The 132,520-nt window shown below is 38.0% G+C and overlaps 1 protein-coding gene across 1 annotated transcript; it reads left to right on the top strand.

The window, feature by feature from the left end:
- The first annotated feature begins 14,496 nt into the window (after positions 1-14,496).
- Positions 14,497-131,203, top strand: Enthd1 (ENTH domain containing 1). The gene is given in 9 exon segments (XM_047551786.1): positions 14,497-14,845; positions 46,506-46,739; positions 48,165-48,182; positions 61,396-61,505; positions 84,329-84,341; positions 84,344-84,451; positions 117,260-117,307; positions 117,310-117,618; positions 130,514-131,203. Coding segments are annotated over 9 exon segments (1,794 nt in total). The 3' UTR covers positions 131,119-131,203.
- Positions 131,204-132,520: the final 1,317 nt, after the last annotated feature.

Genomic DNA, 132,520 nt, shown 5'->3' with positions numbered 1-132,520 from the left:
GAGTATGTCCATGCACTCAGAGAAGCGTGAAGGCTGTGAGGGGAAACATTTGAAGTCAGCCTTGATCAAAGGCAGTGCAAAAATCTCAGAGAAAATGTGTATTCAGCCCATAACATGACTCCCCAGCTCATACTATGACTCTTGACCAAAAAAAAGAGGAAAAGCTATGAGCCAGGTTTGCCACATCCACGCAGGCTGGCATTAGTAAGGACTGTCCCTAAGATTTCTGAACTTTACTCTAGAGCAGGTTGGATTTGAGGCTTTCTGGGATTTTAAGAACCACTCATTGACTGAGAAGTTTGTCACCTTCCACTTCCTCAGTTCTTACCTTCAAATTTATAACTCACCCTCCCCCATACCAACTGCCACCTGAGAAGACCTCTTCCTCTCTCTTTGCTCATGCTACAAAAGGGATTGTCAACATGCATCTTTCGTATAAAATTAGACATGATGCTATTTGCTAAGTGGCGCCCTTCAGAGTTTGGAGGCTGAACACAAGATGAAGAGGGAAATATTGGCTCCAGGGTCCAGGGATGTTTCCAGCATTAATCTCTGAAATCTCAAGAAAGAGGGAGGGGTTTCATATGTGACTCAATTGGGGGGGCTCTAAAATTTAAACATAATCTGCATTTCTGCATTGTGAGGTGCCATCCTTTATATCTCTGTGACCCTTAATACATAAACTGTGCTCAAGATTTACTTTTCCTTTTTTGTTTTTAGTTACACATGACAGTAGAATGTATTTTGGCATATCATACATACATGGAGTATAACTTCCCATTCTTGTGGTTGTACATGATGTGGAGTTACACTGGTCGTGTATTCATATATGAACACAGGAAAGTGATGTCCCGTTTATTCTACTGTCTTTCCCATTCCCACCCTCTCTCTTCCCCAATTTCCCCTATCAAGATTTGCTTTTTAGAGCCTTTTCCTTGTTCATAACTGCTCAATACTTTTACTGAAATAGAAAAGAAGGAATCTGGTAGAATTGGTAGAGTAGTTTGGTTAGAGTAGGTGCTCAGTAAATATTGAGTTGGTTAAAGGAAGCAATTTGCTACTCCTAACTCCTTTATAATGGGCTTTCTTTTTATAAATGCAAGTTTGTGAATAGGATGCCCACTATTCCTGCATGTTAAAAAGGTAGACATTTTAAAGAAAAAAAACTTGTTGCTGATTTTAAAACAATAACATCTCATCATTGGCCTCCAAATTCTTCAGCCTTCAGGGTCTAAGGACATTTCTAGATCCCATCATTATATTGAGCTCCACTGCCAAGTTTCAAAACACTGAAATCCTCTGGCCACATCCTTATTCTTCAGTAGTTCCCAAATCAGTCGTTTGAAGTGGTTAAGCAGTGAATCCCTAAACTTCCATGGCTAAGAAGTGGGGAGGGAAAATGTTTAATTGGTGCTGTACAGAAAGTATCAGGGTGTTTTCAGCTTGTACCCTTGTGGGGAAGCAAATTTTTCACAGGTTGCTATCTGCCCCGGGGAACAGAATGAATGTAAGAATATAATCCCTCTCTCCTAAGTGTGGGGCAGAGTGCAGAGCAGAAGAATCTCAGAGAACTTATTTTGGTAATGACTGATTGGCAGCTGTGTTACACAGCATAGTGGGAGGGAAGGAGGGCTCTGTTGGTGGCTTATTGCATGATGGCTTTGTAATGAACAAGTGCAAAGGCACAGCCTTCGAAAAAAGACCCTAACGTGAGAATGTCAGTCTTCAGCCCTCACCATCAGGACACTGAGAAGAATAGCAGGTTATTGGGAGGATTCAGGGATATGTGAAATACCACCTATCCTCAATGGAGAGAGTTTATTTTAAAATCGTACTTGTTTAAAAATTTTTAGCAATTCCTTTTAAAGGATCATCATCAGTACCAGAACTTCTGGGGGTTTTGTGGTACTAGGGATTGAACTGGGGGTGGCTTTACCTCTGAACTACATCCCCAACCCTTTTTTAACTTTTGCTTTTGGAAAGAGTCTCTTAGGGTCTTAGTTGCCAGACTGGCCTCAAACTTGTATCCTTCTGCCTCAGTCTCCCCAGCCACTGGGATTATAGGTGTGTGCCACAGTGCCTGGCATAGCAGAACTTCTTACACATAATTATGCTTAGTTTAACTTTATGATAAAATGTATACTGCTGATTCAATAGTGTGGATTCAGATATTTTCTTTCTTTTGTTTTTGGTACTGGGGATTGAACTCAGGAGCACTCAAATGCTGAGCCACATCCCCAGTCCTATTTTGTTTTATTTAGAGACAGGGGCTCACTGAGTTGCTTAGCCCCTTGCCCTTGCTGAGGCTGGCTTTGAACTTGGGATCCTCCTGCCTCAGGCTCCTAAGCTGCTGGGATTAAGGTGTGTACCACTGCACCTGGCTCAGATATTTTCTTTTTATTCATTCAGTAAATGAAGTTTGAACACCTTCTCTGTTAGGCCTGCCTTTGGTCCTGGTAATACTCATGAACATAACACAGTCTCTGGATCCTTCTGGATCCTACATTCTGGTAAAGGCCGTGGGGCCCTGAGAAAGATGAAGCAGGGTGAGAGCCATAGGGGGTGCAATCTTACGTTGAGAGATCAAAAGGCATTTAAGAAGTCCAGAACAAAGTGAGGGAGCCAGTCCCAGGACATTGGGGACATTGTGGAATGGCTTTTGCAGGTATGGGGACTTCCTCTTGTGAAGCCTGAAGGTGTGAGCAGCTGGTAGAGAACAGTAAGGTGGAGAACAGCTGGGATGAGGTTAGGGAGTGGACAGAACATCAGGCACTGCTGGCCATGGGAGTGAGATGGGAGTCAATGGAAGATTTTGAATTCAGGAGTGATATGATCTGACTTGGGCTTTAGATTTTAAGAGGATCGCTCTGACTGTTGTGTTGGAACTAGATTTTAAGGGAGCAAGAACAGAAGGGAGACAAGTTAAGAGGCTACTGCAGTTGTCCAGGCAACAGATACTTGTGGTTTAGAACAGGGTGGTGGGAAGTGGTTAGATTCCAAATAAACAGGGTGATCACAAAGTTCAGAAACATAGATAATATTACTGTATCATGCACTGGAATGCAGTATCAGTTAAACCACCTATTATTCAGACTTGGTGGCCATACTGTATTTCAAAGGTAAGCTAATAGATACGATGTGAAGTATCAAGAGAGTAAAAGTATGACTCCAGGGTTCATGGCCTGAGAAACTAGAAGCAAGGATGTTATTATTTACAGAACCAGGAGAGACTGTGAGGGAGCACATCTGGAAGACAAGCTCAGGAGTCTGGTTTGTGAGACATAACAAAGGGAAAGTCAAGAAAAATACATGAGTTTGGAGGTTGAGATTATGGTTGAAAATAAAACCTTCAGAGTTGTTGGTATGGAAGGGTCTTTTTTTAAAAAAATATTTATTTATTTACTGCATTTTGATTCATTTACGCAAATGGGATACAACTTTTCATTTCTATGGTTGTACACGATGTACATTCACACTATTATAGGGTAATAATGTCTGTCTCAGTCCACTATCTTTCCTTCCCCCATCCTCTCTTGCCCCATTTCCCTCTACACAATCCAAAGTGTCTCCATTCTTTTCTTACTACCCCCAAACCCTATTATGTATCATCATTCACATATCAGAAAAAACATCTGGCCTTTGGTTTTTTGGGATTGGCTTATTTCACTTAGCATGATATTCTCTAACTCTTATCCATTTACCTGCAAATGTCATAATTTTATTCTACTTTATGACTGAGTAGTATTCCATTGTATATATCTACCACAGTTTTTTTTTATCCATTCATCAATTGAAGGGCATCTAGTTTGGTTCCACAATCTAGTTATTGTGCATTGAGCAGCTATAAACATGGATGTGTCTGTTCCTGTAGTATGCAGATTTTAAGTCCTTTGGATATAAACTGAGGAGTGGGATAGCTGGGTCAAATGGTGGGTCATCCCAAGTTTTTTAAGGAATCTCCATACTGCTTTCTAGAGTGGCTATACCAATTTGCAACTCCACCAGCAATGTATGAGTGTGCCTTTTCCCCCACATCCTTACCAACAGTTATTATTGCTTGTGTTCTTGATAATAGCCATTCTAATTGGAGAGAGATGAAATCTTAGGGTGGTTTTGATTTGCATTTCTCTAATTACTAGAGATGATGAGCACTTTTTCATGTATTTGTTGATTGCTTATATATCTTCTTCTGTGAAGTGCCCAGTTCCTTAGCCCATTTATTGATTAGGTTCTTTGTATTTTTGGTGTAAAGTTTTTTTAAGTTCTTTATAAATTTTGGAGATTAGTGCTCTGTCTTAAGTGTGTGTGGTAAACATTTTCTCCCACTCTGTAGGCTCTCTTGTTTACTTTGCTGAGAAAAAGAGTTTTAGTTTGAATCCATCCCATTTATTGATTCTTGTTTTTATTTCTTGCACTCTAGTGGTCTTGTTAAGGAAGTCTGGTCCTAAGCTAACATGATGACGATTTGGGCCTACTTTTTCTTCTATTTGTTGAAGGGTGTGAGGTCTAATTCCTAGAACCTTAATCCATTTTGAGTTGAGTTTTATGTAAGGGCGAGAGACAGGGGTTTAATTTCATTTTACTGCATATGGATTTCCAGTTTTGCCAGCATCATTTGTTGAAGAGGCTATCTTTTCTCCCTTGTATGTTTTTGGCACCTCTGTCTAATATGAGATAACTGTACTTACATGGGTTTGTCTCTGTGTCTTCTATTCTGTGCCATTGGTCTACCTGTCTATTTTGGTGCCAACAACATGCTGTTTTTGTTACTGTTGCTCTATAGTAGAGTTTAAGGTCTGGTATTGTGATACAACTTGCATCACTCTTCCTGCTCTGGATTGCCTTGGCTATTCTGGGTCTTTAATTCTTCCAGATGAATTTCATGATTGTTTTCTCTATTTCTATGAGGAATGTAATAGGGATTTTCATTGGAATTGCATTAAATCTGTATAGTGTCTTTGGAAATATGGCCATTTCAACAATATTAATTCTGCCTATCCAAGAACATGGGAGATCTTTCCATCTTCTAAGGTTTTAATTTATTTCTTTAGTGTTCTGTAGTTTTCATTGTAGAGGTCTTTTACCTCTTTTGTTAGATTGATTCCGAAGTATTTTTTTTTTTTTTGAGGCTATTGTGAATAGAGTAGTTTTCCTAATTTCTCTTTCAGAGGATTCATCATTTATGAATAGAAATGCATTAGATTTATGTGTGTTGATTTTATATCCTGTTACTTTGCTGAATTCATTTATTAGTTCTTGAAGTTTCCTGGTAGAGTTCCTTGGATCTTCTAAATACAGAATCATGTCACAAGCAAATAGTGATAGCTTGAGTTCTTCTTTTACTATTTGTATCCCTTTAATTTCTTTGGTCTATTGATCTGGCTAGTATTTCAAGGATGATGTTGAATAGAAGTGATGAAAGAGGGCATCCCTGTCTTGTTCCAGTTTTTAGAGGGAATGCTTTCAGTTTTTCTCCATTGAGAATGATGTTGGCGGTGGGTTTAGCATAGATAGCCTTTACAATGTAACAAAATAGGTAAACCCTTAGCCACACTAACGAGGAGAGAGGAAATTCAAATTACTAAAATTCATGAAGAAAAAGGAAATATCATGACAGACATCACTGAAATACATAACATAAAATTAGAAGCTACTTTGAAAATCTATACTCCAATAAAATATAAAATCTCAAAGACACAGACAAATTTTTAGAGACATATGATCCTCCCAAACTGAATCAGGAGGACATACGCAATTTAAACAAATCAATTTCAAGGAATGAAATAGAGGAAGCCATCAAAAGCCTACCAACCAAGAAAAGACTGGGACCTGACGGATTCTCAGTTGAGTTCAAAGACTTTCAAATAACTTATGCCAGCATTCCTCAAAGTATTCCATGAAATAGAGAAGGAGGGAACCCTTCCAAACTCATTTTATGAAGCTAGTATCACCCTGATACCAAAACCAGACAAAGACACATCAAGGAAAGAAAATTTTAGACCAATCTCTGATGAACATAGATGAAAAATCCTTTAAAAATTCTGGCAAATTGCATACAGAAACATATTTAAAAAGATAGTGCACCATGATCAAGTGGGGTTCATCCCAGAGATGCGAGGTTGGTTAAACATCTGGAAGTCAATAAACATAATACATCACATCAACAAACTTAAGGTGCTGAAAAAGCATTTGATAAAATACAGCACCCCTTCATGCTCAAAACTCTAGGGAATAAAAGAGACAAAACAGGGATAGGTGGAAGGGTCTTAAAAGCTATGGGACTGGATAATGCAACTGGGGGAATGAGCATAGACAGAGAAGACAAGAGTTTGGAAAACAGACCCATCCAAAGTTGAGAGGGCACAGAACTGAGAAGAAATGAGCTCAGGAGATCAGAAGTGGTGTTCTGAAAATGAAGTAAAGCAAACTTTGTTCACTTCTATAAAACTCTAAGTTTAGAAAATTAAAGGGAAAAAAACACCAAGAAAGTTATTATCACAGAACCATATTTGTATCTGGTGAATGCTACAGCAATGCAAAAACTGTGCCCCCAAATGGAGGAAAGCCTATAAGAAGGACCCTTTACCTAATGACTTTAACAGGGTTGATTCTACTACCACTGTTGAGGCTAACCAACTCCTTCGCTATTCCTGTCCTTCCACCCTTGTTGGGACTGCGATCTCTGATCTGTCCCATCTCCTGTTTCCATCTGTCTGTTCAATTACCTTCTATATGCTGACTACTCTTAAGTCTGATTCCCAAGTTTGTGAACCTAGATCCAAGCCCTCCCCTTGGTTCCAGTTTTCTCTGCTCTCCTGTCTTCTGGGAATCTTCAATGCCCCCCATACTAGTCTCTTCATATTCAACATATATACAACAGAATTCACCATCTTTCCTGTCAAATGTGTGCCTCAGACCACGCTCCTAAGCTGATTAACAACCATTTCCAGTCACTCTTGGAGCAAGAGCCACTACGGACTTTTCCTTCTCCCTTATTCTTACATGTATTTGGAATCAAGTCCAGTAACTTCTACTTTTAACATTACATGTAAAAGTATATGAGTCAAAGGGAAGTGAGAAGAATGGAATGTCATGCTATACCCATTATAGTGGTCCCCTTTAAATGGTGGACATGTTCCAAGACACCAAGTGGATGCCTGAAGCTGTGGATAGCACCAAACTCTATATATCCTATGTTTTTTCATATACATATGTATCTATGGTAAATTTATAAATTAGGCACACTAAGAGGTTTACAACAGTAACTATTAATAGCATATTATAATATACTATAATAAAAGTAATGTGAATATGGCCTCTCTCTCAAAATATTGTACTGTGCTCACCTTCTTATTCTTGTGATGATGTGAGATGATACAATGCCTACATGATGAAATGAAGTGAATGACCTAGGCATTGTGACATAGCCTCAGGTTACTATGAAGGTTACTGGAACACAAGCACTGAAATAGCACAACAGTTCATCTGATAATCAACAGAGCTACTACGTGACTCATGGACAGGTCGCACATACAGCATGCATACGCTGGTAAAGGGACGTTTTATGTCCCAGGTGGGATGGAGTGGGATGGTGAGAGATTTCATCATGCTATCAGAATGGCACACAATTTAAAATTTGCATTGTTTATTTCTGGAATTTTCCATTTCATATTTTTGGACCACAGTTGACTGTGGGTGACTAAAACTACTGAATTTGAAACTGTGGATAACAGGGGACTTCTGTACTGTTTTAGTTCAGCCTTCAACACTTGACTTTATTGCCAGAACTCTTATAACATTCTGTTCTTCTTCCAATTCCTCTGTTCTGCTTCCAATCTATTTTTCAAACATGAAGAAATTCATTCTAAAAGATAAAATGGGTTTAAAAAGAAAAAAATTGGAATCTCTGACCTCAAAATAAAACAGGTTAGAATTGTGACTAAGAATGTCAACAGGATTCAAAATCAAGGACCAAAGATTGGTCTTTCAAACAGGGGAAAGAGCACAGAATTGGACACAGGAGATTTGGGTTGAAGTTCCAATGAAATCACTTGCTTGTTAAACATTCAGAGCAATTCTTATAACCTGTTTATTCCTACAAACAGTTCAATCTCATCTCCTCCAGGAAGACTTTTTGGACTATGCCTGCCTTTATCATGGCAGTTTATTTAAACTTGCTGATTTCTCCCTGTTTACACTATTAGATTATTAGATTATAACTTCCTTATATCCTCATGGCTAACTATAGTGACTAGCACATACAAGGGCTCAGTAATGTAGAATGAATGCACATTCTCTACACCCAGTTTCCTATCTGTAGAATGGGATAACAATGCCTATGTTTCAGTACTCCTTTGAAATTTAAATAAGATATAAAAAATCTTTATAGACTATAACTCAAGGTACAAAATACTTGTTGTTTGTCCCCACTAACTTATTGCATAAAATCCAAATACCTTAGCATGGCATTGAAAGCCCTGAACAATCTGTTTCCTAGGCCACCATTTCATCATGCCTCTGGTTACTACCTCCATTACTCTATATATATATATATAATATTTCGAATACACCAACTTCTTTCATGCCTTTAATTTTATATTGTACTTACCTGTCTACATCTCAGTGTCAATAATGTTGGCCATTATTATATCACAACTCAAGTACTAGAAGATAAACATGTTATTTTTGATTATTAAGCATTTTCCTATCCTCTAAATCTTTCCATCCCACCCTAATCAACATTCCACTCAGTCACTAATGTGTTTTAAAACATGGGCTTGATGATATTTCTAATGCCTGCTGGATAAAATCACCTAGTAGCATGGGCAAGATTTTTCAAGAGCTGACTTCCCTCTGCCACTTCATCTCCTTCCACTATTCCACTGATAGCTTTGAGAAAGGCATACTAACTACGGTACTTGTAGTTTTACGGAGATAATAGGCTCTCTCAACTTTCAGGCCTTTATGTGTGATGTGTCCTTCGACTCTAAGGTCCTCTTCTACTTTGTCTAGCCAGTGAACTCCCTGTCATCCTTTAAGATTCAATCCAGCTGTAAACTCTTGCATGAAACCTGCCCTTAGATAATCCTTGGCAGAATGAGTGGCTCTCTCTTCTCTTATTATGCTATACAAATCTCATCACCATCTTGGGGGAGGGTGCCTGTCACCTCCAGTAGCCTGTGAACTCATCCAGCATAGGCTGTGTTCTTTCTCTGGTCCCTCGCTGCCTGGCGGGAAGTGGGCGCTCCCAGCAGATGAGCTGAACGGATCTACGACCACCCCGGTGCTGAGCCAAGTCCTCTGCCCTCGGAGGTTCCCCGGGGCCGCCCTCGTACACCGGCAGCCCTTTGCCTCTGTGCAATGCTTTGCTCTTGAGGTGGCCATCGGGTGCTGGTTGGGTGACGTTTCTGGTCAGTTAAAATCTCACCAGTCACACAAACTGTAAAACTTCAGTCTTCAGAAGGAGAATTAGGGCAGGGTCACAGCCCAGCAGATTGTGAAGCCATCCGCTTCCCTTTCCCTTGACGCCTCCAACTGGGGCGCTTCAGACTGCGCCATCCATCGCCCTCTAGGCCTGGACTAGGAGGCACCGGAAGTGAGGAGGAGCCAGAAGTGAGGAGCCGGAAGTGAGGAGCCGGAAGTGGGGAGGCGGAAGTGGACTTGGGCCAGGTGGGAGGAGGTAGAGTAATCCGAGGGACCTCAGGGTTTGAATTTGAGCTGGAAAAGGCTTGGCTGGCACCTTCCCCTCAGGTAATGGGCGGAGCAGGCGTGGGGTGGAGGGCCCAGGCCGCCTTCCCGCCCACATTCCCTGCTGGCGCCCCGGCTCAGGAGCACCCCAGGTTCCCAGGCTGCCTTCGTGTGAGGCAGGGCCCCTGCTGTGGGTGACCATGTGGCCCTCCCACCTCTAGAAGGTTCCCGGTGGCCCAGACTCCCCTCTGCAGGAAACCATGCCCCAGCATTTGAAGGTGGCTGGAATGGCGACCCACGGCCCGGCACGGGGCCCACTGGTACACGGTGGTCATTCTGAAACGATGGCCGGGTCTACAGGAAGTCGATTCTCTCTTGGCCTCTACCCTCTGTTTTTCAAAATTTCTTTCCCAGACATCTCCTTTCTTCCTGTCCACAGCCCTGTGGATTATTTCTTAAGCTGCAGATGAGGGAATAGGCCTAGAAACGTTAAGCCTTAATTAGGAAATGGCAGAGCAGGACCCCAGAACCATGCTTTTGAATTCTAATTAAAGTAGGGAGATGAGGCATGTGAAGCCCATGTGTCGCTGTTTACTCCAGTGGGCAGGGACAGGTCTTGCGCACCAATTTTCCTGTTAATCCCTTTCCTAGGATGGAATCTGCCCCATGGCAAGCCACGGGAAATTATTAATTGAGTGAATTAATGAAACATATATAGGTCTCAAAGAAGTTAGTTTCTCTGCCTGTTGCAGTGTTTTTTTTTTTTTTTTTCTTCCCATCGAAGTAGTAACACCTCCTAATGCAGTGGTATTCTCTGTGATTGTTCTCCTTTACTCTTGGCCAGAGATTGCTTCCTCCTGAGTCAAACTCAAATCTGTAGGCAGAACGGGTGCAAACAAGAGCTGCTCTCTCCTAGCACTACCCTGAACGCATCGTTCCAGCAATGCCTCTGGGCATTCAGCCTCTTACTTGCTATTGTCATTATTGTTCTAAGTCTTTGGATAGTCCATTGAGCTCCCAATCCTGTATTCCCAATTCTGAAATCCAAAAAGTTTGAAAACAGATTTCCCCCTCTGACTCACTTACAGTAAAATCTGAACTGAAGTGAGACCATTTATAGTCTGTATTCCAAACATTTAACATGTTTTTGTTGCAGGTATGTTGATTTATTTACTGTTCAGAGCAGTCCCACACCTTACTGTGGGTATCATGTTAAGTATGATATAGGTTACCATTAAAAGAAATTGAATTTCACAGCTCACCTGGCCTCAAAGGATTTGGATAAGAGATCCTGGACCAATAGTTTAATGTTACCTGATAAATAATTTCCTGTTAATGATTCAGGTAAAGTGGAGGAAGGAAACAGCATTGTGCAAGTGGGCAGAATGAAAAGAAAACTAAGAGACCTTTTCTACCTCATCATTTGTTTCCTTTAGAATTATTTAGGGGAGAAAGTTCCTTAAGCAAACAGTAAGACTTTTGAGCCCAGGGATCATGTTTTATGTTATTCCACAAAACTGTATAAGTGATAGGATCTCAAGAAATATTTGTTGATTGACTTGAAAATACTTGCCCCAAATTTTAGAATCAAATATGGACAATTACAAGAGCTATATTTTATTTTTTAAATGTTATGTTTAAAATTTCAAGCTGTAGATGATTGCATGTTTATCCAAAAGCAGAATAATTCAATCATTTGGTCATTCTCTCATGACATATTTCTTGAGTACCTACATATTTCTGTGGCTAGGTGTCTGGTATCTCTAGGATTAAAATGGTAAATAAGAAGGTAAGGGTCCCTGCTGTCATGCAGCTTCTAGTCTGGTGGTGAAGAAAGGCAAATAACAAATAGGTAAGTACAAATCATTCTAACTGCCATGAAGGAAATTAACCTGGTGCTGAAGAGTGTAATAGGGTGACCTACATTAGTGAGGTCAATGAAGGCCTCTCAGAGGAGATGACACAGATTTGTGAGGTGAAATTCCTCCTTCCCACTATTTCTCAACATTATAATGATATGAGTAGCCAGACAACTGAGAATCAAATATGGACATTTGCCTTCTTGCCACTAATTATGACTCAGATGTCATCATTATACAATCATGTGATGCTTAATGATATGGACACTTACTGGGAAATAACACCATTAAGTGATTTTGTCACTGCATAGATATCATAGAATGTACTTTTAAGTGGCTACAGTGTCACTAGGCGAGTTAATCTTGTGGGACCATGGTCATATATACAGTTCATCATTAACTGAAACATTATACAGCACATGACTAATTATAATCTCAGTTATTTGATGATATGAGTTAATAGCATTTGTCTATAGTCATGTGCCTAAAACAAAATCAACTGACATCATTTACAACTGACACCAATTAGTTAAATTTCTTCTTCACCTGAAATGACACCAGTAGCTTGATGTTGTCTTATATGTTCTGTGTTCATGTCAGTGCACATAAGTAAGTGATATTAATTTACCTATCCAGACTTTTTTCTTTGTGGTTTTTCTAATGGTTGGGAGGATATCTGATTATGGTATAGTGTCATGCACATCTGTTTTAAACTTCTACTTTGGATTATAAGCCTATTATTTTGATATTTTTCTGGGGCAGAAAATCTATTTAAGAAAGCATTTCAAAGAACTTAAGAATGCAGATTAGAGAATATAAGAAAACTTAAAATTTAGGATTGTCCCAAAATGTAGACAGGTATCTATAAAAAAGAGACTTTAACAGCTGTTGTCTACTTCTAGCAAGTTATGATTCTAACAGTTTCTTTTAATAGACTTGTGAAGAAACAGATCAATATTTGTTTCTCTAAGCCAGTGTCATAGTGTATCTCTGCATTGAGTGAGTTTGGTAGAGGGGGAAAAGGAACAGTAGAAATTGAAAATGTTAATAGCTTATTTTTGCTTGTTTATTTTTGGTACTTGGGATCAAACCTAGGGGCACTTTATCACTGAGCTATATCTCCAGTCCTTTTTATTTTGAGACAGGGTCTCACTATGTTGCCAGTGCTGGCCTTGAACTTGTGGTCCTTCTGCCTCAGCCACCCAGGTTGCTTGTGTTATAGGTGTATGCCACTGCATCCTGCTTTAATAGCTTATTGGAACATTATAAATCAGGTTTTTGCTGCAGGAGGGAGTTTAATAAAAATTCCTTTATTAAAGTGCAAACAAGTATAAATCATGAAGTTGCAGAAACATTTATGTTTTTCTTCCTAGGGTTGATGGTAGTCTCTTTCCAAGAAATCTTAAGTAAACCAATAACCTTTTCTATCTTGCTTATTTGAGGTTGTGTTGTATTTTTACAAAAATAAAAAGATTATCTCCTCTTTAAAAAAGAAATGATAGTTCATTTAGGATGCTTCTGAAAATTTATGCCTGCCTTCAATATACAGAAATTAATCAGGCCTAGCTAGTAACTACAAAGGTCAAGGGAGGGAAATAAAACTAAAAATAACAAACATTCATTATGGATTTTAGTTTTTTTTCTTTTGTATGTCTGCAGTTTCTCAAATAAAATATCATTATAGATCATCTAGACTTCCTTGGGACTGTTTGCTCATCAGGGCTTGAAATCAATTCGGCACACTATATTGGTAGCCATCAGTGGTAAATCACTGGAGACATTGCAAACTAACTGACTCACCTTAATGCAGAATAATGAAAGAGGAAAGGGAATGATTTCATGCAAATTGTGAGTTGATAATTCACAAGAATCATGTAAAGTTTTGGGGCTGCATAACCCTTTTAAGTTTTTGTGTTGTTTTGAGTCAGGGTCTTGCTATGTTGCCCAATTTAGGCTCAAACTCATGATCCTCCTGCCTCATCCTCCCAAGTAGCTGGGACCCTTTTAAGTTTTAATGTATTTTTGCATCAACCTACATGGGGTTTTCTTTGTATGTACTTATTTTGAGATCTGTTATACACATGCTGATTACTCCAAGCTCTAAAGAAATCCTCATACTATTTTAATCTCACTGTCGACACGGTTTAATCCTAAACCCATACTTTTTCTAAAGGTGTGTAAAGATTACTTAACCTTTTTCTCTAATTTACTATCCTTATCTGAACAAAAATGTTGGTTTCAGGGTACCATGAATTAGCTGTGTAGTCCATTGAGGTACAAGTGTTTTGTCTTAGTAGTTGGTCTTCTTTTCTTTTAGATTAACATGAAAACAGACCATATTTAGATATGATTGTAATGACTTTATAGTTCTGAAAAGGATATAGTCATAGGGCCACTAGGAGATTCTTAGTTTTTACCACCATTTTAATTGTTTTCAGGACATATTTTTAAACATGACAACATATGTTAAGCAAGGGATGTCAGAGAGCAAGTTCCATTTTTTTATACTCATTTGTCTACTACTCATGTAATGCTTTACAGTAATTATATTTCTGGCCAAAGAGGTTGAGTGATATTTTTCCACAAGAAAGATCACCTGTATTTCTTTAAATAACATTGTCCCGTCTCTTATGAGGGATTTTCCTGTACCTATCTTGGGAATATTTATGTGATATACGCTCCATTGTGATTGATGTAAGTGAGGCAGCTGATTTAAAAACAACCTAAAATTTTCAGATTGGCCTGGTCTTCTGTAGAATATTTTAAAAAATATTTAACATACACTTTTTTTGTGCTTTCCTTGCAGGAAATTGATACTGTATCAACATGGAGATTAATCATTTGTATTTGGGAGCAGCAATGGTACCTGCCAAGAGTTTTATAAACCAGTAACATAGATTCCTGTTCCATTACTCTCCTCCCCCTTTTCACCTTCAAACTTGTCCTATCTATGGCATTCAGGAGGCAAATGAAAAACTTCATGAAAAATTATTCAGATGCTGAAATAAAAGTCAGGGAAGCAACTTCTAATGACCCTTGGGGCCCCTCTAGTTCTCTGATGTTGGAAATCAGTGATTTGACTTTCAACACAATTTCTCTCTCGGAGATTATGAATATGCTATGGCAGAGACTCAGTGACCATGGGAAGAACTGGCGCCACGTGTATAAATCCCTTACCCTAATGGATTATCTCATCAAGAATGGATCAAAGAAAGTTATTCATCATTGCAGAGAGGGTTTCTGTAATCTTCAAATACTAAAAGACTTTCAACATATAGATGAAGCTGGAAAAGATCAAGGTAATAGTTAAAGAAGTTATGCAATGTGACAGTAAAGATAAGGAGTTTGGGAGGGATCATTTTAAAACAGGAACTAGGGAAAAGTTTTTTTTTTTTTAATTAAAAAAATTATTTTTTGTGGTACTGGGAATTGAACCCAGAGGCACTTTACCATTGAACTATGTTCTCAGCCCTTTTTAATTTTTGAGACAGAATTTTGTTAAATTATCCATGCTGACCTCAGCCTCCTAAGAAGCTGGGATGCCTGGCATTTATTTATTTATTTATTTTATTCATTTTTGTTTTCATACTGTGGATTGACCTCAGGGACACTACCACTGAGCTTCGTCATCCTTAGCCCTTTTTATTTTGAGAAAGGGTCTCATTAAGTTGCCCTGGGTGACCTTGAACTTGCAATCTTCTTGCCTCGGCCTCCCAAGTTTCTGGGATTACAGGCGAGTGTACTGCACCTGAAGGAAAAGTTGTTCTTAAATGTACCATTTCCCTTGTCTCTAGTTAGTGGTTCTAGATCAACTCCTCAGTGCCTTAGAGAACAACATAGCTTTTTCCAAAGGATGTGTAAAACTGATACACTTAGGTTCCTGATAAAATAATACCTCAGAAAATGAATAAAACAGGGGGCATGGCGATTTGGTATAATAATGTCACTGTAATGCATAATTATAATTAGATTGGAATTTAGTCATAAATTAAGAAAAATGTTTCCAAAGATGCTGGAATCTACAAAATCCATCTAGATGGAGGTATTTATATAAATACAGAAATTTAGATCATAAAATAATTCTTTCAGGGGTGGAAGAGGATGTGAAATAGGGAAAGGATATATAGAATATTAAGATGATTCAGTAGTGTCTGATATTGTACTATGGCAGAAGAATCAGCATTTCCTCCCATTTAATGTAAAATTATAATTTGTGTTTAAAATGAATAATCTTATGAATCATGAAAAGAAGATAAAATTTAGTTCAGTCTGTGTTAAGTGTGCATTTTAAAATAGATCTTTTTTTAAAGGGCAATTTGAAAAATTATGTTCTGGAAAAATTATGCAGAAAGTACAGTTTCCACATACCCTTCCCCACCCACCAATGCTTTCTCTTATTAATAACATCTTGCATTAGTATGCTACATTTGTTACAATTGGTAAGCCAATATTGATATTATTAGCTAAAGTTCATATTTTATGTGAGGATTCACTGTGTTATACAGTTCTGTGGGCTTTGAAAAATGTATAATGTCCTTTGTCCTACCATTCAGTATCATACAGAGTAGTTTTATTGACCTAAAAATGCCTTGTGATTCACCCATTAATCTCCCCCACTGACCCCCAGAGCCCCTGGAAACCATTGGTCTCTGTAGTTTTGCCTTTTCCAGATGTCATAAAGTTAGAATCAAAGTATGTAGCATTTTCAGATTTATTTCTTTTACTTAGCAATATGTACTTGATTCCTCCATGTCTTTTCATAGCTGGAGATCTCATTTCTTTTTATGCTTCCTTATAAAAACAGCTTTATTGAAATACAATTCACATACCATACTTATCACCCATTTAATGTGTATAATTATATGGTTTTGGGTATATTACATTATTTTTAAAAATCAAGACAAAAGATACATAATGTAACATTTGCCTTTTTAAGTGTGCAGTTTGATGGCATTAAGTATATTCACAATGTTGTGCATCACCACTATTTTCAAAACTTTTTTATAGCCTTAAACAGAAACTCTGTAACCTTTAAGTAATAACTCTCCATTCCCATTCCACCAAGCCTCTAATCTACTTTGTCTCTAAATTTGCCTATTCTAGGTATCTCATACAAGTGGAATTATACAATATTTGTTCTTTTTTTATTAAAATTTTAAAATTTGTTATACATGACAATAGAATGCACTTTGATATATCATGTATAATGGAGTATAATATCTCTATTTTTTCTTTTTCATTTGATTTATTTCATTTACCATAATGTTCTCAAGGCTCAATCATGTTGATATATCAGAACTTCATTCCTTTTATGGTTGGATAATATTCTATTGAATGTACATACCACATTTAAAAAAATGTGTTCATCTGTTGACAAACTCTTGGGTTGTTTCTACTCTTTAGCTATTGTGAATAGTGCCTCAGTGAACACTGGAGTACAGGTGTAAGTTCAAGTCCTTGCTCTCAGTCTTTTGGGGTATATACTTAGGAGTGGAATTGCTGGATCACGTATAATTCTGTGTTTAACTTTCTGAGGAACAGCTATCTTTTTCTTCAGTGGCTGTACTTGTCCCGACCCGTGGGACATCAACGCGGGCGGCAAACCTAAGAGAGAAGGAATGAAGGGACAAGAGACGCAGGGAGAGACAGCAAGACAGGAATTCTGATCAAGCTGCAAATTTTTATTGTTCACACAGGGGTATTTATATGCTCAGGGAATGAGGGGTATGACGAGGTGCAGCCTGGTTGGCTATGTTCTTCTATTGGGCTCCTGATAGGCTGCAAGTTTGCGCCGGCGGGAAGGTGAGGTTCGCAATGGCGGGAAGGTGAAGTCCCGGAAGAGAAGCAGGGACGGCACCATAGGCGCCATACTGTCAGAATTATCAGCCAGGAGGGGGGAGGGGCGCTGCTGCTTATTGTAAAGGTCAGAATGTTCTCAGAAAGAGAACTTCTTGGTCCCTGACATTTCCCCCTTTCTTATATAAAATTATTGACCATTTTTCGATAGCATATTTTAAGGGGGTGATAGAGGTTATGTGGTGAGACGGGGGCACAGCTTGCCTGAACAGGTATAGGGCTGGAGTGACAATCCCTCGGGAACTGCGCCTGTCTTAGGTTGTCCGTGGCAGAGCAACATCCTTACCCGTCATTGGATAATGAGGCTCTGGCCCTCATTTCCTGTCTTAGGTTGGTATGAGCTCTCACGAATCTTACCTGTCATTGGCTGTCCAGTTCAGCTCACAGGGGTGATGGTTTATTAAGATCACCATCACGATCCATCATCTCCAGTCGATGGTAATGAACCTGAATAGGTTTCGCCTGTATAGCCTCAATTTGAGCTTTAAGAAAAGCCATGATCTTGTTGAATATCAAAGGACCTATAGATACAATAAGCAGCAAGCAAAGGAGGTGACCTAGGAAGGGAAGGAGATAGGGAAGGAGTCCACTGAATCCAGTCCATAGTGGATTATCAGCCAGTGCTCGTCGGCATTTTTCTAAGTCTTCCTGCAGCTGTTTGATCTTGTCCTTAACAATTCCTGACTTGTTGGCATAGAAACAGCATTTTTCCTGCAAAGCCAGACAAATGCCTCCCTGTTCGGCAGTTAGAAGGTCTAAACCTCTCCTATTTTGTAGGACCACTTCTGCTAAGGAATCCACCTGATCTTGAAGATCTTGTATGGTACTTGAGAGTATCTGTACATCAGAAATCAATTGTCTGGATATGATAGAAACTACCTGAGCAGGATAGACAGCAATAACTTTAGAGGATGTGGTGGGCAAATGAACCCAAAGCAAGGGGCAACCTTTATTTTTAAAATGTGGATCCCGCTGCCAGAATAGTCCCGTGGGTGTATGAGGGGTGTGTAATATAACCAAAACCAAAGGAAGGTTATAAGATATTTGTGTAACAAATTGTTGAGTGATGGCTTCTGTGACTTGAATTAATGCTTGCCGTGCCTCGGGAGTAAGCTCTCGAGGAGAAGAAGGGTCAGAATCTCCCCTTAAAATATCATTAAGAGGCAAAAGCACATAGGTGGGTAGTTTTAAATATGGTCTTAGCCATTGGATATCCCCTAGTAGTTTTTGGAAATCGTTAAGAGTGTGGAGATGGTCCACATGCAATTGTATATTAGGGATTTGAATTTGATTAGTTTGAAGTTTGAGGCCCAAGTAGGTGTAGGGGTCCTGTGTTTGAACCTTATCAGGGGCTATCTGAAGTCCCAAGGCAGTAAGGGCTTTATAGAGATCCAAATAACAATTGTTAAGATCATAGGTATTAGGTGCAGCAATTAACAAATCATCCATATAATGTAATATATAAACTTGTGGCCACCGCTCTCTCACAGGGTCTACTGCTTGAGCAACATATTTTTGGCAAAGACTAGGGCTGTTAGCCATACCCTGGGGAAGGACCTTCCATTGAAATCTTTGCATAGGGCCCTGAAAATTGATGCGGGGGAGGCTGAAAGCAAAATAGGGTCTGTCATCAGGATGTAAAGGAATAGTAAAAAAGCAATCTTTTAAGTCGATGACCATTTTATAATAGTCCCTAGGAATAGCTACCGGTGTAGGGATGCCTGGCTGTAATGCCCCCATCGGGCGCATAACCTTATTGATAGTGCGCAAATCCTGTAAAAGGCGCCATTTGCCTGATTTCTTCTTAATAACAAAAATAGGAGTATTCCAGGGTGAGGTTGAGGGTTCCACATGGCCTGCTGTCAACTGTTCCTGTACTAACATGGAGGCAGCCTCTAATTTTTCTTGGGTAAGGGGCCACTGATCCACCCACACAGGAGTTTGAGTTTCCCAAATAATTTTGTCTGCATGGGGTACAGGAGGGTCAGGGACCGACACTAAAAATCCACATACCCAAGTCCAAATTTGTCTGTTTTTTGTATGGGCTGTACAGGCTCAACCTGTCCTTGTCCTAGCCTTCCAAGGCCTGTACGAGGGATAAAGCCCATACAAAGCATTTGATGAGTGACTAAAGAGTCGGGACTAGCAAGAATAACTTTCATTTGGCTTAGAATGTCTCGTCCCCAAAGGTTGACAGGGAGATCAGGAACAACGAAGGGGGTAACGGTTCCTTTATTCCCTGTGTTATCTTTTGTGTCAGTCCAATTAAGCACCCTGGAGCTAACTAAGGGGTTTCTTGACTGCCCTATTCCTTTAAGGTCAGTTAGTGATGAGGTGAGGGGCCATTCTGATGGCCAATATTTTTGAGAAATAACTGTGGCGTCCGCACCAGTATCTAGGATCCCTTGGAATTTCTTTCCTTCAATAAATAAGGTAAGAGTGGGTCTTTTGTGGGAGATAGGTTGGACCCAATACACATCAGAGGAACCTAAAGAGGCTGTGTTTCCTGGTGAATTTCCTGAATTGAGGGGAAGGAGTATTAATTGTGCAATTTTTGTTCCTGCAGGGATGGCAGCTACTCCGTTAACAGCTGTGGCCAGTATTTTAATTTCTCCAGTGTAATCATCATCAATGATGCCAGGGAAGACCTGAACACCTTGTGAGGTGGTAGGAGCTCTCTCAAGAATAAGAGCACACATATGAGGTGGAGGGGGGCCTACAACCCCAGTGGGTATTATTTGAGGTCCTTGCATAGAGTCTAATATTGTATCGGTGGAGGCACAGAGGTCCAATCCTGCGCTGCCTGGGGTAGCACGTTGGAGGGAGGTGATTGTGGAGAAGGACAGGGAGCCTGGATTGGGTTGGGAGTCTGAGAGGGAACAAACCTTATTGCCCCTGGGTTTGCTCTGGGGGTGGTCGGGGCCAGGGGCTGGCCCCGAGAGGAGTTTCCCGAGAAGTTAGAGGGAATAGGCTGTCCAAGGGCATTGGTCTTGGATCTACACTCCTTGGCCCAGTGGCGACCTTTACCACATTTAGGGCAAAGGGTGAGCGGAGGTGGTTTAGTCCTTGTTTGAGGAGATATGGGTCCTTGACCCAGTTTCCCTGTTGGGCAGTCTCACGCAATATGGCCAGGTTGTTTGCAAGTAAAGCAAGTACGTGGGCCAGGGTGGTGAAGGGCCTTGGTGAAGGCGGCACCAATGGTGAGACCCATGGCATGGGCTGTTCCTACCCCGGCACACAGCCTAATGAAGTCAGAAAGGTCCCCTTTATCTTTGTGGGGCCGAAGAACATCTTGACATATTGGGTTGGCATTTTCAAAGGCAAGATATTTTACAAAGGAGCTCTCGTTTTCACTTGGTCCAAGTAAGCGCTCCGCAGTTAGATTAAGCCGGGCAACAAAGTCACTGTAAGGCTCGTCAGGACCCTGATGAATTTTTGCTAGGGAGGTGGTGGCCGAGCCCTTTTGAGGGAGCCGTCTCCAAGCATGCAAACCAGCAGTTTGAACCTGTGCTAGGAGCCCAGTAGGAAAGCGTGCCTTTTTAGGGTTAGTATCAAATGGTGCATTACCCACTAGTTTAACATAGGTCCAGGATTTAGAGGAAGCCTTGGTTGAATTTTTTTGGGCAGTTTCCCGACAGTATTCCCTAAAGTCTGCGTTCCACAACAGGAAGTCACCCGCACTGAGGGTGGCTCGGGCCAAAAATTTCCAATCATTAGGGGTGAGTCACTGTGTACTATGGTTCTCTAGCAAGGCCAGTGTATAAGGTGCAGTGGGGCCATACTGTGTACAAGCCTTTTTAAGTCTTTCAAGAAAGCGGAGGCTCAGCCTTTTATAAGAACCAAGGGCTCCACTCTGTCCAGAGGTGGGCTCCTCCTCATCCCCTGATTCCTGGTCCTCCTCTTGTTCCCTCTCTGGTTCTACCTCTTGTTCCTCCCCTGATTCCTCTTCCTGACTTCCTTTTAAATTCTCTGCTTCAGTTTGTGCGGGCTGATCTGCTTGACTGCGAGTGACTGGAAAGGCAAGAACAGGCTGACCACATGGCTTCACCTTACGAGTATTGAGGGGTCTTGGGGCAGTTTGTGTTAACTCTGTGCCCAAGGCCAGTGAGCGAAGCTCGGCATCAAGGGCTTTTAGTTCTTTTAAAAGTTGGATTTGTTCCCGCCTATGTTGGAGAGACTCGCGTAAAGGGGTTAGATTAGGCAAGGGAAGTGGGGAAAAAATGTCTGGGGGGGCAGTAGGTCCCTGAAGGGCCAGAGCACGAAAGGCAGGGGGTGTATAAGTGGGAAGTGGATTTTTAAGAGGTGGCAGGTCTGGAGAATGGTATTGAGCTGCTGCCCCCTCCACGGTAGCCTCCTCCTCTGGGGTCACGTCATCATAGGGATTTAAAACCGGATAAATCTTAGGGGGACTTTTAGGGGACTTTTTTGGTAAGGTGGGGTCTGGGAGGTTCCCGGGGTCTGGGAGGGTCCCAGGGTCCTGAGAAGGCTGAGTAGGGGGCATTTGAATACTAACCGAAGGGCATGCTGATGGGGGGCGAGAGGTGGATTGCATTGCCTGCTCCCCAATCTTTACAAGTTTTAAAGTACCACTGTCAAAGGGTGAGCTTTTAAGAATCTCATTAATTAAATTCCAATAAGAAAAGGCAGTGACAGGCACCTTTTGAGGACCAAAAGTCTCATAATAATCTTTGAGGCAGTCTCCTACTCTGAGCCACCTTTTACCATCAATTGACCCCTCAAGGGGAAACCAAGGACACAAATCCTCTATGTATGAAAAGAATGATCTTAAATCCTTTTTCTTAACACGCGCTCCCCGAGTCTTGAGGGCCTCCTCGAGACCCGTCAGAAACAAATCATGTGACGAAACTGCTTGTCCCATGGTGCGTCACTCACCTTGTGCTGGCCTCACTCTCCTCCTGGATCTGACTCCCGGTCACGTCCACCGAGGCGATCCCGAATCCCGCTTGGCCAAGTCTTCCCCAGAGGGCAGCGTTCGCTTCTCAAACAAAGGCTCGAGCCAACCACGTTGGGCGCCAACTGTCCCGACCCGTGGGACATCAACGCGGGCGGCAAACCTAAGAGAGAAGGAATGAAGGGACAAGAGACGCAGGGAGAGACAGCAAGACAGGAATTCTGATCAAGCTGCAAATTTTTATTGTTCACACAGGGGTATTTATATGCTCAGGGAATGAGGGGTATGACGAGGTGCAGCCTGGTTGGCTGTGTTCTTCTATTGGGCTCCTGATAGGCTGCAAGTTTGCGCCGGCGGGAAGGTGAGGTTCGCAATGGCGGGAAGGTGAAGTCCCGGAAGAGAAGCAGGGACGGCACCATAGGCGCCATACTGTCAGAATTATCAGCCAGGAGGGGGGAGGGGCGCTGCTGCTTATTGTAAAGGTCAGAATGTTCTCAGAATGAGAACTTCTTGGTCCCTGACATGTACTATCTAACAGCTATCAATAACATAAGAGGGCTCCAATTTTTCCATATTCTTGCTAACACTTATCCATTTAAAAGTTATCATCTAGTTATCCTGTTGGGTGTGAAGTATATTTCATTGTGGTTTTGATTTACATTTCCCTAAAGAATAATGATGTTCGGGATCTTTTCATATCCTTGGCAGGCACTTTGTATGTTGTCTTTGGAAAATGTCTTTTCAAATATTTTGCCCATTTTAAAATAGGTTGTGCTTTTATTAGAGTCCTGAAAGTTCTTTATATATTCTGGATACAAGATTGTTATCAGGCGATTTGCAAGTATCTTCTGCCATTCTGTAGGTTGTCTTTTTACTTTCTTGATGTGTCCTCTTGCACAAAAGTTACATTTCAATGATGTCCAATTTGTCTTTGGTTGCTTTTACCTTAGGTTTTGTCGATAAGAAACTATTGTCAAGGGGCTGGGGAGATAGCTCAGTCGGTAGAGTGCTTGCCTTGTAAGCACAAGGCCCTGGGTTTGATCCCCAGCACAAAAAAAAAAAAAAAAAAAAAAAAAGAAACCATTGTCAAATCCAGCATCATGAAGATTTATACTTGTTTTCCTTTAATAGTTCTATAGTTTTAAATCTTTCATTTAGGTCTTGAATTCCTTTTCAGTTGATTTTCTGGATTATATATAGTGGAGAGCCAACTTTATTCTTTTGCATGTATTGATATAACCATTGAGTTATATTGGCATGCTTGTGAAAATCAGCCAGCCATAGATGTTGGGGTTTGTTTCTATACTCTTAAGTTTTTTCACTTATCTGTGTCTATTCTTATGCCAGTACTGCACTGTTCTGATTACTGTAGCTTCGTTAAGTTTTGAAATCAAGGAATAGGAGTCCTTCAACTTTCTTCTTTTTCAATATTATTTTGTTTATTCTTGGTCCTTTCCATTTCCTTATGAAGTTTAGCATCAACTTGTCAGTTTCTCTTGAAAAAATCAAAAGGCAGCTGGAATTTTGATTGGGATTGCCTTGACTCTGTAGACCATTTTGGGTGGTATAGCCATCTTAATATGAATTTCTCCAATCCATGAATACAGTATGTCTTTCCTTTTATTTAAGACTTCTTTCATTTCTTTCAACAGTGCTGTGTAATTTTCAGTGTATGAATCCTATTGTTTCTAAGTGTTTGATTCTTTCTGATGCTTTTTTTTCTTTTCTTTCTTTCTTTCTTTCTTTTTTTTTTTTTTTTTTTTGTTGTACTGGGGATTGAACCCAGGGCCTTGTGCTTGTGAGGCAAGCACTCTACCAACTGAGCTATATCCCTAGTGCCGATGCTGTTATTAATGGAATTATTTTCCTAGTTTTATTTTCAGATGGTTTATTGCTAGTATATAGAAATACACTGATCTACCAACTTTTGTAGGTTGATCTTGTATCCTGTTTGCTGACTCGTTTATTAGTTGTGATAGGTTTTTTTTTTTTTTTTTTTTGGTACTTTAGGATTTACTACGTATAAAATCATGTCGTGTACAAACAGACTTACTTCTTCCTTTCCGAACTGGATGCCTCCTATTTCTTTTTCTTTCCTGTTTGCCTTGCCTGGGAATAGTGATAGCAGACATTCTTGATTTCTTCCTGCTTTTAGGAAGAAAGCTTGCAGTTATTAAGAATAATTTTAGCTGTAGTTTTTCATAAATGTTCTTTATCGGGTTGAAGTTCTTTATCAGGTTGAGGAAGTTTTCTTCTATTCCTGGTTGATTTTTTTTTTTAATCATGAAAGCATGTTCACTTTTGTCAAATGCTTTTTCTGCATCTGTTGAGATGATCATGTTTTTTTTTTTAAAATTCCCTTAATTCTATGAATATGGCATATTACATTGTTTGTTTGTTTTTTTTCATGTGAACCAACCTGTGTTGCTAGCATAAATCACAGTTGGTCAAGGTGTATATTCTATTTTTAAGTGTTTATTTTAGGTCATGTTCAAGACTTAATGATGAAATAGTGAAAAAAATCTTCAAAAGTTTGATCATGTATGCTGCTTCATCCTGAAATTATAAAGGCATCAACTTTCATGAGGATTGTTTATTTTAAAAAATTAAACAAAAATTTTGCACACCTAGAAATAGGTTGAAAAAGGCCCATTCTCTCTGTAATTTATAGAGTAGCTATTTTATTACTGTACTAAAAACTTTCATGTTTTTATAGAGTTGAAGGGAAGCTAGCCCCTGCTCTAAAGAGCTTATGAACTGTTTTGAGAGTTAAAATAGATAAACTTATAATTATACAGACAAACCTATTTATGCATTTATATCTTTTATGTGTACAAAGTGTGGTGCAATTGGATATGTTTAAATCCAAATAAAGGTCTTTCAGATTCCCTGACAGTTAAGCTTAGGACTAAAAAATAGCAAGCTGAAATACAGTGTGCTAGACTTTGTGAACACTCCTGATGATTGGTTAGTACCAAGAGAGCAAGAAAAATGTCAACAGAAGCATGGTATGTTTATTTGTTGGTTATGCAATAGGTTTTCCATTCTGGTCTGTGAATTTGTCTAGTGTTTCACTGATAACCACGCTGCCTTGACTACTGTAAATGTATAGTATGTCTTAAGTAGTGTCAACCTTCTAACTTTGTTCTTCTCCTTCAGTTATTATATTGGTTATTCTGTGTTCTTTGCCTTTCCATATAAGCTTTAGAATCAGTTTGTTGATATCCACAAAACAATTGCTGGGATTTTGACTGGAAATGAGTTGAATCTATAAAGCAAATTGAAAGACATTTTGACTCTGCTGAGTCTTCTTATCCATGAACATAGAATTTCTTCAGTTTTTCTTTGATTTCTATTGGTGGTGATGTATTTCCTTTTTTTTTCTTCATGTTTTATGTTGCACTGTGTTGATGACTGCTCTTTTTGAAGAAATAGGGACTTACTCCAGTCTGCAGAATGGCTTTGTTCTGGTGGGCTGTCTGGTACAAGCTGCTGGAGTTTTTGGGTAGGTTGGCCTGGTGCCTGGGTCAGAAGGGGGGCAAGTCTGGAACCTGGATCCTCAGTGTTGGACCTGTCTCCTTAGCTCCTGTGAAGGTGTTTTTAGCATGTGTGGATAATTGTCTGACTTGTTTCTGTGAGGCAACAGCACTGAAAAGTCCTGTTCTACCATCTTGCTGACATCCAGCTTTTAGTTCTTTCATTTTATTCATCAAGAGTTTTGTAGTTTTTTTCAGATAAACTATACATATATTGCTAGCTTTATTCCTAAGTAATTCATTTTTTGAATGTTAATGTTACTGTTATTGTGTTTTTAATTTCAAATTCCAGATATTCATTGCTGGCATATAGGAAAGGGATTGGCTTTTTTTGTTTTGTTTTGTTTTAATCTGTGTCCTACAACCCTGCTATAGTCATTTTTTTGCTCCAGGAATTTTTTTAGTTCTTTTTAATTTTTTATATGTCCTCTATATCTTGATATTGTTACGTGACTTTCCTTTTTTTGTTGATGTGATGGATTATATGAATTGACTTTTGTATATTGAACTAGACTTGTATATCTGGGGTAAATCCTACTTGGTGATGGTATATAATTCTTTTTTATACATTTTGGGTTTGATTTGTCAATATTTTGTTGAGGATTTTAAAAATTTGTTCATGAGAGATATTGGTGTGTAGTTTTTTTTCAATGTTTTTATAGTAGTGTGATGTTGGCCTCACAAGAATGAATTAGGAAGTATTCCATTTCTGTCTTCTGAAAGATTGAAGAGAATTCTAAATTTTGTCCTTAGATGTTTGGTAGCATTCAGCAGTAAACCCATCCGAACCAGGTGCTTTCTGTTTTGGGAGGTAATTAATTACTGATTCATATTCTTTAAGAATTATAGACCTATTCGTATCATTTTATTTCTTCTTGTGTGAGTTTTAACTGATAATATTTTTCAAATTGGTCCATTTCATCTAGGTTATCAAATTTATGAGCATAGTGTTGTTCATCTTATTCCTTTATTGGGCATTAAATTTGTCCTTTAATGCTCTTTATTGTTGTCTCCCCTTTCATTTCTTACATTAGAAATTTGTGTCTCCTTTCTTTCTTAGCCTGACTTACTGTTCTTATTGTTTTTTCAAAAGAACCAACTTTTGGTTTCATTGATTTTTCTCTTTGGGTTTCCTGTTTTCAATGTCACTGATTTCTGCTCTAATTTTTTACTTGTTTTTCTTAAATGCTTTTATTAGTACAGTATAATTATACAGAATAGTAAGGTTTATTTTGACATAATTTGTTATTTCTTTTCTTCTGCTTGTTTTAGTTTAAATTAGCCCTTTTCTAGTTTCCTAAGGTGGAAGCTTAGGTGATTGATTTTATATTTTTTCTTACATGTGCATTCAGTGCTGTTAATTTTCTTCTCAGCCCTGCTTTGCTGCTTTCCACAAGGTTTGATAGTTGTCTTTATTTTTATTTTAGTTCCAAGTGTTATAAAATTTGTCTTGAGATTTTTTTAAACCTGTGTCTCATTTAGAAATGTGATGCTTAATCTTCAAATGTTTTGGGATTTTTCCAGGTATATTTCTCTTATTGATTTCTGGTTTAATTCTGTTGTGGTCTGAAAGCAGACATTGTATGATTTTCTGTTCTTTGTTAAGGCATTTTTTATGACTCATAATGTGGTCTATCAGGGTGAATGTTCCACTTAAGTTTGAGAAGGATGTGTAATCTGCTATTGAATGAAGTAGTCTATAACTGCCTATATATCCAGTTGATTGCTGATGGTGAGTTCAACTATGTCTTCACTGATTTCTGCCTGTTGGATTTGTACATTTCTGATAGAGGGGTATTGAAGTCTCCAATTATAATAGTGTATTCCTCTATTTTTCTTTTCAGTTTCATCAGTTTTTGCCTTGTAGATTTTGATGTTTTCTTGTTAGGTACATACACATTAAGGATTGCTATGTCTTCTTGGAGAATTGCCCACTTTATTATTATTTAATGCTCCTCTTTGTTCCTGATAACTTTTCTTGGTCTGTTGTCTATTGTGTCTAAAATTAATGTAACTACTCCTACTTTATTTGATTAGTGTTTGCCTGGTATCACTTTTTCTACTCATTTACTTTTAATCTCATTGTATCTTTATATTAAAATGGGTTTCTTATAGACACCATATAGTTGGATCTCATTTCTTGGCCCAGTGGGACCATTTTTGTCTTTTAATATCTAGACACAGCCAGCAAAGCTGGACCAGTTTCTTTTATCTTAGGTAGTGCCCTGCATTTTCAGCTCACCCTCATGAGAATGGGTCCTGTATTACCACAGAAGGTTCTGGCCCCGTTGATATTCCTGAATCTTACTGACATTAGTTGGTAGTATGACATTCTCTCTGGTGTGGTGACAGTGTCTGCATGAGCCTTTGCTATGGCTCATTTATGAACATGTTTATATTCCTTTGTGTTATGGTTTAGACATGAGGTGTTCCCCGAAAGCTCATGTGTGAAATGATGCAGGAATGTTCAGAGGTGAAATGATTAGAGTATGGGAGCTGTAATCTAATCAGTGGATTGATCTATTTGATGGATTAATAATTTGAATGGATTAATGGATGGTAACTGTAAGCAGGTAGATGTCATTGGAGGAAGTAGGTCACTGTGTGCATGCCCTTGGGGATTATATTATCCCTGGCTCCTTACACTGAAGCTTTCTCTGCTTCCTGGATGTCATTAACTGAGCAGCTTTCCTCTGCCACTCCCTTCTTGCCATGACATTCTGCCTCACGTTTGGCCCAAAGCTCTGTAGTTGGCTGACCATGGACTGAACCTCTGAAACTGTGAGCCAAAATAAACTTATTTCAGCACATTGTTTTTGTTAGGCCTTTTGGTCACAGTGACAAAGAGCTAACCTAACACACTTTGCAAAACTGAATTTCTCAGGGGCAAGAACAGTGTCCCTAGCAGTTGGTTCATTGCCTGAATGTAGACCCCTCAATACCTATTTGATGAATGAATGATTAATTCCTTGATATTTTTATACCTTTAGCAAATTTATAGCAATTGAGTTTTTTGGAAAGATAAAAACATAAATTTATAATTGACTAATAAAATTTCCATCTCTGCTATTTTTTCTTTTTTCTTTTTTTTTAATTTATTTTTATTGTAAACAAATGGGATACATGTTGTTTCTGTTTATACATGGAGTAACAGCATACCATTTGCATAATCATACATTTACTTAGGGTAATGTTGTTTGATTCATTCCATTATTTTTTCCTTCCCCCCACCCCTCCCACCTCTCTTTTCCCTCTATACAGTCCCTCCTTCCTCTGTTCTTGCCCCCCTCCCCATTATGTGTCATCATCCACTTATCAGCAAGATCATTCATCTTTTGGATTTTTGAGATTGGCTTATCTCACTTAGCATGATACTCTCCAATTTCATCCATTTGCCTGCAAATGCCATAATTTTATTATTCTTTATAGCTGAGTAATATTCCATTGTATATATATACCACAGTTTCTTTATCCATTCATCAATTGAAGGACATCTAGGTTGGTTCCACAGTCTGGTTATTGTGAATTGAGCAGCTATGAACATTGATGTGACTGTATCTCTGCAGTATACTGATTTTAAGTCCTTTCGGTATAGGCCGAGGAGTGGGATAGCTGGGTCAAATGGTGGGTCCATTCCAAGTTTTCTAAGGAATCTCCACACTGCTTTCCAGAGTTGGCTGCACTAATTTGCAACCCCACCAGCAATGTATGAGTGTACCTTTTTCCCCACATCCTCTCCAACACCTATTGTTGCTTGTATTCTTGATAATTGCCATTCTAATTGGGGTGAGATGGAATCTTAGGGTAGTTTTGATTTGCATTTCTCTTATTACTAAAGATGGTGAACATTTTTTCATATGTTTGTTGATTGCTTGTAGATCTTCTTCTGTGAAGTGTCTGTTCATATCCTTAGCCCATTTGTTGATTGGGTTACTTGTATTCTTCACATGTAGAGTTTTTTGAGTTCTTTATATATTCTGGAAATTAGTGCTCTATCTGAAGTATAAAGAGTATAAAAGAGTATAAAAGTATACTTTTTATAAAAAGTATAAAGAGTATTTGAGTGGCAAAGGTTTTCTCCCACTCTGTAGGCTCTCTCTTCGCATTGCTGATAGTTTCCTTTGCTGAGAGAAAGCTATTTAGTTTGACTCTGTCCCAGTTATTGATTCTTGCTTTTATTTCTTGTGCTATGGGAGTCCTGTTAAGGAAGTCTGATCCTAAGCCAACAAGTTGAAGATTTGGATCTACTTTTTCTTCTTTAAGATGCAGGGTCTCTGGTCTGATTTCAAGGTCCTTGATCCATTGTGAGTTGATTTTTGTGCAGGGTGAGAGATAGGGGTTTAGTTTCATTCTGTTGCATGTGGATTTCCAGTTTTCCCAGCACCATTTGTTGAAGAGGCTATCTTTTCTCCATTGCATATTTTTGGCACCTTTGTCTAGTATGAGAAAATTGTATTTATTTGGGTTTGTGTCCGTGTCCTCTATTTGTACCATTGATCTACCTGTCTATTTTGGTGCCAATACCATGCTGTTTTTGATACTATTGCATTGTAGTATAGTTGAAGTTCTGGTATTGTGATACCCCCTGTTTCATTCTTCCTGCTAAGGATTGCTTTAGCTATTCTGGGTTTCTTATTCTTCCAGATGAATTTCATGATTGCTTGCTCTATTTCTGTAAGGTACATCATTGGGATTTTAATTGGAATTGCATTGAATCTGTATAGCACTTTTGGTAATATGGCCATTTTGACAATATTAATTCTGCCTCTCCAAAGAACATGGGAGATCTTTCCACCTTCTAAGGTCTTCCTCAGTTTCTTTCTTCAATGTTTTGTAGTTTTTATTGTAGAGATCTTTTACCTCTTTGGTTAGATTGATTCCCAAGTATTTTAATTTTTTTTTGAGGCTATTGCAAATGGAGTTGTTTTCCTCATTTCCCTTTCAGCTGTTTCATTGCTTGTGTATAAAAATGCTTTAGATTTATGCATGTTGATTTTATAGCCTGCTATTTTGCTGAATTCATTGATGAGGTCTAGAAGTTTTCTGTAGGAGTTTTTTGGATCCTCTAAATATAGAATCATGTCATCAGCAAATAGTGACAGCTTAAATTCCTCTTTTCCTATTTGTATCCCTTTAATTCCTTTAATCTGCCTAATTGCTCTGGCTAGAGTTTCGAGGACAATGTTGAATAGAAGTGGTGAAAGAGGACATCCCTGTCTTGTTCCCATTTTTAAAGGGAATGGTTTCAGTTTTTCTCCATTAAGAATGATGTTGGCCATGGGCGTAGCATAAATAGCCTTTACAATGTTCAGGTATGTTCCTGCTATCCCTATTTTTTCTAATGTTTTGAGCATGAAGGGGTGTTGTATTTTGTCGAACATTTTTTCTGTATCAATTGAAATAACCATATGATTCTTATCCTTAAGTCTATTGACATGATGGATCACGTTTATTGATTTATGAATGTTGAACCATCCTTGCATTCCAGGTTTGAACCCCACTTGATTGTGGTGCACAATTTTATTAATATGTTTTTGGATACAGTTTGCCAATATTTTGTTAAGGTTCTTTGCATCTATATTCATCAAGGATATTGGTCTAAAATTTTCTTTCCTTGATGTGTCTTTGCCTGGTTTTGGTATGAGAGTGATTGATATTAGCTTCATAGAATGAGTTTGGTAGGGTACTCTCCTTTTCTATTTCCTGGAATACTTTGAGAAGTATTGGAATGAGTTCTTCTTTGAAGGTCTTGTAGAACTCAGTTGAGAATCCGTCTGGTCCTGGGCTTTTCTTGGATGGTAGGTTTTTAATGGCTTCTTCTATTTCATTGCTTGATATTGATCTGTTTAAATTGTGTATGTCCTCCTGGTTCAGTTTGGGAGAAGCATATGTCTCTAGAAATTTGTCAATGTCTTTGGTTGTTTCTCTTTTGTTGGAATACAGATTTTCAAAGTAGCTTCTCATTATGTTCCGTATCTCAGTGGTGTCTGTGGTGATATTTCCTTTTTCATCATGAATTTTAGTAATTTGAGTTTTCTCTCTCCTTCTCTTTGTTAGTGTGGCTAAGGGTTTGTCTATTTTGTTGACTTTCTCAAAGAACCAACTTTTTGTTTTGTCAATTTTTTGAATTGTTTCTTTTGTTTTAATTTCATTGATTTCAGCTCTGATTTTAATTATTTCCTGTCTTCTACTACTTTTGCTGCTATTCTGTTCTTTTTGTAGGGCTTTGAGCTGTAATGTTAGGTCATTTAGTTGTTGACTTTTCATTCTTTTCTGAAATGTGCTCTATGCAATGAATTTTCCTCTTAGTACCACTTTCATAGTGTCCCAGAGATTTTGATATGTTTTATCATCATTCTCATTGACCTCTAAGAATTTTTTTATCTCCTCCCTGATGTTTTTTGTTATCCATGTTTCATTCAATAGCATGTTATTTAGTCTCCAGGTGTTGGAGTAATTTCTGTTTTTTATTTTGTCTTTGATTTCTATTCTCAGTCCATTACGATCTGATAGAACACAAGGCAGTATCTCTATTTTTTTGCAATTCCTAAGGGCTGCTTTGTGGCATAACATATGGTCTATTTTCGAGAAGGTTCCATGTGCTGCTGTGAATCTGCTCGTTGATGGATGGAATATTCTATATATGTCTGTTAAGTCTAGGATATTGATTGTGTTATTGAGTTCTATGGTTTCTTTGGTTGGATTTCATTTGGAAGATCTATCTAGTGGTGACAGTAGTGCATTAAAGTCATCCAGAATTACTGTGTTGTGGGCTATGTGATTTCTGAAATTGAGAAGGATTTGTTTGATGTACAGGGATGCACCATTGTTTGGGGCATAAATATTTACTATCGTTATGTCTTCCTGATTTATGGTTCCCTTACCATCTCTGCTATTTTTAAAAATTTTAATGTTAATAGTACCTATTGATATGTAATTTACATATTATAAAATACACAGCTCTTAAGTGTACTGTTTGATTAATTTTAATAAGTATAACTGTCACCCATATCAAGATAAAGAATATTTCTGATCATGCCATAAATTTCCTTTATTATCCTCTTGAGTCAATTTTCCTTCCTTTCCAGAGGCACCTACTTTTCTGATTTCCTTAACCATATAGATTTGTTACATTTGTTTCTGAAATTCATATAAATGGAAGCACACAGTATGTATTCTTTTGTTTCTGGCTTCTTTCTCTCAAATATTGCTTTTGAGAGTCATCCAAAGTATTTCTTAAATGGTGTTACCATTTTACACTCCTGCCATCAGAGTATGAGAATTTCTTGTTCACATCTTTGCCAACACTTGCTAATGCTATTCTTTTTAATTTAACCACTTTGATGGAGATATAATATTTCCATTTGGTCTTAATTTGGGTTTCCCTGAAACATTGTTGAGCACTTTTTCATGTGATTTTTTGGCTATATGACCTGTCAAGTATTTTACCTATTTTTAATTTTTATTCCTTCCCACTTTATTGCTGATTTGTGGGAATTTTTTATTCATTCTGCAGATGAATTCTCTATCAGATAGATGGGTTAGAGATATTTTCTCCAAGTCTGCAGATTGTCTTTTTAGTTGTTTAATGTGTTCTTTTTTAAGAGCGATGTTTGTAATTTTGGATGTGAGGGTGATCTGGCTGCAATCTGTTGTTACCCCATTGACTGCCAGAATTGATTCAACTCATCTGCTGACAAGGAGGGTGTCCTCTTCCTCCCTCATTTTTTCCTGTGTGTTCCTCCTAATGTTGGCTGCTTGGTTGAAGAGGATAACTTGCCCCAGAAGAGGAGATCTCATTTCAGTCAAGGGTATGTGATTAACTGCACTCCCTTAATTACAACAGGCCTGCGAGGTTGGTTTGTAGGGGGGCAAAGGGTTAAAAAAAGTTTGCAGTTTTGATGCAGTCTAATTTATTTCTTTTTATTGTTAATGCCTTTTGTGCCTACCCAAAGGAAGATATTCTCCTGTTTTATTCTAGACATTGTTTGCTTTTCGATTTATCTAGAATTAAGCTTTTGTGAATATTATAATATGGTATCAAGTTGTTGGAGCATGATTACCTTTTAATAATGGAGTATTTTCATTTACATGATCTCATTTGGTCCTTAAAACAATCTTAGGAAAAAGAAGGGTATAGTATCTTCCCTTAGCTGTGGTTTCACTTTCCATAATTTTAGTTACCTGTGGTCAACTTTGAAAATATTAAGTAGAAAATTTCAGAAATAAACAATTCATAAAATTTTAAATAACTTTTATTGCAGTATATTGTTATGCTTGTTCTGTTTTTGTTATTAGTGCTGTTAATGTCTTACTGTGCCTCATTTATTAATTTCATTTCTTATTAGTTACTGCTGTTAATGTTTTACTGTGCTTATTTATAAATTTAATCAGGAACATATAGGATTAAATGTAGCATCTATAGAGGTTGGTACTGTCCGTCGTTCCAGGCATACACCTGGAGTGTTGGAACATTCCCCTTTGTCTAAGGGTGTCTGCCTCCTATTTGTGAGGAGGCAGACCTCAGGGAGATTAAGTTATTTAGGTAAGGTTGCAAAATTCCTTAATGACTGAGCCACAATTAGAAATATATGCTGATACTATTTAGTTGTATTCTATTATTATAAGCAACTTCTTGTAATTGAGTCTTAAAAATATCCTAACAAAGTTTCACTGAACTACTAGAATGGACTTAATTAAAATTGTCTGAAAAATACTCAGTGAAATGTGAAAGCTTTTTCATAATCTCAATTATATTTTTACACAAATATGGTATTCTCTTAAAACTAATTCAGGTTCTAGGAAATGTGTGCATTATAGGCTTATGTACTGTTTTATTAATTAGATAAGTTATGAAATTATAGTTAATTTCACTTAAATAGTTCATTTTATATATATATGTACATATATGTGCACATATATTACTAAAGGTATACTTTAAAAAAAGGGACATATTTTAAAAAGACAAATTTTCAATGATATTATAAAAGTTATGTTAAGCTGTTTTACTAGAAGTAGTATGCATTGGCGACATTACTGCCATTTTAGCTTTGCAGTCATTGCCAGTCACCTAATTTAGAAATTAGGTACTTCCCATTTCTATTCATGACTGGTTTATTTATAACTTTATTTATGCTTCTCTGTTGTGGCCTCCAAAACTCAGGGATTGGCCCATATCAATCATGTTTCTATTTATTCACTTAAGTGAATATCTTGGACTAAGAACCTAAACCTTTTAAGCCACTGTTAAGAGCTATAAATTAAAATGTAAAAGGCAAATACTATGAAAGGTATGATGTTTATTTATATTCATATTAGGTTATAAATTATTAAAATATCATTGGGAGACTGAATTCAGGTTCTCTTAGGAGAAAAGAAATCACCAGGTATTTGGTTCCTGAAAATGTTTAGATAAAGAGGGAACCATGGGGCTGGGGACGTAGTTCAGTTGGTAGAGTGCTTGCCTGTCAAACACAAGGCCCTGGGTTCAATCTGCAGCACCACAGAAAAAGAGGGAACCGTGGGTGGGAAGGAGGAATAGGAATGACTGAGATTTTATTTTTCGAGGCAACTGTAATAAATACAACACCACCTAGATATCTAGAAAGAAGTTCAAGAAAGAGAAAATATTTTAATAAAATGCAAAACTAAGTTACCTCAGATATTTATTAGCCATGTCAAGGCTAAAGTAAAATAATTAATGTTTGAGAGTTTCGTTGCTTTTACATGAGGGACGGGATTTGGAGAACGCTGACAATTCCTAGTGATTGTGATGCAGCAGTGAAGCACTGAAGAAAAGAATCTCACTTCAAAGTGGATCAGATTTAATTGTTTTTCTACTGCTAGTCAAAATTTTCTCATCAGAAAATCTACCTGATATGTGGTGGTAGCTTAATAAATGTAATTAATGTAGCTCATTGGTGTTGGGTTGATTGATACAAGGCCTCTTAGTTCATTTATAGCTTAAATGAGCAAATGTGATTTCCTGTAACAAATATATTTAGTGAACAGATAGTTTCCTTTAACAAACATATGTTACAGTTTTGGGTCATCATAAGCCTGTGGTTATATTATTGTGTATTTAAACAAAATATTTTTACTTAAATAACAATATTTTAGGTAATTTTGTGTTCCTTTTAAACAAAAATGTTTGAACTGGTAATCATGATAGCAAAAAGCAAAGCATGGATTTATTTAAACTTAAATGTGACCTTCACCCAACTGGCTAGGTTCCCCATGATATCTTTCATTTATTGTACTTACACAGATGACAGAATACAGTAAATAAAAAAGGGAGAGTGACCGGTTTAGCATTTCCAGTGCTGTGTCAACAGAGTTAGTCTCTTAAGATTCTTGTCAAATAAAATAGCTTATAATTATGTACTAAGGCCTGTCAAAGAAATTAAGGTCTACATTTTGTCAGTTTTACAGAGTCAATCTCTGCTTTCTAACTTGACTTTATGACTTTGGGAATGTTACTTCATCCCATAAACTTACTGTTCTCTTTCATAAAATGGACTTAATAATTAACCATGAGGGAGGCTGTGAGGATTAGAGATATGTCTGAGAATCAGGAACCTAGCAAATCAGGGTTAGCTAATACCATTAGTCCTTGATTCTTTTATTAGTTTGATTTCCTGGAATATATATTAATGTTGAAATAAAGCTCAGTGCAAGTATGCACTAGGAAGGTCTGCTCTGCTGTCTTAAGAGGTAAGCAGGCTCCTCTACCATCCCTAGCACCTTGTCCACATTCCATTGTGGTACTTATCACAGTGCCATTATGATCATTGATTGACATGCTGTCTCCTTAACTGGACTGAGTGGAGGGTTAAGACTCCTTTATTTGTGTCTCTAGTTTTTTTTTTACTTGGTTTGTTGGAAGTGTTGAACAAGTGTTTGCTGATTGAATAACTAATGGACTGACTAAATGGCAAGTGTGCTGTTATAGGCCAAAGGATTGGTAGCTTTAAAAATTTTCTCTTTATCCTAAATATTCTTCTGTTTTTCCTCTAATGTTTCTAGGTATAAATTTATTTTCATTTATTTTGGAGATCATTTTTGATGTGAAGATTCATGTTGTTGCTGTAAGATTCTCAGTATTCTCCTATGTCTCCGAATATTGCTTTTTTATTATGTTAATTTTCTTCTTTAAAAACTTTGAGATTAATATTGAAGGCTTGCAGTCTTTCTTTTTAGCTGTTAATTAATCTTTTTAATCTTGTTGCCTCTCTGTTGTATTTTGGAAGAATTTTGCATTGTCCTGTAGTTACTATTTACTCTTTATCTGTTTGAACCTGAGTTTATCTTAAATGTTGAAGGTACTTTTTGCTTTTTGGATTTTTAAAATTTCAGTGATTATAGTTTTTATATCTAGGATTTTTAATTGGTTCCTTTCATATTATCTATTCTTATTTCATTTCTTCCAATCATTTTTATTTCATAATTTCATATTCCTTATTGTGGATATAAGTCCTATATTAGTTTCTCTTGATAAATTTATTTAATAATCTTTGTGATCTCTAGACTCCCATTCCTATACTCAGGAGGCCCAGGATGCTCTGCTGCACAGGTGCTGGAAGATCTATAGGGAGAAGGATGGACATCCAGAAAGCCAGAAAATGACTTGGTAGTTTCACACCCAGGATCTTTATATTAGTACAGGTATATTAGTAATATTAGTATATTAGTACCATATATAATCAGCCCAGAGCTAGAACCAAAGCTGAAGCAGGGAAGACTGTGATAACTGGAGAACTGAGGTCCTGCTGAGATTGAGTACAATGATCTGCAGGCAAATGTGGTGCTGGGAATCTTCTTGGACACTACAGGTTCATAAGGTAGAGACTCTGCAGCTGAGCCAAACCCAGCCAAGAGGTAGTGCACCTTACTCCACAAACAAACAGCTATACTCAAACTTCAATGATAGTTTAATACAAAGAAGAGACGAAAAAATACCTTCATGCTAACAACCAGGCCCCAAATAGGAATGGCTGAGGTGGGGTCTCAGATTCTGCTCAACAAAAACAAAATTAACACCTACAAGTCTCAATGTAGATCACTCCCATACCTATTAGAATATACAGTTGTTAGTGAAGAAGAGCAATCACAGATTGTGTACCCCACATACCCAGCTGAATATAGCATAATTGCCAGCTCTACAAGAAGGATCCTACTCTTTTGAGACCTAGAGGACAACTGACTCCATAAGCTTTGACACAATGTGCACTGTATCAAAATACACTAATCTCCAAGGAACCAGCCGAGAAACTATTCTATACAACCCATTTGGAAGTATATCGAAACATTCACAACAACCTGATATCCTAGAACACTTTGGCAAGAAAAGGCTGTGCCCTAAAAAAACCCATGTATGGGAGTAGAAGAGAAATTCATTCCAATGGATGCAAAAAAGCCAACACAGGAATATGAGAATTATGAAGAAACAAGGTAACATGATGCCTCCTAAGCTTCATTACTCACCAGAAACTGATTCCACAGATATGGAAGTAGATGGAATATCAGATAAGGAATTCAAAATAATGATTATAAAAATGTTTAATGAATTCCAAAAGGACAAAGAAACACAACTGAAAGAATTAAGGAAGTCAGAATAGGATGTGAATGAGAAATTCACTAAGGAGAAAAAGATATTAAACAATAAAAAAAGAAAAATCTTGGAAGTGAAAGACACAACAAATCAAGTAAAATATTGAGTTGAAAATCTCTCTAATAGTAGACTAGGCTGAAGACAGAATTCCAGAGCTGGAAGACAAAGTGACCTTGAATGTTGAGATAGTATTAAAACAAGTAACCATGACCAGAATATACAAGAACTCTGGAACAACATTAAGAAACCAAATTTAAGAATCACTGGAATCATAGAGGGTGGTGAGATACAGACTAATGGCGTGGATAACCTCTTCGGGGAAATAATAACAGAAACATTTTCAAACCTTTAGAATGAGATGGACATCCAGATACAGGAATCATTCAGAACCCCAACAAATAGATAAGATCAAAAAAGTACCTCTCCACAACACATTATAATTAAAATGCCTAACATACAGAGCAAGGATAGAAGTTTAAAAGTCTCAAAAGAAAAACATCAAGTCACATTTAGAGGCAAGCCAATTAGAATAACTTCTGATTTCTTAAGAACAAACTCTAAAATTCAGAAGCGCTTAGAATGATGGATTTCAAGCTCTGAAAGAAAATAACTGTCAGCCAAAATTACTATATCCAGCAAAACTATCCTTCGGAATCAAAGAAAAAGAAGGAAAAAAAAAAAACAAAAACCTTCCAAAATCAACAGAAACTGAAAGAATTCATGACTACTAAGCAGGTACTACAGAAAACACTTTAAGAAAATGACAGAGGAGAAATTAAAAGAACAAACTCCAGAGCTCACAAATGGATAAATCTCATTTGAAGAGTAGCTAGGCAAATGAGAAACAGGAACAAATTAAACATTACAAATAAATAAAAAATGACAGGAATTAATAAACATCTCTCTGTAATAGCACTGGATGTGAATGGTCTCAACTCGCCAATTAAAAGACATAGGCTATATCCATATACTATGCTGATCTTAGATAGCAAGGAATGGGATAACTGAATCATATGGTGGTTCCCTTCTTAGTTTTTCAGTAAGACTTCTATAGGAATACAGCCACATCAAGTGCAATTCACAATAGTCAAGTTATGGAACCAGCCCAGTTGCTCATCAACAGATAAATGGATAAAGAAAATGTGCTATATATACACAATGGAGTTTTATTTAGCCATAAGGAAGAATGAAATTATGTCATTTGCAGGAAAATGGATGGAACTTGGGAACAATGTTAAGGGAAATAAGCCAAGCTCAGAAAGTGAAGGGTTGTATGCCTTCTCTCATATGTGGAAGCTAGAGAGGAAAAAAGAAAGGTGTGCTGTGGGGAAGGATCTTACGAAAATTGAAAAGAGATCAGTAACGTAGAGGAAAGGGCTAGGGGGAGGGAGAAGAGGGGGAAGGAGAAGTACTGGGGAATAATATTGGTCAAATTATATCATTACATTGTATACATTATGAATGTAACAATGAATCCCACCATTATGTATAATTATAATGTACCAATAAAAATACAGAAAATAATAAAAGAAAAGAAAATCTGTTAGAAGATTTTTAAATCTTTCAGAATATTGATTTGAGAGAAGTTCCTGTAGAGTTATTTCTTCCATTTGCAGTGAATTTGTTTAAATTGCTGATTGTATTGACTGTCTTTCTTAGCATTAGAGTTTCTTAAAAATGCATTTTGGGATTGTAGTTTCGAGCTTATTTTGAGTGGGAGATTCTTCCTGCAACCAGCTGTGCTCACTTTTTCCCTTATGTTGGTTTTCCAGTTCCCTCTACCCAGTTCCCTTCTACCCTCCAGTGCAGGCTTTATAAAGCTGGCTTCGGGCTCAGGCCCTGCAGTAAAACTAGGGTGTCACAGCCCATGGCCTGAGCAAGCAGGTGGCTTGGTTTAGTTCCAGGTCTGAAGGCTGTGTGAGTGTCCTGCTTCTAGTAACAGCTAGCCCAGGAAGCAGTTAGGGGCCTTTCCCCACCCCGCTCCTTGTTCTCCTCTTCTCAGCACAGAACCCTCTAACATCAACGAGTAAAACCATCTCTGGTTCCCAAACACCTGAGAAACTATCTGGCTGCCACATCAAGAGCCCCGCAGCCCTGTGGCTTCAGTGCTGCTTGCTGCTTTCTCGTTTGTCTTGTATTTCTGCTCTGTGGAGGTTTTTATCTTGTTTTTGAGATTCATCACATCTATTATTGCTGTGTGTTTGCAACAGAGTAGAACTGTACTTTGAGGCATGAACTTACCATGCCAATTTAACTTAAGGTTTTTTTTTTTTTAAACTTGAAAATAATTTAATCAGATATTTTAGACACTTCTCCCCTCCCTCCTACCCCCAGGTCTTCTGCCTGGAGAGACACTGTGGAGGGTAGAAAAGAGGGAGACTAAAGATAAGTAAATAGGAGACCATAGGTAACAACAGGGTCTGAACTGAGAAGAGAATGACTTTAGAATATAATTAGTGGATATAATCAATAGACTTGGGTAATTGAATTGGGGGCTATAGATTTTCATATTTTTAACTTAGAATGGAGCTATAATTCACTGAGAAAGGAATAAGGAAAGAAAGGTAGATTTTGGTAGGACAGTGGGTCAGGAATAGAGGCAGGAATATTAAGATTTTTAAAAAATTTTTTTGATTCATCATACACAATGGGATATAACTTTTCATTTCTGTGGTTGTACACTAGGTAGAGTCACACTGTTTGTGTAATATACATGTACCTAGGGTAATGATATTTGTTTCATTCCATTATCTTTCCTTCCCTCCACCCCCTCCCCACCCCTCATTTCTCTTTATACAATCCATCTTTTCTCCATTCTTCCCTTACCTCCCTCCCTGTTATGTATCATCATCCACTTATCAGAGAAAACATCAGCCTTTAGTTTTTTGGGGGTTGGCTCATTTCACTTAGCATGATAGTCTCCAACTCCATCCATTTACCTGCAAATGCCATAATTTTATTATTCTTTATGGCTGAATAATATTCCATTGTGTGTATATACCACAGTTTCTTTATCCATTCAACAATTGAAGGGCATCTAGTTTGGTTCTACAATTTAGCTATTATGAATTGAGCTGCTATAAACATTGATGTGACTGTTCTACTGTAGTATGCTGATTTTAAATCCTTTGGGTGTAGACGAAGGAGTGGGATAGCTGGGTCAAATGGTGGGTCCATTCCAAGTTTTCTAAGGAATCTCCATACTGCTTTCTAGAGTGGCTGTACCAATTTGCAACTCCACCAGCAATGTAAGAGTGTACCTTTCTCCCTCACATCCTTACCAACACCTATTATTGCTTGTATTCTTGATAATAGCCATTCTAATTGGAGTGAGATGAAATCTTAGGATAGTTTTGGTTTACATTTCTCTAATCACTAGAGATGTTGAACATTTTTTCATATATCTGTTGATTCCTTGTAAATCTTCTGTGAAGTGTCAGCTCAGTTCCTTACCTCATTTATTGATTGGGTTATTTGTATTCTTAGTGTTTTTTGAGTTCTTTATAAATTCTAGAGATGAGTACTTTATCTGAAGTGTGTGTGGTAAACATTTTCTCCTACTCTATCGGCTCTCTCCTTAACAAGACTCCCAAAGAACAAGAAATAAAAGCAGGAATCAGTAAATGGGATAGTTTCAAACTAAAAAGCTTTTTCTCAGTAAAGAAACAATCAACAATGTGAAGAGAGAGCCCACAGAGTGGAAGATGTTTTATAAGTACTGTTTGAAGGCTAATATTTTTTTTTCTAAAGGCGTTGCCTTATGTATCTTTCCTAGTGCTGCATGTTTGTGCCTGTGACCTTTATATTTATCAAATTTCCAAATCTCTTTATATAATGTTCAGTTGTAAACTTATATAGATTCCTCCTCAGTATTTGGAAAATATTTCCTCAGAATGTTTATGTCATATGCTTTTCTTTAATGTCTCTTAAACAAGTATAGTTCTGGCCTTAATGAATGTTGCAGTCTAATAAAAGGGAAAGATATTTATCAGATGGGCAATTACAGACTGGAAGTACTATAAGACAATCAAGTGTGAGGTGCTCCAAGAGCCTGACCAAGTCTGAGGCCCAGCTTCCTGTGCAGAGCATGCTGGGGTTGCTGGCTGTCGGTGGAAGGCTTTCCTGAAAAGTGACCTTGGAGCTGTGACTAGTGCCTGCGCTCTCTGCTCTTTCACCCTTGCATGGCTGCTTTTTCTTGTGGTTTAAGACTCAGCCATGTTATCTCCTCAGTATGACTTCTCATGATTGCACCACAAATGAATGTTTAGCACATTACTGTTCTTTACATTTTAAAGAGCATTTTTATTTTAAATTACCTAATTTATGCTTACTAACTATTTAGCCAACTAGAACACAAGTACCACAAATATAGGGACTTTGTCTCTTTTTTTGTTCCTTGTGCCCCGAGTGTCTGGAATATTTCCTGAAACTTTCTTGAACTTACGTGTTCAGGAAAATTATTAAGTGACTACATAAATGAATGTCCATAGAGACTGATCTCTTGCATAGTTAACCTAGTAATTTGTATCTCCTTGCCTTTTATGTGGTGTTTGGAGTACTCCTCAAGTTGGCTTCCTACTTGATCTTTATTCTATCCTGTTGACCTGACCCTTGCTACTGTGTTGTTCTGAAGGGGGTTGCCATAGTGATGGGAGTGTGACAGTGTCAAAGTGGGCCAGTCTGGGTCATTCTCCTGGATACTTCATATTGGAAGGAAGGAAGGAAGGAAGAGGGAGACTTAGGTTGCAGAGCATGTGGTGTGAATCTGGATCTGTTGGTGATTATATCCACATCCCAACGGAGAAGGCCAATCTGCAAGAGAAGAAAATGAAGCCTTTATACAGAGAGGAGCAGAAATGGGAAAGGGAAAGAGAGTCCTGTTAATTTTCTGGTCTCTGCCTTATTTGTACCTGAGGCCTAATCACAACCCCTGGTTTTTCCATGACTTTTGCCTTACCCAGTTCAAATTGAATTTCTGTCACTTAGAGCCAAAAGATTCCTTAATTAAAACAGTACACAACTTTATTTTCACTTTAAACTGTACTCAACTAAACTTTTCATCTTGATGTATTTTAGGTAATATTCTTAGGTATTGATCTGTTGCATAGTTTCTTATTTCAGAAATTACATGTTTTCTATTTCCTTCCCCCTTTTCTTTCAATGCAAAGAAGTTGCTTCCCGAATTTATTGTGCTTCCAATACTATTTTGTTTTAGTATTATGTCCTCCTTCTTTTCTTTCCAGAAGCATAATGGTTAGAAGTGAATAGATACCACCATATTATCACTATGTTTATTTAACTACTGAAGTCATTTTACTGGGTGCTTCTAAGATTTCCGTTTTCAACTTTGATGCTTTAGAATAGCCAGGACTGAGCACAGTATTGAGCATCTCGAGAATGTTAGAGCAGCAGCGACAGGAGTGGCAGAACCTAGTGAGGTTTTCACTCAGGTGATTTATTCCCTATGTTTGGTAAGCTGCTCTGGCCCCAGCTTCCTGATGCTGTTGCCTGCTACCTTAGAAAGGAGCCCTGGTCTTCCATGGTGAGTCTACACCCTTGTAGCTGCCCTTCTGCCTGATGTCCCTGCTTGTCCCTTAGAACTGTTGGTCTGCCCTGAATCCCACCAACTCTCAGACTCCAAGTAGAATATTCTACACTGTTCCATAATTTCTAGTTTCTAGTTAGGGGTTTTGCAAGAAATTATATTAGGTCAAACAGCTTTCTTAGGTAGCTGAATTATAAATTGGCTGTCAGTATCTTTCATCAATTTGGTTCCATTTGAACTCTATCAAGGAAAAATTTGGGCATTTTTGGTAATTTGTTTCTTTTTTATTAATTTACTTAGTAAATACTTATTGAGTATATGCTCTATGGCATCCACTCTTTCAGATACTGATACCAGTTTCTAGAATGAGACTTTGCTGCCCTCGTGGAGCTTATATTTTAGATGACAAAACAATAAGTAAACAAACAAATATGCAGTATTAGACTGTTAAAAGTGCCAGGTTGAAAAAACACAAGGCGAAGCAGTAGAGAGGGCTGGGTTGGGCCATTTTAGAGAGGGAAGGCAGAAGTGGCTGTGAGGAGCTGGATGTCTGAGTGGAGACCTGGATGAACCAAGGCTCTAGCCACGCAGAGCTTCCTGGCAGCAGCAGCAGCAGCAGCAGCAGCAGCAGCACAGGGCTCTAAGAGCTGAAGTCACCAGGGTCGCTGAATTAGGGGGAGGGAGTGGGAAAGGGGAAGGAGATGAGCTCCTAAAGTGAAGAATGCGGAAATATATTTTTCATGCCTCCAAAAGCAAAATGTCAATTTTCCAAGGGAGAGAGAGTGTCTGACATATCGTACCCAAAGGCTAAAATTCACAGCAGACACTTGTGAGATGCCCACTTCTTTCTTGTCTTTCATGTGACACTGGTGGTAACCCAAAACATGATGGAATTTTTTGGTTAGGAACTATAATCATTGGAAATTAAGGGTGTCTGGAATGATAGGGTCGAAGCAGTTAAAAAATAAGTTTGGAAGAAAGAAATGACTAAGAAGTGATGATATTGGATAAAGTAATCTTGGGAAGGAGGGCAACATGAGCAAAGGCTCTGCCACTGTCCTTATCAATCCTTAATGAAGCCAGGGAACATCTTTGACCTCCATATCTAATATATCCTGGATTCAACCATTTCTCACTACTTCCACTGCTAGTAAATTATAACTGGACATGTTAATGCTTTCATTCATCACACATGGAGCCCAAAGTGATCATTAGTGGATTTTAAAGACTGTTCAGAAGGATAGGAAGACAGGAGATGTTTCTGTGAGTTGGTCCTGAGATGTGGAGAGGTGAGTGATTTCCTTTATCATTTCTCATGGAGAGGGTTAAGAATGACACTCATACCTTATATTTGAATGATTCATAGATTATGCTGTACTTTTATATCTGTGAAGCAGATTGAAAGGGCATGTTTGTATTGCTTTTCTGGTAGACTCAGCTAGTCAGGCCATCTGACTGGCTACATTCACACAGTAGTTAAGGGCAGAACCACTGTTAGAATTTAGGTCTTTGATTGTACTTTGTCACTCTGTTAATATCAACACATTGTTTCATAGGATATTATGTCAAAGAAAAGCCTGTTTCGCTTCTTTTTCTTGTCTCATCCCTATCATACCTCTCTAAGGTAAAGATATTAGTAATGTTGCCAGGACCCAGTCTGCCTGTCTACACAGCCATCTGTCCTGGTCTGTTTATACTACCATAACCAACAACAGAATGAGTAATTTATAAAACACAGAAATTAATTCTCTCACATTCATGGGGGCTGGACAGGCCAAGTTTGAGGCACCAGTGGTGTCGGGTTCTGGTGAGGGCTGCTTTCTGCTTTGAAGTCGGTGCTTTGATGCTGCAACCCCCAGAGGGGAGAGGTGCTATGTCTTTATGTGGGGGAAGGCAGAAGACAAGCAAGAGACTAATTGCCTGAGGTCTCTTTTATAAGGGTTTTGATGCCATTCATGAGGGAGGAGCGTCATGGCCTAATCACCTCTCAAAGGTGCTACCCCTTAATACTATCTCATTGGCAGCACTGGAATTTTGGAAGGGACACATTCAAACCATTGCAGTCTATGTATTTACTTACTGCTCTCTTTCATGTCCCTACATAATGAGTCATTCCCCTACCTGTTACTATGCATATTACTTTCAGTCTTTAGCCATATGTTGTCATATATCTAGGTCAGTACATCTAGATCTAATTAATGCCTTTCCTTTGTATGCCTATATTGTTCGGTTTATTGCAGAGTATGGATGGTTTTTAAGAAGAAAATTCAATATTCTGTTTAATATGAAAAAGGTAATGACAATGCATGATGTGTTTCATCATAGATTAATAATTTATTTACTTCTTAAGATACATGAAAAGTAGTATATTGACAGTTTTTATTTGCAACAGGTTTTACCACTTTTGTCACATTTTCACTTTAATTTTCTTCAGAATAAAAATTATATCATTAACAAATAGTTTATTTTCTAAGCAAATTTTATGTTTTTTTTTTTTCAGGTTATCATATCCGGGAAAAGTCTAAGCAAGTCATAACATTGCTAATGGATGAAAAGATGCTGTACAAAGAGAGGGAAGTGGCATGTCGAACTAGACGACGTACCTCCTACTCCATGACATTTCCTAAAAGATTACCTAGTACAGGTAACTCACCAACAGCATGTGCATCTGCCCCCACACCAGAAATTCCTGCTTCAGAGAAGAAGCACCAGCTTCTTAAGGTGGCAAGACTACGTAGTAAAAGTGCGTATAATGAATGCTGACCCAGGGCTGGAGATATAGCTCAGTTGGTAGGGTCCCTACCTTGCATGCAGAAGGCCATGGGTTCAATTCCCAGCACCACAAAAACAAAACAAACAAAAAAACTATATGAATGCTGGCTTAAAATGAAATTGGTATCTTCTAAGAACAGTTTAAAATCATGAAACATTGTATTTTTGTACCAAATTATTATTATTATTATTTTTGGTACTGAAATTGAACCCAAGGGCACTTAACCACTGAACCATATCCCCAGCCCTTTTTATATTTTATTTAGAGACAGGGTCTCATTAAGTTGCTAAGGCTGGCTTTGAACTTGCAATCCTTCTGCCTCAGTCTCCCAAATTCTGGGATTATATTGTAGAGAACAAAGACAAAGAAGGTTGTTCAGTAGAAAATTTTATGACTTCAGATTGATTTTTATCTTATATTCAAATAAAATGTTTTCAAGCTTAAATAACATTAACTAATGACTATCCTATTTGGCATCATGAGTCAATTTTAATCTACTTTATTCATAACTGGAATGTAAAGGAGTACCATTCTCTGAGATCTGGGTCTTGGCATGTGTGCATGGCACCATCTGATCCTTTACATCAAGAAACTGACATTTCCTAAAGTGCATCTCACAACTCTAAAAGTACTCCAAAAATTCTTCCAAGGTAATACTTTGTATCTTTTCCTTTTCCTTAAACTTTAAATGTGGACTACTGAACTTTTTAAAAAAGGGAGTCATTTATAATATCATAATAAATATCAGGAGGAAATAGAATGATCTTTTCTAAAAAATTGATAGAATATAAAGGAATGTCATTTTGCCCTAAATTCTCTAGTACAGACTTTGTTGGTAGGTTGTACATAAGGAATGGACAGTTTGAGGAACATTAATGAAATATGACCTGGGTAACTGTCCCTTGAAAGGAACTAAGCGTGGTGCCACAGTTGAGGACACAGTAGGAGTAACATAGTTACGAATATTTTCAGGGGTTTGCCTCCTAGTTTTACCATTGAGTCTGTGGTTATGGATTGAATGTTTGTGTCCCCTGCCCCCCAAGTTCATATGTTGAAATCTAATCCTCAGTGTAATGGTATTTGGAGGTGATGGCTCTGGGCGATGATTAGGCCATGAGGGTAAAACCTTATGAGTGTAGTGCCCTTGTGAAAGAAACCCCAGAGAGCTCCCACTCACCCTCTTTTTGCTGTTGGAGATCACAACAAGAAGTTGGCAGTCTATAACTCAGAAGAGGGTTCTCCCTGGAACCTGAGCATGCTGTCACGCTGATCTCATACTTCTAGCCTCGAGAACTGTGAGAAGTAAATGTCTGTTTCTTTAAGCCACCCATTTTATGGTACTTTGTTATTAGCTTCCCAAGCAGACTAAGACATCTATTAAGCAAGATCCTAAAAGAGCTATAGGTATTCAATAGAAATAGCTCATTCCAAGTGTCAGTGGAATGTGGTAAATGTTAAAAATGTTACTAGTGGTACCAGTACAAACCAATCCTGCCCCTCAAATCATGCTTTTCTGACTTAATCAAGAGTTCTTACCTATTTACTCAAGATGTGCTTGTGGATTGGGAGGTAGAAGGGCATTAAAAGAAGTCACCATTATAATTGTAACACCATTGTAATTATAACAGTAAATGCCATTCAAATGCTTTTAAAAGTAGTGGAACTTCTTCAGGGGACCCATTTCTTTTGAAATAAATTTCCAAAAGAGATAGTGACCCATTCTGAAATTTTCTCATGAAGATTTGAATTCAGACTGACATCAAAAGCAGAGTAAAGTAACCAATTATGATTCATCCAGAGTTTCTTATCCCTTTTGCTATTTCTTTATCACCTTTCTGTTCTTCCTTCTTCTATTACTTGTCTAATTTTCTTCCTCTTTTATTATAAACACATAATTGTTGAATGTTATTATTTGAAATTTAGATATCCAGCAGAAATTTGGAAGTGCAGCAGTGAATGAAATAAAGTTCCCTTCAAAACCAGGTGTGGAGGGCATGTATCTGTAATCCCAGCTATTAGGAAGGCTGAGGCAGGAGGATCACTTGAACCCAGGAGTTTGGGCCCAGCCTGGGCAACATAACAAGACTTCATCTCAGAAAAAAAACCTTCCTTTGATCATGGTACTGTCAAACACACATAAACAAAATAGATATAAAATATGTCAGATAGTAACAAATCCTATAAAGAAGGGGAAAACAGGGTCAGGGGTCAGAGCAACAGGGATGGCTATATTTTAGGGTAGGTAGAGAGGGGAAGCCTTCTGGGGGAGCCGAATATTTAAACAGACCTGGAGGTGGTATGGGAATGATCCATGCACAGCAGGGGGAGGGTGGAGTAGAGACAAATGCTGGGACACTGGAGCACTGGTAGCATGGGTAATTGTGAGCTGTGGAAGTGAGTCCCTAAATTGCTATAGTGCTTACTCATTTCTGAGCCATTTTTATGAGTCTTATAAGAAGCTGTGGTTTATTGCCCTATAGTCCTAGATTGTGGCTTTTTTTTTTATCCAAAATGATATTCCCAAGCTTTATGACACATCTTATTCACCAGGCTGAGCTGAGTGATTTTTAACATTTTTTTTAAAAAAAAATCATGTTTTGTTACAATTTATTTAATACAACATACATGCATTGTAATAAACAAATAGCATTTATTATCTTCCAGACACTGTCAGTAAGTCTGAAAGTTTGATGGGGGATGGGAAAAGGTAAGAATATAAATTGGGGGGCAGTATTCTTGTGGGACAAGAGAAGTAGTAAATGAAAACTTGGATAGATAGATAGAGATGGATAGATCAGTCAGAATTAGGTATATTCAAAAGTGATAGTAGGAGTGGCCATAAAAATCTTAGCAGCTGACACATAATAGGAATTTCTTTCTTTCATCTAAAATAATCAGTGTGGGTATTATCCTAGAACTAATAAGACTTTTTACAACATCAAGGACTCCTGGGCGCTCTCTCTTGTTGCTTTGCCAGACTTAGCATTTAACTTCCACTGCAGGGTTCACAGCTGCTTGAGCACCAGCCATCATATTTGCATTCTCACCAGTAGGAAAGAGGAAATGTTGAATAAATGAGATTTTTCTTTCCTTTAAAAAACTTATTAAGAGTTGTGTGTAACATTTTGGCTCACATATTGTTTAGTACTTAGTCACTTCTAGCTGCAAGGGAGGCTGAGAAATATAGTCTACCCTGGGTAACAAAACAGTGTACCCAGATGAAAGCTAAAGATTCTATTATTAAGAAAGAAGGGGAGAATAAATATAAGAGGTAACAAATAGTCCATATCGTAGTAGAAAATAATGCAAGCAAAAAAATGGGTTAAGCATGGTAATATCTGGTTGTTTGACTAAATAGAACAAAAACTATAAACTTGAATATGTAAAGATATTGAATATGTAAAGATATGTGGGCAGATAGTTTAGAGTTCTTAGAGCAATTCATAAAGGACATAATAAACAGTATTTAGAAATTTTATTTTGATAGACAAGGAATCATTGTAGATTCCTTCTGAAGAACAGAAGGGTGTTTAGCTTAGTTACAGAACTTAGCTTTCTTATTACTGAAAACAGCTGTTGATGGAACATAATTCTTACTGCTTTGTGTGAAGTGAAGGAGAGAGGATTGGAGGGAAGCTTTGGGAGAGACAGTTGTGTTAGTCCAGGCACAGGACCTACTCTAGGGTTATGGAAACGAGGGAACAGTAATGTTTATAGATAGCACAGCATATGGAGAGGCAATGGGGTAAGCAGATGATGTACTGGAAGAAAAAGGGAGAAACTGAAAATGACATCAGCATTTGAGTTAGAGAAAACAGAGACAAGAGATGGTCTCTTACAGGTACATTTCCATCAGAAGGCATTTAAAGACGTTTCTACGTTGGTTACATGCAAAATTGAATGCATTGCTAGAAATCTGATTCCCAGGCTTTGGGATCTAGAGCTGAGACAGCTGTGCCTAGCTTCTATGGTAAATTAGCAAGGGAAAAGAGGAACTTTGAAGAAGGTTTTATAAACACCCCCCCCACCCGCCCGCCATTGCTGGATGTTTCCTCAAGTTTTAATTTGGGTAGATAGCTTCAGTGGTTTTTGTATGGAACATTTTGATTTTGAAGAAAGAGATGAGCTGAAGAATAATTGCTGCTTGATGGCAAGAATGAAAACTACAAAAAGCACAATTACAACTAGCTTCTCTGAGCTATGTGCATCAGAGATAGTCTCTTTTCTTAGAGGCAGTAATTATTACAAAAACTATCTCCAGACACATTGCTTACAACCAGACCAGCAAAACATTACCCATGTTGGTCATCTAATCTTCTATAAAGAGCTCTTTAGTGGTACTATTATTTGCAGTACAACTTCATCTGTACTAAAGAAGGATTATTCTGGGCTACATTAAACATAATAGCATTCTTCATCCTGGAAATATTTCCCTGCAAATAGCATAAGATTGCTGCTGAACAACTAAAAGTTATACTGTGAGGTCGTTGTCATGCTTGTATAATCCACATGCTAATGGTGATATTGCTACTTCTTTCAGTGAACTTTCTACTGACAGAGAGTTGACATAGAGTCATACTGGGTTGCTTTATCACATGTAGACAGTATGACAGGGCATATGATCTAAGTTGTGGTTGCTAGTAAAACATTTAAAATTATGAATGTCAAGAAGTTGATTTTTTTAAAATTTAAAAGTAAATGTACAAAAAAAAAAAAAAAAAAGAAAAACCCAGGAGTTTATATTCTCTGACTCCAAACCAACCACTGTTAACATCTTATAATATTTGCTTCCAGTCTGCTGATTTTTATCAGAAAAATCACTCTATTCTTATAAAAACAATACAGCCTTATTATAAAGAATCAATCATTTACAATCTCATTACTTAATAGCCATCATTAATGTAGGGTGAACATAATTCTAGGCATGTATACATATAGAAAGAGGGATGGCATGGAGAGATGGTTAGTTAGAAGTTATTTTTGTAAAAACAGAATGTACTATATGCCGTTTTTTAGTTAAAAATATTGAAGGGCTACTTATAGCAATAAAATAGGAGCTCCCTCTGTTGCACAACAGCAAAAGGCTGCAAATGACAACATTATCTGAGGCATTACTGTCTCATAAGAGCTATAAGAATCTCCAAGGATATCTCCTTCAAAAATTTTAATGTTATGGTTTAGATATGAGATGCCCTTAAAAAGCTCATGTTGTAATGCAAGAATGTTCAGGGGTGAAATAATCAGATTATGAGACCTGTAATCTAATTGAATGAATTATTGGGAGGCAACTGTAGGCAGGTGGAGTGTGGTTGAAAGAAGTAGGACATTGGGAGTGTGCCCTTGGGAATTAATATTCTTATCCCTTGCTCCTCACTCTGTCTGTTTCCTGGCCAGACGAACTGACTTTCTTTTGTCATGCCCTTCTGCCATGATGTTCTGCCTCAGTTTGAGCCCAGAGCAATGAAGTTGGCTGACCATGGACTGACCTCTGACACTGTGAGCCCAAATAAACTTTTCCTCCTCTACGCAGTTCTGGTTAAGCTTTTTGGTCACAGTGACAAAAAACTGACTAACACATTTACTTATTTAAAATAAGTAAATGAATAAGAACAGAACATATGAGTTGGGACTGGAATGATTTGGAGCTGATACCTATGGGAAACTTTAGGTATTAAGGGCATCAGAAGTTAAGAAAATGAATTTGGGGCCTGCCTTGAATATTAAGCAGGAAAGCCTTGGATTACTGGGCTGAACCCAGGTCCTCAAAAAGGGCTAAAGTGATCTCAGTTAGTTCTCTGCAGAAGACAGCAGACTCAATCCACAAGTTAGGGCCATGGAACTTTTACCAGTTAAAATCAAGCAATGAGCTTATAATGTGGTATCACCACACCAGCAGAAAGTAAGCAGCAAAGAACATCTTTGGTTTCCCAAAGATGGTAGACATTGGAAAAGTCAGATTTAAGATGCAGAATATGTATTTAAGTATTTAAATTAAAAAGGATATAATCATATATCATCAAGAGATTGTTAGTACTGAATTAATGAATTAGAAAAAACTTATAGGAATGAGCAATGTCATTGAAATAATAAACTCAATATGTCCAAAATATGTTCAAAAAGAATAAAATTATTATAGAGTGTTGGATGGAAGAGAGAATGATAGTTTCTCTCTAAAATATTAATGTTTAATTTTTGAGGAAAAAAAGACATCTGAAATAGTGAGTAGGCACGATATATAAATTGGGGGTGGGCAGGTTCATAGAGTTGTATTCTAAAGGTCTTTTTATCTTTTGAGAGAAGATTTAAAAATATTACTTAACTATCAACTTTTAAAGGTGACTGTGAATGATAATAAGGATAGACTCTAAAAGAAGAGAAACAGAATGCACAAATTCCAAACAAGTGGCAAGAAAAAAATGGAGAAAAAAATATAAAGTTTATAAATGGCAAGAAGCATAAAATGGGACAAATGGAAATTAAAAAGTGAAATGATAGAAATAAGTCAAAATGTATTAATCACAATATTTATCAATAAATTAAATTCATCTGTTACAAGAGAGAGATTATCAGATTGGGGAAAAAGAAATCCAGATGTATGCTGAAAGTCTTAAATTGACATCAAGGTTGAAATGGATGGAAAAAGATAACTGAGGCATATTTTAACTAAAAGAAAGCTGATGTAGCTATATTAAAATCAGATAAAGAGATAAAATGTTCAGTTCCCAGAAAGGTTATTTAAGTTTGAATTGTATGAGCAAAAGTTGGTAGAAATAGAAAAGAATTAAGACATCTGTTGTCAGAGCAGATGATTTCAAACAACTACTCTTTCAATTATTGATAGACAAAGTTCATCAAACATTTTCAACAATTTATATTTTATAATTGATAATATGTAAGGAAAATCTTTACATTTCAAAAAAGTCTATCATATGCAGACCACTTTTTTTAACCGATTTTGTTTGAAGACAAGAAAAAAATAAAAGTTAAAAATTTCCGTACATTAGAATGCAAAAGAATTCCTTTGGAATCAAGAAGAAAATTATTACTGTTCTTTTGCTAAATCAACTTTGTACTGGAGGTCCCACCCATAATAGTAAAAACAAATAACAGAAGGTAAAATTGTAAGTATTGAATGGAAGAAACAAATATCATTGCTGATGATAGGATTTTTTAAAAAAAATTTTTTTAATGTTTTTTAGTTGTAGGTGGACACAATACCTTTATTTATTTATTTTTATGTGGTGCTGAGGATCGAACCCAGTGTCTCACACATGCTAGGCAAGTGCTCTACCACTGAGCCACAAACCCAGCCCAGGATTTTTATATATAAAACGTGAAAAGATCTATAGACATTAAAAACAGTAAGAGTTTTAGTAAAATGGCTGGCTAGAACATCAAAATATAAAATCAAAGTAGATCAGTATAAAATAAATTCTAAATATTGGACATGAACATTAAACATCATTTTTTACAAGGTATCATTTGTAATAAGTAAAAATAATGATCAACTTAGAAATAAATCTAACAAAAATGTACAAGATCAATACCCTGAAAATTATAATGCTTGATTGAAACACACTGAACACATAAATGGGAAAAGCTTATGTTTATCAAAATAATATGTAAATATATTAGGTCTTTCCAAATTGTGTGAAGTTAGTGGAGAGTTTCTCAACTATGGCACTATTGATATTTTGAGCCAAATAATTCTTTCTTGTGAGGGCTGTGCATTGTAGAATGTTTAACAGTACCTATGACCTCTACTCACTGGGCTCTGTGAGCACACATCCTTTCCTGTTGTGAGAATTAAAAATGTCTGCAGACATGACCAGATGTCCCTGGGGACCAAAATTGCCTTGGGTGGGAACTACTGATTCAGTGCAATTACAATCAAATCCCAAAAAGAATTTTAGATTTGAATTTGAAAGCCAGGCGTGATGGCACATGCCTGTAAATCCCAGCAACCTGGGAAGCTAAAAGAGGAGAATCACAAGTTGGAGGGCAGCCTCAGCAACTTAGTGAGACCCTGTCACAAAATAAAAAATACAGAGTTGGAGATGAAGCTCAGTGGTAAAGATTCTGGGTTCAATCCCAGTACCAAACAAACAAACAGAAAGAAAGAATTTGAGAGACTGATAATATAATTAATATGGAAAAATCAAAAGAACAAAAAATATCCAAAACATTCCTGAAAAAGACTAAAGTGGAGACTAAATAACAAGACTAAAACTATGTAATCATAGTGTGATTTCATAGTAGGTATATGGACTATTGGAAATATTGATGAATTAATTGCTCAATAAATAATAGTGAGCTAATTATCTGTATTAAAAAATGAAATCAGGTCTCTACCTCATAACATGCACACAAAAAAATTCTAGATGAAGTAAGTAAAAAAGCAAAATTTAAAAATGTTTAGAAGAAATTTTGCGTGAATATATTTTTTATAGCAGGGTAGGGAAAGAATTTTTAAAAATAGAACAAGTGATGCAAACATTTTTTTCTTTTCTTTTTTTCTTTTTTTTTTTTTTTTTTTCCCAGTGCTAGGGATTGAATTCAGGGCATCATGCATGTTGGGCACATGCTGTACCACTGAACTTTGCCCCTGAAAAAGTGAACTAGTAAAAGAAGAATTTACAAGTTTGACTGTTGTGTTAGACAGAATTCTGAGGGATGTCCCAATGCTTCAGTTCTTTATTTAATACTTTCCCGTGCTTTTGGATCATATTAATTAAACAAAACAAAACAACCTTTGCTCAGACCAGTGTCAAGAAGCTTTTCCCCTCATTTCTTTTCTGGTAGTTTCATATTGAAATCTTTAATCCATGTTCAGTTTATTTTGTGGGTGAAATAAGGGTCCAATTTCATTCTTCTGATTTCCTAGGGTCATTCATTGATCCTAGGAAACTGTCTTTTCCCCTTGTGTGTTCTTGGCACCTTTGTTGAAGCTCCATTGACTGTAAATGTGTGAATTTATTTCTGGGCTCCCTGTTCTGTTCCAGAGATGTACATGTCTGATTTTGTGCCAGTAATCATATGTTTTGATTAATTTCTGTGGTAGGTCTTTTTTTGTGGTAGATTTTGAGATCAAAAACTACCATATAAAAAGTGAAAAAAAAGCAAATCATGAGACTGGAGAACGTTTTCCAACACATGACTGATGAAGGACTAGTGTCCAAAATATATAAAGAATTCCTACAAAAGAATGAAAAAGGGTTAATCAAACAGAAAAATGGGAAGGAGATGTGGAAAATATTTCCTAGACAAAAGGAGTAAACACATACGGCTAAGAAGCACTTTTAAAGATGCTTAGCCTTGTACTATTTTATAATAGCAACAATGAAATTTTATGAAAGGATATAATTTATAATAGCTTAAAAAACATTGAATGCCATGTTGGTGAGGAGTTTTCCTTCTGTTCCTTGAGCTCTGTTATCTTCTGCATTTGGGTCCTTTATTATATTTGCATGCCATCTTCTTTTCTCTCTTTTCCTTTCGTTTAGTTGCTAGGTAGCTTCTTTATATCTTTCCGTGCATAGACGGCTTCATGGGGAACTCTTGAAGGCAGTAGAAGTGAACACTGATGATTCAGGTCTGGAGCCATGTGGCCTGGATTTGGATCACAACCAGTTGTGTGATTTTGTACATGTTACTTAAACCCCCATACTGCAATTTCATCTTCTGTAAATTGAGAATAATATAGTCCCAATAGTAGGGTTGCCGTGAGAAGTAAATGGACTAAAAAAGCTGCAGCACAATACATTTTGGCTATAATTTGCTTAGATACATTTAGTGGGTTTTTAGCTCTTCCTGTCATGTCTCTGAGACCAGTTTCTCCACCAAGTTGCATTTTGTGGGCTATTTTTTTATTTTATCCACTTTCCTACAACAGGAGGAATAGGAGATAGCATTACACTTTTTGTTTTCCCTCTAGCTGTGTCCACCTCTTCTTAGTCTAAAGAGGAAAAGCATTGTCTGTTCAGTTCCCCTTTTTCCAGACTGTGGATAACAGTGTCACTTTGGGGGAGAAGGGATGCTCTAGATCTTATTTCTTGATCATCCATTACTTTTTCTTTTAGAATTACTTTTAGTTATATCTGTTTCTATGTAAAATTGTTGTCATAATTTTTTTTCTTTTCTTTTTTTTTTTCCCTTCTGGTTCTGGGAATCAAACCTCACATATGCTAGGTAAGTGCTCTACTGCTGAGCTACACCCCTGGCCCCTGGTGGTGGACATTCTATGTTGCAGTTTCATCTACTGAGGTCAAGGCACTCATTCCCTCAGCTGTGGGGAAGGTTGGTGGCTGGGTTCTTCTTTAGGAATTCCTGACAGCCAAAGAGAGCCTCTTCACCCCAGGTCTTTCCCCCTCTATGAGGAAACCTACATCCAATGCCTTATGGATATGGTCCAGCCCCCTTGCTTCCAGGCAGGACAACTGTGAAGAGATATTCTAATCTCACCACTTCCAGAAGGATTGGTTGAGCCCTCTAGTCTCACCACTTCCAGAAGGATTGGTTGAGCCCTCTCTTGTAACCACATCACAGCCCAGTCCTGCCACTCTCAGTCTTCATGAATGTTGTTTTTAAGAGCACTTCCTAATGAACCCGCCACATAGAAATTTGAGTCTTAAGAGTCTGTTTCCTGGGGAACCCAACTTGTAACAGTGGCTTTTCCTCTAGATTTAAAATCCAGGACAATAATAATATGTGTTCATAGTGAAAAAGAGAATAAAGAATAAAGCAAGGGGGTATAATATTAACAATTGGTGATCTGGATGATGCATATATAGGATTTTGTTTTTCTCTTCTTGCAACTTTTCTGTATTTTCAAATTATGACAAAATAAAAGTTAAAAAAAATAGGACAAATACCAGTTACCTGAATATGCTTAAGTATAATTATGCTATGAGACAATGAAATTGGAGTCAAGGCTCTAAACTTCTGATTCTGCAAAAGTTAGATATAAACTTAATCACTGGGAAACTTTACATTTATATCTTATCAGATCTCCATCAGCCAGATGAATATTTTCCATGATGAAATATATTGTCTATTGTAAAAAACTAATTTTAAGTAAATGACTTAATTTACTTAAATAATACCTGAAAGGACAGCATCAATCCACAGCAACAATACTAATCAGATGTTAAATAACAAAGGTAACAGTTTGGAAATGGGTTCAGTTTGTGGAGCATTTCAGTTCCAAAACACTATTATATTGCACATGTCTGACAGTCTGTCAGTTTAATATCTCATCTGAGATCTGTCACAGGGTTCGCCAGTTCAACTTTGAGGTGTTATCTGCATGGTGCAGGCTCACTGGGGTCTACAGCTTCTCTCTAGATAGTTTCTACGCTGTGCTCACAACCTCGGTATCTAGGCACTCATCTTCGAACGACTCCGCGGAACCATTTCCTGCAGCCTCTTTCCTTTTTCCTCTGAGGTTTCTCATTCACATACTCATCTTCCTTGGTTTGGTACCAGAGGGACTTTATTTCTGCCTAGAAACTAAATGTGTGTCCTCCCCTTTCATTTGCTTCTGAAAATCCAGACACATTTTATCATTACCTAACCTTACTGAGTACACCTCACTTACTTCCAGTGTTATGCTGATAGCAAAAAATAAATAAATACAAAGAATGACTTTCTGTAGACTTAACTGCCTTCCTTCTTACATTTTAGTTCTTTAGGCCAAAACGCATCTTCAAATATGCAAGATATTTTTTTCTTTCACAATTCTTGCAATTCTTCAGTTTCTCTCACAGTTTTCTTTAAAATTGGCTATTTGAAAATTTTATTAAATCTACTTCCATAATGTCTAAAGCTGAGTCCATATCATTTCACAGATAATTTTGGTTCTGAATGCTAAAGGAAAATAATATGGGTCCTGATTAAATCCAGTGAAATGAGATACGTGAGTTAAGCCCCAAGTCACCACTGTTTGCCAGTGTTAATTATAAAATCCCCAAGCCCCAAATAAGTCTATTTTAATTATTCATTTTCATGTGAGGTTGCAGCAAAGTGAAAAACTACAACTATAAATGAAAAGCTCTTGTTATTTCCTCAGTATCTCTGATATATGCAAAACTTGTTCCTTTTGCCCACCTAGTTCCTTCTGCTTGGAATAATTTTTTCTCTTCCTTTACAATGGTTGGAATCCTAGCCAGCCTGCAAAACCTTGTTCAAATTTACTTCCTGTTTGAGGTTCTTCCTACAGTTAGTTAATTTAACAAAGTTCATTATATAATTGTTCTCTAGTTACTTCCTATAAGTCTGTATGCTAGTCTAATCTCCCCAGTCAGGCTATAAATTTTTTTTGAGGGCAAAGACCATGTCTCATACCATTACTTTTTGAAGTATTTTTCTTGTATAATTCCTAAAATTATTTTTAAAAATTATGTACCTCCTCATACAGTTTTAGGTTGACATGTAGAATTTTATAGGAAGGAATAGCTTCAAAGGATATAGTTCTGGCATGTTATAAATATTGGCATTAAAGACAGAAGAAAAGAAAAATAAACTTAGTCTTTCAAATATATCTAAGGGAATCTAAATACCATTGGAATTGGTACCTATAATCATTCATTTGAAAACAGCACAGGAGCCCTATAACTGCTGGGAATTTCACATCAGTCTCTTTCCTCCTTGAAGTCACAGTTTTATTCCACATCCCTCTCAGAATCTTATCCTTATATAAGGTGTTTTTGTGCTCAAAGTCTTTTCACATCAAATATGTACATAAATTGAAATTATTTTTCAAAATTTTCTGTGAGCAAAGGTTTTAAGTGATAAAATATTCCTTCTAGATTGATTTCTTACTATAATTATTGTTAGTACACAACCACAATCTGTCAAAACCACATGAATGCATTGTAAATATTTATCAAACATACATATAAGTATTATAAAGCATTACTTTTATTGGAAATACATACTTTAATGAGATACATGGGATTATTCCTTTACCTACCTATGAATATTCCTTATTGCTAGATATAAGCAGCGTTCATCATAAATTCTGTTTTACATTTTTATAGATGTAAATGCTATAAAAATTTGTTTGTATGAATTATAGGCGGGACTAGAAGGTGCTTTATTATAGCACTGTGAGTTCTATGAATTCCTTCTGAGTAATATGTCAAAAATTATATATTATAAAAACATCTTCATCTCTTGTTGACTATTATTTCAACTAAGTCTTTCTTCAGGGTTATTGAAAGCAGAAAATTGAAACACCTTCCATAGAAAAAGATTTGTTAAAATAGTCATTAGGAGTAATTTCTCAATTTCTGGGAATAAACCCAAAAAAAGTTACTAAAATTTACAAAATAACTATTAGTTAAGCCTATTATGCTTTAATTTAACCTAATATACTCACAAACAGTGGGAAAAATTAAAAACATTAATTGCAATATACCTGTCAATACAATAATTTTTGATAAAGTGATTTTATTATAGCATGTGGCTTAAATATATTTTTATCAATTCTTCAGAACTGCGGATTTGTTTCATTTAATTTTTGGAAAATAACTACTATATAACTTAGTTGACAAAGCCAACTCTAATTGTCTAAAACAATTAGCCAAGTTGGACTTAAAGTTTCATTTTCCCAGGAAAATGCCTGTTTATTTAAATCAATGTAAAAACAGACATTGTTCTGATTACCTTCACCCTCCTGAGTTGTGATTCTAACTAAGGTGGAGAACTCAGGCTTGGAGCTTTGTTGCAAGGTCCCTGTGTTGATGACATAGGAGCCTGTCCTGGGCTTTCATTGCTTTGCTCTCAGTGATCTCTTCCTTAGGGATGATGCACTGTTTCACAGTAGTTGGGAGATGAAAATCACAAGGACTTTAAGTGAAACTTGTCACCTGTCCTGATGCCCTATGCTTTAATACTATGTATCTGAATACCGAACATTCCTTTGTGGACCAAAATACCCTGTTACTTGTGCCATGCTTTGCCATTTAAAAAATATATGTGAGATAGGACACTGGGTTATGGGGGGCCTTGATTAAAGGAGGCCTCCCTAAAGCAGGTTTTCCCCCCTACTATTGTTTGGCATCTTAGAGGTTCTTATGCTTTGCACCGTAATAAAATGAATGGGGGGATATGTCTGTTTTTTGTAAAGTGGGGGTTAATTGATTATGAACGTGAAGGGGAGAAGACCTAGCCTGCAGCCTCTATGCAGTTGCATTCTCAGGCAGATAAGTATTTGAAAAGAATATATGCAGACATTTTGGATTTGGAAGGTGATTGCCTTAAAAGGGTCTGTGCCCACTTGGGAAGCCTTTATGAACCCCTAACTGTGTTCATACTAGTGTGAAGATAGCTTTCTTCTACTTCTTATTGTATACAGTAATATTCTGACATAGAATTGGTGCTTGTGAACTTCTTTTACTGTCAGTAGTTGATATGGGAAAGGGCTAGAATTTAAATGGTTTTTAAAAATCATTCTGAAGTATCTAATTTTGAAGAAGTGATTAATACTCATAAGTTCATGTTGACAGATGTGTATTTCGGCAGAATGAATCTTTAGAAGCAATTAAAAATTATGAACTACTATAAAAACATTATTATTTTTTGCTGAAGTAAAATATTAGCTTTATGTTGTTGACAGAAAAAGCAGGATTGAAACAAGAGCAGCACCAAGACATGCAGTCGCCTGGTGACACTGTGTTGTCCCAGGAAATTCTACCACTCAAGATAAATGCTTGGAAATCGACAGAGGTAAGTCACTGCTGTCGATTCCTTTTGCTATTGTAACAAATTACCAAAAAGCCTGTGCCTACATCAGCACACATTTGTTATGCTGCAGTTCTGTGGGTTGGAAGTCTGACCCTGGCCCCTGGCTGAAACCAGGACATCTGCAGGGCTGCGTTCCTCTTGGTAGGGTACCCGTTTCCCTGTCTTCCCAGGGTCATGTACTTGTCTTTTTACTTTGCTTTGGTATTTCTTGTTATACAAGGTTTTAAATATGAATAAGGTCAAATTACCAAAATTTCCTTTTATGCTTTCAAAAAAAGTCTTAAGAATTTCTTCCTTCTCCTGTTGTAATCAAAAACTCTTGTGTTTTCCCCCAAGTGTTGATTGAGGTCCTTATTCCTGTGGAACTTTACTATGAATTATATCATAGAGGTCTTATTTTATTTGTGCTCTGTGGATAGGCAATGTTTAATTTACTGAGTAGTTCATCTTTTCCTACTCATTTAAAATCTTTTTATTATGAAATTATTGTAGACTCACAGGAAGTTGCAAAAATGGTACAGAGTCCTGTGTATCCGCTATCCAGCTTCCCCAGTGTCGACATTGCACGTAGCTGTAGTAAATGTCAAAGTCAGGAAAGAGACATTGGCATGCTAATGTCAACTAGACTACAGACCTTATTCAATGTTTAGTTTGTTTTTAAATTCAGTATTCAGTTTTTTTAACCTTTGTTTTTTCATTTGGTTCTGTGCAGCTTTATCCCACACAGTTGTGTAACTAGCACCACACTCAGAATACAGAACTATTCCAGCCCCATGGTAGTCCCTGATGCTAACCACTCCCGACCCCAACCTCATCCTCTGGCAGCAACTAATCTTTCCTCTACCTGTATATATTTTGTTGTTTCTAGAATGTTATATAAATGCAATCAGACAGTAAATAACATTTTGAGATTGAATTTTTCACTCAATGTAATGCTCTTGAGGTCCATTAAGGTCGTTGCTCATATCAGTACTTCATTCCTTTTTATTGCTGAGTTACATCACATTATAAAGATGTACCAGAATTTGTTCAACCATTCACCAAGTAAAGATTATTTAGGCATTTCTGGGCTTTGACTACTTATGAATAAAGCTGCTATGAATATTTATGTAAAGATTTTGTTGTGGAGTTTTAATATCTGTAGGCTAGATGTCCAAGAATGTGGCTGTTGTATTGTATGGTAAGCATGTACTAAGTTTTGTAAGAAACTGTCAAACTTTTCCAGAGTGGCTATACCATTTTATATTCCCACCAGCAATGTATGAGAGATCCAGTTTCTGCATCCATACCACTTTTGATATTACCACTATTTTTATTTTGTTTGTGACTAACAGGTTTGTAGTGATAGCTCAGGGTGGTTTTAATTTGCGTTTCTAAAATGACCAGTGATGATGATCATCCTTTTTATGTGCTTATTTGGATCATTATAAATTCTCTTTGGCAAAATACATGTTCAAGTCTTTTGCCCATTTTCCAATTGAATCATTTTTTACCATTGAGTTTTATGAACTTTTCAGATATTCTGGATACAAGTCCTTTGTTAGATATGTGATCTGCATGTTTTTTCTTCCTGTCTGTGACTTATCTTTTCTTTTGCAGTGCTGGGGATTGAACCCATGACCTCACACATGCTGGGCAAGCACTCTACCACTGAACTGCAGTCCAGCCTTTTTCTTTTTTAAAATTTTGAGACAGGGTTTCACTAAGTTGCCCACGATGACCTTGAACTTGTGATCCTCCTGCCTCCTGCATAGGGGATTATAGGTGTACACCACTGAACCCGGCTTATCTTTTCTAACAATATCTTTCTTTTTTTAAAAAAATTATTTATTTTTTATTTTTACAGACTGCATTTTGATTCATTGTACACAAATGGGGAACAACTTTTCATTTCTATGGTTGTACACGATGTAGATTCACACCATTCATGTAATCATATATGAACAAAGGGTAATAATGTCTGTCTCAATCCTCTATCTTTTCTTCCCCCACCCCCTCCTGCCCCATTTCCCTCTACACAATCCACAGTTCCTCCATTCTTCTCTCCCCACCCCTCCCAATATGTATCATCATCCACTTAACAGAGAAAACATTCAGCCTTTTGTTTTTTGGGATTGGCTTATTTCACTTAGCATGATATTCTCCAACTCCATCCATTTACCTGCAAATGCCATAATTTTCTCTTTCTTTATGGCTGAGTAGTATTCCATTGTGTATATCGACCACAGTTTCTTTATCCACTTATCAATTGAAGGGCATCTAGGTTGGTTCCACAATTTAGCTATTGTGCATTGAGCAGCTATAAATAAACATGGATGTGTCTGTGTCACTGTAGTATGCTGATTTTAAGTCCTTTGGGTATAAACCGAGGAGTGGGATAGTTGGGTCAAATGGTGGCTTCATTCTAAGTTTTTTAAGGAATCTCCATACTGCTTTCTAGAGTGGCTGCACCAATTTGCAACTCCACCAGCAATGTATGAGTGTGCCCCCCACATCCACGCCAATAGTTATTATTGCTTGTGTTCTTGATAATCGCCATTCTAATTGGAGTGAGATGAAATCTTAGGGTAGTTTTGATTTGCATTTCTCTAATTGCTAGAGATGATGAGCACTTTTTCATATATTTATTGTTTGCTTATATATCTTCTGTGAAGTGTCTGCCCAGTTCCTTAGCCAATTTTAACAATATCTTTCATAGAGAAAAAATTTAAATATTGAATGAAGATCAACATACCAATTTTTTCTTTTATGGATCATGCTTTAGGTGTTTTATCTAAGAACTCTGCCTAATCCACGGGCACATTCTCCCTAATTTCTGTAATTTATTTTATTATTATTATTATTATTATTATTATTACTATTATTATTATTTTGCCTGTGACTGTCAAATATGCTTAAGTGTAAGTTTTCTTTCTTCTTTGTCATTCATGGAGGTTTTCAGTGCAAAATATTCTGTCAGCTCTTTGATTCTGAGATTGCTTTCTGATTTTCTTTAAATATTTCCTACTGTTTATTTTTCTCTTTCTTGGATTCCTGGTATCTGGATATTTTAGTAATTCTCTGTCTTCATATCTCTTAACTTTGTTTTTTAAAAAAGCTTCTGCTCCCTGATTGTTTTCTGTTTTTTTCAATGAGTTTCTCCATCTTGATCCTCCAGTCTAATCATTTTTTTATGCTGTATCCATTCCATTATTTATTCCATCTGCATTCTCTATTTTAACTATTCTGTCTTTACAGTTAATATTTCAGTCTTCATTTCTTTTTCCTATTTCATATTTATTATATCCTTATTTATTTCAGTATGTTTATTAAAGTTATTTTAAGTTCTTGGTTCATCTTTTCTATTTTTGTGTTTTCCAGTGGAATCTGTGAGTCAGTTTTTATTTTTCTTTTGAAATAGTTATACTCCTCAATGAACTGGTTGTCCCCTGGAGCTATTGGCTGCTGTACCTAGGATTGCTAAAGGCTAGACTCTAGTCAGCATCAGCTTTAAATGGGAGATAGGGAAAATGGACTTAGGGTGGGGAGCACTTCTTTCCTTTCTCCCCTAAAAGGAACAGAGCGAATCATGCCCCACTTCAGGTTCAAGGCCTCAGGATAAGTCTTTATCTTAGTACCCCTAGAAGCAGAGGCCTTAGGAAACACTTCCTAAACTGTAAACTGCCTGACTGCCTGGGGAGCAGAAAAGGAAGGGGTAAGAATCATCCTCCCCACAACTTTGCTCATCTCCTCCCTGCCCAGGGCTTCTGCGCTGGCCAGAGGTAGTTCTGAGTTCAGCTTCTGAGTCACAGTGGGTGTGGAGGCAGGCGCCAAGGCAGAGGATGGGTGGGGACAATTCCTGCAGCTTCTTCCTTCATTCATCCTGCCTCTGCACAAGCCACTTTGTGCCCTGGGTGAGGCAGATACCAACTCCCCAACTCACACACAGATGTACCAGTTCAGAAGAGCCCTCTGTCTGGCTGGGGTCCTCTTGGTTTTCTTCTCATTTCGGTGTCCTCTCCTTATAATGCATCGGGGTTGATCCTGAGGGAGCCAGCAGTACCAGCACTGGTTCTACTCCTTTTTCAGTATTCTCTGACCTTCTCAGGCTTACACCTACTTCTGTTTGCACGTGTGTGTACCATGTGCATCTTCTGATACGTAGCTCTTCAAATACTATGTTATTTTTCTTTCTTTGAAATTTTTTTCTGCTTAATTTCTATTAGCTATATATCAAGTCATTTAATCTGTCCTTTTTCATGATTTTCAACTGCCTTTTAAAATATTTTTCCCTCCTATCTCCATACTGCACTTTAGACTATCTTCTAGTTCAACTTATACTCCTTTTATTGGTGTCTACTCTAGAATTTTTTGTCTAGTGAGTTTTTAATTTCAGTAAGTGCATTTTTCATTTCCAGGCTCTCTTAGTGCTTCTTGTTTATATCGACTTGGTTTCATTCATATGTACTTTTTGGGGGAGTGGGTACGGGGGATTGAATTCAGGGACACTTGACCGTTGAGCCACATCCCCAACCCTGTTTTATTTAGAGACAGGGTCTCACTGAGTTCTGCAGTGCCTCAATTTTGCTGAGGCTGGCTTTGAAGTAGAGATCCTCCTGCCTCAGCCTCCTGAGCAGCTGGGATTACAAGCATGCACCTGGCTCAACTTCTTTTTTGTTTGTTTGTTTCCTGTTTTCTTATTCCTTTAAGTCCTTTTCATGATCTTTTTGAGAACTCTAAGCATATTTAATAGTTTTTAAGATTGCTTATTTTCATTTTTTCAGGAGTGAATTCAGCTCTCTATTTTAGACTATTGGATTATAAGCTCATCTTCAGTGACTCTAGCTTTTAAAATCTGTGTGTGTATGACCCCTTACCTCTCTCTGCTGTTTTTCATTTGCCTTCCTTACCATGGGGACAACCTTACCACACTTGACTTAGGCTGGCAGTGTGAGCCTTGTTTCTTTGACTGGTATTAGATTGTAGATCTGATCCCTAAACCATGGGATGCCTTGATTCACTTGCTGGAGAAGTTCGTGTTCTCTTGCCTAAGCTAGTGTAGTAAATTTTAGAAGCTATAACCACAGGCTTTGATTGATGAGAGGTTATTTTAGCCTCCTTCATAAATAGGGAATCCCAATGCCTGAGCATAATTTCAGGCAGTGAGCCTGTATTCAGCATTTGTGTCTTCGATGGATACTTTTATACTCTATGTACCCCTCCAAAGTTGAGTTCCTGGTCTTCTCTGCCTTTTTCTGGACCCAGAGCCCCAGAGGTCCACAGCTTTAATCACAGTGTATTTCTGTTCATGCTTTCACCCATGAAGATGTTAGTCTTAATTTCAAGCATGTCAGACTTTTTAACTTTCACGTTTGTATTTTCTCTTCAGTTGCTCTGTATTTGGAGAAGGAAGGTATCTCCAAAGAATGAACCTATAGAACTATCTTGAGTGTTATAATGGTTTAGATTAGGTGGCCCCCAGAAGCTCATGTGTGAGATAATATAAGAAAGTTTGGAGGTGAAATGATTGCATTCCAAGCAATGATTGCATTCCAAGCAGTTTAACTTAATCAGTGAATTAATCCCAATAGGGTTTAACTCAGGGGTGACTGTAGGCAGCAAGGGGCGTGACTGGAGTAGGTGGGTCCATAGGGGCTTCCTATGGGTTTTGCATTTTGTCCTTGTTGAGCAGAACTCTCTGCTTGTTGATCATCATGTTCCTGGCTGCTTTCCTCTGTCACACTCTTCTGCCATGACTTCTGCCTCCCCTCCAGCCTGAAGCAATGGAGTCAGCCTTCTATGGATTAAGACCTCTGAAACTGAGCCCCTAAATAAACTTTTCCTCCTCTAATTGTTCTTGTCAGGTCTTTTTGTTCACAACTGTGAAAAAGCTGACTAAAACAATTGTGAATATTTTCTACTTATGACTGGAATTCTAATTCACTTGTTTGTTTTTTTTTAATATTTTTTAAATTGTCAATGGACCTTTATTTATATGTGGTGCTGAGAATTGAACCCAGTGCCTCACACATGCTAGGCAAGCGCTCTACCACTGAGCTATAACCCCAGCCCCTGTTTTTGTTTACTGTATCTTTTTCCTACTAGAAGGAAAGATCCTAGAGAGAAGAAACTTTCTTAGTTGTATTCATTACTGAATCTTCAGTTCACAAATTTTTATTAATGAAGAAATAAATGACTAGCAGATGTTAATTACATATATGTTAACTTCTTTTCCTGTTGAAAGATGCTTCTTTGGCCTCCTGCTCAGTGCTTTGTTTAATATTTCCTGCCGTGATTTCTATGAGGGAGGCTGGAATTCTCTCCTGACCTTCTGTTTACAACCCCTTTCCCCAACCCACTTAGGTATTGGATTCAGTTGCTTTTGTAGCAGTTCAGAAAGTTACATAAAATTGAAATATCACTGTTGCTTAATTACATAATACCTCACAGATTAAAAATACATAGTTTACTTTAAAAGATAAGACATTAAATCAAAATGACTTGTAAATTTGAAATCAGTCTATTTGTTGTCAATGACTTTTAGGTAAAAGATAGACTTGAATAATCCTGTGTGTTTTGAAGACAAAGACATAAAATGCCAACTCTTTTTTGTATTAGTCTTGAAGTCCTGATTGTTATTTTTTTTTATTTTTGTAGAGGAAACCAGGGTCACTGATTTACATCATTCTACCTCTTATATCAGTGAGAAAAAAATGGTGCCCTTATCTCATAAGAAGTTTAAAAGCTAGGTTTTCCTTTTTCAAAGTATGACATTACAATATTGCATCTTCCTACTGATTGTATAAGCATCTTCTCTTACTGTTGGAATATGTGGTGCAATCCAGTACGTCTTCTTCAGTAGTCTGCTCCTGTAGTAGAAGACAAAACGTTGCAAGTTGAACAGTAAAGTTAATTGTTGTTGCCGATGTACTGCAGGAGAGCTACTGCGTCTACATTAACATTCTCATGTTCCTGATGCAGAACAAGGAAGAAATGAAATTGTCAATTGTCTAGGCAGAATGAGAGTTGCTTAAAAATACCTTTAAAAATTTAAATAGAAACTTCTTTATTCTCTTTCTACAAATGAAAGAAAAATTATCTTAAAAGCAGTAAATAAAATTCTTAACAGCTTTCAAAAGCAGAAGGTACTTGCTTAAATGATACTTTCAAAACTAGGTAAAGTACATTTATGACAGGGGTCTCTTTTCTCTGTGCATAATGTCCAGAATTTTTGTTATTAAATTTGTTAATAAGGCTATTTGTATTTTTTCACTGCCTTAAGAAACCTTCTTTTCCTGTTCAAGGAGATTGAACAATGAGGTTGTGATTTTTTTTTTTTTTTTTTGGTCCCAGTTGTTTCCATAGCAACATATAGGGATGCTGTGAAGTGGTTCACACAAAATTAAAGCTGACCAAATCCTTCACTCTAGTTGTGAGTTACCAAATTGATTGTGATAGATGATAAATTATTATTTCCTACTGTTTCTGCTTATTATTTTGCTAAAGAGTATACGTTTTTATTCTTGCATTTATTTCTGTTATTTGTAAAAATTTGAACTCATCTAAGTTGTTAGAGAAATGGAAATTATACTGATTCTAATTATGTTAATTCATTATTCCTGTCTCTGCTGCATCATTGCTTTATGTTTAAAAGTTCTTTCATGTTTGCGCTTTTATTACTTTTTCTAAATTATCAAATACTTATCACAAAAAACCAAACAACACAAAATAGTGAAGAGTGAAGAGCAAGTTTCTCCCTCTTCCTCTATACTCCTTTGAGTTCCTCTCCTCAGAAGCGACAATTGCTTGCTGTTTTTTTATGAATTTCTTGCAGAAATTTGTCAACACATTGTTCTTTTACCTAAATGGAATCATTCAATATATATTGCTCTGCAACCTGCTGAGAAGTAAGCAGTATATCTTGGATATTTTTCTACATAATAAATATAACTAGTCATTGTATTCCAAAACAGGCTTCTTTAACTAAAGTACACATCATGAGAATATTTCAATATTTGTACATTTAACCATGTTGTACTCTTCATGTATAAATCTTAATTTATTTAGTCATTCCCTGTTGGTAGTCATTTATGGATTTTTCATGTTTTGCCCATTAAAAGCAATGTTGCCATAAAAACCTTCTACACATATTTTTAAGATGCTTTCCTTGGAGTAGAACTGCTAAAAGTTTATCAGTACTTATTTTTGTTTAGAAAGGTACTGCCAAATCACCTATCCCACAGTTGCACCCATAATTTGTATCTATTAACACTGTGTCAGAGTGACTCTTGCTATATTTGCAAATACTGAGTCTTGACAGATATTTTCATCTTTGTCAGTATGAGAGGTAGAATATTTTTGTTTTATTATTATATATAAGGTTGAATAACTTTTTATGTGTTTATTGGGAACTTATGTTTCTTTTTATTTTTAACTCTGTTCATATTCTTTGCCTATTTTTCTATTTGGTTTCTCATCTTTTTTTACCCTTTTTTTTTTTCTTGGTGCTGGAGATTGAACCCAGGGCCTCACCCTGACAAAATGCTTACTTAACCATTGAACTACATCTCCAGGCTCTTTCTTATTAATTTCAGAGCTGTTAGTCTACTGAAGAATCAATCCATTGTCTAGTTCTTTATACATCTATTAATTTTCAGTTTTTATTTGATTTTTATGGCTTTTTTGTCTATAGAAAATGCTTTAATTTTTTGTGTAGTCCAATTGATCTGTCTTTCCTTTATGACATCTATATTTTAAGTATTCTTATAAAGACTTTTCTTACCCTAAGACTTTGTAAAAAGTCACCTTGACTTTTTTTTTTTTACAGACTATATTTTAGAGTCATTTTAGGTTCACAGCAAAATTGAGCAGAAAGTACGGTTTTCTCCTTATACGCATCCTCCCACATGTACAGCCTCCATCACTCTAAACATCCTCTACCAGCATAGCACGTTTATTGCAGTCTGCACCAACAGTGCCACAGCATCATCACTTCAAGTCTATAGTTTACATTAGGGTTCTCTCTCTCTCTCTCTTTTTTTTTTTATGTTGTTAAATTTTTTGTTGTTGTTGATGGACCTTTATTTTATTCATTTATTTATATGTGGTACTGAGAAGCAAACCCAGTGCCTCATGCATGCCAGGTAAGTACTTTACCACTGAGCCACAACCTCAGCCCTAGGGTTCACTCTTGATATTGTATGTTTTATGGGTTTGAACTAAAGTACAATGATGTGTATCCACCATTATGGTATTGTACAGAGTAGTTCCATGGTCCTAAAAATCCTTCATTCATTACCTAAGATCCCTTCTTTTCTTCAACCCTTAGAAACCACAGATCCTCTTGTTATTTCCATAGTTTCACCTTTCCCAGAATATCATGTTGTTGGAGTCATATAATATGTTGCCTTTTAGATGGGCTTCTTTCACTGAGTAACTAATATTTAAGTTTCCTCCCTGTCTTTTTATGGACTAGAGGTGCATTTCTTTTTAATATTGAATAATATTCTGTTGTCTGAATGTACTACAGTTCATTCCTTTACCTACTGAAGGTTGCTTCCAAGTTTTGGCAATCATATACAAAACTGCTGTAAACAGAAAAATCTGCTCTTTTGGTGTGGATCTGTTTTTCAACACATTGCGTAAATAACAAGGAGTAAAAATTGCTGGACATAAGGTAAAAGTATGTTTACTTTTTTAAGAAATAGCCCTCACTGAAAATGATAGAATTCTGAAGAAAGAAATTGAAGAAGGTATTAGAAGATGGAAAGACCTCCCATGTTCTTGCATTGGTAGAATTAATGTTGTTAAAATGGCCATATTACCAAAAAAAATCTACAGATTGAATTCATTCCTCAAAAAAATACTAGTGACATTCTTCACAGAATTAGAAAAAAACAGTCCTAAAATTATTATGTAATAATAAAAGATCCATAACAGGTAAAGTAATTCTGAGCAATAAGAGCAATGCCAGAGGCATCATAATACCCAATTTCAAATTATACTACAGAGTGTTTGCATCAAAACCAGCATGGCACTGCCATAAAGACAGACACGTAGACCAATGGAATAGAAAATGCAGAGACAGACCCACACGCAGTCACCTGATCCTTGACAAAGTTGCCAATAACAATGTTGGAGAGATACCTTTTTAACAAGGGTGATAGGAAAGCTGGATATCTGTATGTAGAAGGATGAAACTGGATCCCTCTTTCTTACCCTACACAAAAGTAAACTCAAAGTGGATCAAAGACCTAGGAGATTAGAAACTTTGCAACTGCTGGAAGAACATACAGGGTCAACACTCTAACAAATGAATATGGGAACAACTTCCTCAATTAAATCCCTAAAGCTCAGGAAATAAAACAAGCATTAATAAATGGGATGGCATCAAATTAAAAAACTTCTGCACAGCAAAGAAAACAAAGAACATGAAGAAAGCACCTATAGAATGAGAGAAAATCTTTGCCAACTATTCTTCTGACAGGAGGATTAATATCCAGAATATATGAAGAACTTAAAAAAATACAACCTAGTTAATAAATGGCAAATGAACTAAACAGACATTTCTCAAAAGAAGAAACACAGTGACCAAAAATATATGAAAAAAGTTCAACATCTTTAGAAATCAGAGAAATACAAATCAAAACTACTCAGATTTTATTTCATTCCAGTTAGGGTGATGTTCATCAACAATACAAATAATAATGCTGCCGAGGATATGAGGGAAAAGCAACACTTATACACTGTTGGTGAGACTGTAAATCATTGCAATCACTATGGAGATCAGTATGAAGGTTCCCCTTAAGACTAGGGATGGAACCACCATGTGAACCAGCTATACCATTCCTTGGTATTTAGCTCATAGCATTAAAGGCATACCCGTGTTTATAGCAATGCATCTCACAGTAGCCAAGTTATAGAACGAGCTTAGGTGTCCATCAACAGATGAAGGAATAAAGAAGGTGTGATACATGCACACACAATGGATGGATTCAGTCATAAAGAACAGCAAAATTGTGTCATTTGCAGGAAATTGGATAGAACTAGAGAACATCATGTCAGATGAAATAAGCCAGACTCAGAAAGTCAAGGGTTGTATTTTTTCTGTCATTTGTGGAAGCAGAGAGAAAAACGGAAAAAATGAAACAAGGGATCTCATGAAAATAGAAGGGAGATCAAGGGGAAGGGAGAAGGAAGGGAAAAGGGAGGTATTGGGAAATGAAATTGATCAAATTGTTATGTGCACATATGGATATATCAGTGAATTCTACTACTGGCTATAATTGTACCAATTTTAAGCATTGTTAAAGAAACAACCCCTACTTTTTTATGCTTTAATTTAAAAATATTTAAATCTTATCTATCAAAAGTTTACCTTGATCAGTGGAGAACATTAGATAACCATTTAAAAATTTTTATTTTTACAAATGATAATCAGTTTTCTCAATGTCAGTTTTTGAATAAACCATCTTTTCCCCTTTAATTTGGATCATGGCTTCTAACACATAATAAATTTCCATTTATTTTTAGTTTCATTCCTGCATTTTCCATTTGCTTGTATTGAAGAACAGGTAAAGATAAATAATAAAATTAAAAATTTAAAAATTACACATAGTGGAATAGAGGGAATAAAGTGAACAGGAGGATGAGAAGCCAAATTTCACCAAATATCTTTTTTGGGGGAGTGGTTTTTATTGGTTTCCCCCCATCTTTTGCATGGAATTACAGCAATCATCACTGTTGTCTGTTTGGCTGAGATAAATCAAAACTGAAAATAGGATGGAGAAGCCAGGATTCTGGAGACAATTCATGGACAGTGTGAGGTTTGAACCTTTGGTTTGTTCCAACTTCTGAGTTTGGCTTGAAGCAGCTCTTGACCATAATGGGACAGAGCAGAGCTCCAGGGAAAGAAAATATGTGGAAGCTGAATCTCCAAATTTTTTAAACTCTGAGGAACTTTAGGCTACTTGGATTTGGCTCCACCATTCTATAGATGAAAAACGGAGGCCCAGAGATGGGATGTAGCCACCTGAGATCAGCTCAGGGCTGCTTGAGCCATTCTCCTTTGGAGCATTCTGTGGACCACAGCACTCAAGGCAGCTGACAGGTGCTGGATGAAATGAGTCGGTCTTGGTAGTATGACCTCTTTAAGCTTTAATGTGAGATATATATTGTGAATCTCTAAGAGGTGTCATGGTAGGTATTCCTATAGAGCACTTTATGGAAGTTGCTCTCCATGGAACCCTTCTGGTGAGTGCTGTATGGTGTCCATAGTTCTTTTTCTTTTCCCCACTGACCTCCATGTTGGGTGTTATTTTTTTTTCAACAGTATCAATAATTAAATATAAATGATCTAGATATTGTAATTAAAAGGTATAAATGTTCAACATGTATAAAAAGCAAACAATAACTATATGCTCTATACATTTGTCATACTTTAAATATCAGTACCCTAATAGGTTAAAAGCAAAAGAAGGGGGAAATAAGCATGGGAAATCAGAAGTAGAGCTATTAATATAAATTTCAAGAAAAAGTATTTTCAGAGATATAGGGGAACATTTCATGACCATAATAGAGTAACTTCTTCAAGAAAATATAACATCTAAATATGTACGTACCTAATAACAAAATTTCAAAATATGTGAAGTAAAAATTAATAAAACTAGAAAGACAAATCAACAATCATATTTGGAGATTTTAAGGCCCCTCACTTCGCTGGAAGGACTAATGATATAGAAGGCTTAAATGTTATCAACCACCTTGACCTATTTGTTTTTTATAGAGAACTATACACAAAAATGACAAGTAGAAAATTAATAGGGATAGACTGTATTCTGTCATAAAATAAGCTTTGAGAAATTTTAAAAATTTGAAATCATGCAGATTTTTTCCTGCATGATTTATTACATTAGAAATCAATCACCTTAAGATATATAGGACCCAACCCCCATTGTCTCAACTACTTCAAATTAAACAGCACACTTGTAATATCTCACAGATCAAAGAAGAAAGCACAAGTAAATAAAAAGTGCTTTGAACTAAGTGATATAAAGCTTAGAATATTAGAATCTCTGGACAAAACAGTACTCGAATGAACACTTATAACTTAAAGTATTTGTATTAGAAAGAAGCTAGATTAACAATCAAATTATTTCCAAATTAGGTAGTAGGAAGGAAGAAATAAGAGTAGGAGCAAAAATATGTGAACTATAAAAGAAACAAAACAGCTAAAAGTTGATAAAAATTTAACAAGTCTAATCAAGAAATAAGAAAAATACCAGTGGAAAGGGAGCTATCAAAACAACCCTACAGATGCTAAAAATGCATTAAGGTAACATTACAATAGTATAATAACCATTATATAGCTTACATAACTTGGTCTATTTTAGAGGATAGAAACCCCTGCTTGTTTACTATAGCCATGTGAGTGATTTTTTTTTTTTCCCCATCCTTTCACCTTCAGTCGGTGGATGTCTTTGCCTATGAGGTGAGTCTTGTGGAGATAGCATATTGATGGATCTTATTTTTTGATCCAATCTGCCAGTCTATGTCTTTTTTTTTCATGTTTGAGATTTTATTGCCTGTATTGAGAATCAGTACACAGACATTTTACTTTGAACACAATTCTTTTTTTTTTAATTTATTTATTTTGATTCATTATACACAAATAGGGTACAATGAATTTGTACCTCTGGTTGTTTCTCTGGTTGTACACGAAGTAGTCACACCATTTGTGTAATCACACATGTACATAGAAAATGATATTTGTCTCATTCTGTTATTTTTCCTTCCCCCCACCCCACCTCTCTTTTTCCTCTATACATCCATCTTTCCTCCATTCTTGCCTTCCGCTTCCCCCCTTATGTATCATCATTCATTTACATCAGAGAGATCATTTGGCCTTTTGTACACAATTATTAACACACATACTGGAAATCTAAAAAGCCTTATACTGTGATTCTTTTTCAGTTATTCCAGTGACTTTCCAGCTTTGAATTTGGAGGCAAAGTTTTCTTAAGAGAATATCAAGAACCAGTATCTTTGAATGCTGTTGTTTTTTAGGTCCCACTAATTCAAAACTTTGTCACACACTGTATATTCAAACTTTGAGTCTTTCACTGCACATTTAAAATATTAGGAAAACAAAGACTTCCACGACCAAAGATGATACTGAGTACACACAATTCTGACAGCAATGATCCAGGAGTGGTCTTGCTTAGGAAACAATTCTACTTGCCCGCCGCCTTCCTGGGCTTGGCGTCGCCTTGGCAGGAGCAGACTTAGCCCACAGGCTGGCTGACCTCTGCTTGGGCTCCTCACTAGCCCCGCCTTCGGCCGAGCTGACTTTCCTCTTGGGCATCCTGGCGGGGCGAGTGTGGGTGCTGCAGGCATGTGGAGCCTTCTGAAGCGGCACTGCCTGGGCACTGCCACTGCTCCCGCCGCCCAAGCTGCTGTGACTCCCAGTCTATGTCTTTTGATTGATGAGTTTAGGCCATTAATGTTCAAGGTTATTGAGATATGATTTGTGTTCCTGGTCATTTGGTTTATTGCTAGTTTTTAATTTGAATTAGTTTCTCCTTTGATTGACTATTCCTTTAGTGTAGTTCCTCCCTTCACTGATTTTCACTTTTTTTTTTTCATTACATCTTCATGGAATATTTTGTTGAGAATATTCTGAAGTGCAGGCTTTCTGGTTGTGAATTCTTTTAATTTTTGTTTATCATGAGAAGTTTTTATTTCATCTTCAAATCTGAAGCTTTTGTTGAATTTAGGATTCTTGGTTGGCATCCATTTTCTTTCAGAGCTTGGTATATGTTATTCCAGAACTTCTTAGCTTTGAGGGTCTGTGTTGAAAAATCAGCTGAGATCCAAATTGGTTTCCCCCTAGGTAATCTAATATTTTTCTCTCTCAGCCTTTAATATTTTATCCTTATTCTGTATACTAGGCATTTTCATTATAATGTGCCTTGATGTGGGTCTGTTATAATTTTGTACATTTGGGGTCCTGAATGTATTTGAGTTTCCATTCATTCTTTAGCTTTGAGAAATTTTCTGATATTATTTCACTGAAAAGATTGTGCATTGCTTGGTTTGTATTTCCGTACCTTCATCTATCCCAATAAATCTTAAATTTGGTCTTTCATGTTATCCCATAATTCTTGGAAGTTCTGTTCATGATTTCTTGACATCTCTCTGTGGTCAACTCTATTTTCACGATTTATATTTTGCCTTCATTGCCTGAGGTTCTGTCTTCCAAGTGGTCTAGTCTGTTGGTGATGCTTTCTATTGAATTTTTTTTTTTTTTTTTTTTACATTTACATAGGGTAATGATGTTTATTTTATTTTTCCCCTCCCCCCACCCCTCCCACCCCTCTTTTCCCTCTACACAGTCCTTCTTTCCTTCATTCTTGCCGCTGTCCTTAGCCTAACTCTAAACCTAACCCTAAACCTAATGCTCGCCCCTCCCACCCCCCATTATATGTCCTCATCCGCTTATCAGCGAGATCATTCAACCTTTAGTTTTTTGAGATTGGCTTATCTCACTTAGCATGATATTCTCCAATTTCGACCATTTGCCTACAAATGCCATAATTTTATCATTCTTCATTTTTATTTGATTTATTGTTTCCTTCATTTCAAGAATTTCCTTTTTTTTTTTTTTTCAGAATCTCTATTCGTTTTTGAAGTGATCTTTTGCTACATGTATTTGCTTTCTTACATCATCCTTTACTTTGCAGATCACTTTAACTATGTACATTCTAAACTCCTCTGACATGTCTTCCACTGTGGTAAGGATGGATTCTGTTATTGGAGTGCCTAATTTTGCTTGGGCAGTTTGTTCCCTTGCTTTCTTATGTTGTTTGTTGTCTATCCATCTAACAGTGTGGATCAGAGGCAATAGAATTCCTACTCTGTGGACCTACAGTGTCCCTGAAGGTTTCCAGTACCTCACTGTTTAGGGGGAGACAAATAATAACACTAACCAATGCAAACAATTTACAGCATTAAGCCAAATAGTTCCTCCTGTGACATCTACAATGTTAATTATCACAAGAAACAGAAATTATATGATGTTATGCCTATAAAAAAACAGCAAGTTTGCAAAAGCACTTCTATTTTCAAATGATGGAGAGAGAGAACAGAAGTGATCTAGGATGTGATGATTATGAGGGAAGAGGAGAGAAGACAGAAGTAAAAGATTAAAGAAGAGTGAAAGAACACTAGATATTGACTGATGGCAGAAGAAAAGAGTGAATCAAGGGAAACAGGAGAAATATATACATAAAGCAAAAATTTAATTAAAAAAATTAAAAGAATACAAAACTAAAATATACTAATTGAACATCCTGGTTCACAAAAAACTAATTCATGTAAAATAATTGGCTTCAAAAATGCCAGTTGTGAGAAGAAAAAAAAAATAGAAAACTGTATCAATGTCCATGTAACATTAAGGTCACAATTAAACAGTGAAAAAGAATTTTAAAAAACTTGATGACAAGTTAATTCTTTCTGTTGGAGTTCAAAAGATTCTCAGCTTCTCTTGCCATAGTTCCTTTTTAAAAAAAGTATTAGTGCATTATAGTTATACATAATTGTAATGTTATTTTGACAGAATTATACATGCATGAAATTTAATTTGCTCCATTTTAGTCTTTAGTACTTCCTCTTTCCCTCCCCTCCTCCCCACCCCCATTCCCCTTCCTCTACTCTGTTGGTCTTTCTTCTAATTTTTGTTTTTTTTAAACTGGTACTTTATATATATATATATATATTATATTATTATATATATAAATATATAATATATAAATATGTATTATATATAAATATGTATTTATATATATATGAAATTCACTTTGGTATATTCATATATATACATAGCATAATTTGGCAGTTTCGTTCCACAGTTTCTCCCTTTTCCTGTCCCCCTCCCCATGTTCCCCTCCTCTACTCACTGATCTCCCTTCAATTTTTATGGGATCCCCTCCACCTTTTGTTCCTCTTATTTTCTTCTAGCTTCTGCATATGACAGAAATCATACAACCGTTGAAGAGTCTGACTTATTTCACTTAGCATGATGTTCTCAGTTCTATCCATTTATTAGCAAATGCTATAATTTCATTCTTCCTTATAACTGTGTAAAATTCAGTAGAACTCCATTGGAATATATGTATATGTGTATGTGTGTGTATGTGTGTGTGTGTGTGTGTGTGTGTGTGTGTGTGTGTCTATCTATCTATATATATTTCCTTTTTCTATTCATCTGTTGGCAGGCACCAGTGCTGGTTCCATAACTTGGCTATTGTGAATTGCACTGCTATAAACACTGATGTGCCTATATCACTATAGTATGCTGATTTTAGTCCTTTGGGATAAATACCAAGGAGTGAGATAGCTGGGTCATATGGTAGCTCCATTCCTAGCCTTTTGAGAAATCTCCATGCTGCTTTCCAAAGTGGTGGTACTAATTTTCAGTGCCACCAACATTGTATGAGAATGTACCTTTTTTCCCCCTACATCCTGATCAGCATTTATTATTTTTATTCTTTTTTTAGTTAGTTTGGCTGAGGGTTTATCAATCTTGTTTATCTTTTTGAAGAACCAACTTTTTGTTGTATTGAGCTTGTCTTTTTTTTTTTAATTTTTACATTTTTTTGTAGATGGACAGAATGACTTTATTTTTATGCAGTGCTAAGAATTGAACCTAGTACCTCACACATGCTAACCAAGCATTCTGCCACTGAGCTACAGCCCCAGCCCCTGTCTATTGTTTTTTATTCTCAAGTTCATTAATTTCAGCTCTGATCTTAATTATTTCCTGTCTTCTACTGATTTCAGAGTTAGTTTGTTCTTCCTTTTTCTAGGACCTTGAGGTATAGATTATTTGATATGTTTGTGTGTATGTGCGTGGTGTGTGTGTGTGTGTGTGTATAAAGGCACTCAGTACTATGAATTTTCCTCTTAGACTGTCTTCATACTAACCAGAGATTTTTGATATGTCGCATCTCTGTTCTTTGTTTCTAAGATTTTTATTTCTCCCCTGATTTATTCTATGGACCATTCTCATTCAAAAATATATTATTTAATATTTAGGGTGTTATAATATTTGTTTTTATCTTGTTATTTCTAATTTCATTCCATTGTGATCTCATAGAATATAAGAAATCTGGTTTTTTTGTGTGTGTTAAGACTTGCTTTTTGTTCTAAAATATGGTCTATTTTAGAGGGTTCTATGTGCAGCTGAGAAGAAAATAAATTCAGTTTTTGATGGATGAAGTATTCTGCAGATATCTGTTAGGTCCATTTGATGAACCTTTAATTGACTTGATTGATTCACCTTTAATTGACTAATCTATTGAGATTCAGCCATACACTGGTTCTAATATTTATTTTTCATTTCTTCTACATGAAACATTTCAATGAGTATGTTTTGTAGTGCTGGCTTAGTGGTTATGAATTCTTTTAGTTTCTGCTTATCATGGAAAGTTTTTATTTCATTCTTAATTCTGAAGAATTGTTTTTCTGGAAAATAGCAATCTTGGTTGACACCATATCTTTAAGGACTTGTTATATAATATTCCAAACCCTCCTGGCTTTAGAGTCTGGACTCAGAAATTAGTACACTGTCTAATTGACTTACCTCTAAATGTGACCTGCTGTTTTCCTCTAGTTGATTTTAAAATTCTATCCTTGTTCTGTATATTAGATATTTTAATTATAATGTGTCTTGGGAGAGTATCTGCCTTGATCTTGTCTATTTGGGGTTCTGAAAACCATCTTGTATTTGGATTTCCATCTCATTCCTAAGGTTTAGAAAATTTAATATTTCATTGAAAAAGTTATGATGCATAGCTCAGTGCCTTCTTCTATACCCAATGACTCTTAGATTTGGTCTCTTAATCTTAGTACAGATTTTTAGAATATCTGGTCATGGTCTCTTAACATCTTTTCTATATTGTCAACTTTGTTTTCAAGAGTATGTACTTTGTCTTCAAGGCCTGATGATCTTTCCTCTGTGTGGTCTAATCTTGATGATTCTTTCACTCAATTTTTTAAATTTGATTTATTGACTTTCATTTCTATGATTTTGTTTAGTTCTTTTAAAGAATCTCTCTATTGAAGTGATCTTTCACTTCCTGTATTTTCTTAGTTCATTGCTTACCCTCTCTTCAGTTCACTGAACATTTTAAGTATCAACTTTCTAAATTTTATCTGACATTTCCTCCTTTGGTGGCAAGTGAATGAGTTGTTGAGTATTGTGGGTTAGCTACTTGGGGTGGCTCGTTCCCTTGCTTTTTCATATTATTTGTATATCTAATCATCTGCTAGGATGATAATCTCTTCTACTTCTATGCAAGGGATTATTAGTGAGCTTCTTTCTCTGAAGTGCCTTAAGCTGGGCAGATATCCAAGCATTTATACTCCACTCAGTGTGTATCCTCTGCTAGCTCAGTGTCAGCACCACTGTGGAGAAGACACTCAATCCTGGTGAACTGCAATCACTTCAGAGCAAAGCTGTGTACTAGGGAAACCTTAGTACATGGGGAAAACATTGAAAATCTACATTTTCCTCTAATCCAAGTATAAAAACTGTAGTAATAGTTTTTGAGTAGGTTGAGAATTTAGTTGTTAAAGTTAGGAAAATTATTATTATACTATATAGGTGTGTAAAGGGGAGCAGAGAAAAATTGGGCAAAGGGAAAAATGAAAGGAAAATACAGAAAAAATACAAACCAAGATACAAAGAAAAAAACAGTGCAGCAGGGAGTTGGGGATTTGAGGCAGGAGAAAGTAATTCAAGAGGGAAAAAGAGACTGAGAGGAGCAATTGTAACCTGCCCTTGGGAAGCAAAGACCAAATGATTACAGTTAATGTCTTAAACATTAGAAGAAATACAATCAGTTGAGTTGAGGGCTGCAATATTTCATTTCATAGTGCATTATTATTTCATATTGGAATGTTTATCAATTCAGGATGAAAGGTAGTATCCTTAAGATCAAAATTGAATATTAGAAACATTTATGGTATTCCATGCCAAGGAAGAGAGGTTTCTTATTGAGTCTTCCTGATTTGGATTTCATCAGGATTTGGGACCTTTAGAAGATGCCTACCACTCCTCAGCTTTACCTCTACATTTCCCTGGATACGGAGGTAATGGTCCTACCAGTTCACCTCTGATAGAATTCTAGGAGATCTCCCTCAATATTTGGTGTGCCAGGTACCTGTTAGCTTTCTGTTGGGTCAGAGGAGATGGTCTTTATTGTGATTTAGCAGCCAGATCACTCCTGTAGGCAGGGTACAGTCTTGTGGGCCTTCTTGAAGAAAAGCTCCACGTTTCTAGCACTGTCAAATCAGTTGTGGTCTTCCCCTTGTATATTTTGGAGTGTGCAGAGTGTGGTAATCTAAGGTAGAAGTATTGTAGTCTGGTTGATAATGGCACTGGAGGCCCTGAGGAGTATAGAACCATTGCTTCCTCTGGAGTACACAGGTCAGTAAGCTTGTATCTGTGCACACTGGCAGTGATGGGTGTTTGTGAGATGCTCCTCTGGAAAGTGGTTTTTGTGGCGTGTAGTGCCCTTGTGTATGCTCTGAGGTTCTCAACTGGCTGGTTGGGTTATCCTCAGAAATGCCTTCTGTGGGTCTGAGTCCAGTAAGAATTGAGTTAAATAGAAATTCTGGGAATCCGCAGCATGTACTCTACTAGAGGTGCTGGGGCACAGGGGCGTACTTCCTTGGTTGCCGGTGATTTTCTTACCAACCAGTGCTTATTGTCAGCCTAGAGACCCAAGTCTGTGTACTGTTTCTATTGGGTATCAGGGGCACAGGGTGCAGTACTCAGAGCTGTCACTGACTGAGCTCTGCTCCCCTCCACAGGGACTTCTTTATAATGGCATAGAGTGTGGTGGTTGTCTGCAACTAGGGTGCCTGTAAACACAGGCTCTCTGTGAGCAAACTGTGGCACAGAAAACCTCCACTCTGGCTGATGTAGATCACCTGGTTTTACCCATCCCTGTGACAGGATGGGCATTGGTTGGTCCATCTTTGCCTGAGCTCTGGTGGAGGCTGTGGGGAGCACTGGGTTGGAGCTGGCACTCCCCAGAATGATTAGCTCTTCAGTCAGCTCCACTCCACTCCCCCTTGGTTAAGGAATTCATAGCTGTCAGCTAGCAGCACTCCCTCTACCAAGTTCCCTCTAGATGGATTCTAAGACAACACATTTCATAAGCATTATCTATGGTTATATTTGGTACTATCTGTAGGTGGGAAGAAGCTGTGTTGATTTTTCTTCTAGGGTGCCTGGCCAGCTGTGAACTTTACAAAATGGCTGCTGTGCACAATACAGCTTTCTGCCCACAATTTGGGCTAAATGGTGTGCTATCCTTCACTGTCTTTGCTGCTCCTGCCCTGTTTTAACTTGATCTGCTTTTCTTTCAAACTGTTGTTAAGGAAGTGAGCTATGGCCTTTCCTCTCTTTCTTTGTTTGGTCAGCTTTTGTGTCACTGCTTCTTTCTGGGCTGTGGAGGATGAAGGTTGCTACCTAGATTCTCTCTACTATCTTCAAATCCCCTCACCAAATATATCTTTGTGTTTAGATTTGTCTCTGGAAACCTCAAAAGATTTTACTTAATTCTAAACAAAAGTAGTCCCTAAAAAATATAAAAGTAAAGAAATGTGCCCTTGAATTCAGTTTAGTTTTTCTTCTGCGATATTGGTAGTTTTTGCTCTGAAATTATTGTGAGTATAATGTGGGTTGAATCAAATATTGTTGTTCGTATCCTTGAGAATTGGGATTCTCATCATAGGAGACAGGAGGTATGAATGAAAGAAGACATTGTCTTAACTGAATAGACTTGAATTGGAAACATATCAGTATAAACTCATATAAGTCATCATATCAACAAGCTAAAGAAAAGAGAGAGGAAAAGGCCATACTGTGCCATTGTAAAGTGATCTCAACTGATGCAGTAAGCATTGAAAAAACTCAGTACCCACTGATTAAAAAAAAGCTCAGCAAATTAGAAATTAGAAAATTGACAATAATGTGAACAATCATTTCAGTAAATACCTATGGTAAACAAGCAGATGAAAAGGTGTCCAAAAATCATTAGCTTTTAGGAAAATAAAAAACACACAATGCACACAATGACATATCAGAATGGCAAAAAAAAAAAAAAAAAAAAAAAAAAAGGGTGATAATACCAATGCTGGTGAGGATTGTGGAGAAATTTGAGCACACATTCATAACAAGTAGGAATGCAAAACAATCCTGCTATGCTAGAAAGCAGTTTGTCAGTTTCTTATGAAACTGAACATGTGGACTGTCATATAACACAATAGTTGCACTTGGGGCTTCTATCCTAAAGAATGAAAGCTTATTTATATCCTACAAAAACTTGTATACAAATATTCACAGCAGTTTTGTTTGAATAACCAAAATCTAGAAAAACCCAGATGTCCTTCAATGGGTTAAACATCCATGCCTTGGATACTATTCAGCAACGAAAAGGAAGGAACTATGGGTACTGACTATAATCTGGATGAATCTTCAGGAATTATGCCAGGATGAAAAACACCAATCTCAAAAGGTCACATACTATACGGTTCCATTTTCCATTTATATAATGATCCTTAAATGTCTTACTTGCAGAAAGGAAGAACAGATTCATAGGGGTGGGTTAGGAATAGGTATTGGCTAAGAAAGAGTCTCAAGAAGGATCCTCTTGATTGTGATGGAAATGTTCTGTATCTTGACTGTATCAATGTCAGTATCCTGGATGTGATTAATTTTTTTCCCCAACTGTCAAGCTCTCTCTTTTCTCCGTCAGGACCTGATGCTGTTTACGATGAGGATCCAAATCCACTTTTGCCAACAGTACCTCCTTCCATTATCTCTTCAACTAGGTGGTTGTCAGAAGGACAAGCAGAAGTTTGCAATCTCTGGGATACAGGTAATTTGGTTAAGGAATATGTATGTAGTTTATTCCAAAACATGACCAAGAAATGCTGGGAAGGAATTCTATATAAATAAAAATTTATTTTGTGAAACATAGCAACAATTAACTTTTATTTAATGTTGATAATGAAGAACAGGATTAAGATTCAACACACATGATCCTATAATCTTATTTACCCATTGTTTTAGTGTTTTTCTCTTTCACTGTTTTCTTCTTCATTGTTTTGTTTTAAAAATAACCACAAACCTTTATATTTTATGAATGGTTTAAAAAGCAGAAAATTAATTTTAGTTTCTTATTTTCATTAGAGTTTAATTTATGACGTCTTTCAATAGCAAGAACTAAACAAAAATCGAAAAGCCAAGATGCATATAATCTGTCCCACAAATTGGTTAATCATCTCTTGAATAATTAACATTAGAAAAAGACACAATATAAAATTATACAAACTGGCCTCAAATAAATATACTATTGCATTTCAGCCGGACTCTACTGCTAGTCAAGATTCTTTAGGATCTGATCACCAATTGAGCCACTTCATCCTGTCTATTCTCTATGAACTATCAATTTGCAATACATTTTTTCTTCTTAGTTTTCTCAGAAAGTAGGTGGAAGGTCTGCCCAGGTGATATTGAACAAGGCCTTTCATTTTCTTTGTTTTTGCTTGTGTTCATCCAGACATCTTTTCCCTTATCATAAGTGACTCCTCTTATTTTGAGTTCTATCTTCTCCATCTTCTTGAACCTTGCATCTCAAGCTTTCCTCTTAGATAGAGCCTAATTATTCAAAATATAAGAGCTGTAATATGTTAGTATATACTTATTTTACAAGTTCACATTTATATGAAGTTTTCTTATAAAGTTAGTTGTGACAACAGCGTGGATATTTTAATGAACACGAAAACAAGAAATTGGGGTTTATGGTGTGGTATGATATTTTGCATAAGGATAGCATGCTCATGGATAATTAGTTACAAATGGTTACAATACTTTAGACAATTTGCCTAGTATTCTTATAATACACACTAAGTAATCAGATCCCAAATCCAAAAGCTTGAAAGAAGAACAATAGGGAAATTGTTTGATTTTCTGACATAGCCTAACATTTTTTCATGCTAATACTTAAAAAAAAAAAAATAGAGTTTAAAAGCAGTTTTAGAGTCACAGCAAAACTGAGTAGAAAGTAGAGTTTCCATATACCCCTTACCCCACTTAGGTATAGCCTCCCCAGCATCAATGTTCCACACCAGAGTGGTACATTTGTTATAATTGATGAACCTACCTTGACACAACATTATCCCTTTAAGTCCACAGTTTACATTAGAATTTACTGTATGTTCTATGGGTTTGAACAAATGATATGAATACACTTTTACAGTGTCATACAGAGGAGTCCCCCTGCTCTAAAAATCCTCTGTGTACTGACTAGTCATCCCTCCCTCCTACCCGCTGGCAACACTGATCTTTTTATGGTCTCTACAGTTTTTTTCTTTTCTGTGATGTCATAGAGTTGAAATTATATATGTGTAGCCTTTTCAGATTGACTTCTTTCACTTAGTAATATGCATTTAAGGTTCCTCATCTTTTGATGGCTCATTTCTTTTTAGTGCTGAATGGGAGGTACCACAGTTTATTTATTCATGTACCTATGGCAGGATATCATGGTTACTTCCAATTTTGGCAATTAGGAGAAAAGCTCCTTATAAACATCTGGAACAGGTTTTGGGGTGAACATAAGTTTCCTACCTAACATTTAATACTAGTAAAATTGAGTATACATGAGCATCAAAGGCAACCCACCTTACAGAGGAAAAAAAGTCACAAAACACATTGCCTGAGGGATGTTCCCACCATTTTACTTGTCAGGACCAAGTAAAATAGGGGCTTTTCCTGTTTTTAAGTCTTCCTTTTCTCTAGTCTCTCCTTGACATTGGTCTCAAAGATATCTTGTTAAAATGCAGATCTTAGCATTTCTCCTCCCAGCTTAAAAGCTTTCAGCATTTCTCCACTGCCAAAGGCTAAGTCTGATTTTTTTAAACTGTCATATAAAACTTTTATCTGGTTCAACCTTTCTGGGCATCACCCAAAACTGTCAATACTCACTATGCTTTGTGACATTCTACTCTTAGAGCTTCTTCTCTTTAGAATGTTGTTCCAGTTACTTTGGCTATGTAGCATATTACCCTAAAACTTTGTGATGTACAACTAACATTTATTTTGCTCATGGATTCTCTGGGTCAGGAATTAGGACAGGGCACAGTGGGGATGGCTTGTCTCTGCTCCATGATGTATATCTGGGCCTCAGCTGGGAAATTCAAACACGGGGACAGGAATCATCTGAAGGCTTGCTCTTTCATGTCTCTGGCAGTTGCTGCTGGCTCTCTGCTGGGGGCCTCAGTTCCTCTCCACATGAGTCTCTTCATGTGGTGTTTCCACAGGGGCTAGTTGGGCTTCCTCACAGCATTAGAAGCAAGGACTCAGTAGAAGCTGAATAATCTTGGAAGTCATGCTGTGATATTTCCACCACATTCTGTTGATCAAGGCAATCACACAAACCTACCCAATTTCAAGGGAGAGGGGCTATCAACCTCACCTCTCCAGGAGGAGTGTCACTGTCATACTGAAAGAAAAACATTGGATGGAATGTACATTGCCACAGTCATCTTTGGGAAATATAACCTGTCATAATCTTCCACCAAATTATACATGCTTGACAAAATCCTGTTCAAAAAAGCAAGACCCAGTGAAAATGTAACCATTGCTATAAATCTTTTATAACACTAATATCTCCTTTCACTATGTTCCAACAGGACTTTTCTCATACCTCTATTGTAGAATTTATAAATTTGTATGTAATAGGTTGTAAATTGTATTTACTTTATAATTACATAAGTTAATAAGTGAATGTACCTTATTTTTAAAAATCCAAAACGATATAGATGCAGTCGATCCCCCACCTTGACTGTTCCTTATCCCAGCAGTCCCCTCCACAGGGTTAACTATTAGCAATTCAGTGGTTTATTTTCTAGACCTTTCTCTGTGCATTTACATACTTACATCCACATATTCTTTGCATTTAAATACATATATTAAGAAGTATTTAGAATGGACTGTTTTGCTTTATAACATTATTCTGTATTTTCTTGAAACTTTGTCAATTGATTACCTTCAATGTGTGTCAGTATTTAGAGATTTACCACAGTTTGTTTTTTTAACTCCTGTAGGGCCTGCTGATAGAAATTTGGGTATTTTTTATTTTTACTATTATAAATATAGCTTCAATGAATGGCCTTGTACACCTATGTGTTTCTTTAGGGTAGATTCTTAGAAATGGAATCTTTGGACCATAAAGTATGCCCACTTCCACTTAATTAATACTGCTAAATAACCTTTCAAAATGTTGGTGCCACTGTGGCTTGCAGCATATGAGGGCAGCTATTCATTCACACCCTCACTAGAACTTGATGTTTTCAAGCCTTACATTTTTATCACTTGGATAAAAGTTGCATTGCATAGGAGATATAATTTTACTTATTTCTGCATATTGATTGGGTATTTCTATTTCCTCTTTTGTGGATTGCCTATTTATATAATTAACCTATTTTTCTTTTGGCTCGTTCATTGTTCATTTGAATGAATTTTGTACACACACGCACTTGTGTGCACACATCACTAATCCTTTCTCTATAATTGTGTTGCAGATATCATCTTTCAGTCCATGAATGTCTTCTGACTTTCTTCTTTTTTTTTTTGGTACCAGGGATTGAATTCAGGGGCACTTGACCACTGAGCCGCATCCCCAGCCCTATTTTGTATTTTATTTAGAAATAGGGTTTCACTGAGTTGCTTAGCACCTAGCGCTTACTGAGACTGACTTTGAACTCGAGAGCCTCCTGTCTCAGCCTCCCGAGCCTCTGGGATTATAGGTATGCACCACTGCACCCAGCTCTGTTGGTTTTCTTAATGGTGTCTTCTTCAAAGTTTTATGTGTTGGAGCATCACTCTTTTCCTTCATGGCTTTGTGTGTGTGTGTTTTTAAATTGTTCTTTTTAGTTACACATGACAGTAGAATATATTTGACATATTATACATACATGGAGTACAACTTCCCATTCTTCTGGTTGTACATGGTGTGGTGTGGTATGTTTTTAGGACAGTTTATAGGATATATTCCCTGATATTTCAATTGTTTGAATTATTTAATTCATCTGGATTTAAAGTATTTGTGAATGGTTTGAGATAAAGATAAGGATAATGGGCAGCCAGTTGTCTCATAACACTTATTCACTAGTCCATTTTTCTATTGTTTCAAAGTGTATCTTTAATACATACTAAATAGTGTCTGTTTAACAATTCTGTTCTGTTCCATTGGTCCCTTTTTCTGTTTCTGATCTGTTTAACTTTTTGCAACTATTATACCAGTTATATTAATATATTCTTTACTTAACTAGTATTGTGTTTGTTATGGTTTAGATCTGGAATGTCCCCCAGAGCTCATGTATTAAAGGCTTTATTCCCAATACTGCATCATCCAGAGGTGGGGTTTTTAGGAAATGATTGGATCATGAGGATTCTAACTTCCATCAGTGGATTAATTCATTTGATGGATTTATAATTTGTACCAACTACTGGAGATTGTTGAAACTATAAGCAGAAGAGGGTATGTTCGGAGGAAGTAGGTCGCTGGGTGCATGCCCTTGGGGACTATATCTTGTTCCTGGCCCCCCACCCTTGCTTTCTGGCTGTTATTAACTAAACCGATTTTCTCCACCATGCCTTTCCTCCGTGATGTTGTGCCTCAGTTCATGCCCAGAGCAATGGAATTGGCTGACCGTATACCAAAACCTCTGAAACCCTGGGCCAAAATAAACCTTTTCTTCAAGTTGTGTCGGGTATTTTGGTCACAGCAACAAGAAGCTAACACAATATTAATGGTCACTTAGGTTATTTCCATATTTTTACTATAATATAAACAATGATGAAGTAACATCTTTTCTTTCTGCTCAGATAAGACTTTTATTTATGCTTTTCCATGATTTGATGCAGATTCTGAAATACATTATTCTGAATTTCTAGTGGTAAATCCTGTCCAGTTCACTAACTTATCCTGTCAACAGATGGTTCTGATTTCCATGTTCTGATTTTGGCAACTTTAGCCCAAGGCAAAAATAAAGAATGTTATTCTGGTACAGCCTCTTCGACTCTTCTCTCTTTCTCCCTTGCCTTTGTCCTCCTTATGCCCGAGAAATCTGCTGCTCAGGCCCTGGTCCGCAGTACAGCCTGGGAGGCCTGAGGCCCTCACAGCTACACCAGCACATGGTGTTTGCCTCAGTGAGCCCACCTGTCCTTCAACCCAGAGCCGCCACTCTCTTGAATTTTGTGCTACTCCTTCCTTATGTTTCTACTCTAAATAATGTATTGTTTAGTTTCATAGGTTCTTGAATTTTATATAAATGGTGTCACTAATTTTTTTTTACCTCCTTTCTTCACTCAGTATTATGTTTCTAAGATTCTTCTATGTATGTATGGTTTTTGTTTGTTCTCACTACTGCATAGTATTTTATTGTATGTATATATTATCATGTATTTGTTTACTGTTCTGTAGAATAAGGTCTTCAGTGCTGTGTATAACCTGTTTTGTGTTGAAAACCGTGCTTTTGATAAATTTGTTGCATACTTGTATGTACAAGACTCCTGGTTCTCATGGATAAGAAGCTCTCTAGGACATATATTTGGGAGTGAAATTGCTGTGTGGTTAGATATGAGTACTTTTAAATGTACTAGGTAATGCCAAATTGTTCGCAAAATTCTAGTTGTTCTGTTTCCTCACCAACCCTTGAAAAGTTGCCCAACTAGTGGGTGAGAATTTGTATCTTATTTGTACTAAAATGTATTTTTTTGAAAATGAAATTGAGTGTATTTTCATATGTTGAAACATTTTATAGGTGTGACTCATTGATGTCCCTCATCTGTGAAATGCCTGTGCATGTCTTTTCACTATTTCTGTTTGGTTGTCTGTTTCTTAATTGGTAGGAGTTCTTTATTCTGGAGGATAAGCATTCCACCCTGTAAACGTTTTCCAGTTCTTGACTGCTCTTTTCACTTCATATAAAGTTTTCGAATAATGGAAGTTCTGGATTTAATGATGTAGAATTTTATTCTTTATAGTTTTGGCTTTTTGTATTTTGTGTTATTTTCAAAAATTCTTTCTTGTCCTGAGATCACAAAGATAATTCTATGTAGGCTAAAATTTTCATAGTTTTGTTTTCTACAGTTAAATCTTTAATGTGGAATTGATTTTGGTGTATGATTGAAGTAGGAGTCTAATTTTACTTCTACTTGGATGGCCAGCCGTCCCAGTCCACCCTTTCCGGAGTAAGCTGGAGTGCCATCTGTATCCGAAAGCAGTTTATACATATGCGTGGATCTGTTTCTGGACTCTCTATTTTGTGTGACTTACATGACTGCCCCTGCATGGATAAGTGGTTTTAGTCACTCTACCTTTGTAATAATTCTTGGATGCTTTTCCTTTATCAGAAGTGTTTTAGCTATTTCTGAAATACATGAAAGCTTGTCAAGTTCCTTTAAAAACCCTGTTGGGATTTTGATTGGCACTGCATTGAATCTTTAAATCATTTTGGGGAAGTTGCATGATTACAATATCAAATCATTCATTTGATTCTTCTTTCACGTACTTTATGCTTTTTTACATACAGGCATTATATACCTTTTGTTAGATCTAATCCTGGGTACTTGATATAGAGATGGTCCCACCTTAAGGTGGTCCAACTTATATATGATTTTTCTGCTTAAAATGGTGTGAAAGCAGTACACATTCAGTAGAAACTACTTCCAATTTTGAATTTTGACCTTTTCATATGTTAGTCTCTGGTGATACTGGGCAGTCGTGAGCCACCACTCCCAGTCAGCCTGTGATGACGAGGGGAAATCACCAGTGCCTACTGTGTGCTGTGTTGCTATGATATTCATTTTTTTCTCATGAAATACTTGGAACCTACAATGATTTTTTCAGGATCTATCCCCACTGTTGATGAACAGCTCTATTTTCATCATAACTATAAAGGGTAGAAAATTTGAATTTTCTAACTATTGAGTGTAACTAGGTGGAATTAATTTTTGTGTATTTATTTTGTAACTAGCACCTTGCTTAACTCTTTACAATTTTTCTGATTTATCACTAGATTCTTCTGGGTTTCTTACATTGAGAATCATCCATGAGTCATGGCAGATTTACTTCTTTTGCAAACCATATACTCTGTATTTCTCTTTCTTTCCTCATTCTAGGTGGGCTACCCATCCAGTACCGAAGGAGATGAAAGTGTGGTCACAGGTTTCCTATACTTGGCCCATATCTCCAAGAGAGTGGTTTCAACATTTTGCCATTAAGAGAGATTTACTGTATGTTTTTGCAGATCTCCATTCTTAATTAGTTAACAGTTTTATCATGGCTATATTTCTAATGTTCTCTATTTAGCATTTATATTGGTAGTTATGGGTTTTGCTCCTTCAGGCTGTTCATTTTATAAATTAGTTGATTTTCACATATTTAAACAACCTTGAATTCCTGGAATAAACTCAATTTGGCCATAATATATTATCTTTTCTATATATTGATGGATTTGATTTTCTAGTGTTTTGCTTAGGAGTTTTGCATCTGTGTCTATGAATAAAATTAGGATTTCCTTTTTTTTCCAATTCTCTTTGTCATATTTTGATACCAAGGTCATCATAGACTCAGAAAAAGATTTTGGAGGTGTCTGCTTCTCTATGTATGCTGGGCCAGTTGTGTTGATAGGTATGGCATTCTACAAATGCACAAATGGTGCTGCTGGCAGGACTATAGGCAGGGAGGGCAGATCTATCAGACTGTGGTGCTCTACAGAGACAGAGCTTGCTCCTTCAGTAATGGAAGGGGTCCACTGTAAATCTGCCACTAGGTGACTGGCTCTTTTCCCTGCTGGGGATGTAGCACTTGCCTCCACTCTTGGCACTTTGGGCATTCAGCATTCATGATAGCCAGATCACATTGGCAAGAGAAAGTTCATGTTGCCTGGCCTGTGCCTGGTGAGGGCATCTGTGCTGCATGGCCAGAGCCACTGAGCAGACAGACACTGGAGTGATTAGAGGAGGAGGATCATGGTGGGCACTACATAGAGCCCTTGCCCATCTATTTTTGAGAGCCTCTGTTCTCTGACAGGCATTTAGAGAGACATGGATGTCTTTACATCATGTGCACATTCTGGCAGGTCCATCCATTGATTCTTGTCTCCAGTCTTCTAATCTTATTCTTTCCATATGCCTAACTAGCACTCAGTAACCACTGCTTAGGATTTGTTGTTGATTCATAGCTTGGCATCTTGCCATTCAAGACATGCCATGTGAAGATGTATGTACTGTTTGCAATTCTGTCTACCAGGAAGATTTCCTTACTGTCTTTCAGGGCACTTCTGAGTGGGCTTGTAATTTAGCAGTCCTTCACTTCTGGGTAATGCTGGTATGCTCGCAGATTCACCTACAAACTGTCCTATGCTTATCCCTCTTAGTTGGCATAGGTTGGGGAGGAGCAGTGAAGGTGTGGGAGCAGGTACCCTGGAGTCTGAACCAACTGCTCATTTTGTTTACATGGGTCTTCAGAACTGGCTTCACCTGGTCTCATATATGCCAATTTAATTTGACAGTGGAATGCTGCTATGTGTGTCTAATTTTATGTTCTGTGGATCAGATAACACTCATTACATAAGAGAACCTAGTGTGTCCTGGAGTCAAGCATTCAGTCTCTGTCAGAGTCCAGCAGTAAGCCCAGAGATGCTTTTCAAGTGGATAATAATCATAGATAAAAGAAGGTATGGCACTACTCCAAAGCCCGAGGGGGTAGCTCTCTGAGAGGCTTCAGTGAGCACCTCTGTTGGCTGTGGGCACTTGCAGTACCTTTGGCTTTGCTAGGTTTTGTGGTGCAGGCATCAGGACAGCTCCTCCAGTAGCCAGAACCTACTGCAGAGCCTTTTTTTTCTTTGGGCCTTGCTCATAATGGCCAGTAACTGTTGAGAGCAGCATACATGTGTGCTCCAAGGTTCAGAGAGACCCATGATAACTCTGCTTCTTTCTTTGTACTGGTCCATTCATTGTGCAGTTTACTTCTCACTGACATACTCCAGACCACTGAATAGTCTAAAAGTGTCACAGATGTAGTAGGCCCTGAATCTTCCTGGGACTTTCTGCATGCATGCAGCACCAAGCATGCTTGCTACTTGCTATGTAAGTGCAGTTAGCATCGTATCTTCAGTATAGTGGGCCAATGTGATGTTCTGTGGAACAGATATCAAGAAAATACAGGTCCCTCTGACCTCTATTAAGAGACATAGCAGATTAGTGTAACTATGAAGCAAGATTGGTAAAGTTATATACTGTTGTCACCGTCACATGAAGGCTAACTGATTCTAAGCATATTTCGTAATAGGGATTTATCTAGACTGATAACTGTACACTAGATTCCAGGAGCTGTGTTGATTTGCTCTAGTAAAGATGCTGCAGCGGAGCTACGGCTGGGGTGGGCATCGCCACCCAATTGTTCCTGCAGTCGTCAGCAGCAGTCCTCCACGGTCTACCTGGCTAAGCAGAAAAGCAACAAGTTATCCTGGAATATGGTGGTACTCACTACCCCTATAATTTTTAAGGTTTTGATAGTGGAACTAATCTCAGCAAATTCCTCAGAAGTATTTTGAGAGGGGAGGAATCAGAGGGGTTTCTCTAACCATAAAAGCCTGCCCTGCATGGCTGGTGGAACCACTGTGGGGATTCTCTCAGTTACAAATGTATCAATTTCCCCTGTACTTTCTGAGTCCATGGAAACAGCTAGAAGTAGGCCTGTGTTTTACAAGACCTGTTGTGTGGTGGACCCCAGACTATGTCTTCCTGGATCACCTGATTTACATAAATTCCACTCTGACCATTAGACTATAGTTGCATTGTTGGAGCTCCAGAAATTAGTGTCAGTCAGAGGCAGTACTTAGAAAGACCTGGAAAGTCTGTGTATTTCTCTTTGTAAGTACAATTGTTGTAAATGACTTCAGGTACCTTGGGGGAAGATTTACTATGTACATCTATGGCCACATTGTAGAATTCTTCCTCATAGGTGATCTGGAGGTTCTGGCCCTGAGAACCTGGTTTAGGAATTGAGCAAGATGGCATGAATGCCCCATGGCACTAGTTAGCTTTCTACCTATGCATAGCAACCGTCTCTTAAGAGACTGTCCATGTATTTCATGTAGGTCCTGTGATTCACTTTCTGTCATACTTTCCTGCAATTAAAAACCTGATGTTATTGCATCCTTGTGACTTAACTGTGGTTATAATATTTAACTCTCAGAGTTAAACTTTGCTACCTGACTGTATTACTCTGGGTTTCTAGTGTTTTCACTGAGATCAGGAAACCCTGTTCCATGGCCTCATTCCTGTGGTCATCTCCAGTCTGCAGATGACAACCACTGCAGAGCTCTTCAGTGATGCTGGTGTCCTGCCAGAGTACATTTATTTAATGCCTTGGTGAAGGGGGAGTCCTCCATGTCAGTCAGGCAGCTGAGCACGGCGTATGTAATAGTTCCATCCCAGCAGTCAGTAGTCTCGTCTTGTGGCACTTTGAGCTTCCTTTCCAGAGGGCCAGAGAAGTGCCTTTTCTTCCCACCACTTTTCACATGGTGCCTTCTCACTCACGCTCTTGCTCTTTTCCTGTCCTATTGACAGGATGTTACAGCTTAGAGAGGCTTTCCTGAGCACTTTATTAAAAATCCACTCCCATCTCCCCACTGCCGGTGGTGCTCTTTCTCCCTCTTCCCTGCTTATTTTTTCTATAGTGCTTCTCAGCATCTGGAATACTGCGTAACTTAGGTGTCTATCTGAAAACACAAACTAGACCATTCTCAGATATCATAATGGATCTGCCACTAATGTTACACTAACTTTGGCCTTGCTCTTTGGCCATTTCTAAGTATATGTGGTGCTTTTCAAGAAGTTGCATACAATTTTTTTGTGTGTTTCTCATGAATTGGGCACATTTACTGATGTCTTCTATTTTGAGGATGATTGTTACATGCCTTTGCATTTCCTGAAAGCATCTTTATGTCAATTATCAGAGCACTGCAAAGTATGCCTGAACTTAAAGAACTGACTGTAGAAATTTGAGAGTTTATCAACATAGTGACTGTGTAATGTGGCTGGTATTAGGAAATCCAATTGAAGCCTTTTTAAGCTTATTTTTCCTCTTTTTTACTTCAAAAATACAGGAAAGTATGGTTTATATATGAAAATGGACATAAGTGAAACTATTAAAGTCTTTCATTGGAATGAATGAATAGATAGAACAAAGCCACAGTTACCTGCAGAAGTCAATTGAAACACTAGAAAGGTATTAACTAATTAAAAATGCCAACTTTTATTTATCATGCAGGGATCAGCTTTTTCATCTTTGGGGTGATTAAAAGAAATATTGAGAGACACTGATTTTTGAACTGGTTATGAATTTTTGGTCAGGAAGCTATCCAACCTATACTCTACTGCTTCACTAATGAGTATGTATATTATAAAAATGTTGTATAAGCCTTTTGACAATTCAAATTAGGAGAATCAAGCTTAATCTAAACAAAGTTGACAGGTTCTTTATCAAAATGACTATGATCTCTCAGGTGTATAACTCCCAAGTTAACTTTTTGTTTGAATAAAGTAAACAGCTCTGTATTACCGAGAGTGAGTAAATTATTCACTCACAAAATTTATCAGATGGCTTTTGTGTGCCAGGCACTGTGTCAACTGCCAGACATCTAGTGATAAACAAGAGCTTGCCTCACTGCAGCTCCCAGGCTAGTGGGAGAGAGAGACCTTATCAGGCTCAATCTGGCAATGGAGTGTCAGTATGAGGAAAGGACATGGAAGCATGCAGGAGGGCACCCAGCCTCGCCTTGGGAGATCAGGGAGGCTTTCTGGAGAAGGTGATGTCCAGGCTGGAACTGGAGGACTGGGTGCCCTTCTGCAAAAGAGCAGTTAGATTAGGCCAACACTGGCACTGTGTAAGCTGGGAGTACTTTTAAATGTCTTCACTCATTTGATCTTGGTAGCAATCTTCACAACACTATTTTGCCTACTCCTCAGAGTGAGCCAAGTCAAATGAGGAGAGAATAAAGTATCTCAGGCCAGGTGAGAAGTATGTGAGAAGCCAGGGGTGAGGAACAGGAGGTCAGGGCCAGAGACAGCCAGCAGGATTGAAGAACTGGAAGCTTAGTGAGGTCTGAGGACTCAGTGGATGGCAGGAGGGGCACCAGAGGAGAGAGGTGATCAAGGTCTTATTGATATAGGTGACCATATATTTATTGTCTAAACCAGACACTTTTTGCCAGGATAACAGGCAAACCTGGAGCTTCCTGGACAAAGGGGCATGGATGCCATGCAGAGGAGTGTTTTAGAGACCAAGAGACCTGACAAGAACAACATGAAGGAGGAAAAGTTTATTCCGCTCATGGTTTCAGAGGTCTCAGTCCAGAAATGGCCAACTTCATGTTTCTGGGCCCAAGGTGAAGCAGAACATCTCAGCGGAAGGTGTGGCAGAGCAAAACAGCTCAACATGGTAGCCAGGAATCAGAGAGAGAACTCTGCTCACCAGGGACAAAATATAAACCCCAGTGCACCCCACCAGTGGCCTGCTTCTTTCAGCCAGACCTTGCCTGCCTATAGTTACTGTCCAATTAATCCATATCAGTGTATGCAGGCTCTCATAACTTACTCATTTCACCTCTGAAAATTCTTTCATTGTCTCATACATGAGTTTTGGTGGGGGCATACCTCATATCTAAACTATGACAAGGGGTCTCCATTGGGACCAAAAAACAGGGGAGTCTCTGAGTGCTTTAGGCTAGGACATGATAAAACCACATCCTTGCTTCAGGAAGATACCTGTGGATGATTGTAGAGGAAAGACTGGAGGGGAGAGAGCAAGAGCAGCCCCAGGAGCTCCGACCTGGCCTGGCCACTGCTCGCCAGCTGCACCTTTCCTGCCTTCCTCTCACTCCTTTATGGAGGTCCAGCTGTGGTTGCTCTTTGATGGTTTATACCTACCCCTTCCTCAGCTGAGAAAGCTATCTCCCACCTTTGCCCTTCATTCCATTTGACTGAATCCTAATCATCGTAGGGGTCAGCTAAGTTGTCACTTCTTCCAGGAAACCTTCCCTGACATCCAAAGGCAGGGCCTGCTACCACTTCTCCCTGGCCTCTTGGGACACTCTGTACCTTCCCCAGATAGAGCACTAGTTTGGCTATGCTGTCATTGCCTGCTACTTACCCGGCTGTCAGACAAGACTATACTTTTATGAGAGCTAAGCTGCATCTTGTTCATCTTTACAGTATCTGCCTCTAATCAGTGCTTAACACATAGGAAGTTTCTGTTAAATGTTTACTGACTGAGTAAGTAGCATTTGAATTGTGCCTAGATAAAATATAGCCATTCTCATGGTCTCTTCTTGTGTTTTTTGCATATACTTGAAAAGTCTCTTCAAAAAAATTCATCACAGCTTCTAGAGAAAGAGCAAGCAGTTCAAGCAACACAGTGATTCACTGCCTGCAGAGGTCTCTTAGAAACCTCGTAGAAATTTCCTCATCCCTAGTTGACTCTTGATTATCATATTAGCTAAAGGGAATGTGAAAGGAGGAAGTGCTCAAAATATGTAGAATTGGAGGTAATATTCATGGACAGAGTGCAGGGTGCAGATGAATCTTAGCATGGGCCCATTTAGATATCATTTAGTTAGCGTTCCTTTTCATATCATTGTAAGTCTGGTCTGAAACCAGGACCTATCTCTGGTGTGGCAGGAGTCCAGAGATGCAGCATCGAGTTTTGGAGGGCTACAAATGAGGAGGAGCTGCTGGCAGGCAGCTGGTGGGTATCTTCATGTTGAGTTAGCAGAGGCGGGTGGGGACAAAACAGAGGATGTTGCAGGGCTTGAAGAGCCCCCCAAAGGCAGGCTGGCCTTTCGTTCATGCTTGAGTAGTTGGCATAGTATTTTTAAGCCATGATTTCTAGTATGCCAAATGGAATAGCTCTGCATTTTTCCATTATTCAAGATAATTCATGGCAGAAAGTACACCCTTGGTTATTCTGTTTTTCTGATCATTTCCATCTTGAACTCAGTCAATTCAGGATTTCCCTTTTCCCCCTCATCTTCTTGAGGATAGTGTCAAAGTCTCAGAGACCTCCTTGGCATCCTAGCTTTGGGGTTGGGGGAACATCTTGTCCTGGTTAATGGGCATCTCTTCACACTGATTTCTGCTGAGAGAAACCTGATTGCATTGTTCTTGAATTGTCCACCTGTCTCTTTTTCTCTGCATCCATTGATATCTTAACTGCACTATCCTGGTGTTAGGTTGGTAGGTCATGCAATCTATATCCTCCTTGTCCCCATCCTGAGACCCTTTCACTTTGACATTCTCTTTAAGCTAATTCTCCAACCCCCAGGAACTGCTAGAATCTCATCCACATCTCACATAGTAGGGGATTCTGGTTGACTTGGACACTTTCTTCTCAGACCCACATGATTTTCTGTCTGTCTATCTTTTTTTGGTGGGGGGAGGGGTACCAGGCATTGAACCCAGAGGTGCTTAACCACTGAGATACATCCCCGGCCCTATTTATTTATGTATTTATTTATTTATTAAATTTTAAGACTGGGTCTCACTAAGTTGCTTAGGGTTCTATTAAGTTGCTGAGGCTGGCTCTGAACAATCCTCCCGCCTCAGCCTCTGAGCCCCTGGAGTTACAGGTTTGTGCCACTGTGCCCAGTTTGCCATTCTTTCTTTGCTTCCATCCTCTTCTGCTGCCAGGTGAAGAGGGGTGGGGGGATCTTGGCACTGCTCACTTTTCCAGGCTCCAACAGGGAACAAGTAGAAATTCTCTTCACATTCAGACTGAAAGCAGCATGAGAAGGAATTTTTCTCTGTGCTGATCACTGCTGAATGCTCAGGGCCTACAACAATGGCTAGCTAATAGTAGACCTCAGGAAAGACTGAGGGTAGATGGATGACAGGTCCCTCCCCTGTCTCCTCAGCTCTCAAGCTCTCCCTCACTAGGGTCATCTGACCTCCCTTACCAGCATCTCACTCTTGTTTCTGTTAGTCCCTCCCTCAGACAACTCAGTCTGGGATGCAAGCTTAGAATGGAGGTAGTGGTTACAAACTAAATCAATGTTCTTTGCAGATCTTTCAGTTAGAAGTTAATCTTTCTTTGTTTTTATTAAAGTCTCTCATCCCTGGACCCATCATGCATCTTCTTGGGCAGTGGTGGCTTCATATTACGTGCTTGTGGAAGGACCTTGAGGATTAGGTGATATGTGGAGTTGGGAAGGGAGGCGGTGTCTGTGAACACTTCACCTGACACATGGTAGACCTGGAATTAGTCCTTGTTGAATTGAATATTGGTGGAGTCAGAAGCTGGTAAGACGTTGAAGAGAGAGGAAGATGTTTGGGAATGACCTGATAATAAAGATGCACTGGGATATAAAGAAGGAATGATCAGTATCATTGGTTCTTTGTTTAAACAGAATTCTACTCACTAAAACCACATAATTGTTAATTTTTATACTAATAAAGACTCTTGCTGTTGTGTTTATTGATGGGTAGAATGGTAGGTGCTCTGTAGACCCCAGCTTAGTAAACTAACTCTCTGAATTAGAGACAAAACCGAGATTGTTCAACTTACTATAAAATAAACTGAAAGAGCTATTAAAAAGTAGTTGCTAATTGCAAAATAGTCATAATATTCCAGAAGAAAAAATTGAGAGATAAGATTTTAGTTCAACCAATACTTAATTGAGTTCTGCATATGCCAGGCACAGTGCTAGGTGTGGATTTAGGACAGTAATCATGGCAGATTGTCTGCCCTCAAGGATCTTCTGCTCAAGTGAGGATAACAGATAAGAAAGAAAGAATTCTAAATTGTGATACATGCCATGAAGGCAAGGAACAGGGAGCTTGGTCAGGTGGTCATGAGACTACTGTTTTAGTTGGGGTGGTCAGAGGAGCCTCAACAGAGATGGTGTGAGCAGAGAGAAATGCAAGGCTGTGGGGTGGGGATGTAGCTGATGGGGAGGCAGGAGAGGAGAGGGGCACAGGAGGGCACATCATCATGTGGTGTGGTCACAGGAGGAGCTGAGGCTGAATTCTGAGCACAGAGGCAATGCCTGAAGCAGAGAATCTGATTTCTATTTGCATAAATATAAATAGGGGAGAGTGAGTGGGGGGAGGGTTGACAGAGCTGAAGCAAAGAAATCAAAGAAGCAGCAGCATTGTCTTGAGCATCCTGGTGACCATGGCTGAGGACAGACAGTGACTGTGGGCTGTGGGGAAAAGCTGGCAGATCCATGTAGCTCAGCCCTCAGGGTGTCCTGATGAGTGATTGTCAGAATGATGAGACAGGAGTTAGAGGCTTGGGCAACAGGCATTGAAGGTACCTGTGAGATAGCCATTTAAAATTCTGTGCTTACTCTCCTTGCAATATTGACTATAAGGGCACTAAAATAACTAAAGCAGAATTTAGACAGTTGTCTTTCCCATTTCTTTAATCAGGATCTTTTTCCTTGAGAAACCCAGGTTTTAAACATTCTAACTGCTACCTAGATGGTGGGCGTTTGTCTGCTGTGCATTTCAGAAATCTGAGCATTTCGTTACTATTAAAAAAGAAAGCACAACAAACCTTGAATGTAGGTCAGCACCAAACATGCCCAGCCTCTTAAAATTCTGAGAGATATCTAGTAGTTGACTTTGCACCCTTGTTGCTGATTATGGTTTAGCATGTTCAAGCTGCTGCTTCATTTTCCCTGAAGTTAGCAGTTTTAACAAAATGTACGTAGTGATACTTGATTTTTTCCTTTTCATATTACTGTCTTCCTTACAACAGAATGTGGATGCTTTAGAGGATGTGTTAGTCAGATTTCTGTCATAATAATACCTGAAGCAATCAACTTATAAAAGGTTTATTTGGGCTCACAGTTTTAGAGGTTTCAGTTCCTGATTGGTTGACTGTGTTGCTTCTGGGCCTCCAGCAGGGGTGTGTGCAGCAAAGCTGCTCCCCTTATGGTGAGGAAGAAAATGAGAGGATGAGGGGCCAGGGTCCCACAGTGCTTCTGTGACCTCAAACCTCCCTCTAGATTCCGCCTCTTAAAGGTTCCACCATCTCCCAATAGCATCCCCCTGGGGACCTTTAACTCAGGGGTCTTTGGGGGACATGCAAGATCCATACTGTGACAGAACCAGACAAAGTAGACAGTGAACAAGCTGGTTTCCAGTGGATTGATTAGCTCAGGCAAATGTTCCTCTTTTCCTTTCTGAAGATGTCATCATTTATCCCCTTGTGTGCGTTCTTAGATATGTGTATAAAATAAACAACCATTGCACCACAAAGGTGCTCGAGAAGTGCCTAGAGAATTCTGCAGCAGGTGTTTGTTGTGTGTGGCTGGATCAGCATGCAGTGTGACAAAATGACAAGCAGAGGGCTACAACAGTTACAGATCTTGATAAGCACAGGTTACAGCCGTCACACAGCTCAGCTGTGGCTCTTGCCAAGGTAGAAGTTTTGAGTAAACATGAAGGTGTTTTGCTTCCTTATAGGTATTTGATTCATTTTACTTAGGAAAGAAAGACCCAGAGAGGAGTGCTTAATACTTATCATTAAGTACTCCTTTAAGTTATCATTGGAAAAGCTTATTCTGAAATTCTTAATTGATAAATGGTGGCAATTCTGTGATAATAATATCTGACCTTCCATTTTATTCCCTTTTTTGGACCCCTGTGGTCCCCTGCCTGGGATGTTCTAGGGTCCTTGAATAGTGATCTTCTTGCCTGAGCCTCACTCCTGTCTAACTTGTCACTCCTTTTCACATCCTCTCCCAAATTCTTCTGTTTCCAGTAGTGTGTTGGACTACACACTCTCCAGGTCCTCCTGCTGTAGAGCAAACAAATAAACAAACCTGGATTGTGGGTAGAAGACAGCTCTTAAGGCATCTTTGGGAAGGCCTAAGGAAATTTCTAAGGGCAAAACAACAAAAACAAACCTGAGAGCTGGAAACTGATTGGAGCAGAAAGCCACAAATGTGAACAAATGAAAAGGCACAGAGTTCCTTAAAAGCAATTGCTAGCATCACAGTCAAAGAAGGAAGGAAGGAAGGAAGGAAGGAAGGGAGGGAGGGAGGGGGGAGGGAGGAGGGAGGGAGGGAGGGAGGGAGGAAAGAAAACAAAGTCTTGAGACAGTATCAAGCGCAGAAGCAGAGCTTCAAACTCCTGCCTTAAGTTGGAGCTCTCAAAGGAGGTTAAACTGGGTCCAGATCAGCAGATCAACTCCTAGGATAAACTGATCCTCTTTGGAAGAAAGCCCAGCCAGACCCCCCAGGATTCTTCCAGATTAACTTCAGCCCAACATGATGTCATATTCAGTGGTCTCCAGAATGATCAGGAAATAAGTCCTCATAAGTCAGAGTCTATAGAGACGTACACAACAGTGCAAGGACATGAAACATGAAATACTGTACAGTATTAAGCCTCTCAGTTTGAAAAGTTTGAAGAAAAAAGATGGAATCAACAAGGGACAAATGACTAGACAGATCTGAAAAATAACCAGGGAAAACTTTCAGAAAGGAAAAATAAAATTGGAAGTAAAAACTCAGTGAATGTGGATGAGTTAAACAATAGTTTAGATGAAACTGAAATGAGAATTAGTGAATTGGGATATTTATCAGAAGAAATTACCCAGAAGCCAGCGAAGAGGTCAAGCAAATGGAAACTATTAAAGTTAAGAGACAAACATGATAAATGAAGTTTAATATAGCCAGTAGAAGTCCCAGAGGAGAGGATATCTTTGGAAAATAAGGGAACATTTGATAAGATGATGGGAGATAATTTTTTAGAATTGATGAAAAATACTGATTCAAAGATAAAAGAAGCACAATATATACCAACTAGGATAGTAAGTTGAAAAATTGCAAACTCATTATATCATGGTGAGCCTGTAGAAGACCAAAGACAGAAAGAAAGGAAGAGTAACTCTGAAGGAATGTCAGCTAGACTAATAGCAGGCTCTCAGAAGCCTCAGCACTGGAAGCCCCGTCGGGGAGTGATGGCTCCTGTGCTCAGAAAAAATACCCTCACTCTGAGACGAGTGCTCTTAAGAACCGGGTGAAATGAAGGCATTTCAAAACAAGAGTTTTCAAATGAACAGAACCTGAGCTGTCACCACAGACCCCACTGGAGAAACTATAAACATGTATTTCAGGAAGAGAGAAATGTTTCCAAAAGGAAGATCTGAAGTACAAGAAGGAGTAGTGAGCCCCAAAGTGGGTAAACATGAGGTAAATCCAAACAAATGTAGATTGTGCAAAATAATTACAACATCTACGGGGGCAGCATGCCTGGCTTCTGCAGAGATTTCATAGTGTGTGTGATGAAAAAGAGTGAATCAAAATGGGTGGTGTTGAAAGGGCAAGCGAGGTTTTGTTCAGAAGTGTACCTGGTGTCACACCATAGGGAAAAGGAAGGTGTTAAACACAAGATGGGGCCGAATCTCCAGGTCCATTTGGGCAGAAGACAGGCCAGTTCCTGGATTCTCTAGAGTGGACATCAACAAGAACAAAAGCATCTTTTGGAGAGAGGAGACTCTGCTGAAGGATTTGGAGCATCCCAAGAAGCACATCCCTGGAACAAAAATGACTTACTGGAATGAGGAAGGCAGAAGCACAGAGTGCAGGTTAAGGGACAGGCGTGAGTATGATTGCCAGTGGTCCTCTCGCCAGCTCCTTGGAAGAGGTAAGGGAGAGGAGATACCCCATCAGCACAAATTTGTAATTACATAATATTATGTGACTTAAGGTAATTAAAAACAAAAATTGGGTTAAAAGTAATTATGGCATCTAATTGATGGTGCTAGGTAACAATAGCATACAATTGAGCAGGGGGAGGGGTAAGTCGCAATTACAGCATTTTAAAGTCTCAGAAGGTGGTTAATTTACTAACTTTAGACTCTGACAGCCTACATAAGTGTATTAGGATGTTAAAATGGAAATCTTTCTGCCATTCTTTTGCTTTAGTTGCTAATAATAGATTGCACACATCACATGTATATCTGTAAAGGGAATGGATGAAAATGTACCCGAGGACTCTTGAGCCATACCTTCACCACACACACACACACACACACACACACACACACAATTTGCAAATAGTACAACAGGGCAGTATGGTAGAAGAATAAGTCTGGTGAGGAAGTAGGTGGAGAGCCAGGGATTGCAATCAGGATCTGACTGACCTGGAAGAGGGAAAGCTGACCAATTGCTATGGTGGTGAAGCTGCATAGGCTTGTGAATTGGGACTAGCCTGAGCCCCCAGCATTGGCCAGAGCAAGGGCTCCGTCAGTGTGGGCCGGGCAGGAGAGAAGCCCTTGTGGTCATTTTTGTCTTTTCCAGCAGGGCTGCTTAGAGGAAAGACAATTGAGACCTAAGAAGAAAGTGCCACATATGGCTACCTGGAAGAGAGAGGCATCAGTCCCAGCCCTCAGAGTCACGCCTGACTCACTTCTTTCTCTCACATCAGCTTTATCTTCAAAATATAAATATACCTAGAGTGGGATCCCCTGCATCACTCTCTCCTGGGTCTGTCCATGATGGCTTCCCTGGGTTATTGTGCAACCTCTTGACTTGTGGCCTTGCTCTCCTTGCTCCCAGTAGCCTTTTGTCTCCCACTCCTCCTTGCTTATTCTGCCACAGCCATCTTAGACTCCATGGTGCTCCTGGAACACCAAGCGCTCTCCTGCCTAGGGGCTCTGCAGTGACTCTTCCCTCCAACTGGAACACTCTGCACTCTACTAGTCCTCATGATTTTCTCTCTCATTTCCTTTGGTTTACTGCTCAAATGTCACCTCAATGATAACACCTCTCTGAGTACCCTATATAATAGTAAAACTGTCCCTGCCACCTCCCCCACCAACCTGCCCCTTCCCCAGCTCTTCTTATTCCCCTTAATTGCTTTATTTTCCTCAAGAACTCATCACTGTCTGACTTACTATATATAAATTCTTGTTTAATTATTCATTTCTTTTTTCCCCACTATACAGTGTAAGCTCTGAGAAGGCAAAGACTTTTTCTTTTTGCTCACTTTTGTATTTTTAGTTCCTAGACTAGTGTGTGACACCCTGCCTAATATGTTTTGAATGAATGTATGAAATGAAGGGTGCTGAGGGAAGAGAGGGACTAGTCAATCTTAATGCCACAGAGATGTCCTGAGACATAGGACTGAAAATTTTCCATTGGATCTAGCAATTAAGGAGTCAGTGATGGCCTCCCAGAGGAAGGACAGCATTAGTTGAGGTGTGGGAAGGGAAGCCATATTATAATGTTTTCAGGAGTCGAACAGCAAAGAAAGAAATTGATTCAATGGGGGAGATTATTTTCTTGGTGTGTTTGGTGAGTGGAACAAGAAAAAGCTGAAATGCAACGACCAGAGAAGCCCAAGAGGAAGTATTTAAAGTGGAAGACTCTAGCCTCCTAAAACTAAAAATGGAACTCCCAAATGATTCAGCAATCCCACTTCTGAGTAGCTCTTCAAGGAAATGAGATCAGCATGTTGAAGATGTGTCTGCACTCTAATGCAGCATTATTCACAGTAGCCAAAATGTGGAATCTACCCAAGTGTCCATTGATGGATGAATGAGTAGAGAAAATATGGTAGATAGATACACAATGGAGTGTTATTCAGCTTCAAAATGAAGGAAATCTTGTCACTTGCAGTAACATGGATAAACTAGGCAGACATTATGTTAAGTGAAATAAGCTGTGCACAAAAAGACAAAAACTGCATGATTCCACTTATGCGTGAAATCTTAAAAGCTGAACTTGGGCTGGACTGACTGAGTGGTAGAGCATTTATGTGGCTTGGGTGAGGCCCTGGGTTGGATACCTAGCACCATGGAACCCAGAAGCAGACGGAATGGTGGTTCCTGTGAGGGATGGTGGAGGAGGGAGATGTTGGTCAAGGTTTAAAAATGTTTCAGTGAGACAGGACGAGTAGGTATAAGTTCTGGAGGTTCATTGTATAGCATGGGGACCATAGGATATAGTAGTGTATTGTAATACCTAAAAATCTCTAAGAGTAAATCTTAAATGTTTACTGAAAAATTATTTGTATGCAAGTTGATAGGTATGTTAATTAGCTTCATTTAATTACTGAGAGGTATCCATATATGAAAGCATCACATCTATACTATAAATATGTACAATTCTTATTTGTCAATTGTATCTAATAAAGACAGGAAAATATAAAATGAAAGAGACCAGGCACTCCGTGGGAGTAGAGGAGAGAGCTAATGAAGAGGAGGTTAAGGACAGGAAAGAGAAGCACTGGTCACTGAAGTAGATGCTTCAGCAGCACATGACAAGACAGGCCTGGGTAGCCTTAAAGGAGGGTTCCACAGAATGGGAGAGAACCTTGGATAGCTGCTCTTCTGACAGAAGATTCATACCTCGACTATATAGAGCTCAAAAAACTTTATATTGAAAAATCAAATAACCCAATTAATAAATGGGCAAATGAATTAAGCAGATACTTCTCAAAAGAAGAAATACAAATGGCTAAGAAATACATGGAAAAAAAGTTCAACATCATTAGCAACTAGGGAAATGAAATCAAAACTCACTGAGATTTCATCTCACAACAGTGAGAATGGTAGTCATCAAGAATAATAAATGCTGGAGAGGGTCTCCAACAATAAATGCTGTTGGTGGGACTATAAATTAGTACAACTGCTATGGAAATTAGTATGAAGGTTCCTCAAAAGACGAGGCATGGAACCACCATATGACCTAGCGATACCACTTTTCCATATTTACCCTGAAAAAATAAAGTCATCTTACCACAGTGATACATGCACACCCATGTTTATAGCAGCACAATTCACAATAGCCAAACCATGGAACAAGCCTACGTGTCCATCCATGGATGAATGGATAAAGAAAATGTGGTGTATATATATACACAATGGAGTTTTATTCAGCCATAAATAAAAATGAACTTATGGCATTTGCAGGTAAATGGGTGAAACTAGAGACCATCATGTTAAACAAAATAAGTTCAACTCAGAAGGTTAAAGTTGTATTTTTTTGCTCATATGTGGAAACTAGAGAGGAAAAAGGAAAACAAAGGTGGGGGTGGATCACCTAAAAAGTCAAAGGGAGATCAGTAGAGGAGAAGGATCCAAGGGGTAGCAGGCAGAGGGAGGTGGGAAATGCTGGGGAGTGATTTTGGTCAGATTATATTGATACAGTGTGTAACTGCTGTTACAAATAACAGCAGTTCGCATCAATATGTACAACTATAATGCACCAATGAAAACATGGAGGAAAAATTTTTTTAAATTAAATAAAAAGAAAGGAGGGTTCCTGAACCTCGATTGAAGGATGATGTGAATGGCTGTGGATATATTTTGAGTGGTTAGCAGCAGGAGAGCCGAAGCCAGTCATTTTAAAAGACTTTCTTTCCTCAATGAATGCAGATCACCTACTAAAAGGAAGGTGAGAGAAGGTCAAGGTTTGGAATTGTCTATGAGAAAGTGGCAGAGCCAAAGATAAGCAAACAGTTTCATGGGCTCACATGAGGTCCCAGGCGACCTGGAGACCGTGAAGTTACAGTGGTGAATTTCCTTCTGCAGTGGTCAGTCACCCAATCAGAAGGTGCTAGATACAAAGATTAAAAGTTGAGAGGTGGGGAGAGCTGGAAAACACTGAACCAGGTCTGCGTGTCCCACATCAGGGAACTGTGTAATTAGGGGAACCCCAGGACCACCGTAGAGCTCTCATGGTGGAGAGCCAGCATTTGGGTACCTGCTGTACAGAGGGCTGGGAAAACCATATTAGCCAAATAATCAGGTGAGGAAGACAGACTCCTCTGTTTCAGTGCCCTAGAGAGCTGATCATCAGCAGATCAAAGTCAACCTCCAGATGAGGGGAGGGGAGGAAGAGAAAGGAGCAGGCCAGGGAAAGAAAGCAGTCAGTGTGCATGCCCAGGGGCCAGACAGCACATGAGGTGGAGGATCTTCCAGGTACAGAATGGCAGGTGTGCAGTGGTGCAGGTAATGAGAGACAGGGGAGAGGGAGTCTGACCGGTGACGTGAGGCCTTCTCACTCCATCTGCCACCTCTTACCTCACTTTCAAATGTTCTCTCTCTCTGACCTCTGTGCTGAATCTTTAAATAATTTCTCTGTACCTATCTTCCAGTTCCCAATTTTCTGTTACCAATTTATTTTAAGGTTTCAGTTGTTTTATCTTCATTTTTAGAAGTTCTTGAATTTTTATCAAATCTGCTTAGTTTGGGTTTTATAATCTTTTATTCCTTGCTCATCTTTCAGAAATATTTCTTTACCCACAGTAAATATATCTGTGGTTGCTTTATCTTCTGTGTATAATAATTCCAGTATCTAAAGGGCTTTGCTGGTCCAACTCTGCTGCCTTTCGTATCCTTGGGTGCAGTGCGTAGTACATGGTCCACCCTCAAAGTACATATTACATGAATGAAGATACATGGAAACTGCTAGAGGAACAAGACTAAGCAAAATACAGAAAAATTAGATAGAGTGGAGTACTGTATGTCATACAATGAAAACATAAGCAGAGAGCTATAAGAACAAAGGCCATGCCGATGTCCCTGCTTGGGAAAGAGAAATGGTATGTGTCATCTTTGGTATTCAATAAGTTGTTTCCAAAAGGACATATTCTCAGCATAAATAAAGTTTTACTAGGTATCTTCTTGGCTTCTGTTGAAGAATAGAACAGTTATGCTTTATGAGAAGCAGCACTTCATCTGAATTCATGACTTAAATGATATTTAAAGGTGTGTTGCAGTGTCACAGACTTAGACGTGTTTTATTCTGTTGAGTTCAAGTTTATTACTGGTCTGGACATCTAATGAAGAAAATGTTTGAGAATGCAGTTCTCTCTCATCTTCCCACAGCACACCAGCTCTTGGTCTCAAATATCACCTGCTAAGAACAGCCAGGCCCAGGAGCTTGCATGGTGCTTGAGGTCTCTAAATACAGGATTCCGGAAGCAGGAGAGAGCACCGTCAGGACCCCTCATAATTCTTCTTCAGAGTGTTTCCTAAAACAATTCCTAGTAATTAGATAGTGTTGACTGTGGGTCAGGTACCATTTCAAGTGTTTTATATATTTAATGAATGTCAGAATTAAATTTCTGACCCAATTTTGCTTAAATTTTTACTCTCTAGAGTCAGTTTTATCGTCATTATAAGGTTAGGTCTAATGGTCACCAGCACATGTGCCTTCAAGCACCTCCTTATCTCTGTGGGCCTGGAGTGTGCTCATTACACAGGGGACCTTCCATGTGCCAGAGACTAGGTTTCATTTAACTCAAGCCTCGACACGAGAAACCTTGAAATGGGCAGTTATCACCACCTTCACAAAAACATTTTAGACTCAACTTATAAAACTATAATCTATTGAGAGAAATTATGATTTTTATTATTGGTTAAACCTTAACTGTGACATAAAACTTAATAATGGACACCTGCACCTATTTTATAATTCCATTCATTATGACCATTTTCATGGCATGAAAGTCTTTAGCTGTCCCACTTGAACAGATTTTTTTAAAAAGCACCTCTACTTAAGCCTATATCTCTATTTTCCTATGAGAAATGAAAGCATTATCTGAAGTTTACATTTAGAGTAGTAAATATACTTGCCATATTTCATAGCTACAGTTTAAGTATGATTTCTTATTTTAACACTCAGGTATAATACTATAGTTAAATATCACTAAATATAGTGATATCTGGTATATCACTATAGTTAAATGTGATAATATATAATGAAATTCTCAGGACCTACAACTGTGTGTGTATACACACTCAATGCAGATTACAGAGAGATTAAAGCTATTCTAAATTATTTTGATTATTTAACATTTTGTACATATACCACAAGAAAAAGTATATTAAGATTTTCACATCACACATTATTTCACATTCATATCCATTTTAACTTAAACCAATATATTAATGAACAATTTAAATCATACCTCTATATTAATAATTTATAACTGTGGCCTCTTAGCAAAATGCCTTTATTATCTTCAGATGTTATTTGTTTTGATTAACTTAATTACTAGAGCAAAAGCTCCTTCAGTTACACATTTTTAAATTACAGAAAGAAGTATTTTGGCACCCATCTTTCGTCACGCCTGCCAGTGCCCTCCTTTGTAACTGTAATTGGATCCTATGTGTCAGACAGCAAGAGAGCAGCACAGCAGTAGCTCTCTTGGAAGATAACACCCATTATTAGAGTCACAGTAAAGAATTCAAAATGATATACAGTGACTATAGTACCTGAAACAGGCAGTGGAATTTCTGAAAAATGAAAAAGAGGCCCAGTGTGGCGTGTTCCTGTCTATGGGCAAAGTCTCTTAACTTGGAACCAGACCTGAAGTTCCATTTCCGCAGATTTCATCTTCAAACTGCCAGTAACATCCTGGTACCTCTAAAAGCATTGCTTTTCTCTTTTGACCTGAGGCTTGAAGCAGAGGTGTTTGGCTGGGTTGGGGTTTCTCTGCTGCTGGACATTTTTCTGAACATCTGTGTTTAGATCCATAGCCCGATGTCTACAGAGAAGAAACTCTTCCCAAAGGATGACTCTCAAGAAGGGTCAAACCAACTTTAATAAGACCCATATTCCAAGGTCCTATTTTGCATTAATCAAGTGTATTGACAGGTACAGAAGCACTGTATAATAAAGAAAACTGGTACAGTCTCATAACTCAGTACTGAGCTTCCCATCTAGGAATCAGCTGGATAGGTACTTGAGAACAAAGCCCTGACATTCAGGTTTAAATTGAAAGAAAATGAGGAATCAGACAAAGAAAGCCAACCAAATTAATTCACTCTCTTCTCCTCTCTGCTTTGTGAGTGGAATTCAGAGAAATTCTGTCCCAGAAAATGTTGGGAAGCCCTCATGAAACAATTGCTTTGGTGCTTACAAATGTATACATTTTGGTGTTGACATAAATGTGTACATTTATGTGTTTGTGTTCAAACACAGACAGTATTCATTGCCGAGCTCCTCGCGTTCCTGTGGGCTTCAGAAAGTTTTCCATGAATGCTCTCCATTCTTTATGTGTTCAAGAAGACCCCTACCTAAACGCCCTCTTCCTGGAGAAGACAACCAGACTCAGTACGAAGACCAGCTGTGCACTGCTCAGCCCCACCCCATCCACATGCCCTGCCTCTCAAGAAGCTGCACTGGACAAACATGGTGATCTGGAGGTGAGACTGAGTCACTTTACAGTTATGATCACATACCCATGTCAAGCTGTTAGAAGAATTTAGTAAAGAAGAACTTGGAGCAGCTGGACTTACCAGGCTTTTTTGTTCCTGCTTTCCTCCCCTAGTAAGAAAGATATCAGAATTCAAGAATCTGGAATCCTAATCTTCGTTCTGCCCTGTAATCACCGTACCTCTGCATGTCTTAGGTTCTCATGTGTATCACAGTTGTGCTGAATTAGGATGCCTCTCTGACCTCTCCTTTCTCTACAATTGAGTTCATTTCCTTGACTAGATCATCCAGATAATGATTTACTGAACAAACATCCATCAAATGACTGTCAGATACCTGCTAGTCACCTACAGTTTGAACAAGTCCAATAGAATTTGTGCCCTGAGGGGTTTGCAGAAGAGTGGAGGTGACAGATCTTTAAACAAGAAATTATGACAAGTTACAAACAACAAATTGGTTTACCATCCTGTTGCCAGAGCATAGAGTAGTGCCTGACGCATCTTTGTACTTAGTACATTTGCCAAATGAATGAATAATATTTAAAATGATGAAACGGGCTGGAGAGATAGCTCAGTCGGTAGAGTGCTTGCCTTGCAAGCACAAGGCCCTGGGTTCGATCCCCAGCACCGCAAAAAAAAAAAAAAAAAAAAAAAAAAAAGATGAAATTAGTGAAAATATGAGTATTCACATTGCATTTATTATGCAAAAGGAAAGAATACAAAGGTTTATTTTGTAGGATAAAAATAGATTTTACAAAAGAGGTAGTGTGTGCATGGGGCCTTAAAGAATGAAATCATTTTTGATGGAGAAGGGTAGAGAAGATATTCTAGTTTAAAAGAACAGCATGAGCTGAAGACCAGGTAGTTCAGCATAAGGAGAGGGAAGAGAATCTCAGGCAAAAAGAACAGCCTGAGTGAAGGTACAGTGCTCAGAAGGGGCGTGGAGATGGAAGAGCTGGATGAAGTACAGCTGAAACAGTGTCAGGGATGGCGGTTCAGGATGAGGCAGGAAAGGCGAACAGAGAATGTGATTCGTGCAGTATTGCAAACCACTTTAAGTAGCTTGAAGAAGTTATTAGAAAGAAATGACATGATCTGATTTTCATTTTAGAAAGGTCACTCTATCTTGTCTTTGTGGAATGTACTGAGGGGTCAGCTGCGGAGACTCTTAGAGTCTGTGGTAGTGATCATAGCTCCAAAATAACACAAATGGCTAAGAAGTTTGTGGTCATACTAATAGGGGTAAAGCAAACACCCAAGGATTAGGAGGCTAAAGGATGGTAAGACCTTCTGTGTAGACCAATAGGTAGTTATTCGTGTCTAGAACTCAGCAGAAGTCAGGCTGAGGATTAAATGTGTGGATTACTTGCATACAGGTCACAGTCCTAGTTCTGGTTTACGTACAGTCATGTTACCATCCTGGGAGGGTGTAGAGGCAGAAGAGAAAAGGGTCAAGGATGGACTGTCCACATTTCAGAGGAAAGAGGGCAGGGAAGAATGTTGAGACGCTTGCTTAGAGAGGAGGAGAACCAGTTCAGTCAAGGCACCTAAGATAAACAATTTGAAAGAGTGTCTTAAGATGTCAACTCCATTCTCCCTCCCTGAGGGAGGAGGTCCACAGCCCTGCAGCTCCAGCCCCTGCTCTCTGCCACACACATCGTCCTGTAACACTGAAGGGTTTGTGCCCACCCTGCACTACCACGCGGGGCGGTGCTCAGAGCCTTCACTTCCTTGCCGCAATTGTTCCCTTAACTCAGGCACCCTCCACCTCTCTTCTCTGACCTGACTTTTTCTCGTCCTTCTCACTCACCTCAGATCTCACTGCTTTCAGACTTCCTTGAACCTCTTACACTCTAATCCTAACACAGTGCCTAAATTTGTAGTTTTTCAACATTTGTTTTGGTACTTAATTAACCTAAGACTCTAAATCATTTCATTGGTCTCCTAGTTGGTTTCTTATTTCTGTTCTCCCCAGCCAGAGCATTTTGTATAGATATAAAGTGGCAATTTTCCTAAGGCACTGTATCAGCCAAAGTTATGGTTCAATAATTTATTGGGGTATAATTATCATGCAGTAAGCTAAACATATTTAAAGTTTATAAATTTCTTCTTTAACCCAGGGATATTTGATTTCTAAGTTTCTAAATATTTAGAGTTTCTTCTAGGTATTTTGTTAGTTGTTTCTAATTCAACTTCATGTGATCAGAGAACTCAATATATAGCTTCAGGCTTTTAAAGCTTATTGAGATTTATGGCCTGTCTTATTGGACAGATCATATGGACTTGCAAACTTAAAAAAAAAAAAACATTTCCTGCCATCGTTGGTGTAGAGCTTTGTGAATGTCCATTAGGTTAAGGTGACTGATAAGGTTGTCTTCTAGACCCTTCTGATGTTTTGTCTGTTTAATCAGTCACTGAGAGAAAGATGTTAATACCTCCAAATAAGAGTTAGATTTGTCTATTTCTTTTTAAAATTCTGTCAGGTTTGGGAGACCTCAAAGTAAGACATGTTCAAATTGCTATGTTGTACAAATATATTCTCTTTGTCTATTCATTTATTGAGAAAGTTAAATCTAGACATTGTAAAACTGAACTTATAACTCATGATTATTTACATGTGCTTATCACACACATATTTGTGTGGGTACATCTGTACATATGTGAAAGCATGTGTATATTTGTATCTGTCTACGCATCTATCTGTATAAGCCACACTTTGTCTTAAGTTCAGTGATGATAGGAATCATGACTTCCACTTACATATCTCTCCAGGGTCTTAATACAGCCCAGTGTGAACAGTAGGTACCAGTATACATTGATGTACACAGAATTGACATATAAAGCCGATAAGTGGGAGTTTTTGCAGGACTGTTGAATACAAACTATAAAAAACTGAAATAGTGATTGAATTGAGAAGGACTAATTTGGCATGCTGCATGGAACGAGCAGGGAGGGAACAAGGCTGGGGGCAGAGAAACCCAGCACAATCTACTTTCTAGAATCTGCAGGACTCTTCAGCTTTCTATTTAAGAACATTTTTCTCCTTGAGATATGCATTTTAAAATCATTATCAATTAGGCTTCTTTTAGATCATAGTATTTGATTTGTTTTAAAAGTTACCATCTTTAACAAAACTCTACGCAACTGGAAGATTGCAGTCTGTGTCTCCTGGACTGTTGGGAAAGGGGCTTCAGAGACATACAGTGACTCCAGTCGGATTTGTTTCATTGACTTTTAAGATTTTGTTCAGTTGAAAATTTTCATACTTACCATTAAAATAGGCAGCTATTATATATGAGTTTATACATCCCAATTTTGAGATTTAGATTCCGCATCTTATGAATATTTTCATCAGAAAGTCACTGTCATTCTGAATTGTCCTAGTTTACATATTGTTAAATTTTAAGATGATTTTATTACATATAGAACAAGACCTTCTCATGTGTAAAATGAAAGTCAGTGGGAAAATATTTAATGAAAATTCACCTTTAAAGAATGCTTTTATGTAAATATAGTGGCTTGCACTTTAGAATCCCATAAATCTAATTTCCTACTAGGGACTTATTAGTATTCTTAACAGAACCTTTTACCAACTAAATAGAACTGGGCCATATGCAAATTAGGAATATTTTAGAAGAGGTTATTTTCATCTACCAATTTTCTGTTTCTTTTAATCATTATTAAGACATTAAGCCACATTCAATTTAGAAAAACAAAGGCATGCCATGTGCAGTGGTGCACACCTCTAATCCCAGCAACTCGGGAGGCTGAGGCAGGAGGATCACAAGTTCAAGGACAGCCTGAGCAACTCAGTGAGGCTGTAAGCAACTTAGTGAGACCTTGTCTTCAAATAAAAAATAAAAAGGTGGGGATGTGGCTAGTGGCAAAGTACCTCTGGATTTAAAAAAAAAAAAAAAAAAAGGGCATTGCTTTTGCTTCAATTCTTGTGCCTAGTTTTTCCTTTCACTCAACAGCATTGATTAAGTACTTCCTCAAGGACTGCCACTGTGAGGTGCTGGCATACAGAGACAGCTCCTAGAAGGTCTTCTCGAGGAGCCTGTTATCAGGTGGGAGGCAAGACTTTTAATGAATGAAGTGTTATCATAACAGAGTCTGAACACGATATGGTAAGATCAACAACAGTGAGATAGGGCAAGGAAAGGAAAGGAACAGGACAAGCTCTGCAGAGAAAGTGATCCTTGAACTGAGTTTTAAAGGATAGGAAGATTGAAAAAAAGAAAGGAGTTCCTAGTAGAGGTAGCAATACGTTTCTTGAATTGTCTAATACTTGGGATACACCAGCAGTTTTTTCCTAACCTCCAAATGGTGAAAGAGGGAGGAAAGGCTTTTAGTGTCAAAGAAAATGTTCTCTTCTTTAATATCCCAGAGCCTGAAAGTGATGACGAGCGCCTATAATGTGCATTATGAAGTGTGTTGCAGTGTACAGTGTGAGATTCGATCAATAGTGATTACATGTTTCTGCATTCTCTTCCCTTCTGGGATCTTCAAATGATATGGTCTTCCTTTTGCCCTCTCTCACCTAGTTATGCTTCTAATTTCATGAACTCAGTCTCTTCAAAATAATTTTCTTTCTTACCTAGGTTCAGATGAAAGTATTTGAGAGCAAGACCTGGAACTGAGTATTGATAACAGTTTGCATCTAGATATTCAGGCCAGGTCTATAATTCATAGATTCAGTAGACATTCCTTGACCAGGTCTAACTTAAGTTTTAGTTTCTTATAATTTCTTCAGTCTGTTCTATTTGTAATCAATTGCTTGTGTCTGTTCTATTTCATGCTGTATTCTAGGTGCTTTGTGGCATTAATAACTAAAATGGATAAAGATTCCTGACCTTGCAGAACTTACATTTTAGTAATTGTCACAACACCTCTGAAAGATTTTTCTTCCATATGGACAAAGGATTTGTTAAAATTATGCTGCTGCCTAAAGTACTGAGTTTCTTTAATGGGCTCCCTGTAGACACAGGGAGAAGAAGACATTTCTTATTCCAGGGGAAAAGGCTTTTTTGTAGCTGAGGGTTCTATAAGGATAGGCCAGTAAGATATGGCAAATTTTCACTAGTTTATCTTGTAAAAGATGAAAGTTTGAAGGTACTAAAAATATGGTGGTTTCGGAGACAGATAAGTGGGTGAAGGGAGAAATATTTAAAGACAAGTTATTTGAAGCTCTCCTTGCCTTGTGTTTTAGTGAGGAGAGGGAGAAGGCAGCCACCAAATGACTAAGGCATCAATTATAGCTTGGATGTGCTTTAAATAGAACATAGAAGCATAGTAAGAAAACAGAAGGACTAAATAGGGAAGAATTCTGTTATGTCATTAAAAACCCTATTTATTAAAACTGCAATGGATCTTAAACAGAGTATTTTCAGTTTTATTTTTTGATTATAGTTCTTATTTGTTACTTTATAGATGCTGTACCTACTCCCTCAGAAAAAAGCCCATCTCTGCAGACAAATGTGAGTTGGACAAGAAATCAGAGAATACCATTACAAGTACTATAGCAGAGAACCCCCTGCAAACACGGCAGGCGGCTTTGCCAGCATTTTGGTCATCGAGTAAAGAAGAGTTTATCAGTCCCAATGAAAGGATATCAAAGTCAGACTCTACTTTCTATGACCAGTCCTCTGTAGAGACACTCTATGTCTCTCCCTCATTCAAAACATGTCACCCCGCAAAGGAGATTGTAATCAACAAGGACCTTCAGAAACCAGTGCAGGCCAGCGTCATTCAGAAGCATGATGCAGACCTCAAGACCCCAACCACATGGGGTGAGTCCACCAGCAAACACGGCTTTTCGAAGCTCTCCTTGTGAAGCATTCTTTTACCTTTCTCTCCTTTTGCCTCCTTTTTTGTTCCCTCCTTTCACTCTTCATCAGTGATACTAAAATATAAATACTGTAAACATCCGTCTCAGTTGGAAAAATACCCCTCTTATTAAAGGGCTAGTAGATAATTTATCTTTGTGGGTTACAAGTATTTGGCTATATTTCCATAAATTCTGAGTAATTTTGGTATAAACCAAATTAGAAAGAACTAGCATTAACCAAGAACTTCCCATTGGATATTTAGGTCACTTATTAAGAGACTACATGTAAAAGAATTGGTTACAGTGTATATGTATGGCACACTTTTTTAAAAGGCCTTTTTGTAAAGGTATAAGAGATATTATCCTTTTCCTGACTGTACAAAACAGTGAGAGGGTTGCGATATTGTTTAGACTGAGTGATGAAGGACAGAGGCAGTTGGGATGCCAGGTTGTTGGCTCTCAGTTATTAAATCCTGCAATATACAATTATACTTTCTTTTATAAAGTTAATTAGCAAAAGAATAATTTGTTTGCTCATGCATTTTTCAAAGACTAAGACTATAATGATTACCATCTCATATAAATTCAAAGCTTTCAATATAAATCTTTTAAACTGACTCAAACACAGATCAGAAGTACATATAAATACAAATAATGGAAGTTACCATGTTGAGGTTAAAGATTTTTACCTTGTTTCTAATAAGGTCATTGAATAATAAAGATTCTCCTAGATTCTAAAGATTCTTCAAGAACATTTTGGTATTGAATAGCCTAACAGTAGTAAACACTATTCTTAATTGTCACCAAATAAACTTTTTTGCTGAAACTGTTGATATGGAAACCAGTTAGTACTGATTATGATATCTGTGATCTCCTATATGCATGACTGTCTTCTGGGAAGGTGTTACTTTTGGTTCATTACTTTCATGAATACTACAAATAGATAGTTTAAAGTACCTTTTTGGCTACTGTCTGTACCATATGCAGTTAATAAAATTTAGCAAGAGTCCTCTAAAACCAGTTAGCAAGGATGACTTTTGCTTCTGGCTATAATGAAATAGGATAGTATTAGTCTAACCCTGCCACTAAAATTAACTTTAAACACTGGAAAATTAGTAAAAGCTAGTGTAAGTCCTCAGAAGACAACCAAGAAAGAAAATATATATAATGGGTCAAGATCTCAAGGGAAGGACATTGAGAGGAATTCTACATTCACCCTAGTCCCCATCCCACCTTGGGTCCCCGGCCAGGGTTTTCCCCAGTCTCATTGGGTCTGGGTGACAGAATTGGAGTTTGGGGCTTCTCAGTTGTCAGGGTCTGAAGAGACCCGTATTCTAGAGAATAGGGAATCACAGAAAAATCTAAACGCTTTTGTGTGATTGCCTACTGTTAAGATGCATATGTTCTAGAAGAGATGCCAAAAAAAAAGTAATGTGAAACCACTTCTTAGAAACCAAGTGGAGATTCTGATCATCTTATGATGCGAGGAGACAGAGATTAGAATTCAGGATATGCCAAATGGAGGCACCCTGGTTAATACTCCATGTTTTCAATTAGTACCTTTGACAAGCTATACTTAAGAAAATCAGAACTACACTCTAGCAGTAAGGACAAACCAGAAATAAGACAGCCCTCACAAATAGTAAAATCTGACTTCAGCTATAGCAGTGATTGACTCATATTCCATCTGCTTTCTGGAAGACAATCCCTTTCTTAAGAGCTTCTATAATCTTTCATGAAAAATATTTTGGCATTCAACAATACCAGGTATAACAGGAAACGAACAAATCACCAGAAATATGGGAGAAAAACACAACAGAAACAGATCCATAGATAATCTATATTCTAAAGTTATAAGGTAGCTACTTTAAAATAATGATGATTAATATGATCAAGAAAACTGAAAACGTTTGAGAATTTCTTCAGATTACTAGTATCTGTTTTTAAAAAGATGAAAATATTAGAGCTGAAAAACAGTAGCTGAAGTTAAGACCCTGAGGGTCCTTTGCAGTTTATATGACCTATGATATTAAAAGAGAGAGTTCAGTGCTGGCAGAGAAGCTGGCCAGTTATGAAGGAAATCCTAAAAGGGAAGGAGGCTCAGACCTGGTGATCCCCATAAATTGTGTATGTATTCTGCCCAATCCTTGACTAAACTACACATGGAGGGGGAACCCAGTGAGTCTGACTAAATAAACAAGCCTGCAGGAACCTAGAAGAACTGAGAAGGTGACAGTTTGATGAATCCAGCCAAGTTATTTTTTTACTAGAACAAAAATCATTCTTCAGAAAGACTGTCACAGAAGCAAGAGACTCTACAGTATGTCCAAATGTCCAGTATAAAATTTAAAAATCACTAGACTTTTGAAGAGTTAGGAGAACATGATTTGTAATGAAGATATACAAAGTCAATAGAAACTGACCTTTTGATGATTCAGATATTGTAATTAGCAGTCAAGCTCATAAAGCAGCTATTAAAAATGTATCCAGGGACTGGGGATGTAGCTCAGTAGTAGAGCGCTTGACTAGCATGTGTAAAGCACTGGGTTTGATCCTCAGAACCACATAAAGATAAATAAATAAAATAAAGGTACAACTACAACTAAAAAATATTTTGAAAAAATGTATTCAGGGACTTACCGTACTCACAATAAATGAACAGACAAGGGAATCTCAGACAGAAACTACTTTTAAAGAACCAAAGGGATGTTCTAGAAATGAAAAATAAATAATTAAAATTTAAAATTTGCTGGAGATGCCTAACAGCAAATTGGAAATGAAGGAAGAAAGAATAAGTGAATTGGAAGATAGAGCAATAGGAATTATCTAATCTGAAAATAGAAAGGAGAAATTTTTAAAAATAAACAGAGACTCAGAGTCTAATGGGACAATATCAAGCAGTCTGACACTGGTGTAATTGGAGTTCCAGAAAAAAAATAGATATGGGCAGAAAATTTATTTGAAGAGATAATGACCAAAACTTCCCAAATTTGTGGAAGAAACAAAATTTCAGATTCAAAACACTCAAGCAGGATATATACAAAGAAAACTATACACAGGCACATTACAACTGAACAGTTGAATTCCAGAGGTAAAATCTCAAAAGCAGTAATAAAAAAATGTGCTACTACATATAAAGAACAATATGTATGATGCCTGACTCTTCATCATAAGTCATACATACCAGGACATAATGAAAAGCCTTCTTACAATGTTAAAAGACAAAATCTATTCACCTGGAATTCTGTATCTAGCAAAAGGATGAAGTTAGGTGAAGAAATGACATATGTAAATAAATGAGAACTTAACTAATGATCATGGAATCCACACTACAAAAAATAATATGGAAAATTTTCAGAAAAATAGGAAATTATATTGAATAGTAACTTGTATCTACAAATAAAAATGATAAGCAATATAAATGATAAATATATGGATAAATATAAAAAGTACATAAAACTGTTTAAAGCAAAAATTATACTACTGTATTTTGGGATTTAAAACATGTAGATATGACTTAACAACATTGCACAAAGAATGGGGGAGTTTAAAATAATACAATATTAGCTGTGATTCATGATATAAGTTAAACATGCATATTTAATCACACTTTTTTAAGAAAGAAAAGATAGAATAGCTAAGTTCCTATTGAGGAATTAATATGGAATACTAAAAATATATTTGATTAACAGAAAAGAGAGAAGGAAAAGAGGAACTGAAAAGCAGACAAATAGAAAGCAAATATAAAATAGAAGACCTAAACCTAACCATTTTAATAATCATATTAAATGTAAGTGGAATAAATAGCTAATTAAAAGAAAAATACTTTCAGTCTTGATAGAAAAGTGAGACCCAACTATATGCTCTCTGTAGGGGAAGTACTTTAAATACAAACACATAAATTGACTGAAAGTAAAAGGATTAAAATTTATACACTATGCAAGCAGCACGAGAAAGCAAGAGTGACTATGTTAACATCAGACAAAAGAGACTTCAAGACAAGGATTATTGCTAAAGGTAAAAAGGAGTTGTTTCATGTTGACAAGCCAAGCACATCAGTAATATGTGGAAACTGAGTGCATACGTACCCAATAACAGCCTTAAAACTGACAGAATTATAGAGAGAAGTAGTCAAATCCACAATCATAATTAAAGATTTTTAACCCTTTCAGAAATTGAGAGAACAATTAGACACAAAAATCTGTAACATAGGAAAATGAATAACACTACTAAAATTGTTAATAACTTCTTTGACATCTATAAAACACTACATCCAACCACTGCGGGGTACATTCTTTTTCAAATGCAAAATGAACGTTCACTGAAAGATCATGTACTGCATCATAAAAAAAAGGTAATAAGGATGCTAACACACCATAAGACCCGGTGGGGGAGGGAAGATTAGACAAAGGGGAATGAAGGGAAGGGAGGGAGATGGGAAGAGGAAAGACAGTAGGATGAATTGGATATCACTTTCCTATGTTCATATATGAATACACGACCAGTGTAACTCCACATCATGTACAACCACAGGAATGGGAAGTTATACTCCACGTATGCATGGTATGTCAAGATAATTCTACTGTCATGTGTATCTAAAAAGAACAAATTAAAATAGTCATTTTACAGAAAAAAGGTAAATATGTTTCAAAAGATTATAATATTAAAGTATATGTTCTTTAACCACAATGGAAGTAAACTAGAAATTGATTAAAAAAAAATCTATAATTGGAAATGTAGCCTATACTTTGACCACAGAGGATGAGGTAGAGGGAAATAGCTAGGGGTCCTGGTGAAGCATGACCTGCGCAAGAAGGGCTGGAGTTGAGAACCAAAGAGAAGGATCTACCTCATCTCAAGAACCTGTAAAGAAGGAGGAGAGGGATGTATCAGATGTGAGGGAAGGGATTGATTGTTATTTTTTGTTTTTGAAAATTAAGATGCATTTATGTGCCCTGTACTGTAATTAAGGGCCTCAGTTTCTTATTGTCAGAAGTCATCTGCCGATCCTGAGAGGTTTGGAGTGGAAGTCATCTGCCGATCCTGAGAGGTTTGGAGTGGCACAGAAGCCATGGAATGAGTGGCGAAAATTTAGAATAACTGCTGTAGAAAACGGGAGAAGGAGCTGGTGAGACCAATGGGCTGAGGGCAGTAACTTGCGCCTCATGGTTTGCAGAGTTCTTTGCTCTTCTCTAGGAGTGCCAAGAAGCCTGGGCCTAGGAACGAGGAGGCTGGTATTCAAATCACAGACGCTTAGGACAGGGTTGGTCAACTAGTCTGTGGACCAAAGCTGACCACTGCCCATATTGTTGTTTGGCTAAGTCATCTTCTGCGACTTTTGTGCTACAAGGGCAAAATTGAGGACAGTAGTTGCAACAGAGACCGTAATGGCCCACAGAGCCCAAAATATTTTCTACCTGGTCCTTTACAGAAAAGCTTGGCCTGGATTACATGTCAGCAGATGAGGCAGAAGTCATAGCAGCTTGGGCAAGAAAGAGGTTGAAGTAACAGCTATTGGGGATCTAGACTGGGCAAGAAAGGAGGCAGAGCCAGGTGGCCTTGATAGAGGGAGAGAAAATAAAATGATCTTCAGATCTGTTGCCTCAGAAAGGCCAAGTATACATGTATTAAAAGGAATTGCAGGTCTGGAAGTGAGCGGAAGGAAAGCCACCCTGGAAAACAAGGCTTCAGAGTGCTGACTCCAGGTGATGGAAGGTCATGGTGGTTGAAGAATTCAAGAAACAATGAGGCTGGGATGGATGGCTAGACTCTGTGGACCGTCCCTTGGGATGATGGAGAGCAGAGAATAGTGCCTATCTTTTGATTTTGTCTTAAGAAGTAATTTGTTCATATGAAGGGTCCAGGTCTGACATTATTAACTCATTAAGCTGGAAAATTTTCAAAACACTGACCTGGTCATATTTAGTGGATCTCAAATATAAGGAGACTGTGGAAGGCAGTCACCTAGTATGCCCAGGAGCAGGCTTGCTGCCGCAACTGCATTTGACAGCCTACTACTTCTTCTCAATTTCAGTTATTTGTCTTTGGCTCAAGCTGTTATTTTAAGTCATTAGATACTTTATACTAAAAAGGAAAAAAAAGAAGCTAGTAGGTGCTGAAGCTAGACGTGGTAGCAAACAACAACTTCCATCACATTCTCGGAAGCCTCAGCTACGGAAGTGAGTCAGTCTACACTTGACGCTTTCCAGTTTTTTTGGAGGGAATAAACTCTGTTCTGTACTCTCACGTGAGACAGTGTGAGTGTTCCTGTGCTTCTGCAGGATGGTCTCCTGGTAGTTGTGCCTGTAGCTCTTTTTCAGTTCACCCTTGCTAGTGAAAGAAACCAAACATTATGCACACACAAAAGACCTGTCAGCCAGGCTCTTCATTTGCATCTGGAAAAGGCTCCACAGCCAGAACAATTAACAGTTTTCCTAGAAGAAAGGAGGAGATGGGTAGAAAACCATTCTGTGGTGTACCAACTAAGGCTCAGCTGCTGGCCAGACTGGCCAGGAAGCACCTACAGAGCAGGGGGGCAGGCAGCTTCAGTCCCACCCCAGGGACTCCTGCCTGCCAGCACACTAGGAAAAAGATGCCAGCTTTTTTTAATGTAGAAACCAAATTGACTTTGTAGATAAGTGAGAAAACTCATCTTCAATCCAATAATCCATTTTTCCCAATAAAAATTTGACATAAGTGATTTAGAAGCTTCTTTAATCTATTCCTCTTATGTAGCTTATTTGTAATATTAAAATTATTAGATGTTACACTTTTTACAAAATTGAGATCTAAATCACATTCTATAAGATGCACCCATTTAAGCTGTATAATTTAGTATTTTTGGTGTATTTTTAGAATTGTGCAGTCATCACCAGTAATTTCAGAATATTTTCATCACCTCAAAAGGTCCTACACCATTATTGACAGTCACTCCCCATACCTGTTCCCCTCCCCCCAACTCATGGCAACCACCAATCTACTTCTTGTTTCTGTTATGCCTGTGCTGTCATTTCATGAATGCAGTCATTCATGCACTCTGGCCTTTTTGTCTGGTTTCCTTTGCTAAGCATACTATGAAGTTCATCCATACCACAGAATATCTCAGTACTTCACTCATTTTTATGTCCATTGTCCACACCTACACATTTCGTTTATCCATTATCAACTGATGGAAATTGGGCTTGTTTCCACTTTGTAGCATTATAAATAATTCTGTGGTGAACATTTATGTACAATGTTACATTTTTAGCCACAGAACAAAATTAGAATAATTGGTATTATACTTAACTTGATAGTCATTGCATTCAGCTAGAACACTGAAAGAGATTAATTGGGGAATTTTTAAAAGCCCTCTATTGTACAGTGAACTGTTTAAAGTATTTTTCCAGCCAGGAGCTTGTTGTGTTCAAAAAACTTTATATTTACAGCAAACAAGGGTTTTTAAATAATTCTATAAGTTTATTCATTGTTTCAGTTTTGGAGCACAGTTCTTCTAAATGCCCTTTAAATCTAACACTGTAATATCTTAATCGGTCCAATATTATTTAAAAGTCAAAGCTAACACATCAGCATTTGGAACGAATTGCTCAGTGCCATCCTCCAGCCGGCGCGGCAGCAGGCCTGCGGACGTTGCACGGGGAGATGGTAAAATGCAGCATCCTTGCTTCTTACTTGCGGTATTTGCTGCGTGTCCACTGTTGAGTGGACTCCATGAAAAGGATGAAGTTTAGCAAGATGCCCAGGACACTTCTGCAGGAGGCAGGGAAGGGGGACCAAATGGTGCAGAGATGCATCCTGAGAGCAGTGTGACATGTGGGTTGCAGCCATGGAGTGTTTGGAAACAAAAGTAAATTGGTGTGCAGCAATTAGAGACAAGTGGCTTCAGAAGCACGAGCGAGCTGCAGCCTGGGAATCGAGCTGCAGAAGTACAGACGAGGCCAAGCCATTCAGGCAGTAGTTGTGACCACGAAGGAAGAGAAAGGCGAACCCAGAGTGGAAAACAGTGGTTCTCCAAGTTCAGCCTCAGAGACCTGGAGGCTGGTTAAAATTCAGGTTTCTGAACCCAGGCCTCAGTGTCTATTTTTGTAGGTCTGAGATACAAAACCTCATTTCAAACAAGTTCCCAGATGCCACTGCTACATTCCAGAACCACTGACATAAAGTTAAATACCAGGGTTTTTAGTTGTAGCATGTATACATCTGTTTTAGTCAGCTTTTCCACTGCTGTGACTAAAGGATCGGACTAGAACAATGTTAAAGGAGGAAAGGCTTATTTGAGGCCTCACAGGTTCAGAGGTCTTAGTCCAGAGAAGACTGGCTCCATTCCTCAGGGCTCCAGGTGAGGCAGAACATCATGGCAGAAGAGCGTGGCAGAGGGAAACTGCTCACATCATCAGGAAGCAGAGAGAATCTCCATTCCCCAGATATAAAATATATACCCCATAGCCACACCCCAATTCGTCTCCTCCAGCCACACCTGACCATTTCAATTAATCCCATCAGGGATTAATTCACTGATTGGGTTAAGATTCTTACAACTCAATCATTTCTCCTCTGAACCGTCCTGCATTGTCTCACATATAAGCTTTTGGGGGACACCTCACATCCAAACCATAACAATAGCACTATATTAATATTTAGCTCAAATATTGTCCTCTTGACCTACGTTTTAGAAGTTTCTTCTTCAATTCTTTCTGACCAGAGTGAATGAAAGTTCTCCTATTTCTAGAAGTTTTTTGGTACTCTAGCAAATATTTTTTTTTAATTTATTTTGAGGGGGAACCAGGGATTGAACTCAGAGCCACATCCCCAGCCCTATTTTGAATTTTATTCAGAGACAGGGTCTTACTGAGTTGCTTAGCACCTTGCTTTTGCTGAGGATGGCTTTGAACTCACAATCCTCCTGCCTCAGCCTCCCGAGCTGCTGGGATGACAGGCATGCACCACGGTGCCCAGCAAAAATGTTTTAGTTCCTAGAATCTTGCGGTCTATTCAAGGACATATAGGTCTGCCACCTAATGCGTGAAATACCCTGCAGAGTCATTCAGTCTGCATGTGAACTCTGTGTCAAGAAACACCATTTCTCAAAGCAGCATGCTTCATGCATGAAAAACCATGATGATTAGAAAGCTTTCTTTTATAAAAATTGGACTAAAACCTGTTTTCCTATACCTTTTATCTGTTGATCACAGTTCTAACAGGCACAATAGGATAAACAGAAGTATTGCTAAGGTTTTGCAACTCTCTTCCAACATAGTCTGTCATTCTTTCTCCCACATTCTGCTTCGTATAAGGATTAGTGAATCTGCCAACCATTCCTTATGAATAGGATGTCAAGTGCACTCATCATCCTGGTTGCCTGCCTTATAAATTTTACATCCAGAATTTAACATAATTCTCTATTAGAGTAAAAATAATACTAAGATAGTAGAATGGTATGGAAGTTGAGTCTACTGGTTAAGATCATACACTTTAAGAGTTACTTGTATTGGAATCCTGTTTCTACTTCTTTTTAGTCTTGTGATCTTGGGAAATATTTCTAGCCTCTTTTGAGATTCCTTTGCCTTATATTTAAAATGGTATTATATATCCTATTCCACATCAGTGCTTTATTAGTCTGTGTTCTGTTGATATAACAAAATACTTAAGGCTGGATACTTTATCAATAAAAAAGGTTTATTTAGCTCACAGTTTAGAATACTTAAGAGCGCAGCACCAGCATCTGCTTGACTCTGGTACAGTCCCCTTGGCAACTTTACAACACGATGGATGGGATCGTTGCAGGGACACATGTGAAAGGGAAAGATAACATACTGAGACAAGAAGCCAGAGAAGAATTCTGGGGTCAGCCTTTCTCTTTCATAACAACTCACTCTTCTGGAACTGACCTGGGTCCTATGAGAACCACATTAATCCCCTCCAAGGGCAGCGTTGCCCATGACCTGACCACCTCCCACTAGGCCCCACCTCTTAAAGGTTCTACCCCCTTTTAACATCAACACACTGGGGATCACGCTTCCAGCACCTGAATCTGTGGGAGAGAAATCACATTCAAACCATAGCAGGTGCTAAATAAAGAGAATTAGAAAACATTTATTTGAAAAGCAGTTAAATCCTTAGACGCGACCTTGTCAAAGAGGTGAATGATTACCCTGAATACCTATCACCCATCCAGCTGCTGGCAGTCTGGAGAGAGTCCATGAAGTGAGAGATGCTAGGGGCAGCTGAGGGCGAGGGTACCATGACCAAACCTCAGGAGCAAGTGGCCCCAAGCCAACTGGGTGCTGAGCCTTGGCCCCTCCTCCCTCCTGGTTCCATGCACTCTGGTGGCTGGACCTTTACCTCCAGGAGGAAGAAGTTCTCTCAGAAGAACCCAACTGACCTTGGAGGAAAGAACCAAAGGTGCTGACAGTAGTAGTTCCCCAGCAAGTAACCAGCGCAGTGGCCCTTCCCCAGGCTCCTCGCTCTTTCTCCAAGCTCCCTTTCAGCTGCTTAACCCTTTATTGTTCGTAAAAGTGCCGGACATCTGAAACAGCCTCCCACGGCACAGTGAGGCCAAACAGAAAAGTAACTCGGAGGAAGCAAGATATGCTATGAAGAGAAAGCGAGACTTTTTAAAAAAACTTACCTTTATGTCCTTAAAGAGATAAAATGTGGTTTATCCATAAAACATGAGCAGGGGGTTATAAGAATTTCTGAGGAAAAAAATAGGTCTTGGAAATTAAAAATATAATAGCAGAAATGAAAAACTCAGTGGTGGGATTGGAAGCTAAAGTTGACAAAAATCTCCAAGAAAGTGGAGCAAAGAAACAAAGGTAGGGAAAACAGGAAAGAAAAAAATAGGAAAATTAGACCAGTTTCAGAGGTCTGACGTCAAACAAGAGGAGGTTCAGAAAGAACAGAGAAAATAAGTGCGATTAAATTATTGAAGAAAATTTTTTTGAAGCTGAAGGAAACGAGTTGCCAGTTGAAAGTCCCACCACCACTTGCCCTCAGTGAATGAAAATCGTCTCACTCCCGGGCACAGCCCTGGGGCCTCAGAACCCAGCCACACAGAGGAGATTCCCTGACACCTCAGAGACAAAGGGATTTAGACACAAAATCAGAACTAGAACATTCCAACTCCTGAAGAGCAACGCTGGGAAGAAGATGATGATGAAGTGTGGCCTTCAGGATTCTGAAAGCAAAGGATTTCTGCCCTGGGATTCTTTGTTAGGTGGGCAGACACTTTCAGACGGGCAAGGTCCCCGGCCTTTGCCTCTCGTGCATCCTTTTCAGTGACTCCTAGAGCTCATGCTCCTCTGCAATTAGGCTCAAGGAGAACGAGAAAGACATGGGGTACACGGAGCAGGGAGCCAGCACAGGTGACAGCTGCGATCTGGACACAAAGCACACTCAGTGCACCGTGCAGCGGTGTGACTCAGGACACGCGTACTTGAGACGTCCCTCACTGACATGCCCACTGGCTCGAAGCGTCTTTTTAACCCAAGGACAGAACGTCTGCTGGATTAGCCTGACCTAGATTCCTAAGTGTGCCTGGCTTGTCTTGACCAGGCGCTGATGAAGTTCCTGCTTCCTTCTTGTGTCCCGCTGCTACTCCAGCTGAGAATACTTGTTTCATCCCCGAAAAAGTTTCTTATGACTGGCATTTTGCGTGAGAAATGGAGATGGGCCATGGAGTGCTTTGAAAATGGCAAATAAATAGAGAGTAAGCCACCTGCCCTGACCATATTTTTATAGAGTTTCAATTTAGTTTAGCAGAGACATGAATATGAATAAAATAATAAAGATAATCATGTGTGCTAGGAGGTGAGCGTCTGTTTCCCTGTTCTATGATGTGCAGTGAAGAAGTCTTTTTAAAGTAACAGGTTCAGAGTGAGTAGCAAAGACTTGAGAAACAGATTCTGCCAGTTTGTACCATGTATCTATAAAGGCGTGCAAATAGATTTTGCAAGAAGAAAAAGTTGTGTTTAGGAATGTTTAGGAAACACTTGAGTAAGATACTGGAGAGTTCTCAGAATTTTAAACGTGCTAATGGACATTGTTAATCTCCTCACGGGAGTCACAATGTGCAAGAACTCAGTCCTGTTGGACTAGGAAGCCCTGTTTTCACAAAATGTCCAACATCTTAAGGAACACACTGTGTCTCAGAATGGTTTGGGAAATAAGGATTTATAATGAAATGTAAGAGGAAGCATCTAACATGATTTTGCATGAAAGGAAGTCAACTTTTTCTCAAATCTTTAATTTTATGGAAAACAGTTTGAGAATATTTGTTTCTTATAGTTTCCTGATGAGGAAAATTACCATTTCTGTGTGTGAAAGTATTCTGGATATCAAATAGGTTGGATTCCAGTCTTGACTATATTTGACCATAAGAGAAAAAGATTAATTTCTCTAAATTTTGTATACTTATAGTAGCTGGTAGTTCATTTTGCCACCATCATCTCTGCAGGGGTAAAAAAGATGAAGGGCTAAGTTCCAACTTTTTTACACTTCCTACTTTAATAGCCGCTTAAAATGCTGTCAGTCAGTGAAAGAGGTTTAGTACCTTCTCTGATGAAGTTTACAGTTGTATAAAAATGTGTTGGGCAGGATTCGTCAAGACGAATGTTGATAATTCTATTTATGTTTATTTCCATGGTATTATTGTATCTATCCCAACAATACATACATACATACATAGTAGAATTTCTCAGTTCCCTGCTTTGGATTTTTAAGGCTTATATGAATATTTAACATTTGAAATTCTAAGTAGTTTATACTGAGACTTTCTAGGTAGGCTTTGGCATTATAGAATTATTCTAGCTATTACTCCTGTTTGTATATTACATATCTTTCTCATTTATGCATTTTAGTTCCAACTACCTCTGAGGGAACATCTTCCTTTTCTACTTTATCCACGTCACCTCCTGACTTGGGCCCTCCAGAGAAGTCAGTTCATTGCGTACCCCCAAACTTGCCTGGATCTTCCTTCTGGACTTGGTCCCACCAGCAGTCACCTTCTGCCCCCCTGCAACATAAAGACAAGACAGCCAAGGCCCAACACCATTCTGCTCCCAGGGGTGCACTGTTTCCCAATGAAGAGGAAAATGACAACCTCCATCTACTGGACATCCTTCCAGATAATTCTGATTCTGCTAAAAAGAAGACAAAACCTATTTCCAGCAGTAACTGGGTAGAGTTTTCTGCCCAAAATGTAGACCACTTCCCCTCTGTGCCCAGTTCTGGTTTTCAGCCAACCACAGACTTGCCTGAGGACCCCGAAGCAAACAATTCCATTAAAGTTCTTCTGGGGGAGGTTAAAGGGGCAGTAGTTAGACTTCACGAAGATCTGAGCATGGTGATACAAGAACTCAGTGTCATCAGTAGCCATCTCATGAGCATGAGTGGGGGTGGGCTGCAAACCAGCAGATCTCTGCAGGACCCACAGTCTTCTGAGGGCAGTTCAGATCAAATCTAATCATTTCAACTGACATTTTGATAGAACTCGGTGGTTCCATGTATCAAAAATTTATGTTAGCATTTTCTAGATTCCCATTACCATGGGCAAAAAGGAATGGTTTAATTTTTCCTTGCTGGGTTTATTAACAAGTATCTTTCAAACCAATAAATTCATTTGGGTCATTTATTTTTTCAAGAGAAAGAAGTCACTTGGATAATTTCAGATTTAGATACTAGTTCATTTGAAACTGAAAAGAATTTCTTTACCTCAAAATTAGGTAAGCATTAGGGAAAGTTGTGGCAAGACTTCAAAGTGAAAATAACTCTTTAAGAGCTTTTGGATAAGTGAGTGGTCAGAAGCCTCCCCTTATCCAGCTGTCTGAGCTCCACTGTTACCACACCTCTGCTGTGACCTGGGAGGCCCGGATTTGGAGCATACCTTCCACATGTTCCCTTGCAAGTTTCAAGTCCTACAAACCAAGGGCCAGAAAGCTCCCTTTTCTTCTTTCAGATGTCACAGTGTTGAGAGCTAAGTTGAGAAAAGTAGGATGTGGGACAGGTCCTTGTGGTTAATATACATTTCAAAGTGAATTCAAGCACGTACTTTTTTCTTCTTCTAGTTCAGAAAATAAATTTGATTTTTTTCACCTTATGTATATCTTTTTAATTCATTAAGACAGTATTTCAAATAGAAATGTCTCAATTATTTATGACAAAATGACCTAGTTTGGGGATTCTAGACTAGTGATTCCCAACCCTGCTGCACATTAGAATCACCACAGAAGCTTTGATTTTGTCTAATATTTGAAACAATAGTGCAATAGGCCCTGCGTTCCCATCAACAATTACCAACTCAAGGCTAAAATAATCCCTGATCATTTTAAAGAAACATGGAATATTTTTAGACTATACTAATGCCTGGGTCCTTCTCCCAGTAACACAGAAACTGGTTTTCATCATGCATATCAGGTCAGGCATCGTGGGAACCAGCAGTGCAAAGACCCCAAGATGATGGGAGGATATGTGGCAAGGATCCCAGAGTGGCTGGAGTGAAGTGAACAGGGGGACAGTATTAGGAGATTTGGGGTCATAGAGCAAAGAGCAGGCATGGTACCAGATGATATGGGCTCTTGAAGATTTGACCTTCTGTGAATTAAGAATTATAGTGGGTTTAGGGTACACAATGACATGCTATGATATATATTCTAAATGATCCCTGGCTTTGGCAGGGGAAGTGGTGCAAGGGACAGGGAGTGAGGCAAGTAAACCACTTAGAAAGATATCGCAAGCATCCAGAGAGGAGCTGATACTTAAGAAATGGGGAGGGCATCATGAAGGTGAGCAGGATTAGCTTTGGGATTCAAGGAGTCAAGGATGCAGTCAAGGCATAGGACAGAGAAACTAAAATTCAAGATGATACC

This window comes from Sciurus carolinensis, chromosome 4, assembly GCF_902686445.1.
Source record: "Sciurus carolinensis chromosome 4, mSciCar1.2, whole genome shotgun sequence".
NCBI classification, from domain to species: domain Eukaryota; kingdom Metazoa; phylum Chordata; class Mammalia; order Rodentia; family Sciuridae; genus Sciurus; species Sciurus carolinensis.
Note: the sequence above shows the minus strand (reverse complement) of the source record. Positions and strands in the feature narration are given on the sequence as shown.